Here is a 131,587-nt window from a genome sequence, read left to right on the forward strand (position 1 = left end):
GGCAGGGCCCCCCAGCCATGGCAGGCTCAGAGGCTCCCCCCAGGTGGAATGGGGAAGGAGACCCTATCCCACACCAGAGGGCTGAGGGCAAAACAGCCCATTCTCCTATTGGCTGTGTGACGCTGAGAAAGTAGCCTCACCTCTCTGTGCCTCGGTTTCCACCGGGAGGGAGGGCAGGGTGGCAGCGAGACTTGATTAATGACTGTTTGTGAAAAGGTCCGGGAGATGCTGCTGATAACAGGCCCGGCTATTATTCTGAGCAGGCATCGAGGAGTGTCTGAGCCCGTAATTACCGAGAGGATGAAAACAGTAAGGAGCAAGGAGGCCTCGCCCGGCCCTGCCCACTGCCCCCACGCCCACCCTCCCTCCCTGGCAGGGGCCCCTCTCCAGGGCAGGGAGACCCAGGGAAAAGAGGTCTCATAGCCCAGCCTGGGCCCTGAGCCTTCTACTCCTTCTCTCCCACCCAGATTCTTCAGTGGCTTCCATCGTTCCTCCACTCATTCATTCCACACATGTTTATGGAGCACGTACTATATGCCAAGCAGTATAGCAGTAAGCAAGGCAAACACGGTCCCTGCCCAGAAGAGCTCGGCCCACTAGAGGAGGGAGAGGATAAACAAATAAAAGTCCAGGGAGGGAGCAAGATACTAAAAGAAAAGAAAAGAAAAAGTGATGTGATAGATAACATGGGACCGGGCAGGGGGGGGGGGGTGCGGACGGGCCGGGGGTGGGGAGAGCGGACCCTGCAGGGAGGGGGGACTTGAGCTCAAATGATCAAGGAAGGCTTCTCTAAGGGGGTGACATTAGAGTTGAAAACCAAAGGTAAGATGAAGTCGCCCCAGAAAGAGAGTTCCAGGTAGGGGAGCGGCATATGCAAAGACCCTGGGGTGGGAAACATGTGTTGGAGGAGACCAGAGCAGAGAGCAGAAGGGGAGAACGTGGGAAGGGAGGTCAGAGAGGCAGACAGGGTGGGGAGCAGATCAGGCATGGCCTTGGAGGAGCGCAAAGCCGGGGCTTCACTCTCAGGACCGTGGGCAGCCCTGGGGGAATTCTGAGCAGAGAAAGGACAAGGGCAGGATCCCCTTCCCCAGGACAGCATGCAGGGCCCGCTCACTGCATACATGAAGGTTGAATTAAAAATTCAAATGGCTGAAGACCCTAAGGAAGACCATACTGCCTGTTTGTAGAACACGTTCCTACTTGAGGTTCAAATCCCGGCCTCACCATTTCCTGGCTCTGCGACCTTGGGCCTCAATTTTGCCTCTCCTGTGAAATGACAAGGATCACAGAATCTTCCTTTAGAAGGGGGTGAGGCATTCCCAAATCAAATATCAGCAATGATACAAGCCCCACAAACTCCTGGAACAAGGGTATCCTGAGCACCTGTTGCGCGGAACGGAGACCTGTAGGCCGCACCTGCCATGGGAAGGGAACATGCAGCTGCTCGTGAGGTCTGTGGAGCCTCAGTGCCTGAGTTCAGATCCCAGCTCTGCCCCTGGAGCTGAGTGCCGTGGGCAAAAATGTCTTGGCCTCTTTGAGCCTATTTCCTCATCTATAAAATAGGGTGGTTAGTAATACCCACCTCGTGAATTGTTGTGAGGATTAAATTAGTTCATTTATCTTTTAAAAGATTTTTATTTATTTGAGAGAGAGAGAGCGCGCGCACATGAACGTCGGGGGAGAGGCAGAAGGAGAGGGAGTAGCAGGCTCCCCACTGAGCAGGGAGCCCAACACAGGGCTCTATCCCAGCACCCCGGGATCATGACCTCCGTTGAAGGCAGACGCTTAACTGACTGAGCCACCCAGACACCACGTTAGCCAGATACTTAAGGCAAGTAGACAAGGCCTGCTCCAGAGTAAGCTTGATCCCTGGTCATTTTTTTTATGATTCATTTCCTAAATTCTTTCTTTAAGCTCCCCACTTGCTTGTACCCCACCAAAACCCAGTGCTGGATTTCTCACCTTGGGCACTGCCCAATATGTTCATTCCCACCTCTCGCCTCTGTTTCTTCCCAGCAGCCAAAGGCCTCCTTTCGACTACATCTCTCCTCTGCTCAATACTGCAGTGGCTGCCCACTGTCCCCAAGCCAGCATCCCCACGAGGGGACTGCACCTGTCCCAAGCCACCTCTTGTGCCACCCTCATCCTCCCACTCTACCCTCTAGCTGGAGCCACTTCCAGTCCTCTGAATGTTCTGTCCACCTTGCCTCAGGCCCTTTGCACATGCTGTTCTTCTGCCCAGAATGTCCTTCCTCCCACTCCTCTGTCCAAGCTAGATCCTCGTCCTGTGGGAAGTCATCTGGGGCTCCCTAGGGCTACCCCATGCTGCTCACCTAGTGCCCTGTTCTTCCCCCATGACAGTGCCTGTTGAAGAGATGGCGCTGTCAGGGTCCCCAGCTAGACTGGGAGCACACTGGGGGCAGGAACAAGGTCTGAGTCATCCCTCTCCTGCAAGACCTGGGGAGCTGTCTGGAGAGGGGAGGTGACAAACAGAATGAATGTTTCAGGTGGGGTGAGGTGGCAAAGTGGAGTCAGGTCGAGCTGAGGGGAGTTAAATCAAGTTTAGTTGGGGTGGGCTGAGGACAGGAGGTGAGCTAGGCTGGGTTGAGCATGAAACTGAGTGGGACTGACTCGAGCTGAATTGACGTGGGTGGGATTGAGGTGAGTCGAGGTGAATTCGGCTGAGCTGAACTGAGGTGAACAACTAGTTGAGCTAAGGTGAGTGAAGTTGAGTTAGGTTGACTTGAGTTCAATCAGTTTGCGTTCTTTACTGGACTGCGCTATACGGAACTGAGGGGCACAGAGCTGTGGTAAACTGAGGGAGCTACACCGCGCTGACGGACGCCAAACTGAGTGAGCTGAATTTGGTTGAGTTGAGTCGACTTGAGGAGTTGAGTCAAATCAAAGTTCGGGTGAGTTTAGGTTGAGTTAAACTAATGTTTCTCAACTGGATGTTGTTGCTGGCTGTTGCCCCCCTGGGGAGCGTTCTTAGACACCTGTTTCCTAACTGGCCCCAAGAAATTTTAATGTCACAGACACACTGCATATCTGCTTATGGCTTGTGTGTGTGCGTGTGTGTGCGCTCTACACGTAAACAAGTGTTTTTCCCTCCACAAGAATCAATTCCCACCCACTTGGGGGCTATATGGCCCCCCACGCCCACTCCACTGGTCCTGAGGACGCAGCGGTTAGGCTGAGCTGAGGCGAGCAGAGGTGCGCCTCCTCCCAGGGGAGATGTGTGGGGTCTTCCTGGAGGAAGAGGCCTCTGCCTGGGCGGAGGCGGCTGTGAGGCTGAGTGAGGGACAGGCCAGGCCAGCCTGAGCTCCAGTTCCCCTCGCACCCTGCACAGTTCCCTTCAGCCCCATTTCCTCACCTGCGCAACGGAGGTAGAACAACAGAAGAACAAACACACAGGCCCTGCAGCAGGTATGAGCTCAGCGTGTTGAGTTTAGCTGAGGGAGGCCCATGTGGCTGGAGGAGTGAGGAGGAGACAGGCCAAGGGAGGTGAGGTCCTTATGGGACATGAGGGGGAGTTTGGGTTTTATCCTGAGGGCAATGGGGAGACATGGAGGATTCCGAGCAGGAAGCAGCAACGTGACCTGCGCGGAACTAATGCCTCCGGGATGGAGCCAGAGTAGACGCCCCACAGGACGGCACCTCTGATTGGCTGAGCCGAGTCACGTGTCAAGAGAGGCTGGAAACCGAGTCTCCTGGTTTCAGCATCCTTTGTGGGAGGTGGAAAACGCTGGTAGAGCAGGGAATTCTCCAAACATCGGGAGATTCAGATTTGAGACAAAAGAAGAGCCCAAAGTACCCAAGAGTAACCAAAAAGAGAAAAAAAAGAAAGAAAGAAAGAAAAAAGAAAAAGAAAGAAAGAAATGCGCAGCGGGCTACAGATCTGGTTGGATAGAAGGAGAAAGACCCAGGCTGCAGAGGCTACTCCTTGCCCCAAGAGCAAAGCCACCCCCCACCCCGTCCCCAGCCTAGGACAGGGGCCCTGGAAACACATGGCTGGAACCCAGAAGCTCATGCCAAGAGTCACTGCCTTCACTGATTGCTTTAGTCACTGAAAAGCTATTATGTCAGTGTCCATGGTGGACCTAAAAGGCCCTGGGTGGGACATGTCCCCAGCAATGCACCTGCTGAAAAGCCTCCCCCATCCTTAAAAAAAGACAGGCCCTAGAGTCAAGCAGACTGGGGGGCCCATCATGGGCCAGTGGCTTTACCTCTCTGAGCCTCAGTTTCCTTATTGTGAAAGTGGCAGAACCACATCTACTGCCTGCAGGCACCTGAATGGGTACACTATGCCAACGGTCCTAATCCCCACAGCAAGCCGGGGCAGCAGAGCCAGGGCTCGGACCTGGTTGAAATCGACCCTGATTTCAACCACACGTCCATAAGGCTAGGGAAGGCTGATCACTGTTTTTTGAGCGCCTACTCCGTGCCAGCCACTGTGCTAAGCACCTGTATGGCTTCACAGGCTTCGTCCTCATGAGGAACCCCGTGAAGTCCAAGCATCTCCATCTCTGTGTGAGGAAACCAAGGCTGTGGTGAGGAGGCCTCCTCCTAAACAAGGAGATGTGGAAAAGTGAGATTTGCACCCAGGCCTGTCTGAGGCTAAGACTGCAGTACTTTCCATTATGCTGATAGGAAGAAGAAGAAGAAGAACCTCCTGTACTGAGCACTAGCTGTATTCCCGGTCTTGCTCATGCATCATCTCACTTGGTCCTAAGCACATTCTGTGAGGGGGTGCCATGATAAGGTCTTTTTCCAAATGAGGAAACCGAGAGGCAGAGAGAGATGTGAAATTGACCAGTTCACATAATGGGAAAGGGGCAAAGCTGAGATTCAAGCCCCAGTGAGCTGGCCCCAGAGCCCATGCCCCACCTCCCTTCTGCATACCTAGCCCCAGACACACCTCCTCCATGAAGCCTTCTCCAAGAACCCCCGCCCACCTCTGGCACCCCGGCCCCTGTAAGCGCCTGCCCGCTTAGCACTCAGGTGGGTCCTACCATGTATTTGCCCAACATTGGCCGTGAACACCATCTTTCCTAAACTTTTTCCTTTGACACCCCCTCCCCTATCTCCCCACCATCAAGGCCCTCCCCGTAGCGGCCCCAGGACCTGCCCCATTATGATTAATTAAGCCCCCAACTGTGACCTGTGTCCATGGTCCAGGCCTCGTGCCTGGTGATCTCAGCTGGGTGTGGTGAGGGTGGGAGGGATGCGGAAGCAGCAGAGACATTCTGTGGGATGATAGGGTCCCCCCCACTGCCTGCTCCCTGAGAGAAGCTTTGGCAATCGCGGGAGACAGTGGGTTTACCAAGAAAAGGAGGAAGAAAACACAGGCAGAGGGCAAGAAGCTCATGGGTGAATCAACACCCAGTGGGCGGGTAGAGGCAGGACAGTGGGCTCCATGGAGTTGCTGGCCTAAAGGAGGTCAGTGGCCCAGGAGGGGGACCAAAGGCTGAAGGACACCAGCAGAGAGTGCGCCTGTTTTGAATGTCCGTGTGCCAACTGTTATCCACTCAGACCGATTTAGTATAGGTATCCACAGTCCCATTTCATGTAACCAAACACGGAAGATCAGAAAAAGTAAAGTGACTTGCCCAAGGTCACATAGCATCTAAGTGGTGGAGCAGATTTAAATCAAAGTCTACAGCTCAGAAAAGGATATAAAGTACAGTCTTTATAGTCAGACCCAGATCCCGACCTGGGCTTCCCCACTTGTAATCAAGTGTCCTTGGTCATGCTATGACTCCTCTCTGGGCCTCTCTTTCTCCATATGCACGATGGCTATAACAACATGCTAACCTCATGAATTGTCAGGTGGCATCTATGAGCCAACACAGAGTTTGTCTCAAATCAGAAAGGGGTACTATAAGGCTGCTAGTGTGGTCTATAGTTGAATGCCCCCACTGCTGGGGAGCTCAGTCCCTCGCAATATAGATTTTTTCAGCCAAAAAACTTCTCCTTATTTTGAACTAAATAAAACCTGTCTTTTCCTGGGACCATCCCAAGGCGGCCATAGAGAACTCCCTGTCCTCCGCTCCTCCTCTACAAATGGAATGAGGTCACTGACCTTGCAAAGAGGGCACAGTCATTTGACCTTTATTGTGCTCCTCCTGTGTGCCAAGCAGTGGTCTCAGCACTGGGGACGCAGAAGTTAGACCAACAAAGTCTCCGATATCGTGGGGCTGACACTCTACAAAGAGGAGACAGACATTAAACATATAAACCTCTAAGAAATATAACCACTAAATAATCATTTACTTGGCAAATCTAAATACCAGAAGCGCCCAAACAAGAGGGAACATTTAGAGTTTATTTTTCTCTTCATCCGTTTTGAAAATGACATCATTATATAAATCAGATAATGTTCCTTCTTAGCTCAAAACCCCTCCACAGCTCCCAGCATCTTCTCAAACAGCCTACCCAGCTCTGCGTGATCTGGCCCCACAGACCTTTCTGGCCTCAGCTCTCTGTCCACTCTATATGAGCCACATGGGTCTCCTCACTATTCCTCTAACATGACAAGCTCTTTGGGTTCTCAAGGCCACCGCACATGCCATTCCTTTCACCTGGCTTTTCCTCTCACTCTCTAACTGGCCAACTCCTCAACACCCTCCACCCAGGTTGGCACATGTGGGCCCTGTCTTGCCTATCAGCTCGGCTCACTTGGCATCCTTCCCCTGGCCCCTGCAAAAATCCACGCAAAACGGAAAGAAAAATAGCCAAGGAGTGTGAGTCATTTGTTTACAGGCTAATTAATTACTAAGCTCGAAAACCTGATTTCCATTCTTCCTTTTTTTCCCCTCTCTGCCCTTTGAGAATGTTTGGAATCTACATTGTTTCCCAATGCAAAAGTATGTCAAGTTTATTTTTAGCAACGCACATGATGGCTGGGACTGTTATTCATTCCCCCCTACCCCCCTACCCCGAGTCAGTGGGGAGCCGGCCACAGAGCTCTCGGGCTGCTTAATGCTCTTCAGATGTGGATCCTGCAAGGCCAGCAGGTCTGGAAGAGCCCTTGTGGCCCTGGAGTCAGTGGGTCCCTACCTGAGTCCAAAGCCCAGGGACTGGGGATCCAGGTTCCAGGCTGCAGTTTCTCCTCCTAACCAGAGGTGGTGCTGTAGGGGTGGGAAGCAATTTGTCCTACCCGGGTTGAACAAATGCCTTTTCTCTGGACTAGCAAGTGGGGGACTTGGGGATTTCCGCAAATTGTCCCCCCACTTCCTGCCTTGACAAGGGCAGTGGGAGAAGCCCATTTGATTCACCTTTGGTTCAAGCAGGACAGAAGAGTGCTCATGCTCTGTCTGGTTGATACTGTGCATACTCTGTTCACTCCCTGCCCCCATACCCACTCTTACCCTCCCTACACCCTCCCCCAACCCCTCCTTGCTGGGAAGTAGTGGCCACCTGTTGTTGGAGCCCCTGCCAAGGGCTTCCTTCCAAGATGGCTGCCTCTGGTCCCTGTCCTGGGATGGGGGCCAGCAGCTACCCCAAGGGGATAAGAAAGGACCCATTTGCAACAAACAGTTTCCCAGCAATGGAGGTGACAATATGTCTGTGACATGGAAGACTGTCACCCCCAGAGGGCAGGACTCTGCCAGTCGTGTCTCTCTGGGTCCCCACTGCCTGGTATAGAGTGGGTGGGTGCTCAGTAAAGACTTGTTAAAGGTCTTTTAACAAGTAGTCACCTGAGTTCCAGCCTCACTGTGCAATATCAGTTCAGTCACTTGCCTCTTCCAAGCCTCAGTTTCCCATCTTGCAAATAGGTAACTGACCTGTAACCCAAGAGCAGGGGTTGCAAACTCAGCTGCCTACAGGAGTCAGGCAGGGACATAAAAGGGAAGCAGGTGGGGGGGGCGGGTGGCAACTGCGGCCATTTCCTGCCTATGGATACAGCATCTCCACTCCAGCGCACAGTTCATGTGAGCCCTGAGTTCCCGGATTTTCCCATCTCTCAAGAGAAGCCAGAGATCTGGATGTTTGTATACAATGCCCTCATTTTTCAGTGCTGGGCACTCATTTGACTTTCAGCAAAAGCACCCCACAGACGAAACCCAATGCACCTCAAGGCTGACCCAGCCCACGGACCACCAGTTCAAGTCCTTGGTGGTTCACGTTTGTGGCTCACTAGGCCTTGAACAGGCCCGTCACAGCCCAGCCTGGGACAGGGGGTTGGGATGGAGAAGGCAGCACAAGCCTCACCCCATGTGGGAGTAGCTATTATCCCGGCTTATGGGAGGGCCAGGCCGGACTCGTTGGTGCTAGGGCTGTGGGCATCGCCTGGAGAGCTTTGCCTTCCACTTAATTAAGGAAGCCGATAATAATCTAGGTGGGGTGTGGAGATAGGTCGAGAATGAGTTAGCAAACTGCGGCCGGCTGATTGTATCTATTGTAAAAAGCCCAGATATAATATCAGATTAGTACACTTTGTGTGCCTATTATAACACCGTGTCATTATGGGATGTGTTATAATTAAGGCCTCAGTGGGCCCCCTTCTCTCCCTGACTTTGCAGGTCCAGGCACCTAGGTTCCTCTTAACTCCCTCCTGGCCATGACCGGCCCTGTCCGTGGAGCCTGTGAGGCGAACGTGGATCAGCCAGCCATCGGCCTGTCCCCCAGGGTGCCAGGCCAGGTGCTGGGCCCTAGGGACAGTAGTGCCACTGAGGCAGATGAGGTCCTGTCCTCAGAGAGCTCAGAGTCTGGGCAGAGGAAGGCTGGTAATGACGGAAGCAAAGCAACATGCACAGCGAGTGATGTCATAGAGCTGGGGTGAGGGTTTGAGGGGGGAGTTGGGCCAGCGGGGAACCCCCTCCAGTTGCGACCTGCAGGAGGGAGGAGCACGCTCCGAGCACCAGCCTCAAGCCATGGGCTGGCATGATCTGGGCTGCCATGGCCCCTCTCGCCCACCCATCCACAGATTCAGTCACTCTCTGGGGAGCACTTACGAGATGGCAGGCCCAGGCCGAGCGCCAAGGGAGCACGGTGAACAAAACAGACAGCCGTCCCTGCCCTGAGGAAGAGGACAATCAAAGGAAGAAGACAGACATTAAACAAATAAACAAATGTCTAATGATGGCAAGTCAGGAAGAGGGATTATGGGGATGAGGGTGATAGTGGAGGGTGACACTTTAACAGGGTAGCCTCGGAAGGCCTCCCCTACGTGGTGACATCGAGATGAGACCAGAATAAAGTGAGAGATCCAGCAGTGTGAAAGAAATGGGGAAGAGTATTCCAGGCAGAGGGAGCAGCAAGTGCAAAGGCCCTGGGGTGAGATCAGGCTTGGTGTGTTAGAGGAACAGCAAGGAAGCCACTGTGGCTGGAACACAGCAAGTAAGGGAGAGAGTATGGTGGGCATGAGGTCAGAAAGGCAATGGGGCCAGATGAGGCCAGGGCGTGTAGCCCTTGGGAGGATTTCAGAATGTGTTCTGAGACAGGAGCCATGGAGAGTTCTAAGCAAAGACAAAATCTGACTTCTGATCCACTTGGCTCGAACAGAATCCCTTTGGCTGTGTGTGGAGAATGGACTGAGTTAAGGTAGGAGCAGCAAGACGAGGGGGGAAGTGCTTTGAGTCCCATGTATAAGTGGAAGCGGGGACCCTGGCTGGAGTCTGGGTGTGTTTTAAAGGTAGAGCCGACATGATTTCCTGACCAGTTATTGGATGTGGGGCAAGACATGAGCAACTCATCCCAAGGCTTGGGCCTGAACACCTGAAAGGACGGACAGAGCTGCCATTTCCTGAGAGTGGGGGGCTATGGGTGGACTCGGTAGCTGGATCTGTCCTCTGCCCACTCTCCAAAAGCCCCACGCTGACCCCCACCCCAGTTTCTCCCGGGGTCAGGGTTGTGAAGGGAGAGAGTGAGGCGTCGGCCCCACCCAGGCCTCTGGGCAGGAAAGGGGCACCCAGAGCCTGGCCGCAGAATGACACAACACTTAATAATTTCTCCGCTGAGTTTTGCAATGGGCACCCTTTATCGGCTAGTGAAGGGAGTGGGGTTTTGCAATCGCCCCAATGGGTGATCATGGCTGGTGCCGGGCCGCAGGGATATCAGGCCAGGCCATAGTCATCTTCTTCTTCACCCACAAGGACTGAGTCCCAAACAGGCCATCCAGGGCTGAGCCATCATGGTGGCATGGAGGGCTGGGAGCAAGCACTGGCCCCAGACCCAGCGGGTTAAAATCTGTCTCCTCTACTCAGCTGGTAACATTGGGCAAGTCACTTCCCTCTCTGAACCTCAGCTCTTCCTCTGAAAAAAGGAGAGCAATTAAATGAATTATTTTTAAATTTTATTTTAAATTTTAAAATTTTTAAAAATGAATTATTTTTAAATCACTCTCATACTGTTATCCAACATACCTTTTAACAAGTTCTGAGCACCTACTCTGTACCTGGCCCTGTGTTGAGGACTTTCCGTTCACCATCTCATTTAATCTTTGTATCAACCAGGGCACCTGGGGGCTCAAATTGTCTGAGCATCTGACTCTTGGTTTCAGCTCAGGTCATGACAATGGGGTTGTGGGATCGAGTCCTCTGAGGACTCTGTGCTCAGCACAGAGTCTGCCTGAAGGATTCTTTCTCCCTCCCCGTCTGCCCCTCCTCCTGCTTGTTCTCTTTGTCTCTCAAATAAATGAATAAATCTTTTTTAAAAAATCATTGTATCCACCTTTAAATTGTTATTTTTCTATTTTACAATGTGAAAAGTGAGGCTCAGAGAGAGGGCGTGACTGCCCCACGTCACCCAGCCTGTCCGGTGTGGAGCAGGGACTCGGACCCTGGCCTGCCCAACTGCAAAGCCTGTTTCTGTTGTTAGGAAGTTAACTGAGCCTCTCTGAGCCTGTTCCCTCGCCTGTAAAATGGGAATTACAAGCTGAATGGAATTAAGCAGTGCTTCTCCCATGGGGTTGGTGCCTGGCACCCAGGAAGCACTTAGAACATGGCGGCCATCGTCGTAGTTACTGGCCAGCACTACCCCTGGGGGTGCCAAGCAGCCAGGATACCTCCTCCTTCCCCTCACTGCCCAAGCCGGCTACATGGGGCACAGACAGGACAGGGCCTTTAGAATCACACCCATGGCCCGGATCCCTCCTGCCTTCCTGCTGTGATCACTGAACCCATCACTAGGGTGACAATTCCTATCACTCCAAGCCATTTACAGGCCAAAGAAGGCCACTGGCCAACAGTAATCCCAGTGTGTTGGGCATCTCAGGACAGTCTTGTGACAGAGAGTCATTTACCCCATCCAGCAGAGGAGGACACCAAGGCTCAGGCTGGACCCATGACTTGCCCCAGACATCAAGCCAAAGAAAAGGGAACAGGGATGTTGCTTCCACCACGACAGGCCCTCCAACCACTCAAGGTGCTGATGGCAAAAGATTTCCTGGCAAAGTCTCTCTCTCCCCTTCTCCCCTCTTTAACTCCCTGTCTCTCTTCTTCTTTGTGTCTCTCAGACCAACCCTCAAAGCGTGGCTCCCTTTGTCTCTCCACTTTGTCTCTGTCTCTCCCTCAGTGTCTCTCCATCTCTCCATCATGTCTCTGGGTCTCTCCCCTATACACTCACCCTCTGGGCCCACCCACCTCTTCTCCATTACTGGCCATAAACATTTACTGACGGAAGGTGTCTGGCCACCTAACATGCCTGAAACACTCACCCAACCTCACTTCCCTTCTCACGCCACCACCCAAGGGCTCCCCAGGAAGGGATCCACATGAAAAAGGTCCTCCCTTCAAGGGTCCATAGCTCATGGGCAGACCTGGCCCCAGATGGATTCAGGCTTCTCCCGGGCAAGGGCAAACCCCACCCACCACCCTCAGGGTGAATGCTGATTGGCTCAAGTCAAACATGGCCCTCTCTCTCCCCTTGCAGTGATTGGCTGAAGCGAGATCTGGAATACTCTGTGGCCAGTGAGATGGGGAAGTCTGCCAAGAGACTTCTGGGAATAGTTTCTTCATTCTTAAGAGGACATGTGAGGGCCTTTTCCTGCCTGGGCCCTGGCTCTGCAACAGAGAGATGGCAGGAGCTTTGGCACCATCATGGAGCTGTGAGGAGCTGGGCTGAGAGGACATGGGAAGAACCTGGGGCCTCGATGATGCCCAGCCCCGCTAATCTCCAGCTCGCCCACCCATTGTGCATTCAGTCATTCAGCAAATATTGATTGAGTACCTACTGTGTGGCAGACCCTGTAACGGGCACTGGGGCTGCAGCAGAAGACAGGGTCAAAGTGATCTCCACCTTGCATTCTGGAGTAGGGGACAGACCTCAATCAAATAAACATCTGAGAAGGTGTAAAAATATGGCCATAATGAGGGCTGCCAAGAGAGATCCGTGGAGATGAAACCAGAAAGGGGGATCAAGAAAGGCTTCCCTGAGGAGGTGTCTTAGGTCTGAATGCCCAGAAGCAGAGCCTGAAACAGAGAGTGGAATGCATGTGATTCATTAAAGAGTGCTTTGGGGAGAAAAGGAAAGAATGAAACAGGACACGTGGGTAGAGCGAAGCTAGGATGTGGTCTCAGCTGAAGTCTAACTTTGACCTAATCTCATGGGCAGCTCTGGAGCTTGAACAGTCTACAGAGAGAATCCCCCCCTTGAACTAAGTAGGCTGAGCTTTATTTCTCTGATTTAATCAGTCATTGGTTGTGTCCGTCCACCTCTTTGGGGGTGGGAGGACCACATAAGTGGGGCAGCCCCTGTTCGGTGAGAGCTCTAGAAAGCAGCTCTAGCTAGGTGCCCGTAGGGGCCAACGTTGCATGGCAGCTGAGAGAGGAGTGCAGGGTCCAGTGTAAGGGTATCTGGGTGCGTCATCACAGTGCCCACTTCAGGAGGTCCCCCTGATGTGAGATTTGGGCACTGCGTAGGTAAGGATCAGCAAGGAAAGCACTTCAGCAGTGAGTGCAGCATGTCCAAAGGCCCTGAGGCAGGCAGTAGCCAGATTTACTAAAAGGAAACCAAGGTAGCTCTCTAGCAGAGTGAATGAGAGTGAGAGTAATAGGAGATTAGGAGACACGGGTCGGCCATCATGCGGCAAGTGCAGGTGGTGATTAGGAAGTTAATCCTTATTCTGAGGGCAGCAGGAGTCATGGGTGACTGTTGAGCAAGGGAGGAGGTGATGAAGCTTACATTTTTTAAGGCTCTGTCTGGCAGCATGCGAAGAACAGACCTGGGGCTGAGACTGGGAGCAGAGATCATTTGGAGGCTATTGTAATATTACACTCAGGTGAATCATCCAAGCTTGAATGGTGGTGGGGGTTGAGAGCACAGAGAGGCGGGGACAGGGTGAGGCGAGACTGTAGGAGGTGACAGTAATGCTAGTTATTGATCACTTCCTACGAGTCAGGTGTTGTTCCAAGCACTTCACAGAGAGGCTCTCACTTAAGCACATCCCTCTGAAGCATGAACTCTTGCCAGTACTTTCTGTTCCACCTCGATGGGCCCAGGACACTTCTAAATCTCAGGCATCCGGGGGACCTTGGGGCAGGAGGGATCCTGCCCACAACCCCCAGCTGGGAACCCCACGACCCCCAGCTGGGAACACACGGGAATCTCGCCCTGTGTCACCAATCACGTTCTCATTCAGCGTCCTTGAGAACTCAGTGTGATTATTACATCCATGGACTACCAGCCACAGATCCCATTTCTACCAAGTTCCTCACTCTTTCCTACGGGGAAAGACACCACCCTGTGTGACCCCGCAACCCAGAGAGAGGCAGGGGCTTCCCTGAGGCCACTGAGCAGGTCCCTGGTGTAGAGGCCTGTAGCACTGGTTTGGCGATCAGGCCCTGTGCTGTTATCTGCAGCCAGAGGCAAGAGGCCCAGTGGGATACGGGGCGCCTGATACAGTGGCCTGTGGTCCCAGCGCCCGGGAGGACAGGCAAGCCACGCCCAGCCTAGAGATAATCAAGACCAGATTCTGGCCAGTGATTCATTACAACACCACGACACCATGGCCAATCCCCCCTCCCGCCAGGGAGTCTCAAGACTCAGAGGCAGGATTTCCTGGGGCTGGGGCTGGGGCTGGGGCTGGGGCTGGGGCTGGGGCTGGAAGAGGGATAGGGATGGAGAAGCGAGATCCAGGGGTCAGCAGGGTCCCTTACCAGGAGGAATCCACACAACAACAGCAACAAAAATGTCCAGGCTGCTTCTTGGTGGTCAGCGGCTTGCTTGTGGAATACCTGCTCTGTGTCAGGTCCTATGGGACACAATAGTGACCAAGCAGACCTGGCACCTGTCCTCAGGGAGCCTCACTTGCATGGAGGAAACAGGCATCAAAGAAGGAAGATACCATTAAGACAATGGGTAGTGCTGAGTGTTGGAAGGAGAGATGTGGGGACTGTGCCTCCCCAACGAGGTGACTTTGAGCTAAGGCCTGAAGGATGTGTAGGGAGAGCTCTGAGAAGAGGTGGAGGAAGAGGAGGCTAGAAGGGGATGTAGCATATGCAAAGGTCCTGAGGTGGCCCAAGTATGGAATGTTGAGGATAAGAGAGTGGAAAGGGAGGGCCACAGGGATGAGGCAGGAGCACGAACAGATGGGCAAGTGGGTGATGAGGAGGTGAGGCCGAGGTGAGGTGTTCGGATTATAGCTTACGCCTCGGGAGCCATAAAAGGCTTCAGGCAGGAGTTGTGTGGCAGAAGTGATGAGACTGGAGTCCACTGGGTCTGCTGTACAGGACCGCATAGAGAGACCTGAGCAATTGCAAGTGCTAAAACCTGAGGATCCAGGCCTCTTGGGTCTCCTCACTTCCAATATACAGGGCTCTAACAGCCAGCAGGTAGAGGCCCAGCTGGGCCAATCCCAGGCACCCTGTGGCCCCTGGCTCTCTGCCCCCACCTGGACCTCCTAGAGAACATTCCAGACAGCGATTATCTCAATTCTAAGCACTAATTAGCTCAGTTTCACCTCAGGCCTTCCCAGGGCAGATCTGAGAGGGCCCCCTGGGGAGGCAGCCTCCAGGTACAAGGTCCCAAGGGAGGACTGGACGGCCAAGAAGCAAGGGGCCCTGAGCTGCTTCCTAGGACAAGTCAGGCCCGCAGCTACAACCCAGATGTGTGGAAAACGCCATGCTGGGGACGTGGCTTCAGCACCCTGGGCCCCTGGGCGCACACCCTCCCTCCCTGGCACTCCGCACCTTGGCCAGCCCCAGGCACCCGGCCAGGGCGCCCAGCCCCCACTCCCACCCAGATCCAGATCCAGAGAGCTGCACTGTCTCCTTCCTTCTCACTGATTTCTTTGCTTCTCTCACCTGAATCCGGCTCCGTGCAAGCATGTGCGTATGTGTGTGTGCGCACATGTATGTGCGTGTGTCTTTCTCTCTCACCGTCTCTCCTGCCCTTTCTCGTTCTCTCCCTGTCTCCCTGTCTTTCCTTCTTTTCTCTCCTTCTCTCTTTCCTGTCTCTCTCTGTCTTTTTCACGTCCTGGCTGTCTCTCTCTCTCTGTCTCCCCACCCCCGCCACGTGTCTCCCTGTTTCTCTGTCCCCTTGTCCCCCAACCCTGGCCCAATGCCAGTCATGCTCCCCTTTCCCCTCTTCTCCAGCCTGAAGCTTGGTGGAAGGGGTGGGGGGCTGCTCTTCTGGTCCCAGCCCCTCAGGGGCACCAGATTGGAGTGAGTGGCCCTGGGCAGCCTCCAGGCAGAGGAGTGAAGATGGTGCCTGCACACACTGCTCCAACCTTGCCGGTTTTTCCAGCTCAGCCCCACCCTGGACTGAGCCGCCCCCTCCCCGGGGGGACCCACCCTCCCTGGGCCCAGTGGGGCTGGTAGAAGGTGAGGCCCAACCAGGAGTGTCCCAGGAAACGAAAGCCGAAGCAGGATCAAGTTGCCTGGGCCCTCCATGCTGGCTAGGCCCAGGCTAGAAGCTTTACAGCCCTTTTACACAAGGGGAAACTGAGGTTCAGAGAGGGGCTTCAGGTCACACAGCCTGTTAGGGTCCAAATTCCAACCCCGGACTCAGGAAGGAATTCACCCACAACCAGGGGTATTCTTCCTACTCCTGGTCCCCCAGGTCCTTCCCCAGAGGCCACCCATGGCCTATTTCTTGTGTGTCCTTCTAGAACTGTCCATGCATATCCACATTTCTCTGCTTTTATGAATGTTTTAACACAAGTGCTGAAACCACCAGCACAAACCTGCACCTGCTTTTCCACCCAGCCGTATCTTGGAGATCTCGGCTTATCAGGACCTTCTTCCTTATTTCCAGCTCTCGCTGGGTCCTCCAGGGAGTGGGTAGCCTGCATAACCAGCTCCACCAATGGACATCCCGGTTGTTTCCAACCTGTCTTGTTTTGTTTTTTTTAAAGAAAACGTCACAGCCACCCCACCCCCCACAGCACAGGCACACGCATGAGCACACGCGGCTGCTGACCTGTAGGGTCTAGTCATCCTGGAAGGCGGCAGTGAGCCTTACCCAGAGATGAGCTCAAAATCCTGGAGAGGGGCTTGTGAAAACTGCAGATTTCTGGCTCTGCTCCACAGCACCTTAAGTGGAGCAGAGGGACCCGCAGAGCCGGGGGCCGTGGACTGTCCGGCTGAGTTTTCATGCTCTGTTCCTGGTCACTGGGTTCCTGAAGGGATGCCCTGCCCTTCTGCTCAGCTGCTCCTTCCGGTTCTGTTCATGTGGTGCCTCCAGAAAAACTGGGGGAGGGGAGGACGGAAAGGGTTCTATGCAGTGAACTAAAAGCAACAAAGAAGCAGAAAAGCTGAAAGACAGAAACAGAGGCAAAGAGAGGCAACAGGGCATGCCCACGGCTGCACAGGCCTCGGTATTAATAGGCAGCAAGGCTGAACTTGAACACAGGTCTCCTGACTCTTGGGCCAGGAGTTTTCTGTTGCATTCCACCCACCCGGGTCCAGTCTCCTGTTACTGGTCATTGCTTACCCGTGTACCCGTCCACTCGTTCCTCCTGCACCTTTTCGCTGCCCACGCTGTCACCCAGCCCACACCTACCTGTCCAAGTCCATCCACCCATCTGCCCATCCATCTCTCTGTCCGTACCACCAACCACCCACCCTCCGTCCTACTATGAGCCAGTGCTGTTCCATGCTGGGAACACAGCAGCAATACGACAGATGGGTTCCCGCCCCAGGAACCCGGCGCCCCTGGGAGAAACTGACCAGAGATAGATAATCACACACATAGATAATCTCCCACATAGAGACGCCAGACAGGGGTTCTGTCTGTGCAGGGGAGTGGAAGGGAGAGGTGGGGGCATGAGGGAAGGCCTCCCTGAGGACCCTCTCCTCTGAGAATTAAGCAATGGGTAGGCATGAACCCGGTAAGAAGGGAAAGGAAGGAGTAGAAGGAGCACAGGCCCGTCGAAGAGATGGGGAAGGCCGAGAAAAGGTACAGGTGGGAGCTAAGTGGCGGCTGGGCTGTAGGTGTGAGCAGGGGCACCCTGGGCCTGGTGAGGATGTCCGACTGGAGCCCCAGCTGGGGCAGGGGGTGGGGGGGGGTGGGTAGGGAGGCAGTGAGAGGATCAGAGAGGCCAGGATGGAAGCCCCAGAGCAGAAACCATTAAGGCAGGAACTGGGTTTCTCGTAAGTCCATACAGGAGCGGGGCTGGGAAGCAAGGAAGCTCCACTCTGGGCCGGGTCCTGCCTCCTGCCCCTCTCCCCAGGAGGACCAGCCCCAGCCTGTCTTCCCAGTCTGAACGCTGTCTTCCTGGCTTCCTGCCAGCTCCCAGCTCCCTGCCAGCCCTGGCCCGGCCTCCCCCTCCCACTCACCGGCCCATCCTGTCCCACTGCAGGGGTGGTGGGGGCCTTCCCTCCCTACCCCCAGCTCATGCAGGGGCACCAAGCCCTCACGGTGGGAGGGGGTGGTAGACAGGGACCCCTCAGGCATCACCCATTTAAGCTCAGTGGGTCACTCCATCGACAGCCTGCGCCACTCTCGACGTAACGTGATGTTTACATGTTTACGATGTTTACAGTCCGTGCTGTGAGCCAGACCTTGGGCTCAGCACTCGCCACCAGCTCTGTCCTTGTGCTCCGTCCTCTCCCGGGCCGCCACCACCTCCCAGCCCTGAAAGGAAGTTACATCACATCCCACCTCTGCTCAGAAGCTCCCCTGCCCATGACGCACATCCACACAACGCCCTCCAGCCCCCTGCCCTGCCCTGCCCTCACTTACCCCAGCCTCCCTGCTGCTCCGGGAACAGAGAAGCCTCGTCCCATCTCCGGGCCTTACACGTGCCAGTCCCTCTTTCTCCAGACACCCCCGTGGCTCTCTCCCTCCCCTCTTTCAGGTTTTTGCTTCAATATCCCCTTTTCTCGGTGGGCGCTCCCCCAGCGCCAAGTCCACCGGCCCCTCCCGAGGGCCCTGGGACAGCCACAGTGTCACTATTCCTTTCCGGAAAATACGGGGCTCAGTTCCCACTGATAACCTGTCTGTGCCTTTCCAAGCTTCACGAGAAACTCCCATCACCCCAAGCCCACCTTGACAAGAGGTCGATTATGCAGACCTGGGTGCTGTTGTGTGGCAAACAGTGTCGTTTGCCATTGTTTCCCTCTCGTTTCCATCAGCATCTTTGCCAACCGCTTCCTTCCTAGGCACGAAGCGTGTGGCCATCCTGGGGTATGATGGACGCCTGCTTGCAGACGGGCCTGACTTGCAGAGACTCAGGAACAAGAGGCCAGAGATGGGCCGGAAAACAGGGAGTGGTGGTAGGCCACGAGAAGATGTGCTCCGTGAGTGAGCACGGGGTGGGCTGCGTTGCCGAAAATGTCCCAGCTCCTCTGGGCCCCGGTTAGGTTTACATCTAACATCCGGTAAGAAGGGAAAGGAAGGAGTAGAAGGAGCACAGGCACATTGGCGGGATGGGGAAGGCTGAGAAAAGGAAAGTTTACATCTTAAAAAGTATAACAGAGGGGCGCCCGATCTCACGGTTCTGAGTTCAAGCCCCACGTCAGGTACAGAGATTACTTAAAAAATAAAACATAATCTTTAAAAATAATAATAAAATATAAAAAAAGTATTAATAGAAAAAAGAAAAAAGAAGGACAGCATTAAGGTATAGGCGACTACTGCAAGTTTGCACCTTCAAATCATAGAACCACGAGGAAGGGGCTGGCCCCAGGGTGGGTGGTCCAAGGCTGACTCCGGACTGATTGGAAATGTTTTCACGCTTTAAGAAAATGGATGTGTGTATTACTAGCATTGTTTGGGGTTTTTTAAAAAGATTTTACTTATTGATTTGAGATAGAGAGAAACCATGAGCCGGGTGTGGCGGCGGGTGCATAGGGGCGGAGGGAGAGGGAGAAGCAGGCTCCCCACTGAGCAAGGAGCCCAATGTGGGGCTCGATCCCAGGATCCTGGGATCATGACCCGAGCTGAAGGAAGACGCTTAACTGACTGAGCCATCCAGGTGCCCCAGTAGCACGGTTTTAAATCAAAATTTAATCGTGCACAAGGCAAAAAGACAGGCCAGCCTAAGGATCAAAGAGCAGTTTGCACCTACCAAGCACCTACTATGTGCTCTAGGGGCACATGCTAACAAGGTCTGGCAAGTCCCTATTTCCCCAAGTTTCATCTTTGCTCAGCCACCAATGGCAGCTGGGTACCAGGAGACCTGGCTTCTTCTCATCTCCCTATGGCCTGGCACAAAGCACTTCTTCCCACTTCCCAGATGAAAGGACTGAGGCCCACTAGGTTAAAGAACGTTCCTGAATGTCCAAGGACATAATCAAGGTGAACATGCTGAGTGACCTCGCCAGATGCCACAGTCCTGCCCAGGACCAGCCACAAGAAATGCCAAGGCCCTCGTCCTGAAATCATGAAGAATTTCCAGACGCAGCGGCAGACCATTAAACCACGTGCGGGGCCCCTCCTGAGGCACGGAACACTGTGTGCATGACTGTCCAGGAAGCCCACCCCAGCCCCACTGTAGTTCACCAAGTACTTCTTCAAAACCCAGAATGGAAATTAAGAGTGTTTTCTAGGTAACCTCCAGCCAGTCTGAAAGCTCCTTTCTCTAGAACTTTCCATCCCATGCCAGTTGTCTTAACATGTAGGTGTCTGCGAGGCCTGAGGGCAACAGAGGCTCCCCCTTCCCACATGTAGAAATAAACAATAGCAGGGACCCTCTCTGAGTAGTCAGTGTGTGAAGGCATAAGTCAAGTTTTGAGCACACTGTCCACCAACACCATTAGGTATCTGCTCTCATGGGCAGGCTCTGGAAGTGGAAACTGAGGCACACAGTGGAAAGCCACTCACCCAGGGTCACACAGCCAGATGGAGGAAGAGCGGGGATTCACACCGAAGGCTGTGGAGCTCCAGAGCCCACACACTGGCCCAGGAACCACACACTGGCCCAGGAAGGAGGGCAAAGGACAATAGGAGACGGGCAAGGCTGGCAGGGCTGCTCCAGACTAGGGAGCGAGGCTCTGGTGATTCGAGCTGCTGCCTGGGCCGACCTCCGTCCTACTGCCTGCTCGCCCCACTTGGAGTCTTGAGCGCTGGGCTGGAATGGCCTTCACCAGGCAGTGGTTTCGCCATCCCTGCCAGGCCCTGGGGAAGCCTCTGGGAGCCAAACAGGGCTGTCCAGCCAGTGAGTCCAGGCCAGAGCACTGGGTAAGGAGCACACCCCAGGGTCCTCCAGCCCCAAGTTCAAATCCTGCCTCTGTGACCCACCAGCTGTGTGACCTCAGGCAGGGTAATCCCCCTCTCTGAGCACTTTGGTCCTTTTCGGTTTTTCCTTTTAAACTCAGGTACGAAGGGCTGAATTATCCAACTCTTCAATTCCTTTTTCTAAGGGTTTATTTATTTGAGAGAGTGGAGAGAGAGAGAAAGGGAGGGGCAGAGGAAGAGGGAGAAGCAGACCTCCCGCTGAGCAGGGAGCCCAAAGCGGGGCTCAATCCCAGGGCCCTGGGATCACGACCTGAGCCCAAGGCAGACGCTTAAGGACTGAGCCCCCCAAGTGTCCCTCTAACTTCCCAGTTCCTGACATGCTGTCTGCATTGTCATGCAGGGTCCCCCTCCCCACCCCGGTTATATTTATTCCCTTCAAGCCCACCTCATTCCCCTGTGTCTGATGTGCATCTTAAATTTTTTTTCTTTTTTCACTCTGATTTTGAGTTTAACGTATGTAAAGTACCAAGAGGAAATCTGTCTCCCTGAGTTTTTATCTCAGTGAGTATTTACTCACGTGTGCATAAATCCATATCACTGCCACCCAGGTCAAGACAGAACCTTAGCAGCAGCCCAGAAGCTTCCCGAAAGACCCTTCCCGAGCAGTGAAGCTCCTCCAGCCACAGAAGGAACCACTGTTGTGACTTCTGGATTCCATCAGACCTGGCCCAGAACTTTCTATCAGAGCAATCACAGGGTACGTGATCTTTTGTGTCTGGCTTCGGTCCCTTGGCCAATGTGCTCTCCATTCAGCCATCGTGTGCAGGACTCCATAGCTTGCCCCCCGGCACCGCGGCGTAGTAGTCCATTTATAGATGTCCCACAATTTGTTGATCTTCTCACGTGCTGAAAGACATCTGGGCTGTATCCAGCTTGGGCTATTATAAATAAAACTCCCATGAACATGCTTGCAGGTCTCTTTGGTAGACATATATTTTCATTTCTCTTGGGTTTCTTGGAGGTCAGATGTTTTGATTTGCTTTTCAACTGACTGTCGCACAACTTCTGAACTTACAGAAAAATTATGGGAGTTATAAGGAACTCCGGGATCTCCTTTGCCCAGATTATTTATGTTCTGTCCCACTTCATCATTTCCCCTCTATTTATGTTTCTCTCTTGTCCTGAATGATGAAGAGTCAGTTGTGGATGGGATGTCCTTTGATTCCGCAAACCCTCCGGCATGGATCTCCCGGCCCCCGACCCCCGCTACACACACACAATACACAAACTCGTGACACTTACCATCGATACAACACCACCCTCAAACCCACATGTCATATTTGACATTCCATAATGGTCCCCAAGAAGGTCTTTATGATTTCTTCCCGGTCCGGGACCACACCTCACTTCCTTCGGTTGTATCGGGCTCTCTCAACAGCTCCTCGGTCTTCCGTGGCCTTTCTCTTGTCCTTGGCAATTTTGAGGATGACAGGCCAGCCTCTTTGTAGCTTGCCCTTTACTTTGGATTTGCCTGAGGCTTCCTCATGGCTAGCTTCAGGTCATGCCTCTCTGCACGGACCTCACAGAAGTGATGGTGTGTTCTGGTGCGCCGAGTCAGGTGGCACGCAGTTGTGCTCTGTCCTGCTGCTGGAAAATGGAGAGAATAAAAGCTCCCACCCCCCAGAGCTGTTACAAGGATTCAAGGAGACAGAGCCCAAGGCCCAGATTTATACTTATTATCTCTCCTGCATTTGGAGGGAGGGCCAGGCATGGGATAAAGAACACACACAGGGCTGGCCCCATCCAGACCTACCCCCGGGGCCCCAATCCTCGCCCTGCCTCCTAGAACTTGCAACTAGGATGCAAAGAGAGACAGGGAAGCAGAAGAGCAAAATTTCTTGGCAGACCAGGCTGGAGGCCCCCTAAGGCTGGCTCCGCCTGATCCCTAACTAAGCGGTGGGGACCTGAGGCCCTGAGAGTGCAGAGGGCTTCCTCAATGTCATAGGGCAAGCCACCCAGCTCTGCCCAGCTGTTGGATCCTCTACACCAGGGATTTCCAACTGAGGGTGACTTTGTACCCCCAGGGGACCCTTGACAATGTCTGGAGACATATTTGTTGTTGTCACAACTAGGGGTTGGTTGAGGAGGTGATGCTGACATCTGGTGCATAAAGGCAGGGAACCTGCAAAGGCACAAGACAGTGTCCCACAACAAAGACTGATCCCATCCTGGGGCACCTGGGTGGTGCAGTCAGTCATGCACCCGACTCTTGGTTTCAGCTCAGGTCATGATCTCGGGGTCATGAGATCGAGCCCTGCTGACTGCAGAGTCTGCTTGAGACTCTCTCTCCTTCTTCCCCTACACCCTCCCCCCAAATAAATACACCCCCCCAAAAAAAGAATGATCCTGTCCTAAATGCCAGTGGTGCCAAGGTCGAGAAGCCCTGGTTTACACTAAACTAATGACAGCAGGGGTGAGGCCCTGGCCAACTCACCCTGCCCACTTTCACAGATTTTACTTAGTTATTTATTTATTGGAAAGAGAGAGAGAGCAAGGAGAAAGAGAGAGAGCGTGAGCAAGTGGGAGCAGGCAGAGGCAGAGGGAGAAGCAGGCTTCCCGCTGAGCAGGGAGCCTGACTTGAGACTTGACCCCAGGACCCTGAGATCATGACCCGAGCCGAAGGCAGATGCTTCACCAACTGAGCCATGCAGGCGTCCCAATGCCAGCTTTCTCCCAGAGCTCAGCTGGCTGCAAAGGAAAGGCCGCTTGGGCCTTCAGCAGCATCTGGACCTTAAGGAGAATCCTCCTTTAACAAAAAGGGTTTTGCTACCCAAGTCTGTTTTTGTTTTGAGTCTACAAGGGTTCTAATCAACACTGCTAGAGAAGGTCTAAGGCTGTCCCAAGGTCTGGGGAGCCGAGGGGCAGGGCTTACAGGGGTGTCAAGATCCCTGGACGGAAAACTGCAGGGAGTGGGTGATCTTAGACCATCCCCCTGCCCCCTGCAGCCAGATGGCTGGGTGGGGGGTGGTTATGGCCTGAGATCCTGCCTCTTTTCTGGGGTCTGATTTTATAGAATCTGAGGTTCCACATGCTTCTACTTCCAGGTAAAGAGAGAGACAACAATGTCTAGGGTGCAGCAGATTCCCAATAAATGATTTGTTGAAAAAAAAGAATGAATTGTGGGGTGCCTGGATGACTCGGTCATTAAGAATCTGCCTTCAGCTCAGGTCATGATCCGAGGGTCCTGGGATTGAGCCCCACATTGAGCTCCCTGAAGAGCGGGGAGCCTGCTTCTCCCACTCCCCCGGCTTGCATTCAAGCACTGTGTGTGCGGCATCTTATTTAATCCATCCCCATGTTGCAGAAGAGGGAACACAGGCACAGAAAAGTGAAGTTACTTGCCTAAAGTCCCAAGCTATGAAGACGAACATGAAAGAATGAATGAATGAATGAATGAATGAATAATGAAGGAATGGAAACCAGTCCCCATCTACATCAGCATTTTCCCTTCAAATATTACAGAATCAAAAACCTGGTTACAACTCTTCTTGGGACCTAAGGATCCCAGCTTAAGCCTCCTGACCCCCTGGTCCTCTCCAGGCTAGTCTGCTCCCTCTCACTAAGAGCAACTGTGTCCCTAAACCTAAGCCTGAGGTAGAAACTTATGCCACAAAAGCCTGGGGACCCTAACGGAATGGGACCCTTTTGTTTTCTTTCTACCAAGGGCTTTCTTTCCACCAAGCTCCACATTGCACGATAGTCAGGGATGGGACAGGACACAATGCACAGATGAGGAAACAGGCCCAGGAGGGAGAGGCACTTAGATCAAATATCTAAGTGACAAAGCTGAGATCTGAACAATTGCCCATCGGACTCGTGAGCCTGACAGGAAGATGGTGAGGGAACAAAGAGCAGTAAGGGAAACTGTGGGACACTGGCAGGGGGACTGTGGAGAGTCAATCTCCATTCATTCATCGGTAACACTCTCCCCAAACTCCCTCTCAGTGTCCAGACCAGCTAATGGCCACAGAGGCACATTCGATGGTGTCTGTCATTGCGGTGGTTGTGGGCGTGGCAACATTCGTGGTAATGTTGGGAATTCGTGGGAACAGATCATGACCGTGCGGCAGCTACACACAAAGGCACATTGTGATCAGAGCAAAAAGGTGTCAGTCGGAGGGTCAGAGAGCATGTGGAGACATCTCTAAAAGACATCTCTAATACAGTGTCCCGGGAATCTATGTCGCCTTCACGCCAAATGTGACCTGTTTGAGAATCGTTGTCCAGTGGAGCGTTGTGCAAGCTGGAAAGGGGCTGGCAACAACCTCAATGGCCATCAAAAGGAAAATAATTCTGGGGCCTCCATGCAATGAAATATTCTGTAATCGTGAAAAGGGATGAGTTGAGGGACAACTGGGCGATGCAGTCAGCTAAGCGGCTGACTCTTGGTTTCGGCTCAGGTCATGATCTCAGGGCCATGACGGGAGCCCCACGTTGGGCTCTGTGCTCAGCGGGGAGTCTGCTTGAGGTTCTCTTTCCCTCTCCCTCCTCCCCTCCCCTGCCCCGCTCTCTCTCTCTCACTTTCTCTCTCTCAAATAAACAAGTCTTTCAACAAAATTAAAACAAGGCAAAAAAAATTTTTTAAATAAAACAAAAAAGAGTGAGGCAGCTCTGCAGTGCCAACAGGAGCAACCTCCAGGATACGTTGTTGAATGAAGAAGGCAAAGTGGAGGGGCATCTGGGTGGCTCCGTGGGTTAAAGCCTCTGCCTTTGGCTCAGGTCATGATCTCAGGGGCCTGGGACTGAGCCCCACATCGGGCTCTCTGCTCAGCGGGAAACCTGCTTCCTCCTTTCTCTGTCTGCCTCTCTACTTGTGAACTTTCTCTCTCTCTGTCAAATAAATAAGTAAAATCTAAAAAAAAAAAAAGGCAAAGTGGAGACCAGTGGCCAGTGCTGCAACGTGGGACATGTGTGGCCATCATATGTGGGCCCGCGCCGGCATGCTAGCGCAGACCTCCCACAACAAGAAAAAACCCCGGGAAAAGAAAGGAAATGTGGGGGCCACAAGGGCGTAAGACCAGCTTTTCACCGTAAACCCTTTCATACCGTCTGAATTTTGGACAATGAGCAGAGAGTATATATTCAAATTGAATAAAACATTAAAATAAAAATGTGTAATCTCCATGAGGTGGTTGAACTGAGAACATCCACAAGAAACGTGGCACAGTTTGGGGGCCAGAGCAGAGGGAGGAGGGCATCCCACCGGGCCAGGTGGGAGTGGGCAGAGCAGGAAGTGTGATGCCGAAACAGGAAACAGGTAACATATGGGAATTAATGAGATAAGCATATACATTAAGAATAATGAAAGCTGGGATGCCTGGGTGGCTGAGTCAGTTAAGCATCTACCTTCAGCTCAGGTCATGATCCCAGGGTCCTGGGATAGAGTCCTGCATCAGGCTCCCTGCCCAGCAGAGAGTCTGCTTCTCCCCACTGCCTCTCCCCGCCCACCCCTGCTTGTGCTCACGCTCAGTCTCTCTCCCGCTGCCTCTCAAAAATAAATACGTAAATAAAAATTAAGAGTAATGAAAAGTAACATTCTTCTCACTGATGGGAAAGATCGTTCCAAACACGGAAAGAGAAAATTAGAATACACTCTGGGGCGCTGGGTGAGAAGCAGAATTATCCATGTCAACTCCTAATTTTCTAAATAGATGGTACATGATAGAAGACAGATAATCAGATACAGAAAGGCTACCAATGTAAGTGTAGGTCCGTATGCTTACACACACACGGTCTTAGAGAGGGAGCGGTGACACTCCGGCAGCAATGAGCACACTTTGTGCCGAGACCGTTCCCCACCGGAAGGAGCCAGGTGTCCTTGGAGAAATGGCCGATTCCAGGGCTGGGGCTGGGAGGACAGGAGATGAGCTGAAGCACCTAGAGGTCCTCATGCCAGAAAATAGGGAAGTACTCAGAGAATGAGGGGGACATGTCAGAAGGGCACAGGAGCCAGCTAGAAGGGGCTCCCAACCCTCCCCTCAAATACTTACTATTGCAAAGGGGGGTAGTAATTTTACAGCTGTGAAGACTGGCAGAGCGCTTTCAGTCAAATAATCAAAGTGAAATCATCAATGTCATCACGACGGGAAAAACTGTAACCACATGAGGTGATGGATGTTCACCAGACTTACTTGGTGATCATTTCCTAATATATACATCTACCAAGTCATGATGTTGAACTCCTTAAACTTATATGATGTTATATGTCAATTATATTTCAATAAAACTGGGGGAGGGGGCAGGGAAAATGAACTGCACGGATAACGGGCTGAAGAGAAGAACACAGCACCAAGTGTGTGATTTACCTGCCAAGGACTCGGGCATAACCTGAGTCTAATCATGAGGAAACAACAGATAAACATGCCGCAGACGAGCTGGCCTGTCATTCTCAAAAATGTCAAGGTCACTAACATCAAGGAAAGACTGAGGAGCTGTTCTAGATCAAAGGGGACTAAAGAGACACGGCAACGAAATGCAACACGTGATTCTGAACTGGACCCTTTCAGCACACCTAGTTAGGGCAGCTGATGAAAGCTAAATGGGTTCAAGGAGATGGCGGTAATGAGCTGTGTTAATTTCCTGATTCTGATGGTTATACTGTGGTTATACAGAAATTGGCCCTCTTTGTAGAATATATATATATATATATATATATATATATATATATATATATATATATAAAAGTATTAGGGGGTGATAAGGCAACAGGTCAACTATTTATTTGTTTATTTATTTAGGAGAGGGAGAGGTAGGAGGAGCAGGGGGAGAGATAGGAGGAGGGGCAGAGGGAGAGATGGAGAATCCCAGGCAGACTCCCCACTGAGCACGGAGCCCGGAGCAGGGCTGGATCTCACCACCCTGAGATCACAACCTGAGGCAAAATCAGGAGTCTGATGCTTAACTAACTGAGCCACCCAGGTGCTCCTATTCTTTCTTAAATAATTCAGGGGAAAAGGTGTTCCTTATACTGTTTTTATAACATTTCTATATATGTGACATCTTTTTCAAAACGAAAAGGACTGGAGACTGAATGTTCGTGTCCTCCAAATTCATACGTTGAAATAACCCAATGTGAGGGTTATTTCATGAGTGGGTTTAGTGCCCTGATAAAAGGGACCCCAAAGACCTCTCTCACCCCTTCCACCGTGAGAGGACCCAGCATCTAAGAATCAGAAAGCAGGTGCTCACCAGACACCGTATCTGCCACCCACTGATCTTGGACTTTTCAGCATTCAGAGTGTGAGAGATAAAATTCTGTTGTTTCCAAGCCACTCAGCTTATAGCACTCAAAACTTATAGCGCCCAAACAGACTAAGAAAAAAAGTTTAAATTGAAAAAAATAAGAATAAGATCTAGGGTTATGAATGTTTATAGCAGCAATGTCCACAAGAGCCAACTATGGAAAGAACCTAAATGTCCATCAACAGATGAATAGATAAAGAAGATGTGAGATATATATATGTATATACACACACACACACACATACATACATACATACATACATACATACATACAATGGAATACTACGCAGCCATCAAAAGAAATGTAATCTTGCCTTTTGTAATGACATGGATGGAACTAGAGGGTATTAGGCTGAGCGAAATAAGTCAATCAGAGAAAGACAATTATCATATGATCTCCCTGATATGAGGAAGTCGAGAGGCAAGGGAGGTAAGAAATAAATGAAACAAGATGGGATCAGGAGGGAGACAAACCATAAGACTCTTAATCTCACAAAACAAACTGAGGGTTCCCGAGGGGAGGAGGGTAGAGAGAGGGTGGTGGGGTTATGGACATTGGGAAGGGCACGTGCTACGGGGAGTGCTGTGAAGTGTGTAAACTGGCGATTCCCAGACCTGCACCCCTGGGGCTAATAATACATTATATGTTAACAAAAAAAATTTTAAAAACTAATTTTTAAAAAAGATCTAGGGTTAAATACCATGAATAGGAGTTCTCACCCTCACTCCATTTCCTCTGTGTACTATGTGCACCTACGTTCGCCGAAGGACATGTATTGGATAATGTTCATCACAGCCCAATTCCAAAGAGTCAAAAGCTAGAAACAACCTAAGTGTCTCTCAGTAATAAAATGGGTAAACAAGTTGTGGTACATCATGCAGTAGGATTCTAGGCAGTAATGAAAAGGAACAAACCTTGATACATGCAATTTGGATTAATGTTACAGTTACAATACTGAGTAAAAGAAATCAGATAACAGGGCGCCTGGGTGGCTCAGTGCTTTAAAGCCTCTGCCTTCCGCTCAGGTCATGATCTCAGGGTCCCGGGATTGAGGCCCACATTGGGCTCTCTGCTCAGCGGGGAGCCTGCTTCCCCCTCTCTCCCTCTCTGCCTGCCTTTCTGCCTACTTGTGATCTCTGTCAAATAAATAAATAAAATCTTTAAAAAAAAATCAGACATGGGGTGCCTGGGTGGCCCAGGGGGTTAAAATCTCTGCCTTCGGCTCAGGTCATGATCCCAGGGTCCTGGGATCAAGCCCTACATCGGGCTCTCTGCTCAGCAGGGAGCCTGCTTCCCTTCCTCTCTCTCTACCTGCCTCTGTGACTACTGGTGATCTCTATCTGTCAAATAAATAAAATCTTTTTTAAAAAATCAGACACAAATGAATTCATACCCTGTGTATCCATCTACATAAAGTGTAGAAACAGGCAAACTGGGGATGCCTGGGTACCTTAGTCAGTTAAGTGTCTGACTTGATTTTGGCTCCGGTCATGATCTCAGGGGTGTGGGATGGAGCCTCGTGCCTGGCTCTGTGCTGGGTGTGGAGTCTGCTTAAGATTCTCTCTCTGCTCCTCCCTCTACCCCTCTCTCTCTTCCTCTCTAAAAAACAAACAGGCAAGACTAATGTTTGCTGTTAGAAATCAGGATAAGGATTTCTCCTTTCTCCACTTAGGGTGATGGGAGAGGCTGTAACTAGAAGGGATACAGGTACTAGAAGCGGTTTCTGTGCTGCTGGAATGGCCTGTCTCTTGATCTGCATGCTGGTGGGTCTACGCAGGGAAAAACCACTGAGCCATCTGCCTAGGCCGTGTGCTCTTTCCTGTGTGTGCGTATTTCAGCAAAGAGACGTGAAACAGTAAGACGCACGTATATACGGACAGATATCAACCCCTGGGGCGGGGGGGTGCGTGAGAAGTGGGGGTGGGGTGGATATGGGGAGCTGAAATGAAAGGGGGAGATCAAACAAAAGTGCGATGTGGGCTTTGCAAGGACTGGTAGCATCTTCAGAACCAAAAGGAGGGGTTAGCTAATGCTCTACACTTGACTTTCAAAACTAAAGAAAGAAAAGGGTCCCCATTATCTGTATGTCCCTCACCAGCCCCCAGGAGCACGAGCAAGGTGCGCTCGGTGACCAGCCCTGTTTCAGCATGAGGTCTGAGATCTGGCTTGAGTCGGGCAGTCCGGGCAGTCCCGACTCCTGCCCCATTGTTCTCTCTTCCAGGGCCTACGGATCCACACCTCCCAGTTTCCCTGAGGAGCCTTCTTCCTCCCTGACCTCCTCCGTCCTCACGCGGGCTCCAGGGCTAGGGCCTGTGAGGGAGGGATCTGGTGACAGCTATAAAAATAAAAGCATCCCCAGCCTGGCTCCCTGGCCTCCAGACTCACCCCATAGAGATCCCAGCTGCGCTGGCCCCAGACAGGCTAGCAAAGGTGCCTCCCAGGCCTGGCAGGCTACGGGCTCGCTGGAGCAGGTGGTGGCAGCGGCAGCACGAGGCGGAGGGGTTATTCCGGGTGGTGCGGGGTGTCGGATCCTGGCGCCGCCTCCCCGTGCTCTGTGAGCTGTGCAGCAGGGACTGACCCTCTCTGCTTCCAAACTGAGGACCTCCTTGGTGGTTTGCGTGTAGAGGGTACGGGGCCAGGATTCGACCTTGCTGGGCTCAGCAAAAGAGAGTCTGTCCATTCCACACAGGTTGATTCCACTCGGGCAAATGTGTCAGTTAGAAATAGCTTCAGCTGCCAGTGACACGGAGCCAAAATGACAGAGACCTCTGTAAGATTGTTTTTATTTTTATTTTTTATATCATATAAGTAAGTCCAGAGCAAGGCAGGCAAAGACCACTGTGGCTACTGCACTACCATCAGGAACCCAAGTGCTATTTATCTTCCAGATTCATCACCCCCAGTAGGTGGCTTCCATGCTTCCATGTTTGCCACACGGTTCAAGGTGGCCCCTGAAGCTCCAGCCATCGTATCTGAGCTCCAGGCAGAAAGTAGGAAGAAATGGGGGGTGGGGGCTTGGAAAGGGTGCAGAGGAAGGAGGCAAAAGGAACTGTACCTCATAGCTGAATCAGCAACCCCCCAACCCCCAGAGCTTTCCTGGAAACCTCACCTACAACTTCTGTTTATACTCATTAGTCATCCCTTGCTGCAAGACGATCTGGGAAATGTAGTCTCTTACCTGCCCCCAACACTAGAGGGTCCCACTGCTAAGGAAGAAGGAGGGAGCGACTATCCAATAGGCAATGTTAGCGACGATGAAGAAAAAAAATACACATGAAGTAAGAATTCTGGAAAGAAAGAACTGCAAACAGAACTCACGCTACCATTGCCCTGCATGGATTTACCTGTCAGATCTCTCCAGAACACCATGAGGAACTTCATTATCTTCTTAGCACAGAGAGGGAGAACGGAGGGACACCAAGATGCCGTCACTTGCCCCGAATCACACAGCCAGGAAGTGGGGGTTTCAGAACTAGAAAGCAGGGAGCCCAATCCCAGTGCCAGAGCTCTTCACCCACCGAAACGGTCATGAGATTGTTAATAATGACCATGATGGCTGACGCTCACTGCAAGCTCACACGGCTCTGAACACGTTGATGGATTCACGTGTGAATTCCTCACAACGACCTTACGAGACAGGTGCTACCGTTCCATTTTACGAACACGGAAACCGAGGCCAGAGAGGTAAAGTGACTTGTCCAAGGCCACACAGCGAGTGTTAATGGGGTTTATTTCCCAGTAGCGGAATGATGGCCACTTTCCAGCTCCTCCTTTTATTGATGCCCTGCCTTGTCCAACCCTCCCACCAGGATCGTGCATTGCTTGGGAAATCAGAGAAAAAGGAAAACACCTCTCCTGGGGTCCAGCCTCTTGCATACCCCCCCAAGACTCCCACCCTGGAGGCCTCAGGGAGACCAGGCCCCACTTCCCTCTCCAGCCTGGCCTTCTTCCCCTCTGCCCCCCGCCCCCCTCCCCGTGCTCTCTCCTCTGCAGTCAGAGCTTCCCAAGAACTCTCCCCCTCTTGGCTCTCCGCCTTTGCTCCTCCGGTACCCCTTCCTGGCATGGCCTTCCCCTCATTCCTGCCTGGTGAACAGCTCACTGTGGCTCCAGGCCCTGGGTCAGAGGCTGCTCACCCATGAGATCTCCCGGGCCCCAGGCGGGAGGCCTCCTGTGCCCTTCACCCACTGCACTTTGCCTCCTTCTGAGGCCGGCGGGCCTGTTCCGTCCCATCAACAAACTTGCCAAGGGCTTTCCAGGTGCCAGCCCCTGCCAGGGACACCCACTCCTTCCTCCTCCAAACAACCTCCGTCAGCCTCATGCTGGCCTCCACGGCTCTGTGTGAGGGACCCCCCCACCCCACGGTTCTCTCTCCATGTCGCCCCTGGCTCCCTCAAACCCTAGGCCGGCTCCTCGCTCTTTCCCAGCACACTGAGCTCTGTGCTATCTCAGGGCCTTTGCATTTGCTCCTCCTCTGCCTGGAATGCTCTCTCAACACCCACCCCTTGTCCCATCTACCACTCCCCTGCGCCTTCATTTTCTTCTTTCTCCCACAGCAGAGTGTCAACTCCGGGAGCCCAGAGACTGTCCCAGCCCACAGTAGGTGCTTGCTTGACTGACTAAGTACGTGACTATATACCCAGGTCCAAGGAGGTCAAGCATCTTGCCCAGAGTCATCCAGCAAGTAAGGGACAAAGCTCAGAACTTTTTTTGTTTTTTTTGGCCCGAGCATCTTAACCCTCAAAGGCTGTAAAATCGAGGTTCGCCCATCTGTACCCCCAGAGTGCAGTGATGGCTAAGCTTGGGGCTCACACAGGTACAGATTCTAATATCCATTCTGTTTTCTGGGCAGGTAATGTCCCCTCTCAGGGCCTCAGGTTCCCCCCCTACCTTGGCCTTGAGGATACCCAGGAGGGGCTCAAACGCTGACAGGTGGGGACCCCGGAAGCTCCCGTCTCCCCAGCACCCCCCCCTCACTCCCCTGCACATGGCCACAGCCAACACAAGCTTGGACACCCTCAAGGAGGGGCAGCCAAATGGACAGCTGGGACTGCTGGGACTCCCTCAGGGGTCACCTAGAAGGCCAGGAAAGGATGGGGGAGGGGGAAGGACAGGAAAACGGAGCAAATGACAAATCTGGGGCCACAGGCAGAGACAGGAAGAGAAGGATTCTCAGGTTCAAAGGTAAGACGTGAATTCAATTGTCACACAAGTCACTCATCAGCTGTTGGGACAGTGACTTCGTCTCTCTGTGCCTTGGTTTCCCCAACTGAGGAAGAGGAATGATAAACAGCTCTTAAGTCATTGGGTTACTGTAGGACTAAAAGCCGTATAAAACACCGCAGCACCCAGCACAGCATGCGCATGCCCAATAAACCAAGGCCTGTCTCCCTCACACCTCACCTGGCTCAGATGTCTGCTCAAATGCCGCCTCCTGTGAGGCCTTCCTGGACCTCCCAGCCACTCCCTGCCCCACTTTCCTTCCTTGAGAGCCCTTGTCCCCACCTGTCATTACTTTGTTCTAGTTAGTGGACACTTAGTGTCAGCCTCTCCCCCTAAACCATCACCTCTGTCTTGGTCACCCTGTCCCCAGCCCCAAGCATTGGGCCTGGCACTCCAAAGGTGCTGAGCAAATGCTCGCCAAACAAATGGAAAAAGTAACTGGACAGATAATTATCTCAGAAACAAAGACAAAATGGTCCCAGGGACTCCGGGGGAGGAGGACACCTTTAAGTGTTGCCACGGGGGAGACTCCCTTCTCTTTCCTACCCCAACTCACACATTCTCAGTTGTGCCACCTTGGACAGGTCCCTTCCCTTCTCTGAGCCTGTCTGCTTGGCAGGAAAATGCCCATCACCAAAGCCACAGCCTCCAAGACGCAGCCGGGGTAATTCAACGGGCAAGCAGCCGCCAGTGTCTCCGGCTTTCACTCTGGACACCCACTTTTCTCCCTGGTGAAATCACCAGGCTGTGGGACAACTGCCTAGGATTGGGAAGTATGAATGTGTTTCGTCAACTCTCCTGTACTAAGCAAACACTGGTTGGGGCTCCCAGCTAGGCTCAGTGGTCAACCCCACTAAATGGGTCTGTGGTTAACATGATCAGCCTTCTTGGGCAGACAGAAGGATCCAGCAAGTCCATCTGAGCCAAGGCCTTGGAGGGGCACTTTCCCCATCATAAGCACCGAACTCACACACGCTGTTGTTACTATTCCTCGAGGCTCGTCTCTGGCCTCCTGTCCCCACTTCCCCCAGCCTACTCCCTTGTTTTCTGACTTGTGAATGGCTTCCTCCCTCCTCCCTGCAAGCCTTTAGTCCTTTTAGCCTTGTGATCCATGAAGTGGCTGTTCCTCACCTATGACATCTCCCAGAGTCCTTTGGGCACAGCTCTGTCCACAGCACTCCTGCACCAGGCCACCCAGACCATCAGCAGAGCCCTCAACCTGCTAACTTTTTCCCAACCTTCTTCAGATGGGCTCAGGGTCAAATCCCTTGTCTTTTGCTTCCAAATTGTGAAACTGTGTGCAAGTCACTTAACTCTGGCCAGGCAAGGAGTCATCAGACAGGGCCCAGGACTGGGGAAAGGGGCTAGGATCACAAGAGGCTCTAGACGCCAAGCTTTCCCCAGAGACCTAGGGGTCAGACCCAACTCTGTAACTGGCTTCACCCCATTCCTTGAGCACTAACCCCACTTCTGTGGGCCGCAGTTTACTTTTATCAAATGGGTATTACACCTTCGCTGGAGTGTTTCCGGAGATTATATCCAGATGTGAGCGTGGAAAGGGCTCCAAGACAGTGCTCAGGAGAAGGAAGCCTGGGGTCCCCATGTGGCTGGGCGGCTACCCTCTCACCTCGGAGCAGCAGCCACCAGCCAACTCTCAGTGATCAAGAGGAGAGTGGGATGGGGAAGGTGCATTTCTGAATCATGACCTCCCCATCCCCAGCAGAACTGAGCCCCCTCCTTCCCTGGCATCAGGCTCCCAGCCTTTGCCCTCGAGCCCAGGTGCTGCTGCTGGTACTTGGCGGGCCCAGGGATATAATCAGTCACCCGCCCAGCCAGGACAGAGCGGAGACCTGCTGGGGAGTGGGAGGGACAATGGAGGCCCAGGACCAAAGTGAGATTTTCTGTGCCCAGTGCCCGTCCAGCCCCCGTGCCACAAACAAAAGGTTGGGGTTAGGGGGGTGGAGTTTGCCTGGCCCCTCAGCTCCTTGACTGTAGGAGCTGCTTATCTCTGCCCCCCTTATTCGAGGCTCCCACAGCAAAAGCACATCCAGGCCCCCAGAGGGAAAAGGAGGGGAAAAGCATGTCCTCTTCTAAAACCACCATACCAGCAGCTGTTTCTTGACCCCAGGCTGCCCCAGGCCCTTGGCAAACCACTCTCTGAAGCGCCCATCTGACCCACCCCTGAATTCCTAGGACAGGGGAACCCCAAACCATCTTCGTACCCTTAGGGATGTGACAGAAGTCTGCTCCATGGCTCTAAAAACTGGCCTCACTATCATACCCACCTGTGCCAAGGTTGTTGGGAGGCTTACATGAAATGCATTAGGTCCAGGACTTACTGGACACCCGACCCCTGGTAGGCACTCACCACACTCTCGCTGCACTGGAGACTGGTTGCCAAATGCCAGGAACCTCCCAGCAAAAAATAATAACAAGAGTAAACGCTTATATAATACCTCCTGTGTGCCAGGCCCGGCGGGATGCCGAACGTGTACCCACACTAAGCCCTCCGTGTCCATCCTCAGCTCTCAGGAGTGCTGTCCAGGGCTGGAAGGGCCATGGGGGTGCAGTGCAGAGGGGTAGGAGGGTATCAGGGGGCAGAGAAGCAGAAGACTCGCCAGAGGTCCCTTCTGTCCCAGGGAATCAGAGACAATGTTCCCAGGTTCAAACAGGGCTCAGCCACCATGAGCAAGCACGTAAGGCTGGAACTTGGTGTCCACACCTGGGCAAAGAAGGCAAGCCGGTAAACCTCCTGCCCCAAGGAAGGGGAATGGAAATGTAGGAACCCTTCCCCCACCCCCCTCCACCTGGCCCAGCTTCTCCCCTCCCGCAGGCCAGGGACACACAAACACAAGCTCGCCCACACACCCAGGCTCCTCTTAAAATAAATATATACACACACAAAGTATTTTTTAAACAGCCCGCCCAACTACACTCACCAAAAAGAATCTGCCCCAACTTGGGCTCAACGGGACCAAGACCCTCTTCTCCTACATAATGTGGCCTGCTGGCCCGATCCCCAAACACTGTACAGAGGTCACAGAGACCCCCCTGAACCCAAGCCTGGCTGGCACTCAGGACCAGCGGGCGGTCCTAGACCTCTCCCCAAGCAGGGTTCCCAGTCACTCCTCCTCAGCACCCAAGGGCGCTGAGTCACTCTGAGAGGCTGACCCAGCACTCCTCTGCCTCCCCCCACAAGCCTGGCACCCCCATCTCCAAGCACAGCCTGTGGAGGGAGTAGCAGAGGAGGGGAGGAAAAAGAAACAGCTGTAACACCCCCACCCAACCACCAAAAACGCCAAAATTAACAGGACCCCCCCAACTCACAAGAACCTCCCCCCCACACACACCAGGAAAGCAAATATAAAATCATAGAAACCAAAAATAAAGAAAAAAAAAATCAAAAGCCAACTACTGCCCCCAAAAGGCCTTTAACCATTCTTTAAAAAAAAAAAAAAAAAAAAAAAAAAAGTTTATTAAAGTGTTCTTAATGCTTGAAACGGAAAAGATTCCCAAATATACAGACGCCTCTTTTCTCATAGAAATAGATTATTTTTTATAATACAAAAAAAAAAAGACCAAAAAACAACAACAACAACAACAACAACACAACATCAACAACCCCGTAGGAACATCTTTGAGCGATTACTCAGGGCCCGGCTGACAGTTACACGTGGGTTGCGTCAGTCCCGTGTACACACGCGTTCAGCCATGTTTAAACCGATTGCATCAACTTCGAAACCGGCCCGCCCGCCGGCGCCTGGAGAGGAGGCAGGGGGAGAGGCAGAGAGTTTATCATTCATCTGTACACATAGACATTTCTTCTTTAAATAACACCACGGGCGGGCGCCCCATCTGCATGTGCGGTTGGTTTGGACAAAAATATAGATATATATATAATAAAATATTAAAATTACCGACGAGCTCCCCGCGCTGCCAAGTGCCCCAGTGCCAAAGTTTTGCCGGCGCCACCAGGGGCGGGGGCGGGAGCGCGGGCGCTTCCCGGAGTCTCCGCGGCCGCGGCGCGCCCGGCAGCGCGGAGGCCGGCCGGCAGGGGGACGCGCGCGGGGGCCGCGCTAGCAGTGGCCGGAGGAGGCGAGCAGGGGCTCGGGCAGCTGCTTGAACAAGTTCCGCAGGGTGCTGAGCTCGCGCGACAGCTGCTCCACCTTCTTCTGGAGCCGCTCGTTCTCGGCCGTGAGCTCCAGGACCTTGTGCTGCGTCTCCAGGTTGCGCATCTTGGCCTTGTCGCGGCTCTTGCGCACCGCGATGTTGTTGCGCTCGCGCCGGATCTTGTACTCGTCGCTGTGCTTGTCCACTGTCTTCTTGGCCTTGCTCTTGACCTGCGAGGGCGCGGGCGCCGCCCCCGCATAGCAGGCGGCCGGGGGCGCCTTGGCGTCGGCGGGGCTCGGCGTGCCAGGCGGGCTGGACGACGAGGACGTGGACAGGCTCCCGCTGCTGCCGCTCGGCACCGCCTGGTAGCCGAGGTAGGCGCGCAGCGCGTACGGGAAGCCAGCCGCCATGCCTGCGGCACCGCCGCCCGGCGCTCCGGCCTCCTCCTTCCGCTTGCAGTCCGCGGGCTCGAAGCCCGGCTCCGCCTTGAGCTCGGCGGGCTGCGGCGGCGGCGGCGGGGGCGGCGGGTGCAGGGGCGCGAAGCAGCCGGGGTGCAGTGCGCCCTTGGCGGCCCCCAAGCGCCCCAGGCTCACGTAGCCGTACTCGGATGCCTTCTTGCAGTTCTTGCCCCCGTAGTCGTCGGAGAAGAGGTCGGAGAGGAAGTCGTGGTGCTGCCCGGAGGAGGCGGGCGCGGGGGCGGGCGCGGGCGGAGCCGCCTCGAAGGTGTCCGTGGCTGTGGCCGGCGCCGGGGCCTGCGGCGCGCCCAGCGGCTCCAGGTACGGGCTGAAGTCGATGGCGCGCTCGTGGTCGCCGATGCTACCCAGCTCGCCGGCGGGGGGGCGCGGCCCGGGTCTGGCCGCGGGGGGCGCCGCGGGGGCCGCCTTGCCGGCGTACGCAGCAGCCAAGCAGTCCGCCTCGTAGTAGAAGTTGGCCACTTCCATGGATTTAAAGGCAGGCGGCGGCGGCAGGGGCAGACATGCTGGGTCCCAGGCCACCAGGCGTTGCATGAACGCGGGTGCCCGGGGAGGGGGCCTGGGGCTGCCCGCTCCGGCCGGCCCGCAGGTGGCGCGGCCTCCTGGCTCCGAACTGTCGCCGCTGTGTCGCTGCTTGCTGCTGCTGCCGCCGGGGTGGCCGCTACTAGTGCGGGGGCTGACGGCTGGACCCTCGCGTGGGTCCTCTTCCCGGTCCCGTGCGCGGCTCTGACTCGCTAAAGTTTCTCCTGAGCCCGGTTATTTATAAAGGCGGCCCATGGCAACGGCTGCGTCACGCTGGCAGCCTCCCCGGCCCCTCCCGCCGCCGCCGGGACGCGGTGTGGCAGCCCGAGACCCCCGGGAGGGCGTCGGCTGGGCACGGCGGTCAGACCCGAGAGCAGGAGTGCGCCTTCGGGGGTCGGTGGGCCCCGGGGGGCGGCCTTACGCCCCCTGCCCACCCCCACCCAGCCGCCGCGGGATTGGGAGCGAAAGGGGGAGGCGCGACCCCGCCCCCGGACCGCCCCCTCTGGGCTGGAGGCTGTACTGGAAGGGGGGGGAATCCGTGGAGGGGGCAACGCGATCGCCTTCCCCCACCCAAAACACGGCCGCTGCCCGCCCCCTGCTGGAGGAGGCCGTGGCTTCAGGATCCGCGGCGCCCAGTCCGGACGCCCCACGGAGGAGACGCTAGCGCGCCGGATCGCGGAGACCCCAGCGCCCCCGCCCCCCAGCTCTGGCTCCTGAAGAGGTGACCCCGGGCGTGGCCCCGCCCCTAAACTTGCCCCCATCCCCAGCTCTCGGAAGGAGGGGATTCCACGCCGGTGGAGACTCCCCTCCTAAAGCCACATCCAATACAAGGACCCTGGTCGGGGGGCATGATGGGCTGTTCACGGGAGCACTCCACCCGGGTCTCTGCTGCCGCGACTGCGCCCCTCCCCTAGCCCCGCCCATCGGACCCGCCCTCTCCCTTAGACCACACCTGGGTCTTCTCTGGCCCCACCCGACCCAGACCCGGGTCCAGGAGGTGGAAGGGGGCGGGGGTGCTAGAATCTGCCACACGATGTGACCTTGGGCGAGTCGCTTCGCTTCTCCAAGCTCCGTCCATGAAGGTGCCGTTACGGTTATTAACTGTGTTACTGTCTACGCCACAGGTTCCCAAACATAAGGCTTCATTTTTAAGTCCACTCTGGGAGGCACATCAGAAAGAAGCCACCGCCCCCCACACACACAGGGTAAGAAGCAGCCCTGGTGGAGGGCTACTAAGACACTCAGGGTCACAGGGCCTCGTTGCCCGCCCCCCCTAGTCTCCAGAGCTCTTGTCAGGGCACCCTAAGGACCTATTTGCCAACCTGAGAAAAATTTACTCCTGAGGCTGGGGTGGGGGTGTCAAGCCAGACCCCACGGAGAGCCATGCAGGAGAGAGAAGGGATTTTCCCCGTTGTTACCAAGTCCCCACTTTGTACTGAGGGTGGGCCTGGCCCCAGGGTCCACTTTTCCACCCTGGCGGGAGGATGCTTCTGCTACTCCTGCTACACAGAAGGGAAGACAGACCGGGGCCCATCCTGGATTGGAACAGTGGGCTGCAGGGGCTCAGGGGGCCCTTTGGCCTCTCCAGCCCCATTCCTAGGCCATTTGGGCAGCTCCCTGGGCCCACCCCTCTGCCACTCCCAGCCCAGGCCGCCTAGGCAGGAGCTCCCAGCCTGCCTGGGGATAACCCCCGGCCCACTGACCCCAGCCCTGGCCCTGGCGGGCGGGCAGGCATTGCTCAACCTTCAGTGTTATCTGCTGAGCTGGGGTGACCTCCGCCCCAGAGAGCTGGAGAAATGACATCTCCAAGCGCCCTTGGGGGGTGGGGGGAGCAGGGAAGAACAGGATGAAACACTGACCGTGCCCGCTGGCTTTCGGGGCCTTCCCAGCAGCCTCTGGGACAGGGAGGGATCTGAGGCCCCAGGGCTACTCAGCCAGGCCTTTCAAGCGGCAAAGTGGGACGCTCAGAGCTCAGCAAAGTGGGACGCTCACACCACCTCCAAGAGGCCCTCCTGGCCCCACCTGCAAGTGAATTTCCTTCCCAACCTGTCACCAGCTACCATTATCCTACTTGTCCAGTCTACCTCAGTCTCCGCCCCCGCCAAAACCTGCCCATTCCATGAGGGCTGGCCTGTGAATACTGGACCTCCTTGCCTGGGCATGACCAAAATTTACCAGTGGTGATTGCATCTGCTGTTCCCTCTGGACCAAGAACACTGTTCCCCTAGCTCTGCCCAAGATAACTCCTCAGGGTTCAGCCCAAAGGTTACCTCCAAGAAGCCCTTCCCACCGAAAGTCAGACCCTCAGTGGCTTCTTTCACTTTCCTGTATTCTCTTTACAATCAAAATTGTCTCCCTTATGCATGTGGCTTTCTGTCCCCACTGTCCCCTCCCCATGCCATCCCCATTAGGGCAGGGATTTTTGTTTAGTTCATTGATGTGCCCCATGCCTAGAACAGTGCCTGACACAGGAAAAATACTCAATGTATGAGGAAGCGGAGAAAGCCCATGTGCTGGGCTGTGTAACCTCGGGCAAGATGGTTTCCCTCTCTGGGCCTCAGCAGCACCCCACCCAACACACACACACCCCTATCAGGGTTCTGGAGAGACTGCAGTGAGATCAGGGGTTCTGAAGCTCATTAGAGGATTTGCTGTGTGTCCTCAAGCATCTTCCACCCTCTCTGATCCACATTTTAAGCTCTCCGCTTGTATTAACTCATTTAACCCTCTTGAAAACTTACAGGAAGCAGATCCTGTTACCTCCACTTTACAAATGAGGAAACTGAGGCTGACATCACATTTAAGGGGGGGAAAGGACTAAAACCTTTCCAGGATCACCTTCCCCCTTTGGATTTATAATAAATCATAATGGGTCTGGGGATGTCAACCCCATTTTCTGAGTGAAAGAAGTGAGACCCAGAGGAGGCCACCCCAGGGTCACACAGTGAGTGGAAGGGCAACCCAATCCTGGTGACTGGCCCCCAAGAACCAGACTCACCCCACCAGGGTCTTGTTTGGCTGGCCTCCAGGATGGACTTCACCCACCAGACACTGAGCCTTTTGGCTGCCCGCCCTTCCCTGCTCCAGATTTCCTACTCTGGCCTGACGGAGAAGTCCATGGCCGCCGCAGTGCCACCCCCGGTGCAGGCACAGAAGCTGTGTGTTCAGGTGACGTAAGGCCTTGTGTTTATAAACCTCATTGCTCAACAGGCCCTGCCCGCTGCCGCACCGTGAACACTCAGCCTCCCCTCCAAGGAGGGTCTGATGGGCACGGAACCCCTAGGGCCCAGGGGCCACCAGCACGCCCCGTGTTCCTGTGCCAGGGACAGGCCAGAAGCCAGATTCCACCTGACACCACCCACAATGCCCTCTCCCAGCTACCACCCCACCTACGTGTCTGTAGGAGCCTGGGGTGGGAGCAGGTCTCCAGTGGGGAGCCAGGAGTCAAATCCAACCTAGAAACATGTTCAGCGTGACTCTCTGGCATTTTGCTTTATTGTGTGGTTTTTTTTTTTTTTTCTAATGAATTTATTGCTAACATTTAAAAATCAGGAGACTTCACATCAAAATTCCAATTTTCAGCTTCTCTTTTAAAACCAGAACCCGTGGGCTGGGCCTATGTGGCTGCAAGTGTGGGCAGGAGCCAGGCGGGGGCTGTGGAGGAACAGGATCTTTCCTACCCGGATACACCCTCCTCTGCCCCCAAACTGCTTTCAAAATCCCTTCTCCCAGCCTCTGCAGCTTCTCCTCGGCCCCATTTTCAGGAGGAGAAAACCAAGGCAACTTGCCCAAAGGGAGTCCCAGTGTCACTCCCTTGATGGAGAACGGTTAAAGGTGTTCGCAGGGGGTAGAAATCAGCCCGCGGGTAGAAACATAAGTCTGAAAAAGGAACCATCAGAGATGGTCTCTAGTGGATCTGGAATGGGGGGCTTGCAGGAGGTGGACTTTGGTTCCTGTTCTGTACCCTCCTGGCTGGGGACACTCCAGTGTGTCCTCTTGACCTCAGTCCCTGGTCTGTAGAGTGGGGTGATACTATCCCCCTGTCTTGGGCCTTCTGAGCCAGCAGTTGCCCCTCCCACTGGGCCACCATGACACATGGGAGTGCATCTCCTCAGCCCCTCAGAGGGCCTGACCCCAGTCGGTCCTGGAAGCCTCACAAAGTAGGCTGATGGGAAACAGGTCCAGAAAGGGTTCAGACCTTCCCCAAGATCACAGGGAACCAGTAAAAGAGCCAGACCCCTGATTCCAAGACTTTCCCCACGACACCTCCTCTTTAAAGTCCACTTTCCCCATTTACCAATTGGGGCTGAAATTAGATCCCTGAGGGCTGTCAAACCAAATATCCCGGGACCCAGAGTTTTGGAGTCCGGGGAGACGCTCAAGGCCAGCTGGTGAAACTTGTCTGTGCGTATGCTGCCACCACGTGGCGATATCTGGGAATGCAGGAGTGATTTAAGTCAATCTTGTTGCTTCGGGATACAGAAGTCGGCACTGTGGCTAGGACAGATAGCCACAGGACAGGAGCAGGCTCCTGCAAGAAATTAAAATGTCCAACGGACCAATGTCTACAGACAAAAAGTGCTCATTTTCACTTAGTCATTCATCATATATTTTTTGGCACCTCTAGTGGCTTGTGCCCTAGAACGAGACAGAGCGATTCCTATTTTCATGGTGTTGACATTCCCCTTGGAGAAGACAAACAAGAAACAAGGTCAATGAGTAACATATACATTATGTTAGATCCTGGTAAACACCCTGGAGAAAAATACAGCAAAGGAAGGGAATGGGGGGGGTGGATTTTAATTTTACATTAGGGAACACAGATAGCTGTGGGGAGGGTAGGCCCCACAGGGGGAACAGCACGTGCAAAGGCCCTAATGTAAGAGCATGCCTGGCCCATGCAGTTGCTGTAGGTGAAGAAGATGGACAGTAGGAAGAAATTATTTCAGAAATAGTGGGGGCCAGGGGTGCCTGGGTGGCTCAGTCCGTTAAGCGTCTGACTTCAGCTCAGGTCATCTTGGATCCTGGGGTGAAGTCCAGCATCGGGCTCCCCGCTCAGCAGGGAGTCTGCTTGTCCCTCTCTCTCTGCCCCTCCCCCTGCTTGTAGCCTCTCTCTCTCTCTCAAATAAATAATTTTTTTTAAAGGAAGAAAGAAATAGTGAGGGCCATATCACACAGGGTTTTGTGGGGCACTAAACAGACTTCGGCTTTTACTCCAGGCTAGCTGGGAGCCATGGAGAGTTCTGAACAGAAGAGGAACAGGATCTGACGTGGGTTCTAATAGAATCCCTCTGGCTGCAAGTGGGAAGTAGGGGGTGCTCACTACTAGCAGTCAAGGCCGAAGCGGGGAGCCCAAGGAGGAGGTAACCCCAGTCCATGCAAACAGCTGATGGGACACTCCCCCAGCAGGGTGGCTGTGGAGGTGGTGAGAGAAGGGGTCAGGTTCTGAATCTTTTTCTGAAAGGAGAACCTTCAGGATTTGCTGATAGATCCAATTCTGAGACAGCCACACTCCCCATGGACAGCTCCATGGCCATTTAAAAGGATACAGTATTTGACTACCTGAAGCACAGACCACCCCCCACAAGAAAGAAGTAGATAAATCAGACGATGTCAAAATTAAAAACTTCTGTGCAGCAGAGGGAAAAATCAACAGAGTCGTAAGTCATCCCTGAAGAATGGGAGAAAATACTTGCAAATCATGTATCTGATAGGTTAATATCCAGAACATGTAAGAAACTTTCTACAACTCAGCAACAGAGGAACAACCCAATTAAAAATGGGGGGAGGACTTGAAATCGACATTTCCATTTCTCCAGTGGAGATAGGTGAATGGCTAATAAGCACATGAAAAGATGCTCAACGTCACGAATCATTAGGGAGACACAAATCCAAGCCACCACGAAAGACCACCCCATACCCACTGGGATGGCTACTCTCCAGAAAAATAGGAAATAACAAGTGTTGGTGAAGATACGGTGAAAATGTCGGTGTGAAAGCAAACTGGTGTAGCCACTGTTGGAAACAGTATGGTGGTTCCTCAAAAAAATTAAAAATAGAACTACCATAGGATCAGGTACTTCCAATTCTAGCTGTATGTCCCAAAAGAACCAGAAGCAGGGTTTTGAGAACACGCACGCACACCCATGCTCATCACAGCGTTATTCGCAACAGCCAAAAAGGTCGAAGCACCCAAGCATCCATTGACGTATAAATGGATAAGCAAAATATGGCCTCTACATACGACAATCATTCAGCCTTTAAAGGGAAGGAAATTCAGAGATACTACAACATGGATGAACCTTGAGGACGCGACGCTAAGTGCAATACACCAGGCACAAAAGGACAAATACCGTATGAGTCCACTTAGATGAGTTCCTGAGAGCCGTCACACTCATAAAGACAGAAAGTAGCATGGTGGATGCTAGGGGCCAGGGGTCAGAGGGGTCGGGGGTTGTTTAATGGGGAAAGAGTTTCCACTTGGGATGATGAGAAGCTTCTGGAGACGGATGTTGGTGAAGGCTGCACTACGTTGAGAATGTACTTAATGGCACTGAACTGTGCATTTAAAAATAATTAAATTTATTTTTAAAATAAATGTGCCTTTAAAATAATTAAAATTATTATTTTAAAAATAATTAAAATAATGAACAATTTCATGTTATCTGAATTTTACCACAATTTAAAAAATAAATCAATAAAAAGGACAAGGCAGATCTTCAGATGTCAACATGGGAACGAACCCAAGGGCCCAGTGAAGTAAAAGAAGGATGTGGCGAAGCAGGATCCTGGTCGAGTTATGTTTGTCTTGAAAATATTGGCCATTAGTTAAAGAAAAAATGTTTTTCATTATACGTAGTGTTGATGGTGCAGGAAAACAAACACTCTTACAAACGTCTAGTGGCCGTGTTAAATGGTGGAACCTCTAGTTGTAATTTGGCCCAGAAACGTCGCTGAGCCCAGAAAGGCTGGGCATTTATACTACAAAGATACTCACAGCTGCACCGACAAAAATGGACATGGTCATAGCAGGAGCTTGTGGACAGCATCGGGAGCGCATCACTGGGGTGGGGGGGGGGCACTATGCTGCTTCTGGGGCTGAGTGATGAGGGAGAGGACCAAGGGAGAAGATCTAGACCCGCACTGTCCCATAGAACTTTCTGGGATGATGGCAATGTCCTACATCTGTGCTGTGTCATATGGGAGCTATAAGCCACCTGTGGCCCGTGAGCCCTTGAGGCTAGTATGTGATGGAGGAAATGAATTTCTTTATTTTATTCCATTTTAATTACATTTAAATAGCCTCCTGTGTTTAATGGGTACTGTGCTGAACAACACACATCTAGAATCAAGATCTAGGAAGAGACCATTAAGAGGAGAAGGCCGGGGCGCCTGGGTGGCTCAGTGGGTTAAAGCCTCTGCCTTCAGCTCAGGTCATGATCTCAGGGTCCTGGGATCGAGCCCCGCATCGGGCTCTCTGCTCAGCAGGGAGCCTGCTTCTTCCCTCTCTCTCTACCTGCCTTTCTGCCTACTTGTGATCTCTGTCTGTCAAATAAATAAAATATTAAAAAAAAAAAAAAAAAGAGGAGAAGGCCAAGGGTGGGCCGGGAGGTGTGGTGTGCAAACCCCACAGAATTGAGAGGAGATGCAGGAATTCATTCCTGCGTGTGTTTGTGGAGGTTTCTCCCAATGGAAGGGCCACCAGAAACTGGCGACCAGGGGCAGCCTAGGGTATGGGGTGCTCTGAATACTGTTGTGTGATAACACACTCTGGAACTTAGTGACTTAACACAATCACCATTTAGTTTGCTCCCCATCCTGTGGGTCAGAAATCTGGGCAACTTCTCTCTGCTCCAGGGCCGGCTGCTGCTGGAATGTTCAAGGTGACTCCCTGACCCCTGAGTGTGACATCTCAGCTAGGATGACCCGGATGGCTGATGGCCAGCTGGGGCATGTATCTGCCAGCTTAGTCCTCAGTCCCTCTGTTCTGCATCATGCAGTCTCTCCCTCCCACCGTGGTCCTCCCAGCACAGTAGCCACACATCTTATACAGTCGCTGGCTTCCCCCAGAGCAAAAATGAAAGATGCCAGGCCTTCTTTAGGCTTAAGTCCCAAACCGGCCTCACCATTCGTCCTATTGGTGGGAGCCGCTAAAGTCAGTCTTCTGCAGGAAAACGGCTGGGGGCTGACGTGGGAGGTGGGAGGAAGCCCTACATTTTTTTTCTAACTTTAACCCACTGAGCCAGCCAGGTGCCCCTTTTCTTTCTAACTTTAAAATGTTCGCAACGGATATGAGTTACCGTATTATTTGTCTCGAGTTTAGAAAGCCATACATTGCATGGTCCTGCCTCCACAACTTGGCCTGTGCTGTTCCCTCTGCCTCAACACCCTTCCCTTCCACCTGCAGCTGAGACGATGCCTGGAGAAACCTTCCCCGAATACCCCAGTCAAATGACTCCCTGTTGGCTCTGCACTCCCCACCTCTATGCCGCTAGGATCTCATTCTGCCCCTACTGGAGTCAGTTTTGGGTAATCTGCCTCTCCCGGAAGCCCCTTCAGGTCAACCCAATCTAGGTCATGTCTGTACACACATACACACACACTGAGTAGGTGCTCGGTGAATTCCGGCCCCAAACACTTGCCTGACCCCACCATCTCCCCACCCCACTGGACCTTTGCTCGCTTCTGTGGGTGCACTGTCCAGAATCACCACCAGGTGGCAGTCGAGCCCAGCCTCCAACCTCCCCGGCGCCTTTCTGAACCAAGAAAGACCCCGCAGGTTGGAAAGCTGAGAGGTCACCGAAGGCCAGGGCAGGGGGTCCCAAGCCTAGCTTTGAGGATAAATTACCCATCCCAATTGTCCGTGCACCGTCTCAACTTCAAAACTTGCCTCCCCCTCAAGCAAGCGGGCTTTAAGACGTACCAGCAAACAAGGAGGACCCACCTACAAAATCTTGAACCAAGAGAAAGATACCAGACACAAAAGAATGCACCCCGCGAGCTTCCTTTGGTATGAAAATATTTTTTCCAGGGGAGAGAGATCTATTCAAGTTCCTTGGCCATTTCTGAGTCAGGTTCTTTATGCTTGTGCTTTTGAACTTCACGTAATTTAAAAAGTCCTTTCTCAGGGCGCCTGGGCGGCTCAGTGGGTTAAAGGCTCTGCCTTTGGCTCGGGTCATGATCTTGGGGTCCTGGGATCGAGCTCTGAGACGGGCTCTTTTCTTGGCAGGGAGCCTGCTTCCCCCTCTCTCTCTGCCTGCCGCTCTGCTACTTGTGATCTCTGTCTGTCAAATAGATAAATAAAATCTTAAAAAAAAAAAAAAAAAGTCCTTTCTCACCTCTGGCATTAAGTCACTTTCTATTCTTCTATTAATGTGAGAGGGCTTTTTTGGAGTAAAGTATATATAATATTTATCATTTTAACAATTTGTTAGAGTATGATGCAGTGGCGTTAATTACATTCGCAGTATTTTGTATATAATCACCACTATCAATACCCAAAACCTTTCCATCATCCCCAACACACACTCTGTCCCTACTAAACAATACCTCTCCATACACCCTTTCTTCAGTTTCTAGCAGTCACTGTTCTACTTTCTGTCTCTATGAATCTGCCTATTATCGTTCTTCTGTGTCTGGCTTATTTCCCTTAGCATAACACTTGCAGGATCTCTCCATGTCGTAGCATGTGTCAAAACCTCTTTCCTTTTTTTAAAGATTTTATTTAGAGAGAGTGTGTGTGTGTGTGTGTGTATGTGCATGCAGGGGGAGAGGGAGAGAGAAAACTTCAACCCAACTCCACGCTAAGCACAGAGCCTGACACGACCCATGAGATCACGACCTGAGCCGAAACCATGAGTCAGATGCCTAACCGACTGAGTCACTCAGACGCCCCTAGATTAATTACTGGAGAAACATCAAGTAGCTATGATGTGGGAGATGGAGAATCTCATCCAGGCACTGAGATACACCGAGCCCTGAGTCCTGCCCTCATGGGGCTTACAGTCTAGTGTCAGGGCAGGTCGGGGGAGACAAACACGCGTATGGGATCATTTCAGGTACTGATAATACGATAAAGGAAAATAAAGTGGGAGCTCGATCTGTGTCAGTGGCAGCATTCTTAGAGGGCATGTCTGAGGAGGTCCGAGAAGAGGCCAGAAGGAGCCGCATCTGGTCTATATAGACTGCATGTAAAATACCAGCGGAAGATCCTGACACATAGTAAATGCTCAACTAACAGGGGCTCACAGCTCTATCCTACCGATGTGTTTCCAGGCTTGCTGAGAGGCACATGTCCTGGGCATTTCACATTTCCTCCTCCCTTGCTCCCTCCAGCTAAGAGGCAGCAGTGACTTCTGCTGAGAAACTCCGAGCTTTTTCACACCCTCTTTTTTGACTTATGGGCTCCTCTACCACCCCCGTCACCAATTCCTTACAGGAAAATCTCTCTGCTTAAATGCACAGTGGTTTCCTTTCCTGAGGCAAGGAAAGGATCTGAGAGCAAACTGGCAGTTGAACAGCGTAGCAGGCTTTCACAGCCCCTTCCCCCTTCTTCCCTGGTGGCCTACAGGCAGGAGAGGCCGCTGGGGGCTGGGGACCAGGCCTGGTTTTGTCCTAGCTCTGCCAGGTGTCAGCTCTGCAAACTTCATCAAGCCAGGTTCCCTCCCTGAAGCCTGCTTTCTCACCTGTCCTGTGGGGAAAAGGGCTGTACTCATTGGGACAGGGTGTTCCGAGAATTTGATGGGGTGTGGCATGGACAGCCACAACCACAAGAAAGAATATTAAAGAGGAGACTTCCCCTACCACCTGAAAAAGGCACGTGCCAGTATAAAACAGTGGGGTCCTGGTGCACAGAGACACGGGCCAACGAGGGAACGCAGTGGGGTGGGAGCCGACCACAGCTGTCTGAGAACCTCAGGGTCTGGATCACAGCCTGCTCAGAAAAGGAAAGATACTTCAGGAGATGGTGTTGGGAAACTGCCCCCCTCAAAAAAAAAAAAAAAAAAAAAAAACTGTGAACAAAGGCAGACTCTTCACATGGATTAATGTCTTAACACAGAGGGGGAACACCATAAAATGAGTCAAGTTACAGACACGTGGTGGAATATTGCTCAGCCATAAAAAGGAATGAGATTTAGGGGTACCTGGGTGGCTCAGTCATTTGAGACCTACACACTGTGGGGTGTCTGCTTGAAATTCTCTCCCTCTGCTCCTCCCCCAACACGCTCACGTGTGCTCTCTGTCTCAAATAAATAAATCTCTAAATAAAACTAATCTAATGAATGAATTCTCTCATCACATCCTCACTAGACATCCATATGGGCAGATGAGTTCATATGTTATAGAAGAAGAAACGGAGGCTCAGAGAAAGTCCCAATGCGTCCTCCCTTACCTAGCTAGTAAGTACGGAAGCTGGAATTCAAACCCGGGCCACCTCCTCACCTTGGTGCCTTCCTTCCAAATCTCCTTGCTCTTCGGCTTCCCACACTGCCCTCACAGCCCGCCTGTACCGCTCCTGGAAATTTCCAGTGCCTTGCCAAGCTGAGCTACAGTTTCACTTTATGTCAGGAGGGGTCGCCAGAGAGTTCCTAATGGTCACAGTCCAGGGTCAGCACCCCAGAGCATGAAGGTGCCATCGTTTATCTAGTGACCTTTAAGGATATCTCCAAGTCTGTCTTCCACAAACCAAGGTGCAGCTCTATCCTAGCACCTGTGATCACCAGCTCCAAGGTGAGAATCCCTCTGGGAATGGATTCTTAGAAATGGCGTCGGAAGAGGAGTGAACATCTTTGAATTGCTCAAATCCCGGGAACTTGCTAAGCCTGATTTACAGCTGAGGAGGATGGGACCCCCAGAGGATGGGAGCCACAGACGTGGGTCACCCCGGATCGTTTGCAAGTACAAGGCCAGTTCTGAAACCGGCTCCTCTGGCCACAGACTTTTCCCACCGCACTCTGTCGGAGGCTCCCACCTCGGCACAAGGGCAGTCCGTGCACTTTTATATGTGTACGGACCTGTGTCTGACCATTCCTTCTGTCATTCAATCATCTGTCCATTCACCTAACAACTACATTGGTAAGATACCAGATCCATGCTGTTCGAGAATGGCTCCAATAACAAGTGTTTCCTAGATAAGAAAATAATTCATCTTCCTTTCTTACATTAATCTGAAGGATTAATGGTATCAGGCTTCATGGTATCAGGGACCCAGACTCTTCCTTTTTTTTTTTTTTTTTTAAATATTTTACTTATTTATTTGTTTGTTTCTTTAGAGAGCACGAGTTGGGGGAGAGGCAGAGGGAGAGGGAGGATCTCAAGCCACACTGAGCACAGAGCCCAACATGGGCTCCATTTCATAACCCAGACATCATGACTTGAGCCGAAATCAAGAGTCAGATGTTCAAGTGACTGAGCCCCCCACAGGCGCCCCAGGATCCAGACTCTTTCTATCTTAAAGCTCACCCATCTTCAACTGGCAGCTTCCATCTCATGGCCCAATGTGGCTGCTGTAACACTGCTATTACATCTACATTCCTGCCAGTGGGAAGTGGAGAAAAGGAAGCACAAACCAGCCTCTTTAAGGGCACGACCCAGAACATTTTGTGCCACTTCCGCTCTCATTCTAATTCTGCCAGAATTAGTCACATGTCCTACACTGCTGCAAGGGAGGCTCGAACAGCGGTCAGTAGCTAACATAGCTGGGCAGTTTGCCACGCTGCTAAAACTCGGGGTTTATAACCAATGAATATATCGTCCACCCCCTGCCACCCACACTTTTTCTGAGCACCAACCATGTGTGAGAGAAGTTGCCGCAGACTAGAAATAGCCCATACTTTGGAATTTGATTCATCTTGGGTTCAATTGCAATTCTGCCTTTCCCCACTGTGGGGCTCTGGGCCGTACTGTCCTCATTTATAACCTGGAGGTAAGAGGGTAAGTATGTTCATGCCATGTGAGCACATGTGGACTGAGCATTGAGCCTGGCATACATCTGGCACCAAAGGAACAGCACCTGCTTTCCAATGAGCTAGATCCTGAGCTGGGCTCCCGGGGGCCAGAGGTGACTCAGCAGAGGCCCTGCCCTCAATTCCAATGGGGAGACATTACCAGGCAGCCTCCGGTTTAAAAAAAAGCCGAATGACCGGTCAGCGTATAATCCCAATGCGTCAACTGTGCGTGAGTCAGAAGCAGTTATGCCCACAAGTCGTAAAGTAGCAGCTGGACCCAAGATAACTGGCATCCTTCCAACCCCCCCCCCCACCCCCGCCCTGGCCCTGTCTTAAAGAAGAGCAAACAGAGCTGAGGGACGAGCCGTGACCACAGCGTGACTCCACGGTTTTATTTTATCAGTCTTGTCCTAATAGGACCCGTGGGTTAGTTCCAGTTTGGAGCGATCATCAACAGCCTTGCTGAGCCTCCCTGCACCTATAGGAGTGACAGTTTTCCGGGGGTGCTGGGGAGAAACAGAATTGCTGGGGTGAACTAGAAGCCCAGAGTGTGTTCCGGTTGCAGCAAAGGGGGGTGTCTCTCCCCAGCTTGCTTTCAGATCAGTTTCTCAGCCTCAGCACTGGTGACATTTTGGGCCAGAGAATTCTCTATCCTGTGCATGGTAGGACATGTAGCGGCACCCCTGGTTTCTCTACCTGGGTAGAGAACATGTCCTACCATGTCACCACCCCCCGCTGTGACAACCACAACCACAACTGTCTCAGCATGGCACCACCCCCTGCTGTGACAACCACAACTGTCTCAAGACCTTGTCAAAAAGGGATCAAACGTAGCCCCAGGATGGAAACTACTGCTTGAGATCTACAGAGCCTGCAAGTAGGAATTCTAAGCACAGATTCTTTAAGCAGATTTATGCTTATGGATGTGAGGGATTTTCTTCTTTTTGGGCAGGTAGGAGTTTTTCTCCATGGAAGCGGTACAATGACCTTGGTAGTCCCTAAAGATTTCAGGTCATTATGGCTAAAATTAGTGGTATTTGAATATGGATAAGAGAAATTATATTAGAATCTTCTGTGAATCTTAAATTTCCTCATTTTGAAACCTGTTTCAAACCCATGGCCACGTATGAGAATGTCTTTGTTCTTAGGAAATGCACACTGAAGTATTTAGGAGTAAAAGAACGTTGCACCTGTAACTGACTCTCAAATGGTTCAGAAAAATTATAAACACACAGAGAAAATGATAAATCAAGTGTAGCAAAGTGTTGATGATTGGGGGAGCCTAGTGAAGGAGATATGGAAGCTTACTGCACTATTTTTGCAACTTCTCTGTTAAAATAAAATTACCTTAGAAATTATGATTTTAAAAGGATCTTATCATACTCACCTATGTTTTATTCTAGTTTTTAAAACATGGTTTTAATCTGTTATTCCCTGGACTCCGAATTACTCCTGTTCCCTGAATAGTACACGGAGTTACATTGACACTTCATCATCCTTGATCTCACCACACCTGCTGCCGAACATACCCTCCCTCCCTTTTCTCCCTGACGAAATCTTACTCATCTTTGGGCAAGTTAACTTTTCTGAGCCTCAATCTTTTTTCCTATAAATGAGGCCAAAAAGCAAGTGTACATAAAATATCCAGCACACAGAAACAGCCACCTTCAAACACCAGTCTCCCACGCTTTTCTCCCCAATCCCACGCTGATCTTGATCCTTATACTCTGCCAGGAAGAAAAAAGATGTAAAGGAGCGCCTGGGTGGCTCAGTGGGTTAAGCTACTGTTTCTTTTTCCCATCCCTGTGGCAGGCACTCCTGCGTCTGATCTCTTCCCAACCAAATATGCCCCATCTCCCCTTCGAGGATGAGGTTTCCCTGGCAGGGGCAGAGGTGTGCCGTATGTATTCATAAGACTTTGTGTTAGCCTTGTAGCTGCTGCCAGACCCTGGGGTAGGGGCAGGGGAGTCCCAGACCCAGGCTTCAGTTGGATTGCCCCCAGTTTGGTCTCTTGAAATGAACTTACCACGACCTTATACACTTAGTTACAGAGTCAAAAGGATAGGATTGAACTTTTTTATGTTTATTGGTCTAAGCATTTTACATAAATAAATCCTCATTGCAACCTATGACTTTGGCTCTATTATCCCCATTTTATAGCTATGCACATTGAAGCACAAAAAGATTACATTACCTTTTGATGGTAATAGAAAATGATAGGATTTGGACACATGCAGTCTGGCTTTGGCACCTTTGCACTTAAGAGTACCTGTGTCTCGGGCACCTGGGTGGCTCAGTGGGTTAAGCCGCTGCCTTCGGCTCAGGTCATGATCTCAGGGTCCTGGGATCGAGTCCCGTATCGGGCTCTCTGCTCAGCAGGGAGCCTGCTTCCTTCTCTCTCTCTCTGCCTGCCTCTCAGTATACTTGTGATTTCTCTCTGTCAAATAAATAAATAAAATCTTTTAAAAAAAAAAAAAAAAAAAAAGAGTACCTGTGCCTCTGGGGCGCCTGGGTGGCTCAGTGGGTTAAGCCACTGCCTTCGGCTCAGGTCATGATCTCAAGGTCCTGGGATCGAGTCCCGCATCGGGCTCTCTGCTCAGCAGGGAGCCTGCTTCCCCCCCCCCCCGCCTGCCTCTCTGCCTACTTGTGATCTCTCTCTGTCAAATAAATAAATAAATAAATTAGAAAAAAAAAAGATGTAAAACAAAAACAGATGTATTGGTTTCCTATAACTGTGAAGTCCAGAAGAAGATCACACACAGTTCAGGTAAGGTTTGCTCTGGGTATTTATTTAATGCTAATAATAATAGCTATAATTTATTGCCAGGTACTCTTCTAACCACAATGTATTTATTAGCTTATCTTCACAACAACCCCCAAAGCTAGGCATACTCTTGTTACCCCCATTTTGCATATTAGGAAACTGATGTCCTAAGAGAATAAATAATTTGCCCATGGTCACACAGCATACAAGTGGTGGGGCTGAGACTTACAACAAAGTCTGGCTGACTGGAAAGGGGTACCGCTTTCAGGTAAGGTTTGATCCAGCCACTCAAAGATCTCACCAAGGACCTGGTTTCTCTTGGTCTTTCCTCTTTCCCTTCTCCAGGGAACTCACCCTAAAGATTACCCCCACATGGCTGCCAGGAGATTCTGAAGAGACTTTCTTTCTCATTCACATCCAATGGGGTAAAAGCATCTATTTCCCAAAATGTTCAGATTCCTGGACCCATGAAATTCCATGGCAGGATCCTGAAATTCACTCTGACTGGGCCACCTGAAGTCACACACCCATCTCTGAACCAATCACCGTGTTTCAGGTGGCTGGACATCTCTTGGCTTATATTAAAGACGTGGAGTCCATTCCATGCAAACCACAGATGAGAAAGCAGGCAAGAGAGAGTCCTCCAAAAATTCAGACTTTGTTTCCATGAAGGAAGGGGAATGGGCGTGGGCACCCAGAAGCAGATGTCTCCATTCCCATGACTCACACATACAATAAAACACTTTAAAATTGGGGGCGGGGGGAGAGGAAGACTTAATTTGAGGATGGCTGTGCCATAGCCCAGGCATGCACCACACCGTCTGGTCTAGTCAGTGTAGTCTGGCCATGACCTCCAGGGAAGGAGGCCTTCCTGTCTATAGCCACTCCCTGTGGTGCTAGCAGGGCCAGGAGGCAGGCCCCCTCAGGGTGTTGGCAAACAGCCTGCAGCAGGCCAGAGCACAGCATGGGACACTTCCTTCCGGGTAGGAGGCCCTGCTGGGAACAGGGGAGATGGAAAGGAGATGTTCCCATAGGACTGACAGAGGGAGCAAACAGCCCAGCTGGGCACACAGGGCATCTAGGGGTAGCGGGATAGCTGGCATGCTGACTGCACAGCAGCCCCCCATCTCTGAGACTCTTCTCACAGCCAGGACACTCTGACGCCCTTGGTCCTTCCACCAGGCTAAGACATGGACCTTCTTAGATCCCTATGGACCCTAGTCCCACTCTTTCTTAACAGCCCACACATTCAGTCAATCATGAAAGCTAGTAAGCCTCCTTCCCACCGCAGGGCTCTTGCACTGGCTTTTTGCTCTGTCAGGAACACTCTCCCCCTACAGTCCCACATGGCTCCTTCCCTCCCCTCCTTTAATCTGCTCACCTTCTATCTTTAGTCTATCACCTTCTCCGTGAGACATTCCTTGGCTTCCGTAGTTAGCTACTGCAACCTGCCCTCCAGCCCCCACCTTCCAATCCGCCTTACCCTGCTTTGTTGTGTTTTCTCCCCACCTCCCCCAAGCATAGCTTAGCACAAGTGATTATTGTCCATCTCCCTGCTTCTATCCCCCACCCCCGGCTGTCAACTCCAGGAGGCAGAGATTTTTTGTCTTCTTTCTTTCCTGTTACCTAGAGCAGGCCCCATCTTGTAATACTTGCTCAATAAATATTTGCTGGGTGAATAAATGAAGGTAAAAATGAAACTCTGAGTGAAGCTCGTGTTTGCAGTCAGTTTGTGTGGTGCGGAGCCTACATAAATACGCACGAGGCAGGAGCTTAAACATTTCCCCTTAACATAGGGCACTGTGTGTCACTAGGAACGTCTCTCAGGAATGAGACTCCGTTCTCCCCAGGTCCCTCAGCCCGCAGCATGGGGCTGGCTCAGGGCAGACCCTGAAAACACTCACCCAGCACAAACACGCCCAGAAGGTTGAAGAGGAGGCATAAAGAGGGGGGAGAAGGAAGTCTGCTGGCACAAGCCCCCATCACAGCCTCCCTTGACCTCCAGCCCCCTCAGCCATCAGCCCTGTGGACCCTTCTTATTCATCTCCCTGCCCTCATCTAATCCACCTCCTCTGGGCAGCTAGAGGGAGCTTCTCAAAGCACAAATTGGATCTTCTGCTCTGTGGGGCACCCTGGTGCTGCCCTTGGAAAGGGCAAGATTTCTCTGTAGGGCCCCAAGCACGCCCAGGCCCCCATGGAGCTTCCATTTCTCTGCAACTCTCATGCTATACCCCGGCCTGGCTTACTGTCTTTTCTGCCATTCAGTGAGTAAAACAATCTCTCACCCCTGGGTCTGTGCACAGGCTAGGCCCTGTGTCTGGAAGACCCTCATACCTCACCTGACTCCCTTTCCCCCAGCCAGTTCTTACTTAACATTGGATGTCAGCTCGGGCATCCCCTCCTCCAGGAAGCCATCTCTGATTTCTCATCCTGAGGTTGGTAGCCATTACATATGCATTCCCACAGCTCTCTGTCTGCCTCTTTCACTCATGCATTAATTCACCACTTATTTGGCCTAAATGGTGCCTAACGATCTGACTCCTTTGTACCCCTCTGATCCCACCTTCCCCCTTTTTCTCCACTCACCCTCTGCTCCAGCCTCATAAGCCTCCTTGCTGTCCCTTGAGCACACCAAGCATGCTCCTGCCTCAGGGCCTCTGCACTTCCTCTCTGGGTATCTTCTTGGCAGCTCCTTCCCTTCCTCAAGGTCTCTGCTCAACTGCCACCTCCTCCGAGAGGCCTTCCTGACACCTGCTCCCCATCTGATGAAGCCCTCCCTGTCATTCCCACCCATCTCCGCAGCCTGCTTCACTTTTCCACATCATTGGTCCCTACCTGAAATTAGATGATCTTTTTACCTGTTTGTTGTCTGTCCTGCTTACAAATCTAAGGACAGGGCGCCCACATGTCTTGTTTGCTGCTGCACCATCAGCATTTTGCACAGTATCTGGCCCACAGCAATTCTCAGTAAAGATCTGATGAATAAGTGAATGGAGCCATCCAGATCAACGGGACTTGAGGCAAGCCGGCAGGGGCTCCATCCCCCAACACTGTGACACCTTGTGGGGGTGTCCATCTCGGGCAGCTTTGCAGCCTGAGTCTCAGAGCTAGGAGGAACTGGAGAAGAGAGACTGCAAGGGGGAGAAGGAGCCAGCCACATACCTCTCCAGGGAGGAAGGTACAGCAAGTGCTAAGGCCCAGCGGCAGGATGACAGTGAGAGATGTGAAGAGACATGGCTGGAGAGTCAGCAGGGCCCAGACCAGCAGGGCCTTGAACGTCAGGTGAGGGTGTGGATCTCAGCCCAACACCTTCATTGTCAAGTACAACACACAAGGGAGGTGATGAACATTTTTCTGCAATGTCTCCTCACTACCTCTCATTGTGTTCATTGTGAACCTTATGAAAGCCTATGACACACTCTCTTTCCTTTTAACAAAGGAAAACGGACCTACATAGGCTCAGACACAGAGCTGCGAGACTCCAAGTTTCAAAGGCTGAGCTCCTTCCATTGCCCAGCACTGCCTTTGACCTTTGCACTGTCCGCCCATTCCCACCTTGGGCACATGATTCTGCCTCTTCCCTCCTTACTGACTTTGCTCTAACTTGGTGATCAAAAGCGCATGTCATCCTCAAGGCCAGAAAAACAACTTGATGCCCACTTGATATCTCTGCTCAGAACATCCAGCGTGCACCTCACACACAATATGCCCAAAACAGAACTGCTGTTCTCTCCCGCACCCCCAACGTGCTCCCACCGTGTTCTCGCCCAGCTCAGTCAATAGCACCTCCATCCTCCCAGTGGCTCAGGCACCAGGAACCTGAAACTTCTATTTCCCTCACCCCACTCCATCTCATTGACCAGCAAATGCTGGCCACTCCACCTTCAAAAACACATCCAGAATCAACCACTTCCCCCACGTCCACAATCACGCTGGTCTGACCCTCCATCCGCTCCTACCTGAGCTATCATGGTCACCTCTTCCTGGTGTCCTGCCTCTGCACCGTCCCAGAGTCCATTCCTTGCAGGCAGCCAGAGAGACCCTATTAAAATGCACAGTCAGGGTAACTGCACTACTCTTTACTAGAAGTGCCCAACAGAACTTTCTGTGATGATGTCCATCAAATAATCCAATTCTACAGATGTTCTACATCTGTACTGTCCAATTCACTTGTCACCTGCCACAGGTGACTATTGAAATGTGCTTAGTGTAATTGAAGGGCTGAATCTTTAATCTGACGTAAAAAGCCCCACTCTGTTGGCAAGGCTGTGGGAAACAAGCTCTCTTGAACACAGCTGTGGGAGTATAAATTAGCATGTGATTCTTTTTTCTTTTAAATATATTTATTTATTTGACAGAGAGAGGGATCACAAGTAGGCAGAGAGGAGGAAAGCAGGCTCCCTGCTGGGCAGGGAGCCCGACACAGGGCTCGATCCCAGGACCCTGAGATCATGACCTGAGCTGAAGGCAGAGGCTTAACCCACTGAGCCACCCAAGGGCCCTAGCATGTGATTCTAATCCCAGTATCCACCTACCTAATGATGGTTGTTCTATATCTGCTAAAATGACAAAGACATTTAACTTTATCACAGTGATCCCAGTTCAAGAGTGTGTCATCTTGACCTACCTTCACATGCAACAGTGACGTTGCATAAATAGTTGACAAAATCTAAAGACAGAAACAATAGGCATTCCATTCCATTGTCCATTCAATAGGCAACTAGTTAAATGAATTATGGTCCAGCCACACAATGGAATATGATGATGTTGTTAAAAAAAAAAAAAGAATATGGAAATATAACACCTAGGCCACACAGAAAGAAAAAACACAGAAACTGGACTTTATCGAAAGTAAAAACATCTTTTTAAAAGTAAAAACATTTTTGTGCATCAAAAGACATTATGCAAGCAGTGAAAACACAACAAACAAAATGAGAAACAATACTTGCAAATCGTGTATCTGATAAGAGTCCAGTGTCCAGAGCACATAAAGAACTCTTACAATTCAACAATAAAAAGGCAAATAATCCAATTCTTCAACGGGCAAAGGATTTGAATGAAAGCATTGGGCTGAGCCTTAATTCACTCAGCAAGCATTTACTGAGCTTCCACCACGTGCCCTATGCCGATCCAGACATGGGGATTCGGCTGTGAACAAAGCAAACCCTGGCCCTCGGGAACCGGTTTTCTGGTGGGTGGCACATGAACTGCAAGTTCATTGCCCGTGACAAGCGCTGTGAAGACAAAACTTGATGATGTCACAGTGACCGGAGGAGGGAGCAACTTTGAGCAGGGAAGTCAGGAGGGGACTCTGAGGAGGCAACATCACTGGTTATTAGGAGGCAATGAAAGGCTGTTGACGAGTTCTTGGCCCGGCGTCTAACAGATACTAAGCGCTCACCAAATCGTATAGGGACGCTTAAGGTCATTCTCATCCGTGTACTGTGCTCTCCCTCGGGAGAACAGCAGGTCCTGGGGGTCAGGCTCGACGACGGCTCTCCTCCCCAGGCGCTCAACACCAGCGGGCAGACAGTAGGTGTACGCACGGTCCTCGTCACCTCTGCACGCGGTAGGGCTCTAGAAGCTAGCCCAGGCGGAGAGGGCAAACCAGCCAGGGAGCCCTGCTCGAAGTGTCCACCAAGCGCGGGCTCCCTGACCCCGGCCCAGCGCCCCCCACTCGCGCTCCTTGCACACAGGAGCCGCTTGACAGTGCATGCTGAAGAAACGCCTGTTTCTGGGTCCGGCGGCGCACGACCTCGGCCCATTACACAAGCCGGTAAACCGAGCGCGACTGGGGTGCTGCCGCGCCCGCGGTTTCCGCGGGACAGGCAAAGGGCCCCGGCCGGGGGCGGATCGCTGCGGGGAGGGACTCGCCGCAGCCCCACGCTTCCGTGCCCAGCTGCGTCCAGCTGCGCTCCTGCCTCCCGAGCACCGCGGTTGGCTGCGGCTCGGAGGCCGCTGATTGGCCACCTCGGCCCCGGCGCGGTCCCCGATTGGCTGTGACGCGCGGCCGGGCGAGGCCCCCGCCGGCGCCTCCGCCGCGCCCGGCGCTGAGCGGTCATTGGGCGGCGTGATCTCGCCGCGGTTCCGCGGCCCTGCCGCCGCCGCCGCCGCTGCTAGCAGAGCGCACCGGGCGGGCCGGGCGAGTGGCCATGGCGGGCGCCGAGGACGGGCCGGGTCAGCAGCCGGAGCTCGACGAGGATGAGGCGGCGTATTGCCGGCGCTGGGGCGCGCAGCACGCCGGGGCCCGCGAACTGGCCGCGCTCTATTCTCCAGGTAAGACCTCCGGGCCCCCCCCCTCTGGGCCTGCAGTCACCAGCCCGGGCTGCGGACAGCGACCCCGGGCTCCCCAGATCGGAACCCCAGCCTCGGGCCCTGATGTAGAACTCCAGCCTTGGCTCCTAAACTTACACATAGTGTTCCCAAGTCCGGGACCCCACCCCAGGGCCCCTTCCAAGCTCCAGGCACAGCTCCGGGCACGGGGCTTTCTAGATGCACAGACAATCCCTGTATCAAGGAACTGCCGTATCAGCTCCCCGGGCCACATACAGAGCTCCCATCGGACCCCCAGATCCGGATCCTAGCCTCAAAGCATCCGCGGCTGCAAAGAGCGCCCCTAGACTTGGGGACCCCCATCCTAGGCAGCCCGTCAGCTGCCTGCACTGCCACTCCCTCTACCCGCCCTCCCCCCCGGCCTCTTATAAGTCACATCCCATCCCAGATTCCTCAGATCCGGAATTCACACCCTAGGGCCCCATCTGTGCCCCAGCCAGGGCCTGGGCAGCAAACAGTGACCTCACCCACCAAATCTGGGCACGTCAGCCTCTCTGCTCTAGGAACCGCAACTTAGGGACTCCCCGCTACCTAGCGCCCCAGACGCCGCCCTTCCCCCAAGCCCTATTCTGAGCTTCCGTGGCCACAGACCATCCCCTCCCCCAGCAGAGAGGAGCCTCCGCTCTCACTCTATTCCGGTATCCCGGTATCCCGGTATCCCGGTATCCCGGTATCCCGAGTGGTGAGGGCACTGTAAGTCTTCCAGCTTAAGCTCCTCCCATCTGCAAGCCCCAAGTCCAGCCCTTGCCCCTTTCCCATTGCAGGCATCAGCCCCCTCCATTCTCTAAAACCCACAGCAGTTTAGAGACCTTTGCCGCCTGTTCTGCCCTGGCTCCTTGCCGCTGTGCCTACCATTTATGCTCCAGCAAGCCCCGGCTCCACCACTCTTCTCTGACTTCCAGTAGAGCCCAGGGAATCTCACTGCGGGGGCCGGGAAGGGGGGGGTGGTGTGCTGCCCCCAGGGGTTAAGGAAGTGCCATGGAGAACTCCAAAGTCAGGTGACTGGGAGCCGCAGGAGGCCCCTCCGCCCCGATGTCGCCATCACACCAAGCTTTGTTTGTCAAACATTCTGACATCTTTTGCCAGGGGACAGCCACCATGCACAGCCCTTGCCTGGGGTGGGCATGGTTCCACTACCACCTTTGGCTTTCTACCGTGACTGGCCGGGGTTTGCATACCATCTCTGCCATTGCTGGCTGTGTGACCTTGGGGCATTTGCTTTCTTGTTGAGTCCTAGGTCACCAGAGGCCCTCTCTGGACTTGCAATTCCATGCTCTGGGTGTGGTTGTGTTTTTGTTTGTTTGTTTGTTTGTTTTAGTGACTTGGGTACCGGGCACATGATACCGTAGTTTCTTTAGTTTGTTCCCAAAGCACCTAGCCTATGGACCTAAAACCTCCTGCACTCCCTGGGACAGTCTGGGCCTGGCATCCTGACTGCTTCTTACTGTGTGACCTCGGGCCAAACCACTTTCCCTCTCTGAGCCTCAGTTTTCTCATCTCCAAAATGGACATAAAGTAAAGTTTACCTGTTCCTCAGGTAGTGTTTGGGGGAAGAGGAAATGAGATCGTCCACTTTGAGGCAGTGCCTGGCATGCAGTAGGTGCTCCCTATTGCTCCCCCAATAGGCTGGTGTTTCCTGTGAGTCTTGAAGTAAGGGGTTGCACTCTCTTGTCCAGACTCACCATCTGAGACTCAGGGTAAGGATTCAAAGGCCTCTTCCTTTGGTGTCCCGCTCTGCCCACCTGAGTAAACCCTACCCACTTTCAGCCAGATCATACTCAGGGATTCTGAGCTCCCCCAAGAGACTGACCCTTTCTCCATTCCGCTGATGATTGCATCTTTGTCTGGTTCTGATTTCCCCCAAATGCCCTTCACCCTCTGAAGAACAGCCATGCAGGGCTCTGAGAGTACAGACAAGCCTCCAGATGCCCCCAAATCTTCAGTAAAGGCCTTTTCTCCTCTTGCCTCAGAGCTGGAAGGAGGCCAGGTGGTGAAGAGTGAGGAGTGGAGAAGCAGGAGACTGGTCAGACTGGTTTCTCCAAATGTCCTAGATCTCCCTCCCTCTGTCTCTCTTCCTTTCCTGTGTGGCCTTGCAGAAGTACCTTGACCTTCTCTGGACCTGACTTACGAAATGAGGAACCAGGCTTGGGGCACCTGGGTGGCTCAGTGGGTTAAGCCTCTGCTTTCAGCTCAGGTCATGATCTCAGGGTCCTGGGATTGAGCCCGGCATCAGACTCTCTGCTCAGCCGGGAACCTACTTCCCCCTCTCTCTCTGCCTGCCTCTCTGCCCACTTGTTCTCTCTCTCTCTCTGTCAAATGAATAAATAAAATCTTTAAAAAAAAAAAAAAAAAAAAAGAGGGACCAGGCTCATTACGTCTCATCTGGAGCATCTTTGTCCCGGTCTCCATTCTAGGCCCTGAGGGCAAAGCAGTGAATAAGACAGAAAAAATAGAACTGGCATTTTACTAAGCCCAGTAAATAAGGAGAAGAGATCCCTTGCCCAGTGGTGGCAAGCGTTATGGAGAAATTATATAGCAGGAAAGGGGGAAGTGAAATGTTGTTGGGGGCAGTAACATTTTAGAGGGGCCAGTTAAGGCTTCACTGAATGAGTCATATTTGAACACAGACGTGAAGGGAGGGAGGCCTGAAGATACTTGAGGAGGGATTGGTCCAGACCAAGGACCCAGCAAGTGCAAAGGCCCTGAGGTGGGAGCATGCCCAGAGTTGTTGTAGAACACCAAAGAGTCCCATGGGCTGGGGAAAAATGAGCAAGGAGAGAGTAGGAGAAGCTTCTGGGTTCCAGGACTGAATTCTTGATATTCTTGGGGCCAGAGATGGACTGGCAATGTGACAGTTGGCAGCAATAATAAGGCAGTTGACATAATTGAGATTTCTTTTTTTTTTTTAAAGATTTTATTTATTTATTTGATAGAGAGAGATCACAAGTAGACGGAGAGGCAGACAGAGAGAGAGAGAGGGAAGCAGGCTCCCTGCCGAGCAGAGAGCCCGATGCGGGACTCGATCCCAGGACCCTGAGATCATGACCTGAGCCGAAGGCAGTGGCTTAACCCACTGAGCCACCCAGGTGCCCATAATTGAGATTTCTTTAGCACTGCTCGTGCTGGACGTTTCCTTCATGTGATCTCGTTTCGTCCTCACTACAACTGTCTCAGGTGTGCCCTCAGTGCTAACTGCATTTTTTAGGGGAGGAAACCGAGGCTTCCCCCCCACCACCACCTCCTGTAGCCTCCTCATGGCCCAGCCCCTACATGTGTTCTTCGTAATGCTTGTCCCGTGTGGGATCAAGCCTGCCTCTGCCCCTCCCAGAGGGCAGGGTCCGCAAGGCCAGGACTGCTTGTGTTTGATTTGCCTGGAACTTCATGGGCCCCCTGTCCATCCCGAAGACGTTTCCTGAGGCTTAGCAAAGAGGAGAGCCTTGGCCACAGTCACACAGCCAGTCAGCGGCGGGGCTAGAACCAGAACACTGATGGAAGGAGGGGGGATGTTCTAAGTTCCGTGTTCTTAGTCTTCACTGTGGAAGGGAGCCAGCCCAGGGTGGGTGTGCAGGAGGGGCCTGGTGTTCCAGGTCAGTGGAGCAGCATGTGTGCAGGGCCGGCGGCAGAGCGAGTGGGCCTGGTGTCTGCGGGGAACTGTGAGTAGTCTGATTGGGGTGGCACTGGGTGGCAGGACGGCCCTATCCTGTGGGCCCCGAGTGTCTGGCCAAGAAGCGGAGGCCTGGTCCTGCGAGTCCTGGGAGTCATGGAGGGTCCCCTAGCCCACTGCACTCCGGGCTCGGGGTTCACGCAGCAGCCTGCCCCGTGCCAGGATTTGCGAAGGACCTGGCAGGCTTGGCAGGCCTCGTGGGCAAGCCTGGGGGTAAGGCTTTGCACAGCTTCCCAGCAGGTACCCACGGAAACCTGGTTGTGGGTGTGCTACATCTCAGGGGCTCCGGGCTCCAGGGGTGGGCCCTCGGGGGTCACACCACCCTGGCTCACTACACGTACTTCTGGCCCTGGGGGATACAGGATCTCTTAGCTTGGGGCCAGAGCAGAGATTCAGTCCCCCCAAATGGGCCTGACTGAAGCCAGAGACCCGGGGCCCCTTCCCAAGCCGGGCCTGGTCCCTGCCACTCTGGCTGAGTTTTCTCTCTCTCTCCCTCAGTCTCGTTCTTTTTCCACTTTGTCTCTCCTCTCTGGCTACACTCTTTTGTCTTTTTTCTCTTTGTCTCCCTGTCATCTCTCCACGTCTCTGTTTTTCCTCTCTTCCTGTCTCTCTGTGTCTCTGATTCCTGTTCTCTCGCATCTGTTGGCCTCTGTCTCTTCCTCTTGTCTCTCTCCGGTTCCTGCCTTTTCTCTACCTTCTGTCCCCGCACCTCCCCGACGCCAAGGGCCGTCAGCAGCGCAGGTTATTCAGGGCTTGTCTGACTGAAGCGAGGAGAGTCGGGCCTGATGCCAAGCCCTTGGCCGCCGAGGCCTGCCCCCAGGAAAGCAAAGATGGCCGAGGCCTGGCGCCTGGCCTCCCCTGCTCCTCCCAGCTGTCCACAGCCACCACACGCAACAGGCCAACGGGCATTCACTGCCATAACTCGGAGCCCAGATCATGGACCCTGGCCAGGCCAGGGGCTGGCTCAGGAAAACAGGGCCCAGCACTCTGCCAGAGGTGGCCCGAGCACTTGTGTCCTAACCAAAGCCCTTCTCTCCCCCTGGACCTCAGTCTACCCATCTGTATAGCGATGCTGCTTACTCCCCCTCGCCATGCAGGCCCTGCCAGGCTGGCTGTCCGTGCTGTGACTTTGGACTAGTCCTTTAACTTGCTGAAAATGAAAATTTTTTTACCCTCCGAAAAGTTTTACCCGCTGAAAATTTTTACCCTCAGTATCCTCACCTGGGAAGTGAGATTACATAGCTCATCCCTGGAAGCACTGAGACTTGAGGGAGTGACCTGGTCTCCGGGTCAAAAAGGCCCCCAAAGGAAGCCACCCAATAGGAGGCCACAGGAAAAGAGAAGAGACTGAGCCAAACCAGGAGCTCTTGCCCCCATCCGATGGGGGTGGGCAGCCCCTGCTACTCAGGCCTGGGCTGCCCAGAGCCTTGTATTCTCAAGGGAAGCAGGAAATCAGAAATTATAGCTGATTTTTTTTCTTAATGTAGCTTTTTTTTCTTTCTTTCTTTCTTTTAAGCCGAGAGCAGAATATGCTGGAGGGCACTGGTCTGCGGCATCTGTAACGTGGGCTGCCCCGGCTGTGCTAGGCCGGGCACGTGTCGGCCATTGTTACTGGTATTCCATTGTGTTGCTGTCCCTGCAGTCTGGAGGCGGGGGGGGGGGGGGGGCGGGCCGGCTGGTGTGGACGAGTCCCCTTTTCCTTACCCCTTCCACCTGCCCCCTGCGGGCTTCTGCTTCCGAGTCTCGGGCCCGGGCCACAAACAGGAACCAGAAAAGGGAAGGCCGTGCTGGGCCAGATTACAGTGACCCCAGGTAGGGGCCGCTGGAGCAACAGGGTCACGTGGCCCAAGGGAAGTGGCCACTAAGAATTGGGATGCGAGAGGTTCCAGGCTACTTCTGCTGCTGTGGGACTGCTGTCAGGTCCTCACCCTCACTGTGCCTCGGTGTCCTCATCTGTACGAGAAGGGGGCCAAGGGGCTGCCACCCTGGGCATGTTCCTTCTCTCTGACCCTCGGTCTTTTCACAGGGTGAGGGGAGGGCCGCTGTTCTGATTCTGGCCCGGGGCTCGGTCTGCTTTTGTATGGCCTGGCCAAGGCCCTTCTCTTCTCTCTCTCTGAGCCTTTTTCCCTCTCAGGAGCAGTGGAATGCCTGATATTCTCTTCTAAGGTGCTTCGGTGAGGGGCACCCAGAGACAAAGCCTGGCAGTTGTCCTCTAAGATTCTGTTAGATATTTGTTCATTCCACGGGCATTTAGTGAGTATTAATTAGCTCTGTGCCAGGGCCTTGGTGAGCAAGCCAGACATGGTCCTGGGCCTCCTGAGTTCACATTCGGGTCGGGGAGGGTGGATGTCCTAGGGGCAGCCCTATGCCGGGAGAGTCCAAGAGTCCGAGGAAGCATCATGGATAGCCTCCTGGAGGTGGAGGCTCCAGGCCAAGGTCTGCAAGGGTATTGCCAGAGTCTCTCCGGGTCAGAAGGGAGTGAAGGGAATAGCAAGCATTAAGAAAGGACAGACACAGGAAGAACCCTCTCTCTCTGCCGTGTCCCCTTCAGTTGTTAATCACTCACAAGGACATGCCCGGCCACAGGGTCCTAGTCTATAGCTGACTAGCCGGACAGCCTTACATTCCTTCCTTGGGACCACTCTGACCCTCTGATCTCTCACCTGCAAAATGGCATCACCTCAGCAGGTACCTGGCACAGAGCCACTGCTTAGTAGATGTTAAACACTGATGATAAGAAAATTATTATCATTAAGGGTCTTCCATGCCCTTGGGACCAGCCGCCTGGGAAAACAATATCCCCAGGGGTCCTAGAGCACAGTCTGCACCGCCCACACAATGTTTTCCTTCCTTTTTTTTTTTTTTTAAATTTTAATTTACAATTACAAAAGATTTTTGATAGGGGAGTGCATTCACAAACACAAAATCCCAAGGGGAGTAAGTGAAAGCCCGTCTTGATGAGGTAGCTTTTTCTTTTCTTGCATAAATGGCTGCTGGTTAGCCCTTGGCTGTCTTGCATTCAGCAGTATGTCCTGACATCCTCCATGTCCACATATAGACAGCCGCCCGGGCATTTTTTGCTGGCTGCAAGGATGCCGCAGACCCAATTAATTTGGCTGATCCCCCGGGCTTTGGCCACTTGCAGTGTTGAGACCCCCCAAAAGACCCCACAGACGGGGCTGCAGTGAGTGAATTGCTTGTCTGAGCTCACATGCCTTTTAAAAATATGTGGCAGGAAATTTAAAAAGATTTCACACCCATGTCCTCATTTCTGGCTTCTCTTGGGAGTTAGGAGCTCGGGCACTCTGGGCCCCTACTCCCACCTGGCGGGGGGCTGCCCATTAGTGACCCTCCTTCACGTAGGGCATGGGGGCCGCACTCCACGGCCCCCGCGCAGCGCACCTTACCCCTTGTCACGTGCCTGGCCCCTCCTTTCCTGTGTCATGCCCCCAGACCCCCCCTGCTCCCAGCAGGAGCCCTAGAAGTGATAACCAGGCCCATTTCTCCTAAACCCTGTGACTTGTTGGACCCCTTGCTTGGTGGACATTGGGCAGGATCTGATTCTCTGGGGTTAAAAGGTGTTCGTGGCCTCCATCTCCAAGTAATTACGTACAAAATGGGAGAAGTGATGCCATGGTGTCAGAAAAAGCTCATTAAAGTTCCCTGGGGCGTGTCCACACAGAGCCCACAAGGGCCCAGGAGACAAGTTCTGGTCCCCTCCGCCAAAGAATTGGCCTGTGCAAGGCCAGCTTTGTGGGCCGGTGCCTTGGGCAGACTCTTCCCCTTCTCTGGGCCACATCTGTGAAATCTTTTATTACCAGCAGCGCCTACGTTCAGCCTGTGCTTGGTGCGTCAGGCTCTGTGACTGCGGCAGGAGAGCTCATACAGGTCTGGCTCTGTCTGGCTTCAGTCCACAGCCCCGTGGCCTTTGCCACCCAGGCTGCGCTCACCCCCGGCCTCCTGTCCCCGCAGGCAAGCGCTTCCAGGAGTGGTGCTGCGTGGTCCTGTGCTTCAGCCTCATCGCCCACAACTTGGTCCATCTGCTGCTGCTGGCCCGCTGGGAGCACACGCCCCTCGTCATGCTGGGTGTCGGTGAGTGCCCGGGGTCCCCAGGGGTCAGGGACCCACCTGCTGTGCACATGCCCATGTGCACATGTGAACCAAGGACATGACATGGGAACCCCACCTCTGTCTCGGTGACACCTCCATTCCTCCTCTTACTTGGGCCAAAACCCTGGGCATCGGCCTCAGTTCCTCTCTTTGTCTTCCGTTCCACATCGAGACCCTCAGCAAATGCCCTTGGCGCTCCTTCCTTCCTTCCTTCCTTTTAATGATTTTATTTATTTGAGAGCGAGAGAGTAAAAGAGAGCACAGGTGGGAAGCAGGAGGGGGAAAGCAGGCTCCCCACTGAGCAGGGAGCCCAGTGTGGGGCTTGATTCCAGGACCCCGAGATCACAACCTAAGCTGAAGGAAGATGCTTCCCTGACTGAGCCACCCAGGCGCCCCTTGGCTCTATTTTCAAAATGTACCCAGAATCCAAACATTACCTTCCACCTCCACTCTCCTTGCTCTGGTCCAGCCACTGGCCTCTCCTGCCCGGACTTTTGTGGGAGCCTCTTCCCTGGTCCCCAGCCTTCCCCTTTGCCTCCACTGTCCATACTCACTGGTAGCCGGAAGGATCCCATTAGATCATCAGTAAAGTCACGCTACACCCCCCATTCTCTGTATACGTAGAATAAAATACCGACTCCTCAGTACCGCCTGGTCCCAGTTCCTCCTCAGACACCATCTCCCTCTGCTCTTCTCTGGGGCATCCTGCTCCCTCTACACAGACCGCCTCATTGTGTCTCCCCCATGCACTTTTGGACATACTCATATCTCAGGGCCTTTGCACATGCTGTTCCTGTGCCTGGAACTCTCTTCCCATAGATACCTACCTGGTTCACTTCCTCATCCAGGTCTCTACTCAGAGGTCACCTCCTCAGGGAAGCTCTCCCTGATTACCCTTCAAAAATAGAAGCCCTACCATACACCATCCCCTCGACATAATCCATTATACAGTGTATTTATTTGCTCAGTACCTGTCTCCCTCCACTCAAATCTCAGATCCCCGAGAGTGGACATTCTTGTGTGTTCCCTGCTGCAGGCTCAGCCCCAAGCAGGAGGCCTGGTGCACAGTAGGTACTCAATAAATACTTACTGAATCAGGGAACAAAGGAATGAGCAGCCGCAACTTACAGAACCTGCCTATGCTTCCCACTGGTCAGGCCTCCCCTCTCCACAGCTGGGGAGTCAGATGCCACACTTGTCCTCACTTTCCAGACGAACAAACTGAGGCCCAAAGAAGGGCCAGCTGGCGTCACACCTCAAGCCAGAAGCATAACCTAGTTCTCCACTCACCGTCTCCACTCCCAAGTCCCGGGGGGACTCCTTTCCTTCCTGTCTGCGCACTGCCCTCCCCTCTGCCCTCGAACTCAGGCTCTCCTCCCCTCCCTGTCCCGGGTGCCCAGGCAGAGGGGGCAGCTGTGCCGTTGGTCCGTCCTCCTGGCCCTCCCCAAGTGTTCAGCTCCTGCAATCTCATTAAAAACACTCTGGCCGCCTAAGCCAATAGTGCTCAGGCTGGCTAACGGAGCCATCTGGGTGTGCCGTAGGGTGGGCCTGTGCAGGGGGGCAGGGGGGCTGGGCCAGCTGGGGGAGAGGGAGTTAACCCATCCGGTGCCGGGGAGCCTGGGCCCCCCTTGGGAGCCACACATGTCCCCTTTGCCCCGGGGTGAGAGGGATCTCCCCTGCAGCCTCTCTGCCTCCAAGCACTGCCTTCAGGGGCAGGAATGTGGCTGGCGTGAGCCCTGTTGCCCCATCTGGGGGTGTTTAGGAGCAGGCCCTGGGTTTCAGTCCCAGCTCTCCTGTCCCGTGGCTGTGGGGCTTTGGGCGGGTGTGCTTGTGCTTGCATCTCTGAGCCTTGTTTTCAGCATTTCTATGCTGGGGCTGCTCGGGGTACCTGCCAACTCCGGCTGTCCCGAGGCCAAAGTGCAGCTGCATGTAGCTGCCAAGGGACCGGTGACAGAGCAGAGGTGGGGAGGCAGCCCCCGACGTACCACTGTGCTCGGCAGTGGCTATTTCCCAAGGGCCTACTGTGCACCGAGCCGCACACTGGGCGCTTTTAACTCAATTCTCTGCTTGCCGGTTGGCCCTCCCTGGGGCTGCCGCCGAGTCTGGGGTCATTTGCCCAGACATGCCCGGCACTCAAGCCACAGCCTCTCCCAGCGGGGCCATCCAGCCTGCGTTTAGTACCTGGAAGAGAACATGTTGGAGCCCTGGTGTGTGTCCCAGGCAGGTCACCACCTCCTTTCCCTGGTTGGGATCAGAGCTTCCAGTCCCTGGCTCAGGAGCTCTCTGGCTGTCCAGTCACCACAGGTGACACCAGTTCCCCCATCCCACACCTTTGCCTCTGGGCGATAAGAGCAGACAATCTCCTGATAGTGATGTTTGCACAGTCCCTAATCGATTTAAGTAGCCACCCTGATTTGTGTGTTAACACGCAGGAGGCCAGGCACCATGCCAGTCTGCAGAGCCTACCTCTGGCCCAGCGCTATCTCCCCAGAGGCTCCAGTGCCTCTGGCAGGCCCTGGAAACCAGGAGAGGCGGAAGCATGAAAAGGTGCCCAGTTAATAAACACGGGCCTATGATGCAATGCTGGGAAGCAAAACGAAGATAAGAGAACAGGCAGGGAAGGCCTTTCTGGAAAAGTGGCATTTGCTGGGAGACCTGAAGGAGGTGAGGGAGGAGATTAGACAGATATCTGGGGGAGGGGTCGCAGGGAACAGCAGGTGCAAAGGCCCAGAGGCTGGTGTGCGTCCAGGGAACCGACAGGAAGCCAGTGTGGCTGGAGAAGGCTGATCTGAGGAAAAGTAGTCGGTGGCAGCTCAGAGAGGTGGAGGAGGGGGGTGTAGACAGCAGGACTGTGGTCTAGACTCGGGGTTTTGTTCGATGGGCCATGAGGGGCCACTGATGAGCCACAGGGAGGATGGATGGGGGCGGGAGGGCTGGAGAGAGGCAAGCGTGGTGGCCCAGACCGGGTAGGGCAGTGGAGGTGGTGAAAAACCATGAGATTTCCAGCAAGCTGTGCTAGGCGAGCAGCCAGAGGGCCCCGTCAGCTCGGTGGTGGAGGTGAGGAGGGCCTGTCGGTGGTAATTCTCAGGCTTGGATGGAAGGGCCATTAACAGAGGTGGGAAGAGGCAGCTTGGGGGGAGATGCTTGAGCTGCCTGCCTGAGAGCCCCGGGCGAGGTGCCAAGCACAAAGTTGGAAATCGGCGTCTGGAGTCCAGGAAGGGGGCCAGGGATAGAAATCTGGGGGTCCTCGCAGTAGAAGAGGTGTCTGAAGCTCAGATGCTGGCAGAGTGCCCCCAGGGGCTGGTACAGGCCGAGAAGAGGCCCAAGGCCCTGGTGCCTCCAGGCTGGCGGGGGAGGAAGAAGAGCCAGCCAAGGGGTGGGCGGGATTACAGAAGGCAGGAGGAGAATGTCTCTCCAGAAGATTTGGGGGTCCACTAGGAGCGGCTGCGGAGCGAAGCAGCAGGATGGGACAGCAAGGGGACCACCAGATTTGGCCACATGGAGGCCATCAGGGACCGTGACAAGGACAGTATTGTTCTCAGCAGAAGCGTGAACAAATGATCATCCCTGGGAGCCTTGAGCTGTTTGCTGAGCGTGGGCGCTAGAGAGCTGGCCCTTGAGGACTGAGTAGGAGTTTCTGGCGGACTAGTAGAGGGGAGGGCGTTCTAGGCAAGGGAGCACAGTGAATGCAAGGACTGGTGTCAGAGGTTACCCGGCCTCAGGTCAGGTGAGGAGTCAAGCTGAAACCTGGAAAAAGGTGATGAAGCCGGGATTTGTGAAGCCGGGATTTGGCCCAGGCCCCTGTGGAGCAGCCTGCCTTCAGCTGAAGGTGTTTTTCTTTTTTCTTTTTTTTTTTAAGATTTTATTTATTTGGGGGCGCCTGATGGCTCAATGGGTTAAAGCCTCTGCCTTCAGCTCAGGTCATGATCCCAGGGTCCTGGGATTGAGCCCCGCATCGGACTCTCTGCTCAGCGGGGAGCCTGCTTCCTCCTCTCTCTCTGCCTGCCTCTCTGCCTACTTGTGATCTCTCTGTCAAATAAATAAATAAAATCTTAAAAAAAAAAAAAAAAGATTTTATTTATTTGTCAGCGGGAGAGAGAGCGGGCAGAGGAGTGGCAGGCAGAGGGAGAAGCAGGCTTCCTGCTGAGCAAGGAGGCTGGTGCAGGCTGGATCCCAGGATGCGGGAATCATGACCTGAGCCAAAGGCAGACACTTAAGCAATTGAGCCACCCAGGTGTGACCACATCTGTCTTAGCTGCTCTCCCTGTCTCCATGCCAGGCCTTGAAATTGGAGGGGACTAACCAGGCACAGCTGGCTGACCTGTGGCCACATGAAGTCCCCACCCGGTGGGTCAGGGTAGCCCGGAATGAGTCCTGTACCCTATTTCAGTGTCCTGCACATGGGGTGCTGACCAGCCCCAAGCTGCCCCCAGAAGGAGCCAGCTCCAGCTACTGCCTCCTACACTGGGACAAAGATGCCCTATGTGTTTGCCTCACCACCCCTGCCCCCATCACAGCCTCTTCAGGCAGCAGGCCAGGAGTCCTGGAGTCACTGCTCTTGAAACAGCCTCTTGCACAGGCCCGGGGCTCACAGAGCCTAAGGATGGGGTGTGCTCCTCTCCAAAAGCAAATCCTGACATCTATCCAAAGCACACATCCCTCCCTGCCTGGGAGCCTGCCAAGGCCAGGTGCTGGTCATTTGACAGATGACAAGACTGAGGCCTGGGGAGGGGGGTAACACCTAAGCTACTAACTAGGGCCACTCCTGGGAGCGTTAACCATGTCCCAGCGACTGACTTTACGAGCATCAGCCCAGTTCATCAACTGATTGTGCTTAAGGAAAGTAAGTGCTATGAACATCCCCATTCCTCAGACCGGGATGTGAAGGCTCAGCATCATTGGGAGCTGCCCTCACAATCGTCCCTGGCCACTCACCTGCAGCCCCAACCGCCCTTTCCTTCCAAGTCTGGAAGAGTCAGGATGGGTTGGGCCCTATCGCTGTGGACGTAAACTAAGATGATGCAGTTTTTCAAAAACAGAGCTTATTTACTAAAAGTTTTAGATTTACAGAAAATGAGCAGGGAGTACGTAGAGTTCCCACACAGCCCCTGCCCCCAGTTGCCCTTACTGTTAACATCTTATATATATATATATTTTTTTTTAAAGATTTTATTTATTTATTTGACAGACAGAGATCACAAGCAGGCAGACAGGCAGGCAGAGAGAGGGAGAGGAGAAAGCAGGCTCCCTGCAGAGCAGAGAGCCCGATGTGGGACTCGATCCCAGGACCCTGAGATCATGACCTGAGCCGAAGGCAGTGGCTTAACCCACTGAGCCACCCAGGCGCCCAACATCTTATATTTTACATTAGTGTCTGTACATTTATTATAGTCAAGATACCAATACGGATACATTTATTATGAATTAAAGTCCATTGCTTATTCCAATTTCCTTAGTTTTGACCCAATGTGGCCTTTTTCTGTTCCAGGATCCCATCTAGGATCCCACTCATATTTATGTATCATGTTCCTTTAGGGTCCTCTTGGTTGTAACAGTTTCTCAGGCTTTCCTCGTTTTTGGTGACCTTGACAGTTTTGAGGAGCCCTCGTATCTCATAGGATGTCCCTCGATGGGAATGAGAGAGCCCGCATACACGCAGTGGGGAGGAGCAGAGGGAGAGGGAGAAGCAGAGAGCCCAATGCGGGGCTCGATCCCAGGACCCTGAGATCACGACCTGAGCTGAAGGCAGACGCTTGTTAACCCACTGAGCCACCCAGGCACCCCCATTTTTAACATCTTTGATGCAGGGCCTGGCACACAGGGAGAGCTCTGTAAGTGGTAGCCACTATCATAAATATTGTTTTTCTCTTATTTTCATTATTATCATTCTTGTCATCTGTAAGGATTAAATGCTTACGACGATTAAGGAGATAAGATGTGTAACCGGCTTAGGACTAGCCTTGGTCCAGTTTAGGGATTAAGAGAGATAAAACATTTAAGGTGCTGGCACAAGGCCTGGCACCTGTAAGTGCTCCATAAATGTTGTGAGTGAGAACAAATACGTAGCTGGCGTCTCGGCCCCCGAGGCAGTGCAGGCATGTGTCTGCCCACAGGCTTGCGTGTGAATGTTCACAGCCTCGACTCCTAGCAGCTGCACCTGGAAACCACCCAGATGTCCAGCAGCTAAAAATGTCCCATGGCGCATCCCAACTATGGAATATGGCTCAGCAGGGAAAAGGATGTGCTCTGACAGAGAAAGCAGGGCGGTGTGACCCAGCACCTGCCTGGGAGGGTGGCTTTAGCCAGGAGTCTGGGGTGATGTTTGCCCCGAGCCCAGGAGGACTAGCCCCCCTCCCCTTGCTGGGGATCTTCAGGGAGAGATGGAGTATGACATAGGGGAGCAGCAAGGGCAGAAGCCCTTGGCTTGGGGCCACCTGGGTGGCTCAGTCGGTGAAGCGACTGCCTTTAGCTCAGGCCATGATCCCGGAGTCCTAGAATCAAGCCTCGAGTCCTGCTCTGTGCTCAGCAGGGAGTCTGCTTCTCCTTCTCCTTCTGCCTCCTTCCCCCCCCACCCCGCCCCGCCACCACTGGTGCTCTCTCTCGCTCACTCGCAAATAAATGAATGAAATTAAAAAATAAATAAAGATTTTATTTATTTGAGAGAGAGAGAGAGAGAGCTCAAGTGGGGGGTGGGAGAGAGAAGAAGAGGGGGAGGCAGACTCCCCACCGAGCAGGGAGCAAGACCCTCGGGTCATGACCTGAGCTGAAGGCAGTCACCCAACTGCCTGAGCTACCCAGGCAGCCCTAAATAAAGTCTTTTTTTTTTTTTTTAAAGATTTTATTTATTTATTTGACAGAGAGAGACAGCAAGAGAGGGAACACAAGCATGGGGAGTGTGAGAGGGAGAAGCAGGCTTCCTGCTGAGCAGGGAGCCTGATGCGGGGCTCGATCCTAGGATTCTGGGATCATGACCTGAGCCAAAGGCAGACACTTAACAATTGAGCCACCCAGGTGCCCCTAGCCCTAAATAAAATTTTAAAGGGGAAAAAAAAAAAAAGCCCACTCCCCTAGCCCAGGTGTCATCGAGGAGCAGGACTGCCCAGCCTGGATGGCACCTAGGGGTTTTTCTGCAGCCTCCACAGTGTCCCAAGGCCCTGGTCCCCTGTCACCAAGGAGGTAAGGACCCCAGCAGAACTCAGAGAATCCCTAAAAGGTTCCTGGTGTGTCTCAGATTTCACAGGAAGAACCAGCCTGGGGAGGAGGAGGGGAAGGGTTTGTACCGCCACTCGAAACTGCTCAAAACTGCATTTGTGGCCTGCATGGTTCACAGCTTGCCCCCACCCCCTCCTATCGCCCTGCTCCAGGGGACAGTAAGCTCAGTGTCTGCTGCATCCCTGGCTCTAGAGCTTAGCACACAGTAGGTCCTCACCAAATGGTGCTTGATAGACAAAATGATTGAAGAATGATTGATCTGCTTGCTGTGTGCCAACCACTGTAGTTAGTGGGTTTGCACTGATTCATTCCTGGAATATTTACTGAACCCCCTACTAAGGGCCAGGAACTGGGACGAAGCCATAAACAATTAAAGTCTAAAACCCTTGCCTTTGTGGAGTTGACATTCTTGAGCGAGGGAGACCATGAGCAAACAGAGGATAAGTGCTTGGAGAGAAAGGAGACAGGAGATGCTGGAAGCTGGGGGTGGTGATAATTTTAGATCAGGTGTCTCCAGCAGATGTTTGACAAAGCCCTGGAGGAAGTGAAGGAGTGTGCTGCACCACACCTGGGGAAGGAACATTCCAGGCAGAGGGAACAGCAAATGCAAAGAGAGAGAGAGATGCAGAGGCGTGTGAGGGTGTGCAGGGGGAGAGGGAATAAGCCAGGAGGGCTGAGATGGCAGTGAGCAGGGGGAGTAATGGGGGACGGCACTGGGGTGCTCCCTTGTACAGGCAGTGGGCCAACCTGCCTTGGTTTCCCCCCGTGTGCAGGGGAAGTAGATTTGGACCTTAAGACAAGTTAAGAGCCCCTCTGTGCCACTTGCCATCTTTGTGGCCTCTGCCTAGTCCCTTCTGTTCTGCAGGCCTCCCATTTCCGCCTCTGTAAGGAGAGCGTGAGGATGGTACCAACTTGGAACAGACTGTGGGACCCCACTGAGATCAACATGCAAAGAGCTTGTGCCTAGTACCGAAAGTGCTCAATAAATGACAGCTTTTTTTTTTTTTTTTTTTTTTTTTTTTTTTGGTGATGACCATTCCCATCCACCTAGAGGAAACTAGGACACAGAGAGGTTCAGTATCATGCCCAACATCACACAGCTAGTGAGAGACAGCTAGGATTTAAGTCCAGATCTGACAGCTCTTAACCTCTGTATTATACTGAGCCCTCAAGTGAGTGAACGGTGTTGGGGTCTTTGAGGGAACCCCAGTCCAGTTCCAAACACATTGAGAACACAGTCAAGGAAAAGGCTGCCAGAGACCAAATCGTGACATTGATTGTGATAAAAGCCAGGTTGGGGAGGAAGGCGTGGCTCCCGTCTACACCTGAGGTGTTTCCCAACACCAGACCCCAGAAGGATACTTCCGTCTAGTCACTGGCAGCACTGGAACAGAGCAGGCTTCCCTCTGTAGTGCCTGGGGGCCAGAGAGAAGCGCACAGTCAGCTCCTAACAGGGAAAAGTTGAGTTGATCTGCTCATGCCCAGTTTATGTCCTCCAGACTCACCGAGCAAATGAGTCCCCACATATCCCCGGGCAGAGCAAGTAAAGGGACAAGAGTGTTACACCTAAGGCTCCACTCAGAGGGAAAAAGGCAACCCAGGTAGAGAAGGGACATCATCCCCTATAACAAATGAGTGAGTGAGCAAGCAGGCGAGTGAACAGGGGCTCCCTACTGTGGGGTGGAGGGCAGGACTGTCCCTTGGGGTCCCCCACCCCTACCTCACCCTCCTCTTGTCCACAGTTGCAGGAGCTCTCATTGCTGACTTCTTGTCTGGCCTGGTGCACTGGGGAGCTGACACTTGGGGCTCTGTGGAGCTGCCCATCGTGGGGAAGGTACGTACCGTTGACCCAGCCCTGCCACCTAGCAAGGGGTTGGGCTGTCTGACCGTGGGTGAGCCCCCTCCCTCTCAGAGCCTCCCATTTCCCTGTTTGAAAGACAGAAACCATCATTCCAGTCTGACCCCATGTCCCTCTTCTGGGACGAGAACAGACTAGAAAACCCCCTGGGATTTTCTGGAAGCAAAAGCATGAAGCCTGGGATAGTCAGAAAGCTTTGAGCCCCCTGAATTTGGGGGCCACATCTTGTTCTCCTTTGCCAGCCCTGGTGTCCCTGTTTCTTTAATTGAACTTAACCTTCTGTCAGGTTCCTTTGGTTGTGACAAAGTCCAGTACAAGCTGGCTTAACCAAAGGTCGTCATTCATGTAACTGAACAGTAGAGTAGAACCAAGGTAAAGCATTGCCGGGTCCAGTAGGACAAAACCAGCAGTCCAGTCATACCATGTTCTCATGATTTTCTCTCCACGTCTCCCTCCGCTTTACTCTCTGTTGGCTTCATTGTCACCTAGGCTTTTCCTTCATCCTACCAGCGTGGCCCTGTAGGTGGAAGAACTCTCCTTTCCCACAGTTAGAGCCGAAGTCCCATGGCTCCCTCCCACTGGCCCAGCGGAGGTCACATGCCCATCCCTGTCCTGCACCGTGGCAGAGAAATGCTCAGATTGGCTGGGCCAGGATCGCGTGCTCACTTTTAACTAGGGGGTTAATTAGTTAGTTAGTTAGTTGGTTGGTTAGTCAACCCCATCGGAACAGCATGTACCAATACAAGAGGAAGATTGGGAGACAGTTACCAGGAGGGGCGTGGCCGTGGGGGAGAAAAAGAAGGGAGGCCTTCCTGCCACTGTGAGAGCCGTCCTCAACTGTATCAGAGTGGGGCAGAAAGGTGGCGATCGTCTGCATCTCCCCTCCCACCTCTGAGGGGGAGACTGAGGCCCTCAGGGGGGAGCACCATCCTGGGGTCCCGGCCAAGTCATTAGGACTGTCTTCTGCCAAAGCTGTTTAGGCCTGGACCCTGAAGGCCAGGTGGGCTCCACGTCGGCAGCATGGTGGAATGTTCTGGCATCCCAAAGGCCAGGAGGCGAGCCTGAGTCTGGTGTGCCCAGGAGGTGGTGGAGAGGGGCTGGCCGCCACAGGCCAACTGGTCCCATCTGTCCCTTCTCTGGCCCCCACCCCCACCCCCACCCCAGGCTTTCATTCGACCCTTCCGAGAGCATCACATCGACCCCACAGCCATCACCCGACACGACTTCATCGAGACCAACGGCGACAACTGCCTGGTGACCCTGCTGCCCCTGCTGAACATGGCCTACAAGTTCCGCACCCAGAGCCCCGGTGAGTGCGCCAGCCGCCCAGCTTCTCTTGGACAATCTGCTCTGGCCATCCTGGGTCCTTGTTCCCATTTGGCTTCACGGGGCAGGAGCCGTGGCCGCCATCTTTAGACGGTCCCCATGACCCCCTGCTGCCCGACCCCTGCCCACCTTGCTCCTGGGCGTGGCCTGCCAGGCCCTGAGGGCCGCTGGCTTGGCTGCCTTGGCTTAGTAATTAGAATACAGCCTATGAACTCGGGAAGTTCTGAGTTCTGATCTCTCCCTGCCTGTTTGGGGGAAGAAAGAAAGTCATTTTCATCTCAGTGAGCGGCAGTTATGTCAGGTGGGCGGGGTGGGCGGCGGTGGTAAGTACTTTCCTGTGCCCGGTCTTGTTCTAACAATTTGACACCTTGTGGATCCTTGGAGCAACCCCTCTCCCTGTGGGTAGATGTGAGGAGTTTCTGTGGTACAGTGGCCGCTGCAGTGCCCGCCCGTATCCTCTTACACGGGCAGGCGCCCATCCCCCAGTTGCCATCAGTGGTGGCTGCTCCCAGCTGGCCCTTCTGAGAACTGCCAGAGCAGGTCCCACCTCTCCCCTCGGGATAAGTCTGAAGCCTAAGCCTATGGGGCGCCTGGGTGGCTCAGTGGGTTAAAGCCTCTGCCTTCGGCTCAGGTCACGATCTCAGGGTCCTGGGATCGAGCCCCGCATCAGGCTCTTTGCTCAGTGGGGAGCCTGCTTCCCCTCCTCTCTCTCTGCCTGCCTCTCTGCCTACTTGTGATCTCTCCCTCTGTCAAATAAAATAAAATAAAATAAAATAAAAATCTTTTAAAAATAAAAATAAATAAAACCTAAGCCTACAGTGACAGGAAAAACCTACAGAAGACCAGTCCTCTCACCTCTGGGTGAGACCAACTCTATGAAGCCATTAACTCTCCAGAGCTGCCCCCCAGGATCAGGCTGAGACAAGACTCCCCTAACCCCAACACTGCTTAGCTCTCCCCCTGCTTCCCTTACCCTCTCAGATGTTTTTCTGAACAGAGGACGCCTCTCCCATTCCTCCTCATATAAATTCTGAGCATGTGAACCCTTGTCTCAGGCTCTGCTTCTAGGGAACCTGGACAAAGACTTACTCCCATTTTACTGATGACAAGGTTGAGACTCAAAGAGGCAGAGGCACTGACCCAAGCTCATATAGCCAAGAAATGTCAGAGCACGGACCTGAAGCCGGCTCTGCCTGACTCCAGAGCCCACATCTGTAATGTTTCGTCCACCGATTCCATTATCTGCCCACTGAGCAGAAGAGAAGACTGAGGCCCAGAGGGGAATCTGAACTTGCCTGAGACCATTGGCAGGGGCAGGGGGGCGGGGAGAGGCCAGGGAGCTGCCCCAGAGCAAGCGGTAAGGGCCAGGCTGGTGGTGGCCCCGCCCTGTGACCACTCAATGGCCCTGTGTGCACCCCCTTCTCCCTGCCCTGCAGAAGCCCTGGAGCCGCAGTACCCCTGGGAGTGCTTCGTCTTCTGCCTGATCATCTTCGGCACCTTCACCAACCAGATCCACAAGTGGTCCCACACGTACTTTGGGCTTCCACGCTGGGTCACCCTCCTGCAGGACTGGCATATCATCCTGCCACGCAAACACCACCGCATCCACCATGTCTCCCCTCACGAGACCTACTTCTGCATCACCACAGGTGCGGCCGCAGGGTGACCTGGAATAGGCCATCCCCATCCCCCACCTCGCTGTGGCTTCCTCCTTGGGGTCACTAGGGCAGAGGTCACAGGAGGAGGTGCTGGAATCCTTGTCCAGCAGGAACTTGCTCTTACAACACGCACAGACCTACTATGTGCCGAGCAGTCTAGGTGCAGAGGACACGGCAGTGCAAGGGAGCCAACCTTCCCCACTCCCCCCTCCCACCTCGTGGGCTGGGATTCCAGCCAGCCAGCCAGCCAATACTTGCTGAGCACCCACTGTGTGCCCCACACTGTCCTGGGCTTAGAACACAGCACTAAACAGACACAGACACAAGTCCCTGCCTTGGTGGGTTCCCATGCTCATAGGGGACATGCCAGACCGTACGTAAGTAGTACATTTAACCATGCCAGCTGCTCTGGAGCAGAACAAAGCAAAGGGTAGGAGAAGGAAGTGGGGGCCTTCACCCTTGAGAGAAGGCGGTGAGGGCTCCCTGAGAGGTGACATTTGAGCTGGGGGACAAAACAATGCAGATCTAAAGGAAGAGCACACCAAGCCACAGAGAGCAGCAGGTACAAAGTGCCTGAAGGAGGAACGCACATGCCTGGTTGGTTTGAGGAACAGCAAAGTGGTTCATGTGGCTGGAGCGAAGGGCATCGGGGGCAGAGGAGAGGGGAGATGACTGAGTCTAGATAAGAGAAATGCCCCCACTATGGGGGGCAGAGCGAGGTGAAGGGCAGAGAGTCATGGAGTGAGGAAGCAGCAGTAGCTGTTCGTAGAAGGAGGTGAGGAATCCGAAAACAAGTGTGAGAGGGACCTGACCGCCAAGTCAGGACAGACCAGAACAGCAAGTGCAAAGGCCCTGAGGCAGGAGCATGCCTGGTGTGGTTGAGGAACAGTCAGGAGATCCACATGCCATTGGTTGTTCACGGACTGGTACCAAAGGTAAACGGAGCTGGTTTGCAGGGGCCAGCTGGTGTCCAACTTAGATGTGGCAGAGCTGCTCTCAGCATCTGACAGCAAGTCAGGCCGGCATTGGCTCTTACGAGTCTCACAGACCTGACTGGGTGTCCTTTTTCTCCCCACAAGATGGGGCCCACAGCCCCCTCCTTAGGTGCCGCCTTCCCCTGCTGGGCTGTGAATGGCTGTGGCAGGCGCCAGGTGCTTGCTCTGTCAGAGGGCCTGGATCACGCACAGCTCCTGGTTTGCACAGGGAGCAGGGGGCGTTGCCTTTCTGGAGGCAGAGCAGAGAACCACAAGAAATATTGTTTTGTATGTCTGAATGTCATGTTCTTTAAGGGCAGGGGGAAGGGTTAGAATTTAGACTGTTGAGATCAGGTCACTGCTCAGCCAGGCCTAGGATCCCTCCTGGTTTGGCCGCCCACTCGGGAGACTCCACTCCAAGCCAGTCTTCACATCTGGAAAATGGGATGAATAGTACCTACCTCATGATTGGGGGCGGCGGGGGTGCTGTAATAGAAAGTGGGATTGTAAGCAGCATTTCTGGAGCATCTACTCTGCGCCAGTGGGATCCCCAGTGGGAAAACCTGGGGTTTCTGCTGTGTGGAGCAGGACATTCTAGTTGGGAGTTGCAGAGAAAAACCAACACAACATGGGAAGGTGGTGAATTAGAAGGTGGAGAACGGTTATAGGTTATCATAAAAGCTATAACAAAACAAAAGAGGGTGATGTGTCAAGGAAGGCTTCCTGGAAGAGGTGGCAGGTGAGCCCAGTGATAAAAAACGCTGCCCATGTGCGTGGCACATACTAAGCACAGGGTAAGAAAGTGAATGAGTGAGAGGAGAAAGGTATGTCTGAGCAGCCCCGAAGCCCATTAGTGGGAGGTCCCCATCCCCAGACTCCTTGGTCAGCCCTTGTCCCCTGCCCTGTGCAGACTTACTCCTAAGTGTTCCTGCCCCAGGCAAAGCCAGCCCTTTCCTTCCATCTCCTCGACTGCTGCTCAACCCTCCGGTGCCCTCTTTCCACTGCAGGTTGGCTCAACTACCCTCTGGAGAAGGTAGGCTTCTGGCGACGCCTGGAGGACCTCATCCAGGGCCTGACCGGCGAGAAACCTCGGGCAGATGACATGAAATGGGCCCAGAAGATCAAATAGCTCCTCCGAGCCTGCCACCTTATTGCCAACCTTCCCCAGCCCCCCCAAACCGAAGCCATCTGCCAAACTCCAGCCTCCTCGTGCTGACCCCTCCAGATGGAGAGGACGCCTCCTGGGCTGGGCCCGGGCACCCCCCAGCCCACCCCTTGTGACACAGAATACTTGAGCCACTGATTTTTCATTTCCTTTTTTTTTTTTTCATTTTCTTTCCTGGGCCCCTCCCCAGCCACCTGAGCTGCTCTGTCTCCAAGCCTGCCTCTGCAGAAAAAGGAGCTCCACCCTGCCAGCCATTCCTTGGGTAGAGGGGGAGCTCACCCACTCCCTGTCCTCCTCCAGGCCCCCCGCCTCACTGGGCGGCCCTTCACCTTGGGTGGCACTGGGGCCATGGAACTGTCTTCTCTGTCTTGTTTGCCCCAGCGGTCTAGGAGCTGCCCCAGGCACCACCTTCGGCCTGGCCTGTCCACCCAAGGATGGCCCAAGTGCAGCAAGCGTCTGAGGGCAGCCAGCCAGAAGAGGCAGGAATCCCCTGCCCAAGCCTGGACCTCCTCCCCCGGTCCCCTCCCCAGCTGCCCATGGGATTCCAGCCAGAGCTGATATTTCTAACCAGAGGATGTGTTCACAGAGCGCAGCCCCTGCAAAGGGTCCTGGTCTTTGGGAAGGGGATACAGAGTCCCCTCTGGCTAGGGGGATGTCCGAGAAGGAAGGAAGGGGCTTTTTTGTTTTGGTTTGTTTTTTTTTTTTTTTTTTTTAAAGGTGCTTGCTTGTTTAATGTAAATAATAGAAAGCCTTAATATCTTTTCTGTAACACGGAGTAATATTTTAATGTCATGTTTTGGATGTACATAATATATTTATAACAAAGCAGCAAGAGTCTACTTATCCTCGGCTGCCTCGTGTTTCCTGGTTGGCTGGTGGGGAAGGGGGGTGGTTAAGGATCCTGGAAGGTAAGGCCCCACCCCATCCCATTCCTAGCTCCCCGCTTCCCGTCTTGGGCTCAGAATGGGAGCTTCGTCACCTGAGACAGTGAATCAATGTTGCCGTCTGCTCCAGACACTTTTGGAGGGGACCCACGGCTGGATGAGGAATGTTCTTCCTGCAGGAGATCATGAGGGTAGAGGGATGAAGGCAGATCCCTATTAGTGAATTCCTTCAGCAGATGTTCTTGGCATGTGCCGGGCTCTGACCTGGACACTGGGGCACACAGCAGTCAACAAACAGACAAGGACTTAACCCTGGTGGAGTTGACCTCCCGAGGAGACAATAAACATAAATAAATGCACATGTACATTCAGATGGTGATTTGTGAAGAAAATAAAAAATAATGTATCATATTGGAAAAGCAGGGTGGGGTAGGTTTGGCAGGGTGGTCAGGGAGGGTCTCTCCAAGGAGGGACATTTAACCTGAAACCTGTGGGAGAAGATGGAGCCAGCTGGGGGAAGAGGCCGGCAGACTGGATGGCAAGTGCAAAGGCCCTGAGGCAGAAACAAGTTAGAGGTTTTTAAAAGACAGTGGGCCGGACTGGAGTGAATATTGGGAAAGTGGAAGATAGGGTTGGAAAATTAGGGACTTATTACCTGGAGCCTCAAGGCTGAGGAAGTTGGGAGACACTAGACATTTTAGACAAATGAGTATCTTGTTCATTTATCCACTGAAAAGACGTTATAAGCCACCTCCCATGTGCTAGGCACTGAGATTCAGTAGTGAACATAAAGACATTACAATCAGTATCTGGTCTGGGCTAGTTTCTGCAATACTAGCCAAAAAAGGGGGGGAGACAGAGATGATAAAATACTCTTTAGAGTGATCATAAAGCTTTTTAAAAAATGTGACCCATAACTTAATTTTCCTTAAAGTTTGCCCACCGCTAGACTTGATTTGTTACTGTCCGAGGGGATCACAAAAGGAAGGGGAATCAGAGTTCATAAGTAACAGAAAATAATAAGTAAAAATAGCTAAAGAAATTTGATTAACTCCTATAACAAAAGCTGAGAGGAGGTGGTTGTGTCTTAAGGTTTGGCAAGACTCAGGGATCATTTGTGAGAATGGGGTGGGCACTGCAGACAAGTGTGCATGAGGGCTGGGCAGGGAAAAATACTATCCACTGAACGCTTATCACACGCCAGACTCCACGGAGCTCTGTGCATTGAACCTGAGAGGTGAACACAATTTGCACAGGTGGACACTGAGACACTGGGGTCATGGAACAAGCCAAGGTCACACAGCTGATAGGTGGCAGGGCTGCGACCAGAGCCTTAATTTGCCCTCGGGCCCTTCTACTTTAACACCGGCCTATAGCCCCAGCGGAGGGATGGAGGTGAGGTGGCAGGTGGTGAGTGAGAAATGTGTCCCTGGCAAGAAAATAGCTACACGGCAGGACGGGAAAGAGCAGCTGACACTGAGGACTGGGATGCCCTGGGGACCTGAGGCCTAGAGAGCAGCTGCTTCTCACATCAGCTGATTAAAGAGGAACCAGAAATCCAGATTTTTTTTTAAAAGGCTGGCTCCATTTTTTAAACAGATGGTAGGCAAAATAAAAACAGGTGTACGGGCCGACTTCTGCCCTCAGCTTCCCAGCCAGTGCAGAGAGGGCCCGCTTTTCGGTGGATTTGTGCTGCTACCTGGTGGTGGCGTGGGGCAGGTAGCAAGCACTGCGGGGCAAACATGTATTTCCAGCTGGGCTGGGAAGGTCCTGCAACTCCCCTCTGTGCTGGCTTCTTGCTAGAGAGGGTCTCCACCCCCTTGATAAACCTAAAAATCTCAAGCTACCCTCTAAACTTTTTTTTAAAGATTTTATTTATTTGAGAGAAAGGGTGAGCAGGTGGAGGGGCAGAGGGAGAGAGAATCTCAAGGAGATTCTGCACTGAGCGCAGAGCCCAACAGTGGGGCTCGATCTCATGACTCTGAAATCATGACCTGAGCCAAAAAAAAAAAAGAGTTGGGACGCTAAACCAACTGAGCCGCCTAGGCGCCCCAAATATTTTTTAATAGGTAATGCCTGCATAAGATAGAGTAAGAATCAATACAGAAGAATCTAGAGCAGGGGTCGGCTGATAGCTCCAGGGACCCAGATCTGGTCCACCTGTCATTCTATGGCCCCATAAGCATTTTTTTAAGTGGTTAGAGGGGAAGGGGGGTTTAAAAAAAAAAAAGAGTATCTCCTAACACATAGTTTAAATTTCAGAGTGTGGTCAAGTTTCCCCGGAATATAGCTTCACCCATTCATTTGCATATTATCTAATACAGAGGCATTTGTTGAGAGACCAATGGCTGTCAAAGCCTAAAATACTATCTGGCCCTTTACAAATCATCATCATCATCATCATCATCATCATCTAGAGTGAAGAGTAAATTGCTCCCAGTCAAGTTCTCCACACCCTCAGTTTCCCTCCCCAGAGGCCATTATTGCAACAAGACCCTTGAGAGTCCCTCGGACAGGCAGAGAGGCACGCCCCGCCCCTGCTTTCACATGATAGGTAGAATATTACACACACAGTTCCACACTTGCCTTTTTTTTTTTTTTTTAAGATTTTATTTATTTATTTGACAGAGAGAAATCACAAGTAGACGGAGAGGCAGGCAGAGAGAGAGAGGAAGGGAAACAGGCTCCCTGCTGAGCAGAGAGCCCGATGTGGGACTCGATCCCAGAACCCTGAGATCATGACCTGAGCCGACGGCAGCGGCTTAACCCACTGAGCCACCCAGGCGCCCCCACACTTGCCTTTTTTTTATACTGTGTTGTGGAGAAAGTGTTCTATCTATTGCTTCCTTCCTCTTTTTGACAGCTGTGTAGCATTCCAACTTCAGAATGGACTCTCCTGTTTTAACTCATCTTCTGTTGGACACTGAAGTTGTTTTCAATCTTGGATAATGCGAACTGCAGGAGAGAGAAACTAAGTCTTTGCTGACGAGGGACCGGAGACCTGAGGGGTCAGGTCCTAGGAACCAAACTGTTGGGCCCAGGATGTCTGTGTTCCATTTGGATAGCTCATAGGTTAAACTGCCTTCCAGGTGTCCATCTAAACTCACAACTTTGGAGAGTGCCAGGTTCCCCACACCCTTGCCAGCACAGTGTGTTATCAAGTGTTTTGTCCTTTGCCAATCTGATAGGTGGTTTTAATTTGCATTTCTCTTACTCTATTTCACTGAATCTAAGATATCATTGATTGTAAGATGCATCCTGATTCCAGAGATGTTTGAATGCAAAAATGTGCATCTTAGAATCACTGAAATGCAATGGGTTAAGTAAGATCAAGTATCTTACCTCATGTCCTTACTCTCTACATGTCCTTTTTTTGCTTGGGAAGCAGGGTAGTAGTGGTTAAGAGCTTAGGGTTCAAACCCCGGCTCTGCCGCTTATAAGACTGTGACCTTGGCCAAGTTACTAAACCTCTCTGTGTCTCTGTTTCCTCATCTATAAGGAGTAATGATGGTACTGAATGCATAGGGTAGTTGTGAAGATTAAATTAATTAATATATGCAAAACCCTATGTTCCTGGAACATAGTATGTGTTTGCTATGATTAACATTTTTTTTAAGATTTTATTTATTTATTTATTTGACAGAGAGAGATCACAAGTAGGCAGAGAGGCAGGCACAGAGAGAGGGGGAAGCAGGCTCCCTGCCAAGCAGAGAGCCCAATTCAGGACTTGATCCCAGGACTCTGAGACCATGACCTGAGCCAAAGGCAGAGGCTTAACCCCCTGAGCCATCCAGGCACCCCAATTAACATCTTTCTTTTGGAGTGTTTATGTTTTTTTCACCATGAGTTGCAAGGGCTCTTGATAATTTAGGGAAACTCAGCCTTTGGTTCCACCCACCCTGCCATCCCAGACCTCTGGGTCTTATTTATTTTTCCCTGATCACAAAAGTAACAGATGATATAAAATTCAGACAGTACAAAATAAAGTGTATAGGAAGAAAGTCAATAGAAACAATTCAGATGTCCATCAAGAGAGGAATAAATGGGTTGCACAATGACCCCCTACCCTACCCACTCCCATCCCTTTTGGGCTGTAGACTTCAGCAACTCCATCAAATGTTAGATAAAACATCTTAATGCTATACCTCAGACACAGTCCAGAGGGACATAATTCCATATATGTGCCATGAAATGTCATTAGCAAATGTGTCTCCCACATCCCATCAACCACAGACACCCTCCCCAGGCATCTGACTCTCCATCTTCTGGATGCCCATGACCTTTCTTCCTCTGTCAACAATTTGTCCCCTTTACTTTCTGTAGTTTGTATTATAAATGCTATAGCAGGAGGTTGGGGGTTTTTCTTACCTATAAATTGGAAATATAAACATAAAATGTATACAATGTTACTGACAAGCTTGCTACTCAAAGTGTGATCTGTGCATTCCCTAGGTACATGTTAGAAATCTCAGCACAAACCTCACCCCCAAACACACAATCAGAATCTGCATTTTAACAAGATTACTAGTGATCTGTGTGCACAGTCGAGTTTGAGGACTATTGCTCTAAAAAAAATAATACTGTTGGTTTTATAAAAAACGTATTGCATTTTTTTTTTTTTTACACATTTTGAATGTACTACTTATGTGTTTCACATCACAGAGATTCCCAAACTGCCCAGATGTTTTCCCACCTTGTTGAGAAGTCTTTGAACGAACACTGTGGACAGTCTGCGTCTGTGACTCTTCACTGGGCACTGTGCCAGCTATTAGGTATGCTTTTGACTGTAGGTAACAAAAACCCACCTCTAAGAGCAGCTGAAGCAATAAAGACTTATCTCATGTCTTAAGAAACCTGTAAGTTGGGGTGCCTAGCTGGGTCAATAGAAGAGCAATTGACTCTTTTGGTCTCCTGGTTTTGAGTCTGAGCCTCATGTTGGGGGGGAAGGGGAGGGGAGGGAAGGTAGAAAGAGAAGGGAAGGGGAAAAGGGAAGGAAAGAGACAAAAGAAAAGAAAGGAAGGAAGGAAGACCGAAACTGTAGGGAAACAGCCGCAGGATTCCTTCAGCAGCTCAACCACATCATGGGTGGTCCTACCTCCTGACATCTATCTGTGGACACCTACAGTCTAAGTATAGGTTTTCTGGCTCAGGACAGCGCCAACCATCACAGCCTCCTTAGGAAAGAAGAATGGGGACCAAAAAAGCTTTCTTCTCAGATATTCTCAGGGGAGGGAAACTTTCCAAACACGGCCCCTCTTCAACTCATTGACTAGAAAGAACTAGGTGACAGGCACACCCCTGGACCAATCCCTGGCAAAAAGAAATGGCCGTGCCAGGGACTGGCTCGGAATCACACCTGGAACTGGCCCTTGGGCCTCCTGGACAAAACCAGCTGCCGTGCGCACGCGGTCAACAGCGTGCAACTCACCCCCTCTCCGGACTCCCCGCCTCCAGTCTTGCTGCTGCCCAATCACTCTTCTCCAGGCAGCCGGGCTGCACTTTGTAAAAATGCAAACCCACCCACGCTTTGCTCAAAACCTCCCAGGCTCCACAGAGGAAAGGGCAGGTGTCCCGGGGTTAAGAGAACTGAATTCCAAACCTTTTACTCCTTCCTTGTTATGTAACCCTGGAAAAGCATTCTCACATTCCCGAGCCTCAATTTCCTCATCTGACAAATAGAGATGACAAAAGCTAACTTTGCAGGGGTCACCGAGGATTAAATCATAAGAAATAAATAATAAGAAGAAAAATAGTAGCTAATACTCAGCGCTCATTCTGTGTCAAGGCCTTTTGCAAATTCTTTAGTTCCATTAACCATTTCAATCTTCCCAACAATCCAATAAATCAGACTCTTGGCCGCACCAGATGAAGCTACCGGCTCCAGCGCAAGGCGGAGATGGGGCTCAGACACCGGAGGAATCTGGCTCTGGGGACAGGCTGGGACTTCCGAGAGAGGGGTGGAGCCTCTCCGAGGGAGCGATGGCGCGGAGGACCACAACTCCCGGTAGGCTCCGCGACGCAGCCGAACTACAATACCCAGCATGCCCCCGGCCGTCGGGCTTACCGTGTTCCTCCTGCGAGGTCCTCCGCACGGAATTTTCTCTACTGTCAATTTTGCTTGCCAGAAATTCCCTACGAGAACCAAGGAATCTATCGAGTAAACGTTTACGAGCATCGTGGATAAGTGGCTTGCGTTTTCATCCTTACTCCTCCTGTTAGCTCCGAGTCTGTTTACTCATCTCTACAATGGGGATATCCCTAGAATTTGCTGCATCCAGTTGTGAGGATTAAAAACTGGATATGAGGGTTTGGTAAATATCAGCTGTTTCTAGTGTCCTTCCTCCCTCTATGCTAAAGGGTTTTACCAAAGCGTTTTTTCTCTCCAGCAACCCTTTGAGGTGGCTACTATCACTCGTCTTTTCAGGAGGGGGTACAGATGCCAAGAGAGATTCAAATCTCTTGCCTGAAGTCACACAGCAAAAGGAAGGGTGAAAGAGCCCTGGAATCCAGAAAATTTCACTCCAGAGGTGAGTCTTACTTTAGGAGTCCAAATGCTTCCCAGTTGTCACCCTGTGCTTTACAACGACCCAAATTCCAGGGCAAATATTTTCTGTGTTTTTCAAAGATAAACTTGAATTGTGTGATTCACAGATTACCAATGATTCCCTGGTGCCAGTGCTGGGAAGAAGACACATGTGGCACTTGGAGAGTCAATTATAACTAAATTGGATCTGGAGAAATCAGGGAAAGCTTCCCAGAGGGGGTGATGCTGGATCTGAGAACTGAAGAGTGGGAATAGCAGGCAAAAGCCCTGAGGAGGGAGAGGGCATACTGCAGAGGATTTGAAAAGGGTCAGCAAAGGAGAGGTACAGGCAAGTCCCAGAGGTACAGGCTATGCCAAGGACAGGGGAAGGAGGCACTCAGGGTGCAAATTTTAGGAAAGTATTCACTTGCAGAACTGAGGCACAGAACTGAGACCTAAGAATAAGTTTCCTTAAATGAGGCTTAAGTGAAAGCCCTAGCTATCTCAGCGGCCTCACTGGTCATGGCCCTAGGTCCATAGCCTTTGGTTAGGGTGGCTATCCACCCTAGAGTGGTTTGCCCTGAAGAGTCCCCTTGTTCTGGCAAGATTATACTAGGTGTCCTTTCAATCTGATCATTGTCTTTGTTGGATGTTAATTCTATGGCCATCCAACTTGGAGAGTCTGTATTTTATCGAAAGGAAATGGGGAGCCACTTAAAGATTCGACTCAAGGCTGTTTTGAGCAAATTTTGGCTGCCATAGAGAGAAAGGACCATGGGGGCAAGAATAAAGGCTGCTGGGATCACCCAAGTAGGAGACAAGAGCAGCCTACCCTAAGTGGGAGAAATAGATCGAGCTGAGAAATGCTTAGGAGGCGCTACTGTCAGAACAAGGTGATGCACTGGGTGTGCTCGATGAGGGCTTCCCATTTCCTTTTTCCTCTGTACTCAAAGTCCCCATCCTTCCTCTGCCCGTGTTCCACTGTGTGACCTGGAGGTAGTCCCTTCACCTCTCTCAGCTTGTTTCTACATCCGAATCAGCTGTATCAGGGCTTCTTAGACCATTTATGATAAAGGAGCAGTCCCTTCTTGGATTTAACATATATTTGCAAATATGTGTCTGTAAGACCTTTGCACATGCTGGTCCCACTACCTCCTAATCGTGCAGTCTCTCTTTTTTTTTTTTTTTTTTTTTTAAAGATTTTATTTATTTGACAGATAGAGATCACAAGTAGGCAGAGAGGCAGCCAGAGAGAGAGAGAGAGGAGGAAGCAGGCTCCCTGCCGAGCAGAGAGCCCGATGCGGGACTCGATCCCAGGACCCTGAGATCATGACCTGAGCCGAAGGCAGCGGCTTAACCCACTGAGCCACCCAGGCGCCCTCGTGCAGTCTCTCTTGAAATGGGACCACTTTAGGAGGCCCTCCCTGACCACCCCGTTGCCCCTTCCCTGGTTTACTCTCTATCTTATCACAGTCATATTCTTTCCTACTTCTTTGTTAACTAGCTCTCTATCTCCAACTATAATGTAAGCCCGTAAGAGCAGACTTCGTCGATGTATATATATCCATCCCCAGGACCTAGCACAGTATGTGGCATACAGTAGGTCTTAGTATTTCTTTGGATGAACAAATGGATTGATGAATGAATGAATGAATGAATGAATGAATGAATGAATGAATGCTTTCCCTGGCATCTTAATGCCCTAGAACAAACCTTCTCTGGCTCGGAAGCATCTGGAGTGGGTTCAAATTCTGACTCAGCCATTTAACAGCTAAGGTTAGATAAATCGCTGAATCTCGCCCCCCCATCTCAGTTTCATTTTTCACATTAATCCCTACCTGGTAGAGATACTGTGAGGATCCAACTAGATAGGAAAATGGCCGAAACGAAACAGGAGATATTTTTTTAATGTTTCTTTTCTTCTGTGTCTTTCACAACCGCGTCCTCCCAAGTCTGATCACCCCTGCCTTTCTCATCAAGCACCTCAGTATCTCCTTCGCATCCCAGCCTGGAGGGACGTGAAGATTGCTGGGCCCTTCCGCACGCAAATCATGTTTCCTTCCTCTGAAAAAGCAGGAAAAAAAAAAAAAAAAAAACCTTCCCGGCAACGGGTCGCGGGGTCCGCGGAGCGGGCGTCAGCGGCCGCAAGTGCGCACGCGTGCGCGCCTGCGTATAAGGGCCAGGGGACGGGTGGGGGGGTGAAGAAGGGGCCGGCCTTCGAGCGACAGCGACGCAAGATGGCAGCCACCACGGGCTCGGGTGAGCTGGGGAGCCGGGCCCGGCTGGCCAAGGGGGCGCGGGCCTGGGCCAGGGACCAAGGACCCTCAAAGGTCCTTGCAGCGGGACCAGGGCTTCTGCGCTGCCTCTGTCTGCTTGGCTCCGCGGTGGCGACCCGGGCGGCCTGAGTGGGGAGGAGGAGCAGGCGGTGGCCGGAAGCACGGGCGGGGGCCGGAGGGTCCTGTGGGCGGCGCGGCGGGGCCCACAGGCTCCCCCGGGCGACGTGAGGGCCCGGTTGAGAGGAAGGACTGGGCCCCAAGGCACTACTGAGGGACCGGAGCTAGCGAGAGGCGAGTCTAGAGGCACTCCTGGGGATACCGAGGCTGGCGGCTCGGGGGAGTTCAAGTGGTCTCTTTGGGGGATGAGAAGGGTCCCCAAAACGGATGAGAGTCCTTTACTGGATGCTAGAGGTCCGAGCCAGGGGGGAGCCTCAGGATGTCCGTTTGGCGGGGACTTCAGAGAACCCCTTAGGATGGATGGGAGAAGAAAACAGGATCTCAAGGGGTGACCGAGGATCCTCCATTGGTTAAGGGGACGGCTTCAGCATTAGTTTGGGGGATGGGGTTAGCTGAAGAAATCTCTATGCTGATTGGAAAGGGGGAGTCTTGGGTGGCTGTTTTTGGGGAAGAGGGATTAAGGGCATCTCTGCAGGATAAGTGAGAAGGAAAAAAACGTTCTCTTAGATTCCAAGAGGAAATGACCTCGTCATTATCAGGCTTTTATTTGAATAAACATGTTGGGTTTTAGGAGGCAAGCTCTGAGTGGAGTAGTAGTGGAAGCTTTCGATATTAGGTGAAGAACAGGTGAGCTAGGAGCCCTGAAGGGGTATGTCTGGAGCAGGAGGGTCAACTGATAGAAGCTCCCAGGAAGTGAGTGAGAGTGGGGAAAAAGTCCTGTTTCAGAGATTTTTCTTTTAGAGAAGAAAAATCTCCTCTGTTGGATGAAGGAAGCATAGCCTAAAGTGTCTGTTTTAAGGAGATTGTCACTCCCTAGCATTCCTTTGGATGTTGGTAAAAGATATGTGGGTTCAGCTCAGAAGATCCACCTCGAGTGGATGGGCATGGGGAGAGGAACAAATGAAATGAGAACTCTGGATGACTTTGGGGCAGGAAGGTGAGCAAACCCCCATCTCCAGGATGCGGAAGAGGGAATAAGGGAGCTATACTTTGGGAGAGGGAAGTTCTTCCAGTCCCTTGTAGGTTAAGGGAAGCAGCATTTTTGTTTGAAACTTGATTCCCTTACTGCACTCCTGAGATGGGCCAGAGGATCAAATCCTGAAGGGTCTGTTTCAAGAGTTAATACTCCACAAATGGGCATCAGGGGATGAACTTAGATGGCCTTCTTGAGGGGACTGGGTAAAGATGGGCTGGGGGAGATCCCCTGGAGGGGCCGATAAGGCAAGAGAGATTCTGGAAGTGCAAGTTTTGGGGGAAGACTGAGTGTCCTCCTTATGGCGAGGAGGCTGAACCCTGAGGTACCTTGCAGTGATGTTGGCCAAGGAGGTCCTCACAGATAGGGTGACGATGGGTGACCGCTGATGAAGGAAGTAAACAGGGCCACCAGCCTAGGTGCTGAAATCCTCTGGCTGGTTAAGGCCACAGCATCAGTACTGTTAGGAGAGGCTTGGTGACCTAAAGGGAACAGAGTGAAGGGAGTCCCATCTTTCCAGGATGTTGCTCCCGCCTTATCCCAAGGAGCCAGCCCTGTCTGTTAGAGTGGCAGTAGAATTGGCTGTAGGGGATCAGACTAAAGTGACCTGTCACAAGCAGTGGGGTCCCCTATGAGGGATAGAGGAGACCACATATCCTTTTCCTAGATTTTGGTTTTAGCCAGAATAGTGCTGAGTCAATTCATGTTTTAAGATACTGACCCAGAGGAGAGAGGCTGAGTCAGGCCAGACTGCTGTGGGAAACTTCTCACCATAATAGCACCCCTGCCAGGTTGCTGTGAAGTGGGGGTACAGTGTGCCTGTGGCAGCCAGCATTATGGTCATATTGCAACTCAGCCCTGTTTGCAGTCACTTGAGATTGGCTGCCTACAATCTGTTGTAACAGCTACTTAATTCTAACTTCTTGAAGCCCTGCCAATGGATGAGTGCTTCATAAATGCTAATGTGGTCAGATAAAACACCATCAGCTGCTGTCTTGTGTCAAGAGCACTTGACGTGGTTTAGATAACATAGAACCGGCTTTAAGGTGCTCTCTAAATAGTGGGCTTCCAGAAAGTCCTTTGTTTATTCAACAGATATTTATTGAGGGCCTGTTTTGTCCCATGGTAAATAGTGGACAAGATGGACATAGCCCCTGTCCTTGAGGAGCTTACATTCAAGTCAGTAAGAAAGCCATTAAAGGACTAAATCATTAAGCCAATTTCGGATAGAAACTAGTGCTATGAAGAAATTTGTGTGATGTGATAAAGAGTGTGTGGAGTGGTGATCAGGGAAGGCTTCTCTGAGTAGATGGCATTTGAACTGGTGTCAGTGATGGAAGGAGCCAAACTTGCAGTGTGTATCGTAGGCAGGGGAGGTAGGGACAGTGAGTGCAAAGGCCTTGTGGCAGGACCAAGCTCAGTGTGTTGAAAGAACAGATTAAAGTCCTTACTGTGCATGAGAGGCTTGTTAAGGAGATGAGGTGGGGAGATATGGCTTTGGATTTTATTAAGTGTGAAGGGAAGCCATCAAGTTCACTGTTATGAAGTAGGCATTCTAAATATTTATTGAATGAATGAGTCTGAAAAATGACAGGGAAATGACAAGGTGCCGGGCTGGCTCAGTTGGTAGAGCCTGCCACACTCAAACTCAGGATTGTGAGTGCGATCCCTGTGTTGGGCATGAAGCCTACTTTAAAAAAAAGAGAGAGAAAGAGGGGAGTGAGAGGGTCTGACCTGTGCCCCTGTGTAGTAAAGGAGTACAGAGTGCCTAGAGTGGCAGCAGAAGGGCCTTAATTGGGTTAAATGGAAATGAATGTTCAAGCCTCTGCTTTCTAACCCTGAGAAGTCTTTCAGATTGGTCAGGGACCCTGAAGTCTTTCTTAGTCAGGTTTAGAACAAACCACTTTCTTAATCTGTGCCCCTAGTTGCCAGGAAATAGCTCTGAAGTCTGAATTCCTGTAAAGGGTTGGCCTTCGTTGTTGTTGGGGGTTTTTGTTGTTGTTTTTGTTTTTAAATGGTCACTACTTTCAACACTTGGGTACAACACCTTGCCACCTCCCTTGGTTCTGCAGTGCATGAACTCTGCATAGATCCCTAGAGAGTGGACTGTGAGAAGCCCACGAGAATCCATCAGGATGCTGGTGCTGTGATGGGTAAATTCCTCCCGCCTTGGCCAGGATTGCAGGATATCAAGCCCTTGGTTGCCAGGCCCTTCCCCTCTCCCAGCACCCGACAGGCTTCCCTGACAGTTACCAGAGACCTGAGTGCCAGAAGAAGAAGCCCTGGCTGGGCCTGACTTTAAATTTGCATTCACTGGAGTGGCCTCGTGTCCACATTCGGCAGGTGCGAATTGAACCTGCCACAGTGGAGGTTCAGCTGTTTTCCATTCCATTCAAGGGTGTTCCCGAGAGCTGGAGACCGGTGATGAGAACCTGTAGTCTGGGAAGTTGGTCTTGTTCCTGTGTGTCTCCCCATGTGAGTGTCTTGTGCTGATTGTAGCCAGCTGCCTTGTGTACAATGCGGGAGCTCCGAGCCGGAGAGCTGCCTCCTGCTCAGTGCTCAGCTAGAGCCGCGGGCTCCGGGGACGGAGTCGGACTGTACCACCTGTTGCCCTCTTCAGGGGTTCCTGAGGTTCATTTTGATGATTTTGATTTTCCCCTTCGTGGTAGCTTTCAAACCATGCTTTTCACTCCACCGCATTCTCTTTCTCCCACCCCTTGTCTCTCACCTGAATTGTAGCCACAGTACTTTGATAAAAGTGGAATACAAAATGTAAAGTCAGGAATGCTCTGTTTGATTCTGAAAGGCCCCAGTGAAGTACAGAGCAGTGTATTTGGTGAAGTAAACACTGTGAAGTTTCCCGGTAATTTCACTGACCTCTTACATCATCTCGTCCAACTCCCCACAACCCAGTGAGCTAACCAGAGTCAGTTTTGTCCCCACAGTATTACTGAGGGAGATGGGTGGCTGAGTGGCGGCACTCGGACGAGAGCCCAGGGGGTCTGTCTCCAGCTCCCTCCAGCCTGCTCCAGCGCCTTAGGAAAGAACTGGAAAGGCATGGATTTGGGGGATCGGTTCTTTGTAGGTATTGCACTGTTTAATCTTGGTGAGAGAAAGGGCTTTAATGAGAGGGGTCTGCCAGCTGTCACAGGGACCCTTTTTATAGCAGCCCTGGCCACTGTTTGTCTCATTCTGGGTAACCTGCTGTCCAGTGATAGTGAAGTCCATTTTTAAGGAAGTCAGTACTCGCTAGGCTTGGGGCCCCTCCTGTCCTTGACGGAGTAGGGCCTTATCTTCATTTACGTGCACGTCAGACTTTTTTTTTTTTAAGAGGGTGGAGAAGGGCAGAGAGAGAAAGAATCCTAAGCAGCCTCCACGCCCAGCACAGAGCCTGATGTGGGCCTGATCTCACATCCCGGAGATCACTATCTGAGCTGAAATCAGGAGTTGGAAACCCACCTGACTGAGCCACCCAGGCACCCCAGACTTGTTTTTAAAGTGTACTTCTAGGGCCTGCTATGCGCTAGTCAGTGTATTCAACTCAATTCAGCGATCCTGCCCCTCACAGCAGTGCTTGGAGACAGGTACCTGCCGTGAAGGTGAGAAACTGAGACACAGACCCGGTGACTTGTGGAGCTAGGGTGCAGCACAGTTCTGCCCCAGGGCATGTGCTCTCCCACTTTATCATCCTTCCAGCCCCCACTGCCTTCTCTCCAGCCAGGCATCTCACCTTCCTTCAGCCTCTGGCAGGTCCGTCGACATTTCCGACTTGGCCAATTAGTTCTTTCACAGGTGGATAGTCGAGGCGCTTAGATAGGGTCATTTCCTCAGCCTCACATCCATCCATCACAAGTCCGGTAGGTAAAACCAACAAAAGTTGCTAAATCCTCCTTTGCATCTCCACTAGTTTCATTCCTGCCGGACCAGAACCATCTCTCTGAAAGACCGCAGAAGCCAGCTTCCAGTCTTACCCTTTTCCAGTTCGTTCTCTAGAGGAAGCACAATGATGTTTTGCAGACTGAAAACAGAAACTGCCTCCCCACTGCAGAAAGCCCTCAGAATCAAATCTCCTTGCACTTTGAATCAGATCATTCTCTTCTCTTGGGGCCCTGAAGGCCCTCTGGGGCCCGCCCCCGACCCCACGTGGTATCTCGCACACCTCTGCTCCTGCTCTAACCCCTTTGGGAATGATCTGCCTCCCGTTCTTCAGGTCTCTGCTCTGCAGAAGGGACATCCCTGACCACCCCATTCAATATAGTCTTCTCAGTCATTATCACATCTCTTTTCTGTTCTCTTCTAAAGCACTCGCCTTATCTGAAGCTTTCTTATTTGCTCTCTTGCGTATTTTCTGTGCTTTTCCACAAGGGCGGGATTTTTTCCTGTTCTCCACTACTGTGTCGTAGCACCCAGCACAGTCCCTGACCTGCTCTGTAAATATCTGTTGACTTTTGCAATGAATTAATCCAAGGTCTCACCTTGATGTAGCCAAATATATAAATTTGACATATTTGGAGAAACAATGTATCTGATAAGGCAGAAGCAAGAGTGACTCTTCAGCCTTTCCATAAGGAAAGCTCTTGTCCTGACTAGTTGGTATTTCTAGAGGAACTTGAGCTAGACTTAACTCTGTCCTCTTCTTCCCTATCTGTCCTATACCAGTTCCCACATCTTATTCTTTGCTTCTGCCCCTGTCAGAGAAAATCTGGTCCTTGTCCTTGGTCACCCTAGTTATCTGAGAAACCCAGCATCTCACATTTTGTCACCAGCTCTTTGTTGTCCCATTGTCTGGGCTGTAGAGACGGATTGCCACTCTTCCCTAGATCAGCAGCTCCTAAGCTAGTGTCTGAATCTCTAGGATTGCTTGCTCAGTCACTGGGTTTCACCCTTAGGGTTCCAGGGTCTGTAGTTCTGTAGTGTGTTGTGGTGTTTTGGGATGGGGCATGTGAATTTACATTTCTAGTAAGTTCTCAGGGGATGTGTAGGCTGCAAGTGTGAGGACCATACTTGGAGGATGATTGCTGTAGAGGAGAGAACAGTTCTGCTTCTCTGGGCAGGCACTAACTATGCAGCCAGACTGCCTTTGTCAGTTGCTCCGGAATAAAAGTTACCTGCCCCTGACTTGATGGCTACTTTTCAGAAACATTGAAGCTGGTGTATCACCTCCAGGCCTCCTTATTTTCCAAAACAGGAGTAGCACCAGACTGCTGGTTCACAGTCTTCCTTAAAAGGGCAACCAGACCAGTTTTAACTGGCAACTTTCTTTTCAGGAGAAAACCTGTGAGGCTCAGCCGGGCCAGGGTTTTCCAGGATGGGGTGCTATGGGAGCTGCTGCTTTGTGGCTGTGACTTTCCCAAAAGGTGTTGTAAAGGGCTTCACATCCATTTTGTACCACAAATACTTTACTGTGTTGCTGTGTCTCCAATGATTGCATTAAATGTTTTACTATCAAATATTCATGCTTTTTCACCTGGTTGTCACATTTTCTTTGCAATATCCTGCAGCTGCTGACTTTTCAGCTTATACTTAGCCAGGAGAATAACTGGCTGACTCTTGATGCTGACACAGATCCAGGAAAAATCTGGAAAGAATTCTGAAGTTACACAGGATGAACATTTTCTTTAAAAAAAATCATGGACTACTGGGATATCTTAGCACCTTGGTGAAGTTATCTTAACATTTCCATCGTTAAATTTTTAATAGTTTACCAAGATTAACAGGAGTTCATTTCTGCATCCTCTGTATTGTCCCTTGAAGCTGCTTCTCTAGCTGCCTTTGGTGTAAGATTTACACACAAATATTGAGGTTGATTCAGTGGATTAAAGTGCCATAGGAACTAAACATACAAGGAGTATTCTTAAGTTTTTCTGACCTACTATGCCTCTGTTCTTTGGCATGTGTGGATTTAATTTTTAAGTATATTTATGGAGATATTTTGTTAAAATTAATGTATCATCATTTTAAGCTTATACTCTCCATTCAGGATGGGATGAAGTCCTAACTTTAACTTATACGAGGTCTATAGGATTTCTGAACCCCAGTAATACATATTTTTTTAAAGATTTTGTTTTTAAGTAATGCTGCACCCTATGTGAGGCTCTTATTTGTAACCCCAAGGTTAAGAGTCACACAGTCCTACTGAGCCAGCCCCAGGCACCCCGGAGCTCCACCAGTATTTGGATTTGTGTCCCTAGATAGCCCCTGAAGTTCTAGCACTAAGGTTGTCAGACCATGTAGAGTTAAATGCACTTGCTTTGTAGAAAATACTGATGTATTAACTTTGTATACAGTTTCTAAACAGTGTAGAATATCCTTTCATATATATTTTATGAAACAAAGGTCATCTTGTAGTGAAGAATCCTTTGGCTTGTGTGATTTGGGTAAAAAAAAAACAAAAACACAGTTTTCTGTCATTTTAAAAAATGTAGATTTCCCTAAAAGTCTCTATCATACTTGACTAAAAAATAAACTTAGTTATCAATTTTTAATGATTTAAAAATAAAAGACATTAGGTTTCTCAGTTACATGGTATCAGTGTTCAGTGTTTTGGCCACAGTAGACCTTGTTAGAGTTTACAGTAGGAAAGGAAGAGCTAGTGCTGTGTCTCCTGACAGGAAACATTTATTGAGCACCATTGTATGCCAGGTAACACACCAGATTCTGGGGAGGCAGGACTGAATGAGTCACAGCTGTGTAGCTCAAGAAGCTCTGAGAGTGAGTCAGACAATAAAAATGAAAGAAAATAAAATGTAAAGAAAAAAGAAAAGGTCCAGCACAGACATTGCGTGAGGGTAAATGGATGTCGGGGAGGAGCGCTCCAAGAAGACCTTTGCCTGGCTTCTAAATTAAGATTTCTGCTTCTTCCCAAGATCATTCAGAATTCAGTGTATAACTTTCCTTCGGCTATTTAATCCATACTTATAATCTTTCTAACATAATGGCTTTCTTTTAATAGTGCTATGAATGTTTCCATGCTGTATTTTCAGAAATAAACCAGAGTTAGAATTCTGTGACATGGAGCGTTATTCATTCCAAAATAAGATCCCTTGCTGACCCCCAGCCACCCATTCATTCAGTCGGCAAGCACTTGAGCACAGAGGCTGGCAAAGCGCTCCTTGCGGGGCTGAAGGTTTGGCAGTGAACAGAAGAGACAGAGTTTCACTCTCATGGAGCTTATTTATGTTCAGATGAGAGAGACAGTAGACAACTAATAATTAGAAATGAATGTATTAAAAATGTCAAGTGGTAGCCAGTGCGGTGAAGAAAAGCAAAGCAAGATAAGGGAATGGGAAGTCCAGCCTTAGTGAGGAGTAAGAGAACCACCTCACCAGCCATCCAGAGAATCCCAGGGGAGGCAGAAAGTGAGGTTGCCAGTTCGTGTGGGAACTGAACGAAGGTGGGTATGGCCAACGGAGGACAAAGAGCAAGGGAGCGGGTGGCAGGAAAGGCTAGAGACGCGGGTGGTGCTCCAGTGTGTGCTGGGTGGGCCAGTGGAGGGCTGGGTGAGTGACAGGAGCAAACTTACTTCAAAAAGCTCACCGCGGAGACGAGACTGTAGGTATAGGCCAATAGGCTGGGCACCAGTTAGGACGCTGAGGGGGCACGGACTACAGGGATCACAGTGGACATGGCAAAAATGACCAGATTTGGAATATATTTGGAAATAGACTGAGTATGGGGGGTAAGGGAAAGATTTCTCATCTTGACCCCAGGGTACTTGACCAGAGCAATCCGGTAAATGTTTGTGCCATATATACTGAGATAGAGGAGTGGGTGGTTTGGGGAGATTTTTTTTTTTTTTTTTTTGGAAGGAATACAAGGTTCTGTTTGGAAGTGTTTTAGGTTGTAGGCATCTAACCTTCCTTCGTTTGGGTGAAATAGCCTGGGGATGGGGGAATGGAAGAGAAAGAGGCCAGGCAGTCAGTATGTGGAGGTTGGAGAGGTGAGCCAAAGGAGTCAGTGAGATAGAAAGAGAATCTGAGGCTCAGGGAAGCCCCTGAAATCGCCACTGGAGCGCTAGGAAGTGGGAATTGGGGCTGAAAATCTGCCCCAGGTTTTGCTAGAGGGTCCCCTTGTGCCCCTGACCAGAGCAGTTTTGGCGAGTGACTAGACAGAAAGGATGATTAGGACAGGTGCAGGTAAGGTGCAGAACGGCAGACGAGAAAAAACCCTTGCAGGTTTTTTGCTAAGAAGGAACAAAGAAGTGAGATGGTAGCTGGGGAGAGTCTGGGATCGGCGAGGGGTTGGGGGTTTGATTTTATGACGGATGATACAATGGGCTAATGAAAGGGATGCGATAGAAAAGTTACTCTGCCAGGAATTCCACACAGCGCTTTATGGGTTTTATCTCGTCAATTCTTCTTGCCACCCATAGCGTCAGGGAGTGATGGCATCCCTGCTTCCCTGAGCCTCGAGGTAGCTGCTAGAGTCACACAGCTAGATTGCCAGGAGACTGTGGAGCAGAAACTTGATTCCCAGGTCTTGCTCTTAATCCTTTGTGGAGAGATTATAGAATTTTCTCTAGCATGCACGCTGATTGTTTTGTGTGGGAGATAACTTAGCCATTGCTCTGACGAGGGTTTAAAAATTGGAATGATAACGGGGCACCTGGCTGGCTCAGCCAGTACAGCGCGCAGCTCATGATCTTGGGTTTGCGAGTTCAAGCCTTAACATTGGGTGTAGAGATTATTTAAAAATAGAATCTTTCAAAATAAATAATAGAATGCTAGACCAGGTGGGTATCCTCATGATTGTGTGTTTGTGACATGTAAAGATCATTATTCCATACAAGGAAGCATGGGTGACCTTGTGCTGTTTCTTAGGGGGGGAAGGGCAGAGTGAGAGAGAGAGAGAGAGAGGGAATCTTAAGCAGGCTCCACGAGAGTCAGACACTTAACTGATGGAGCCACTCAGGCACCTCTGTGCTTATTTTTTTATAAAATGGAGTTTGCATACCTTTTTATCCTCTCCCCCTACCTCCAATTTAGGATTTTTCAACAAATACTCACGGTAAGCCTGCTGTGTACAGGCCAGCAGTTTTTTTTTCTCACATTGTAAGAATGGGAACCACTGCCACAGTCATGCAAATTGATATGTGCTGCCTTAAGTCTCCTTAACATTCCTTTTTGGGGGGGGGGTGGACAGAGAGCAGGAATGTGTTGTACAAGCAGAGGGAATCTCGGGCAGAGGGAGAGGGAGAAGCAGGTTCCCCACAGAGCAGGGACCCTGACGTGGGGCTCAATCCCAGGATCCTGGGATCATGACCTGAGCCGAAGGCAGATACTTAACCAACTAAACCAGGCGCCCCTCTTAATGTTCCTTCAGTTTCCCACTGCCTGGCACCTTGATAAGATGTTCTGCCATAATACTTGCTCTAAGCAGGTGCTTCTGGCTGTGCATCCTGAGACGTCGCTGGTTGCATACTCCTAACCTGGCCTCTCCTTCCCTGCCCACCCTGGGCATTAACGCAGGATATTCACCTTATCTCTTGGCCTACTTGGAGCATAGAGACCCTGGCGATAAAGTCTGGTCCCTCTTGGTAGCAAGGCCCCACTTCCAGCTTTCATCAAATTCAGAGGGGTCTTGGACCCTCTCATTGCCTTGTGATAGGCTGTATTTCTGTCATCCAGTTCTGATACTGTTTGTTTTATTGAGCTTTGTATGTGTATACCTTTTTGGCATGTGTATTTTGTTTTCATAGTGAGACTTTATACTTTATCGAGCTGTGAGACTTCTTTCTGTTTTTATTTCTTTCATAGCCCCTCGAAGGTCTAGCATGGTATTGGATAAGTGTTGGGTATTCTTGCACAGAAAGAAGTTGTAAACGATTATGTTACCGACAAATTTATAGGAAAATTTTGACAAGCAGGTAAAAAGCCTAGCAAACTTTGTTTTCTTTTAAAGATTTTATTTATTTATTTGAGAGAGAGAGAACAAGCGGAGGGGAGAGGGAGAAGTCATCTCCCCACTGAGCAGGGAGCCTGAATTAGGACTCAGTCCCAGGATCCTGGGATCACAACCTGAGCCAAAGGCAGACGCTTAACTGACTGGCCGCCCAGGCGGTCACCCCTCCTAGCAAACTTTATTTGCAGGCCTGAAACGTGTGGATTTTTTTGCTTAGAAGTGTGGAGTGAGCTCAGTTTTACACACATTAAACATGGTTAACCCCAGAATGGTGCCTTACCAAATAGAGTTCAGTAAACCACTTAACTAGGTGTTCATTAGCCACTCCTGTGTAAATATCAGAAAAAACTGAATGAGCTGCTCCATAATTTTATAATTCCTGATTTCTGCTAGCTGTTCTTATTCTCCAAACTCTGCTTTTAGTCAGTTTTTGAGTGAAAATAAAAGTTTATGTCTTAGTAAAAATGAATTCAGAGTGACAGTTCCCTTTTAAAGCTGTTGAGTTTGTGGACTTAAATTCTTCAGTATTTAGCTAAATAAAGGTGAACAGAGTACTTAGCCACCCCATGCCAGATTAGCATAGTGTTTATCAATCTTACCCTTCTGACAAAAAAGTTTTTAAGAACTCTCTGAGCTAAATCTAGGATGTTAGGGATCAAAGAGATTCTTGAGAAACAATTAGGTGTCCCCACACATAGTGATGGTTCATAAGCAGAACTTGACCCACAAATACTTGGTCAGACCAGAGGAGTGACTGTCACCTTTATTTATTTATTTATTTATTTAGATTTTGTTTATTTATTTGACAGAGAGAGAGAGATCACAAGCAGGCAGGGGGGGTGGGGGGAGCAGGCAGGGGGGGTGGGGGGAGCAGGCTCCCCACCAAACAGAGAGCCTGATGCGGGGCTCGATCCCAGGACCCCGAGATCATGACCTGAGCCGAAGGCAGAGGCTTAGCCCACTGAGCCACCCAGGCACCCCTGACTGTCCCCTTTGAATAGGACATATATTCTCCAGCTTACCTCGGTTCTTAACACTCCCTATTTTAAGCTAGACATTAAAGAAAATTTGTAAAGCTATCCTACTCTTCTCACTAATTTTCTTTTGTTCTTTGGAAACTAGTTATCTCGTAAGATAGGTTATTTATCTGAACACATGATGATTTGTTGTAGTCCGTTTTATTTTTTTTAATATTTATTTCTTTTTATTTTTTTAAGATTTTATTTATTTATTTGACACAAAGAGAAAGATCCTAAGTAGGCAGAGAGGCAGACAGAGAGAGAAGGAAACGGGCTCCCTGCTGAGCAGAGAGCCCAATGCAGGGCTCGATCCCAGAACCCTGAGACCATGACCTGAGCTGAAGGCAGAGGCTTAACCCCCTGAGCCACCCAAAACTTGAGAACTGCTGTTCAAATGGAATGAATGCTTATTGTAATTAATCAATATATTGTTCAATTATTCCAATATTTATATGTATGTTCCAACTCCCACTTGGAATGTTTTTGGACAACCTAATAGATAATTAGCCATTCCAGAGTTTTTTGATTCTTTCAACTTTTTTTTTTCTTTAAGTAGGCTCCATGCCCAGCATGGGGCCCAACACTGGGCTTGAACTCATGACCCTGAGATCAGACCTGAGCTGAGATCAAGTTGGATGCTTAACCACCCACGCACCCCTTAAACTTTTTCTGAATCCTCTTTTATAACTTGAATCAAATTTAATGATCCTGTAATGTCAGTACTGCGAGAACTGTGCATTTCTCTGTCCTGTGTGGTGCTCTGCAGTTGTTCCAGATGCAAACCCAAGATAAGTGGAACCCTTTATTTCATTGGTTCAGTTGTGTACATGGGCTTTAACTGAATGTCTGATCCGGTAGCAATGACTGTTGGAAGTACAGAATTAAATAATAGAATATTTTTTCCCTATTTCACAAGTAGAAATCAAACATCAGAAGAATATAACTTGAATTTACTATTTGAAACTAATACAATGAGCTTGTGATCTTTGGATTAGGAGTCCCTTATCAGATCTGCTTGTTAATGAAGAGGTAATATTTCCAGCCTCAACATTTTACTTAAGTTTACAAGAGAGGTAGTCTTATCAGGAATAGTTAATCCGCCTGATTTAAATAACTGACACAAGAAGGCACATTTTTCATCTTTCCAAAAAGAGCAGCTTGAAATAGAAGTCACACACACAGCTTCTGTTCCGAGGGCTCAGCTATGGTAACTGTTGTACTTTGCCATTATGCATTTGTCTTGAACAGGTTTTAAAAATATTAAAAAATACGGACTACTTACTTAAAACTAGTCACTTAAAAAACCATTAAGTCAGATTCCTATTCATATGAATGAGGGCCTGAGAAGGTAAGGGAGCTTGATAGGTATCTGGGGGAAGTGTGTTCCAGGCAGAGGGAACAGTCAATGTGAAAGCCCAAACAAAGGACCTTGTTTGAGTATAGTTGGCATATTTCCTAAGTGTTTTGTTTTGCACATAATGAGATCGTGGTAAAAGAAATCAGAAAATACAGAAAAGGTAGGGGACGGGGATTAAAGAGTACACTTATCATGATGAAAAAAATAAAATGATTTTAAAAAGAAAACACAGGAAAGGGGTTGGAATCACCCATTATCCTTGCACCTAGAGATAACCACTGTTACCTTCTTAGTCTCTAACCTTTTCAGCTTTGTTAAGCTGCTTAAAATGTCACCTAGCATCTGCCTTAGTTTCCTAGGGCTGCCATAACAGTACCACACACTGGGTGGCTTACACAACAGGAATTTATGTGCTCATGGCTCTGGAGGCTAGAAGTCCAAGCTCAAGGTGTCAACAGGTTTATTTCTTCTGAGGCCTCTTCCTTCGCTTGCAGAGGGCTGCCCTCCTCCTGTGTCCTCACACTCTTGTCTCCATGCACTCTTGCTTCCATTGTTTCTTTGTCTGAATCTCCTCTTATAAGGACACCAGTCAGATTGGATTAGGGCTCATCCTAATGGACTCATTTTAGTTTTCATTTATGTGTGTGTATTGTTTTGTTTTGTTTTGTTTTAGAAAGTATACGCATGGGGTTGGGGTTGGGGGGGTTGGTCAGAGGGAGAGAGAGTCCCAGACAAGCTCCCTACCCAGGGAGCCCGACATAGGAGGAGCCCGACATAGCGCTCGATCCCAGGACCCCAAGATCATGACCCAAGCCAAAATTAAGAGTCAGACAGTCAACCAACTGAGCCACTCAGGAGCCCCTTTTGTTTATATATTTTTAAGAGATTTTAAAAATACATATGTGTGTGTGTGTGTGTGTGTGTGTTTAAGTAAACTGCGCCTCCTACATGGAGCTCAAAATCACAACCCCAAGATCAAGAGTCACATGCTCTACCTTCTGAGCCAACCAGGTGCCCCCAGTGGTCTCATTTTAACTTAATCACATCTTTAAAGGCCTTATTTCCAAATACTGTCACATTCTGAGGTGATAGCAGTTAGGGCTTCAGCATATGAATGGGCAGGGACACAATTCACCTGTTAGACCATCTGACATTTATCAGTCTTCCTCTCCGGATGATGGTGTCCCTTCGGTACTCATTTCGTTAGCGCAGGCTTATACATTAACCAGTGGTAATAGCCGTAGCTCCACACAGTGATGCCCCCCCTGCTCCGCTGCTCAGGCAAATTACTTAGGATTAGTAAAGATTCAGAGTTAACTCTCTGGACGAAAGACATTGTATTGTCTGGTGTTTTGCTTATAACATCATAAACATCCTTTAGTTTCGTGTTTGCTGAGGAATGCAAGCCAGTACAGCCGAATAATCCAGTTGACTATTTAGATCAAAAATGCCAGTGCTTTACAAATGAGCCATTCAAGTATGCTTTCCAGTTTATTCTGTTTCCTTTAAAGTACTGTCCGTGTCATTTACTCTTACCTTCAGTCAGCCGACTCGTTTGCTTACATTTATGCTAAAAGGAAATTTTTTACCATACCATCATTGTACATGGGAAGTTAGTATAATATTACTTGGCCTTAAATTATTTTCCCATCCAGTTACTAACCAGGCCCAACCCTGCTTAGCTTCCGAGATCAGACGAGATCAGGCGCATTCAGCGTGGAATGGCCATAGATACCTTAAATTATTCTTAAAAATGAATACAGAGGGGCACGTGGGTGGCTCAGCGGGTTAAAGCCTCTGCCTTCGGCTCAGGTCATGATCCCAGAGTCCTGGGATCAAGCCCGCATGGGGCTCTCTGCTCAGCAGGGAGCCTGCTTCCCTTCTTTTCTCTCTGTTCCTGCCTCTCTGCCTACTTGTCTGTGTCTGTCAAATAAATAAATAAAATCTTTAAAAAAAAAAAAAAAAGGCTCTGCCTTCAGCTCAGGTCATGATCCCAGGGTCCTAGGATCGAGCCCCTCATTGGGCTCCCTGCTCAGCAGGAAACCTACCTCTCTGTCTCCCACTCCCCCTGCTTGTGTTCCCTTTGTCACTTGTCTCTCTTTGTCAAATAATTAAAATCTTTTTTTTTTTTTTAAATGAATACAGAACTGTCAAGTGAAGTGTTCAGTTCTGGCCACCGAGATCCTCTCCTGTAACTACCATTGGCAGCTCCGCCTTCCACTTGCTCAGACACAAGCCGGGAAGCCAGAGTGGTAGACTGCTCTGCTTTCGTGCTTCTCAGGCAGTCTGGCCGCAAGTCTTAGCACTGTGTACCTCCCAAATAGCTGGAATTGCACTACTTCTCACCACCTTCACCAGCCCAAGCCAGTATGTTCTTTTGCCAGGATTTTTACAGGAGGCCGAAGCTCCCTTCGCCTCACTCTGTGCACAGCAGTCAGAGAGATCCTATTTTTAAAAAGCAAGTCAGATCCCACCACTCCTCTGTTCGGAACCCCGCTGTCTTCGCAGATCAGGAATTGGAGTCCTTACCCATCCCCAGCTCCTCCCTCTCACTGTCCCGCTGCTAGCTGAATTGGGCTCTTGCCGTTCTGTGACATTCCAGTCAAGGTCTTACCTGCGGGTCTGAGCGCTTGCTCTTTCTTCATTGGAAGCCTCTCCGCTCAGCTCTCGTAGGTCGTGCACCTTCACGCAGGTTAGGGACAGGACCTCAGGACACCTGGTCGCAGTAAGGCTTTCCTTGATCTCCCCCGTTTAAAGATGAAGCTCCTCCCCCGACTGCTCCCTGCTCCAGAACGCCACCAGCTGTCATCGTCTCTGATCTGTATTTCTGTTCTGTGATTATCTGTCCCCGCTAGCATGTCAGCTCCACTGGGGACAGGCATTTTTGTTTTTTCACTGCTTAGTCCCCGTTGCCTAGAAAAGTGCCCGACACAGAGCAGGTGCTCCGGTATTTACTCCAGTTGAACGAATAATAGAGGCGCCCCACCTTAGGAAACACTCATAGATCCTGGGAACCACCTCCTAGTCTGCAGTCCCTCCAGTGAGTTTTCCTCCACGGCTCCGTGGTAAGTGCTGCTCACCTCAGGGAGTCTGGCCAGTCGGAGGCTCAGCATTCAAGGCAAAAGAGAGCGTATAATTTGTCTGAATTTGAGTTTTTTTCCCCCAGAGGTTATAGGTCAAATGCCGGGGAGGCAGGTGGAGGAGGGGACAGAGGGACAGGCAGGACTGGCTGGGAGAACGTTCCTGGGAGGGTTGCTCGGAGCCCAAGCACAAGAAGAGAGTTGCTCTCCCTGCCCTTCCACAGCCTCGTCCCCTGTCTGTCCCCAGTGCCTCGGTTCTCTTCTGGAAAACACCCAGAAATGGCTCAAGCCTTAATCTGAACTCAGGTATAGTAGCTTGAGCCTGTGAGATGTGTTTGTGTGATTTCTTCCACGAGCTACTTGCCAGGCTTTGGAATTTTTGGAAACAAGTAAATCAGAGAACCAGCTGCTCTCTTTGGGCTTTTTCATAAGAGAGAAACTACGGCTTGAATAACTGAAAATTTTACCCTTGGCGCCTTCAGTTGACTCTTAGCTGATCAAGAGAATACTGGTTTTATTTCATGTGGCTGTCGCGGCTGGTTGTTCCTCCTGAGGTGTTTGAGCGTCTTTCCAACAAATGCACATACCCTTAGCCTCAAAAACGTGTAATAAGAACGAAACAAAAGCAGGAGCCTTTTCTCTTCTGAGGCAGTTGCTACTCATGATAACCAGTGTTGGTGGTTTTCATCTGTTCTGGACCCAAATTGATCAACACATTGACACAAACTCTTTTTTTTTTTTTTTTTTAAGATTTTATTTATTTATTTGACAGACAGAGAGCACAAGAAGGCAGAGAAGCAGGCAGAGAGAGAGAGAGAGGAGGAAGCAGGCTCCCCGCTGAGCAGAGAGCCTGATGTGGGGCTCGATCCCAGGACCCTGGAATCATGACCCGAGCCGAAGGCAGAGGCTTTAACCCACTGAGCCACCCAGGCGCCCCTTGACACAAACTCTTGATGAAGTTTATCGAAGCTGCGGGACCTGGGGGGGAGGGGGCATGGTCTTTCTAGGCTTGGTTTAGTGGTCACTTCACCTTAAACAAAACCACGACCCTTCCTCGTGGGCACGCTGCTCGGTCCCAGAAGCTCTGTAAGCAAGTTTAAGGGACGACAACTCTCAGCCAGTTTTTTTTTTTGCATGTCAGCATCTCTATATCCACATAGTAATAACGAGCAGCGAGATCTAGGCTTACAGGTTCCCCTGGAGTTGCTAGTATCTTGAATTTCTTTCCATTTATTTTAGGAGTAAAAGTCCCTCGCAATTTTCGACTGTTGGAAGAACTGGAAGAAGGCCAGAAAGGAGTAGGAGATGGCACAGTTAGCTGGGGTCTAGAAGATGACGAAGACATGACACTTACAAGATGGACAGGGATGATAATTGGGCCTCCAAGAGTAAGCGTCGAGCTACGGCTATAAATGTCAATGTCTTAAATTCACTGTGCCTCCTTTTAAGAAATATTAGCCTTAATCACGGAAAAAACTCACCAATGGTATATTTTCTGAAATGTGGCTATTCTGTTTTGACCAGTTTCAGTTTATATATTTGAACCTCCTCTGATGCTGTTTAATCCCTCTACATGGTAAGCAAAAACCTGTTCAGACTCCTAGTGTGAATTTCCATGGCAGTGGAGGCAGGGAGCTGCGAGGTCATTGTACCCTCACGTGCACTTCAGAAGAAATTCGTGGGCTTATCAAATAACAGGTTTCAGATACAGCCAGCGTTCCGAAGACCGTGTCCAAACGAACTTCGGAAAGCCTTCACAGCTATGGATTTCATTCATAGTTTCCCGGTCTGCCACGCGCCCATGTCCTAATTCATCAGGCTGTTCAGCAAAGGCTTTTTGCCTGCCTGGTTGGCCCTGGTCTCCTGCAGGCACCGTGAGATCCAGAGGCCTTTGCATGGAAGACAGAGACAACGGGGAGGAGAAAATTGACCTCTCTTTTAGAGCTTCATGATCTGTGAGGGTTCCCAGACTTCATAAGTGCTAGCTAGCTTTTTAGTGTACGTAGTAAAACCCCCAAGAAAAGTCATTGAATTCTCACAAGAACCTATTGTTCGAGAACCTGTTGTTAGTAGCATTAGTATTACTATTGTGTTGTCACATCCCATTTTACAGGTGAGGAAACAGACTCAGAGAAGTCAAGTCACTTGCCCAAAGTCACATACCTGATAATTCCCAAAGGGGTTCAGACTCCCTACCCTGTGCTCTTAACCTTACGCTACATTATCTCTTTTCTGTTTAGATTTTGAGTTTTCGTTTGTTCCCTTATAGAATTACCTAGAATGTTAAGTAGTAATATGAGGTAGGAGTAAGGAAATGGATTCCCATAATATGACACTTGTTTCAGACTATGGGAGATTCTGCCTGAATGTAGCAGGACCTTTCCTGTGTGTGCTTGTGCTTAAAGATGATGGCGGCCATGCACTCTTTTCACTGCGCGCACAGGCCCTGCACCAGCTCCGGGGGCAGTAGACAAGTGGGATGTGGCGCCGTCTGAAACAAGGAGGAAGGTCATGCTCATTAACTGTTAGGAAAATCTATTGTTCATCATGGACCGTCCTAAACACTCACGGTGAATGACTGGCTTTGCTGTTTAATGTTACCTCTTGAATCATCTTTGACCCTGTGGTTTTATTTTCTGGGTTTAAAAAAAAAATCCAATTTACTATTTTTATTTTTTTTTTTATCTTAAAAACAAAATCTCTGAAAACCAGGATTTCTGGATCTATTAAATACTGGGGAAAACTCGGTCTAGAAAGCGTGTTTCTTCGTGGAGATCGTTTCTTGCCGTCTCTGAAAGCCCGCTGTTCGCTGACGGCTTCCTTCACTGCCTTTCTTCTCTGCCTGAGAGCGGGTTAGGCAGCTCGAGGAGGACCCTCTTCCCTCGACTCCCCCTCGCACCTGGAAATGACACAGCGCGAGTTAGTTGTTCAGGAGATCTGTTCATTAGCAGATCGATGCTCAGGCTCTAACAAATTAAGAACGAAGCAGTGTACAACATTGCGAATACTAAATACTACTGAACCATACGCTTAAACAAATGAACCACCAAACTCCATTGAAAATATTCTGTTCTACCTACAACACCTTGGATTATCCTGAGTTTCATTTTAACTCTTTCCGCAGGGCTCTCCCTTTTAGTGAGTGGCCATGGTATGCAAGGGGCTCTCCATACATTCTGTATATTTACATGTATGTGCATGTATACACACATACCTGTATGTATTGTATTTTATATGTGTGTGTGTATAGTAGCTTCACCGAGATGGAATTCACATATCGTAGAATTTACTTACTGTAGAATGTACTTACAAAGTTACTGTTCAGTGGATTTTGTTATATTCAGAACTGTGCAACTGTCACTAATTTCAGAACATTTTCACTACCTCAGAGAGAAACCTCCTTCCCCATTGGCAGTCACTCCCAATCTGTCCCCCACCGCACTCCCTCACCTTTGACAACCTCTCATTTACTCTCTGTCCCTATGAATCTGTCTGTTCTAGATATTTCATATAAATGGAATCACACAGCATGTGGTCTTTTGTGGTAGTTTTTACTGTTTTCAGGGTTCATACAAGTCCTAGCACTTACCAGTTGTTCATTCCTTTCTACGGCTGAATAGTATTCCATTGAGTAGATGGACTGTATTTTCTTCATCCATGAACTAGCTGATAGATATTTGGGTTTGTGGTTTTGCTTTCTGTTTGTTTTGTTTTGCCTATTATGAATAATGCTGCTATGAATATGTGTATACCGGATTTTGTGTGGACATAAAAGGTTTCATTTCTCTTGGGTGTATACCTAGGGGTGGAACCGTCTGGATCTTATGGTAACTTTATGCTTAACATTTTAAATAACTGCCAGGCTGTTTTCCCAAGCGCCAAATGTACCATGTACATTTCCACCAGCAGTCCATGAGGGGGTCTGCTTCTCCACACCCTCACCAGTGCTTGCCACTGACTGGTTTTTCACCCTTTTAGTTACACTTGCTCTGGTTCCCCAAGGTTAAAAACAAGGTCGTAAAAAGAACTGTCTGCTTCTAGGTGCTTCCTGTGACCAGTCCGCTTAACGACTAGCCTACAAGGCATATGCTGGGCCTCTGGAATAGCAACATAATTATTAAAATATCTAAATAGAACACTTAGCAACTCATCTGCCTACTGGATTTCTGTATAACTGTATAACTCAAAAGAAAATCCTCCATCAAAAGTGATCCAGCAATTCTCGGAATTTACTCAGCTTTTTTTAATGTGTTGCCCAAATGCCTGTTTGTGCATTCGGAGTACCGGAAGCCACGTCAGTGTCTTTCACGAGACCATCGTGTGTACTGTTTAGCTGCTGAAAAGAGACAGCTTAATGTGTGCTGAAATGGAATGATTTCCATGATATTTAAGTGAAAAAAGGTACAAAGCAGCATATGAAATGCTGCCCCCGGAGTTTGGGCGGGGAGGGGCAGGGAGAAGAGGGTCGTACATACACTCGTGCTTCTTTGTGTTTACAGTACTTTTGGGGGAACAGGAAAGAAGTTGGGGACGACGGTTGCCTTCTTCAGAAGGGATCTAGCTGGCTGGGACGAGGGTGGAAAGGAAACTCATTTCTTACCATATGTGTGTTAGTTTTTGATTTTTTTTTTTTTTTTTAAGAAGGCAAGTTCTCCAAACCTAAAAGTAAGTTTCTCATCCAAGTGCCCTTTGCAAAATGCAGGCAAATCCAACTGTCTGCAGCATTTAACGTGGATTATTTCTGCTCTGGCCACAGAGGTGCTAAGAAGAGCCAGGTTACAGAGCAGTTTCTCGGCTTCGGCACCACTGACATCTTGAGCTGGATCATTCTTTGTTGTGGGGCCATCCTGTGCATTGTTGGATTAGCGAGACCCCTGGTACCTGCTCACCAGATGCCAGTAGCACCTCCCTCCCCGAGCTGTGACAGTCATTAATGTCTCCAGATGTTTCCTAATTCCCACACCCCTCAAGGGAGAAACCAAGTCAGAAATTGCCTTGGTTGAGAAACACTGTTTGTGTCTCTGGGTTGTCCAAGATAATGTTTTTAGGTGTGAGTTAGAGCCTGGGTGTGTTTTTACTTATCTAAAAATACTGTACGCATGCTTAAGAACAAAACATAATTACAGGAATGTGTGAGGCAAAAGGAAAGTGATCCTTCCCCCATTTCATTATACTCCCCACAGAATGAGTGTGTTTCTACTGGCTTTTGCTTTGGGGACATAAACATAAGCACATAGCCTTTGCAATAAAAATGAGACCTTGCTGTACACAGTGTTTTGCACCTTCATTTTTTTCACTTCACAGATGGTGGATGTCTTTCCATGTCAGTGCATCTTGATCTGTCTTTTTAAACAGCTTTATGTGGCAGGTCTGGTACATGAATATATCCTCATAAAAAGTCTCAAACAATACAGAGTATGTAAAGTAAGAAGTTCCCTTTGTTCCCCTTAACTCTTTGTGTTAGTCAGGAAAAGAGAAACAATGCTAGGTATTTCAACAGAGAGAATTTAATATAGGAAGTTGATCAAATTAGTGTTGGACCAGGAAAGCAGGCAGGCACCTGTGGGACCACAGAGACAACACTGCAGGGAATAATAACTGCCCTGGCGCCGCGAGGACATGGGGGGCACAGCCGTCAGAGCCGAGCACGGGGAGGAGCTGTCCCAGGAGGCAGTGACAATGTTGGGGACCCTCTTGCCACAGCAGGCTACCCTGACTGTGGCAAGAGGGAGAGGCTCGGTGCAGAGGAAGATTTTTGTGTCTTGTCACTGGAGGGGTTTGCAGAAGCCCACTTAAGCTGCACACCCAACTTCCTCAGCTCTGCTGCTGGATGCTAGGGCTGGGACTCTGTGAACTACATTTTTCCTTTGCCAGCTGGTGCCCTATTAGGTTCCTCCAGTCGGGGACACAGCGGAGTGCCCGAGCGGCAGGGAGAAGGGACTTGCTTCTGCTTGTTTGCCTGTTCTTTCTCCACCGCTCTGGCAATGGTCCTTCACCCTGGCATCAGCAGCGGGTGTTTTCAGCCCAGTGACACCTGTTTAACCAATTCCCTCTGTTAAATTCGCTGTTAAAATGCCTACTGCTGTGTCTCGTGTCCTGGCTTATCCCTGCCAGCCATATGCCCGCTCTCCAGGTGGACTGTGAGCCGCGTCGGGTCCACCTCCTGGACGGCTCTTCTCATGCATTTTCTTCCGTCTTATCCAGAGCTATAGAGACTTTCTCCCTTTTTGAAGGGCCCACTCCTCCTCCTCACACAGCACGTGCCGACCTTGGGCAGCACACCTAAGTTATGCACACCTGTGGAAGCTATCGCTTGAGGAGCGGTCATCTGGTTGACCTGAGTCACCTTTTTACATACTGAGATTTTGTGATTTTCTCGTTTTTGCAACCAGTACCTTTTTCCCTTTGCTCATATCCTACGTTTTAAAACTACATTTATTTCACAGTACTTTTAGATTTTCTAGAAAAGGTGGAAAAGTCTGGAAAGTTCCGTGTGTACCTCTCTCCCAGTTTCCCATGTTGTTAGCATCTTCTATTGGGATAGTACCTTTGTCACCAGTGGCCCCATATGAGTGCCTTACTATTACCTAATGTCCGTATCTGATTTAGATGTTCTCAATTTTTACCTTGTGTCTATTTTCTGTTCCAGAATCCTATCCAGGATACTACATTATATTTTGTTGTCGTATCCTGGGCTCTTTGTGGCTGTGACAATTTCAGGTTTTTCTTGCCTTTGACAGTGTGAAGCACGCTGGTCAGGTATTTTGTAGAGTGTCTGTATTGGAATTTATCTGACGTTTTTCATCATGATTCAGCTGGGATTCTCTCATGTATATATTTTAGGCCCAGGAAGTGTTTGCCATCGTTAGACTTTGGGCCTGTAGTGTGCAGTGGATGAAACATCGCGTGTGCACGTTCACATAGCCTCAGATAGAGAGGGGTGTCTCTGCTCTTATAGTTTGTACATATTCTGCAACTGGCTGGTTGTACCACAACCCATGTCTTGTTGGTCTTCGTAGGTCTTTCCATGTGTGTATCTGGGCCTCAGCCTTTGAAAAGGCTACGAAGTAATCCAGTTTTATGAATGTGCCATGTTTGCTCAGTCAGTCCCTTGCAGGTGGACATTTAAATTGTTCATAGTTATTTTTGCTATTGCAAACAATGCTTTTTTTTTAATGCTTCATATTTTTATGCAGAAGTACAGGTCTGCTGTAGGAAGTTCCTCGAATTTCTGATTTAAGCATGCCCGTTTCACATTTTGATAGGCACTGCCAAACTGCCCCATGAAGCTCTAGCAGTGTCAACAAAGTAGACGGTGTTTCATGATCAATAACGAATCTTGAGCAGGGTTCCTCATCCACAGAATGTTCTAGCCGTTCTTCTCCAGGCACAGTTCCTTTCTTCAGTGAAACCTTTTTAGCAGGTCTCTGGAGCACTAGTAAACCAAACCAAACAGAAAACCAGAACCGTTTTCCCATTTTCTACAAAAGTCTTGCCTTGTCCTTTTTAATGATCCTTAAGGTATCTTTATGTTTGCTTGACTTGAGGCATTTTTTACTACGTTCCTGTGAATTTGTCAGTTGAACATCAGTGATCAGAAATTTAGTATTTCCTTTCTGCTTTCTAAGAACTTCGTCATAGAGGCACATTTTAAAATTAGACTTCATAGTGTCAAAAGTAATAAGATCTAATATATGTAATAATCAGAATCCTGTCACCGAGCTGTTCACCTTAGTGCTTAACCATTTTGATGCTTTTGTAATTTAGAATGATGAGTGAAATTTTCTCGAGACCGATAAGCCACAGAACATCCCGGCAGGTGAATTCATTGGTGCATCAGAACCTCCAAAATGTGACATTGAATATTTTTAAAAAGACTTACTGATTTTTATATTTACCACAAGCGCATACCCCCAGGGACTATTTTATATAAGAAGTTCTGTCTGAATTATGTGACAAAACCATTGAGCATGAATGTAAGGCAGATGTCCAGGGATGGACTTAGGATCCATGCAGTCAGCAGATACGGCCAAGTGCAGAGTTGCTGATGGAGACTGTGCTAGGTGCTGAGGATAGACCTTTTATCCTATTTTCCATAAATCCCTGTTGCTTCCTTCTTGTATTAACTGAGTGAATTTTGATCTTCTGAGGGAGCACCTTAGTTGCAACAGACTGTTCATTTTATAAACTTGTGAAGAGCCGTATGTGAGTCAAGGAGCATTTGAGAATCAATTCTGTTGAGGCTTCTGCCCTCCTTGTTCTCAGTTTGTCGGGGGAGGTCTGACAGGAGACCTCGGGTGGGTGATCAGGAGGACATTGAGAGGAAGGTGTCCTGGAGCCAGAGAGCTGCGGGGTGGACACAGAACGGCAGCTGGTGTCGGGGCCCCACGGTAGAGAGAAGTTGGGGGCTAGATGGAGGAGAGGAAGGCAGGGCTGCGCAGGGTCTGATCCCAGGACGTGGGCTTCCTTCTCGGGTCCCTAGCCACCATCGGAGGGGTTAAGTTCTTGGTGTTGAGAGATCGGTCAGGCTGCTGTAGTGGAGACCAGATGTAGGGGGGCAGCGAGAGCAGCGACCTGGGGTGACTGAGGGGAGGGGCGTGGTGGAGGGACGTGGGTGGGTGTGGGATCGCTCTTGGAGGTGGAAGCTGAGACCCTCTTTTGATTAGAAGCGGGGATAAGAGAAAAGGGGGATGTGGCTGGCTCCTGTGTTTTGCTTTAACTAACTGCCCGGTGGTGGTGCCATTTTTAAAGGAAGGAGAGAGGATGAGCAGGTTGAGGGTGGCTGGAAATCCAAAACTGAGTTTAGATTTGTCACAGTTTGGAGTCCCTGTTAAGTGGGTGTGAAGGATGAATGCCTTCTGGATCTTAAAATAAGTTCCTGTCTTTTTCTCAGGCGTAGACCACCGTTTAGACGTAATGTTTTCAAGCATTTCGGTCACGTCTTCTGTAGTTTATTCCCCCAAAGACAGCTAGATGGCGCTGTTTGCGGGGGAGCCGTTGCTAGTGCAGGAGGCGCTGAGGAAGGCGGGAGTACTGGTGCCCGAGAACGGGACCCATGGGAGGGTGGGTGGCCTCTGCCTTCGAGGGGCCAAACTAATCAGACACCTCACCTTTCAGGGTGGTCTTTAGACATGTAACTGATAACATCGCCGCTTCATATAGGACAGAAAGCGGTGGACTCACCTGTCCGTATGATGGCTGAGCACGTGGGAGCACGTGATGTTTGAACTGGGTCTTAAGGATGTGTGGTAGTTGAGGTGGGGGCAGGGTGCTCTAGGCAGACGGAACAACCTGCTAGTGACAGCGCGTTTTGCTGCTCATCAGGTGGAAGTTACAGGGAGAAAGTTCATTGCTGTGGGGGATTGGACTTCCAGTGTTTTTCGACAGAGCCACGGTTGGCATGTGAAGGACGGTCTTTTGCTCTGCGGGCCTGGCATCCGTGGCTCCCCACCTCACCCACGACATGCCTGTAGCCGCGCAGGTGGATGTAAAGCCTGCAGGGGGAGATGGTGCGGCACACGGCCCCAGAGTGAGGAGGAGGTGGGAACGCGGCTCCCGCATGTGCACCCGCACCCCTCCTTGTGTTTCACATTGAAGTTCTTCTAAAGAGCCGCCTGGCCTGTGCTTTGCACTTGGCGCTAGTTAATGCATTGCTGGATGACCCTAGCGTGAATAAGCATTTGGTGTGGCTTCCCAGAGTAAGGAGGGCCCCTTAAACACCATTACCCAGAACACAGGACAGGCCTGCAGAGTAGAGAAGTTAATGCAAAAACAAGTCCACCTGATTGGACTTAAACTTGAAACTTCAGTGTTACAGTTTTAAATCGTCTTTGTATCCCCCAAGAGTTCATAGACACTAGTGTGGGAACTCCTTCCTGCTAACTTCACAGGTAACAGGTAGACTCTGTATAAAGGAAGCAGATGCACCAGTTCCAAGGCAGGGAGGAATGGGGTTTCAAAAGATCTGCCTTTTTGAATTCATAGTTTGTAATTACCTGATGTCTCTGTGCCTTTTTTTTCCAGACAATTTATGAAAACCGAATATACAGCCTTAAAATAGAATGTGGACCTAAATACCCAGAAGCACCCCCCTTTGTAAGATTTGTAACAAAAATTAATATGAATGGAGTTAATAGTTCTAATGGAGTGGTAAGTTGTTTTTCCTGCCCACGCTTGTTCCTTTTGGTTGAGAAGTGCTTTGTGCTTAAACATCAGGGGCGCTGTGGCCCTGAGTCCGTATATTTCATGGTGGTTTGATGCTGAAAGGTACTGCAGTATGAACAGGGGCAGACTCTGGGTGAGAGCCTGTCCCCAAACTATATTTAAATCATCATTTTATGCCACACTCACTCCCGGCCAACCCCCTGCTGCTCACGTGAGATAGAAGCTCATTCTGTCTTCATGATGGGCCCTCCTGAGGTGGGGAGGAGGGGCCTGAGGGACAGAGGTGCGGAATCCTGCCCAGGGTCATACTTGGACTTCCTTATTTATGGTACAGGCTGGTTTTTCCCCTTTAATGGCCTTGCTTTTTAAATTTATTTTGACTACCATAAATGGAAAAGCAGTCTCAGTTGTCCCAAGAAGGCAGTAATGGCAGCAGTAAATACTACAAAATCAGAGTGATGTTAGTAAATTCTTCCTCCCAGGTTTCTTGCCAAAGGCTTTGAGCCTTTGAGACCTGCTCTCTTATTTAAAGGGGGGGGATCAGCAAACATTGAAAGGTTTTACTCATTAGCATCACGTGAGCTAAGTCTTTGTTGTGAGATATTGAAAAGACTTGAAAGAACAAAAGAGATGAGCCTTGTTGCTGTGTGTTCACTGTTTCTTGCATCTGAGTTCCACCGAAAGTCCTGAACCCAGAACTCGACCCATGCTTTGGGAGACTTCTTTCGGGAATTGCTGCACTAACTTGAGAGAGTATGACTCGGAGACAGATCCTTGTCACGAGAGTGTGGATCTGGGCCACCGCTTGCCTTTGCTCCTTACTGCCCCATGCAGCGGTAGTATCCACCACCTGGGTGTGGAGTCGAGAAGGGGCCAGCCCTGAGCAGTGGCAGCAGGCCATCCAGGAGAGCAGGTCACTGTTGAGAACCAGCTGGACTCTTGCCGAGTGTCAGGGCCCTGAGGGTGGCTTTACTTACCCATTGTTTCCTTCTCCCAAACAGTGAGGGTTTGGGACACAAACTGACTTGGGGGGAGGGCATCGCACAGGTCATTCTGCCCATCACATACCATTATGTGATGGACGTGTTCAACTTGAAAAATGCCTTGAATTCTATCTGCCACCTTACTCCAACCTGTAGTGATTCGTTTCTTTGAGAGCCTGACAGTTTTTTGTTTGCCTTTTTGTAGGTGGACCCAAGAGCCATATCAGTGCTAGCAAAATGGCAGAATTCATATAGCATCAAAGTTGTCCTGCAAGAGCTCCGGCGCCTAATGATGTCTAAAGAAAACATGAAACTCCCTCAGCCGCCTGAAGGACAGTGTTACAGCAATTAATCAAAAAGAGAAACCACAGGCCCTCCCCCCTCCCCCATTCGATTTAAGCAGTCATTTTCCACAGTAGTACATTTTCTAGATACGTCTTGTAGACCTCAAAGTACTGGAAAGGAAGCTCCCATTCAAAGGCAATTTATCTTAAGATACTGTAAACGATACTAATTTTTTGTCCATTTGAAATATATAAGTTGTGCTATAACAAATCATCCTGTCAAGTGTAACCACTGTCCACATAGTTGAACTTCTGGGATCAAGAAAGTATATTTAAATTGATTCCCATCCTAACCGGTGGGGCACATCTAACTCAACTGTGAAAAGACACATCACACAATCACCTTGCTGCTGATTCATGGCCTGGGGTCTCTGCCTTCTCCCCTTCTCCTCCCCCTGCCTCACTCCCTCCGTCCCTGCAACAGCCCCTCCAGCCTGGGGTGGCTTGCTAGAGTAGGCGTGAAGGTTTCAGGTCGCAGCCTGTGGGACTACTGCTAGGTGTGCGGGGGTGCTCCGGCTGCACCCCTGGTTTCTTTTTTTAAGTCTTAAATGATGCCCCTCCCCCCCTCCAAGCCATCATCCTTTCTCCACTTCCGTGACCACCCTTGGCCGAAGCATAGATTGTAACCCCCTCTGCTCCCCTCTGAAATTGGCCTTTGGTGAGGAATTCAGGGCTTCCCCATCTCTTCTCCCCCACCTTAGTCGAGGGGTGCTGCTTTTTTCAAGACCCTTTTTGCACCATCACCACCCAGCACTTGACACACTTCCTTGCTTTGGCCAGAAGCCATCAGGTAAGGTTGGAAAAGAGTCTCTGACTTCCCTCGTTTAGTTTTGGAACCATATGTACTCACTCTCCACCAGCCTGGGAATGAATACTGGGTCCTCAGCCCTGCCACCCTCTGCTGCCGCCGTCGTCAGCTGATGTGGTTTTTTAGCTCAGGTTTTGATAAAGTGAAAAGAACAGTCACCAGGGGTACTCAGACCTGCCAGCTCTCAAAGTGCTTGGTGGTTAAACTTGGAGAAAGGCCACAGAAGACACTTGTAAGCACACACGATCCCTCTGAATGAATTGTTTTTCTTTTCCTGTAATTGCTTTTGCTTTTAAAAATTGAAGAAGTTTTAAACAGGGTTCTCATGTGGTCATCTTAGAATCCACTGGGGTCTGGTTTGGAATCTGACAACTGGAACAAAAAAGAACCTTGAATTCGGTGCATACTTTGGTTTTGGTGCTGCTGCTTCTCACGGTCCTCAGCAGGGATTAAGAAAGAACTCGGTGTGCACAGCAGATCCCCGAAATTGGCGGGCTTGACTTCCTGGCAAATTGCTGCATTTTTCCACTTTTCTGTTCAGGACCACTAAATGCTGAGATGTGGATGCATACCGAAATAAAAGCGATTCATTGTGTTCTAAAGGTTTTTTTTTTTTTTTTTTTTTTAACTTAGTGTTTATATAAAACCACCTTTTGAAGCAGCAACTATCAAGTCTGAAAAGCAATCGATGTTTCCATTAATCTTTTTCTGGGGGATACCTTAGTTCTAAGGATTTAACATCCTATAAGCAAAGTTGAACATAACAGTATTCCATAAGCAGCCTTTTTATTGTCAGACCATTGCCTGATTTTAATATAATAAAAAAAAAAGTGTGCGTTAATATTTAAGAAGCTGTGCCCTTCTTCCTCTTGGCATATAATTTAGGAACAGAATTTGATGTCTTAGATGCTTTGGGGTTCAAATGGATGTCCTAAACCAGGGGTCAGCGGTTTGCTGACCTTCTTCCTCCAAGGTCCTAAGTCAGTAAGTACTTGGGCTTTGTGGGCCAAGAGGCAAAACTGAAGGTACTGTGTAAATATTTATATAGTGAGAAAATGGATTTCCACAAAATTGTTTATTGATGGAATTCAGAAATCTAGTAACTGAGTATAGTTCTTTCCTAACGTTAGAGCTCAACTGATGAGAAGAACGGAGTTCTTTCTTTAGAGGATAACATTTTCTTACTGGAATTCAAAGTTAGTATTCCTGGTTTATCAAATCTGTAAATGTTCATCTGTAAAAATAGTTCTTTACCAAGGGGCTGTGCACAACAGTCAGTGGGCCAGCTTTGGCCCATGCACCACAGTTCGCCAACCCCCAACCGGCAAGGTGATGGCGCAGGGGGCGGCGGGGGGGGCTAGGGGCGGTGTCTCTGCTTTAAGTAGCTTTGTAGACTCCAGCTACTAAGTCCCCTCTAGTACCTACTTAGAGCCGGATTTAGGAGTCTATTGGAAGGGACTTTCACATGGATTTTTGGTGTTTGAGATAAAATTTTTGCCTGACAGTGGACAGTTTATCTACTGCCTACTGTGTACGGAGTGGACATTCGTCTGTGGCCGTTTTTATCCAGGATTTGAACTTCTGCTGTGGTCCAACCGCCAGCAGGCACGACCTTGGTGTCCTGTGGCAGGAGCCAGGCCATTCTTCTGTGGCTGTTGGGGCCAGCTCAGATGTCAGAACCTGGTGCCCGGGTACAGCCAGATTATTTCTGCCAGGCCACTCAGAGAAGGCACTGCCCGAAATTCTGCCAGGTGGGTCCATAGGAGGCCTCCGGAGTGAATTCCTGCCTTCCAGCTGTGGCTTCTCCGCACTCAGTCCTACCTTCCCTGAGGGAGGGAAAGGACAGGGGAGGTTCTAGAATTATTTCAAAATGCTGCTGGTAAACCCCCAAGGCCAATTCAGGGCTGAATCTAAAGGTGGCAGCCCTCTTGTGCATGTGACCTCCAGAGAGACGGACGAGCCATCCGAAACGCTGGAGCGCGCACTTCTCAGCTTCTTGGTGTGCGACAGAGAACTGACCTCCGAGCTTGTGGAAATTTGCCCAGAACCGTCTTGTGATAACGGAGTCTGATCTGTGGTTATGCTCCCCCAGACATGTGATTTGCCCCTCACTGTTGCTCGTGGGTTTACAGGTGGTCTGCACTTCGGGCCTGGGTTTAGGGCAGAGAAGCAGCACTTATCCGGGGGGCTGAGCACACTGCTACGCCGGGTGGCCTCCACTCACGTCTCCAGGCCCTCGCGCCTGCAAGGTCTTTGCTCTTGAGGGAAGACCTTTGTGTTCTTCACGTGTAGACCTGCAGGGTGTGGGGGTGCATGGAGGTCTTCAGAGTGATCTGAGAGGAAGCACCCCCTGATAACACCAGCAGCAGACTGGTGGCTCTCCACTACCTGTGACCTTGGACTTCGATCGTAGGATGAGGGCAGGGCTCTTGAGCTTCCGCTCCGCCAGGCTGGGAAAGTTCCTGGAGCCTTCTGGTTGGGGGCAGCGCTGGGGTCCTGGTGCCTTTAGTTGTGATGGTGTCGAGTAAATGGCACAGACTCCATGCGCTGCTGCTCCGCCCACCCTGGCCATCCAGGCTCCCTGCTTGGCCTCTGGCCCTTTGTGGACACTCAGCCACGTTCCCCTCCCCATGTTGTGCCTGCTCTGTGTTACTGCATCATCAGAAGCCCGTGGGACAGAGCATTAGGGATTGCCCCTTCCTTACTCAGCAGAGGAGGAAATCGAAGGAAAGCAGGTCTTCTTTCCAGCCTGCGAGTCCTCCTGTGCCGGGCGGGGGCTCTGCAGACTGCGCAGTTCCGAGCTGTGCACACGATCACTGGACGTACCTTGAAGGCTTTCTTGGGATGACATGAGGTGACCTGCTTATGCTTGTAGTCCAAGCCGCCTTACATTGGCTGGAGGTGACCTTGGAGGAGGGAGGTCTTAGTGCTAGAGCCAACCTCACTGCGGCCACCAGATGTCTCCCTGTGAACAAGAAGGCACAGGCCACACGGTGGAGCTGAGGTATGTGCCTGATGGCTCGCGGGCAGGTGGGGACAGGTACACGTGCCAGGGATGTGGGCTCCGTGAATGGCAGCTCCTTGATTGGCAAGACAAATTATGAATGCAGACTTTTATGCGGAATCTCCCAACACTAGTGTGTTGTCTGACCTTTTTATTCCGTGTGTAGTACAAAGTCCCGAGACAGCTGGCAGGCCATGGGGGAGCTCTGCGTACCTACAGCTCTGTCACCAGCTCCACCTTGGCCCTCCCAAGATCCTGGTGGCCTTTGCTCCTCCCCCCCGACATACCATGGGTCCTTGGAGCAGGGGCAGCACCACCTGTGGTACAGGTGAAAGGTTCTAAGAAATCAGAGTTGCTGCAGGACCCACAGGAAGCAGACCCAGGTTTCACTGAGATGTACCATTATTTTATGTCCCACCAAGAAAAAGTGCTGTGTACGTGTATAAGTATAAGACCCTACTGATTGGGGTGCCTGGGTGGCACAGTTGTTAAGTGTCTGCCTCTGGCTCAGGTCATGGTCCCAGGGTCCTGGGATCGAGTCCCGCATCCGGCTCCCTGCTCAGTGGGGCGCCTGCTTCCCCCTCTCTTCTGCTCATCCTCCTTGTGCACGCGCACGCGCGCTCTTTCTGTCGCTCTCTCTGTCAAATAATTAGTTAAATTTTTTTTTTTAAAGACCCTACTGCTTCTAAGGAATGTCCCAATCCGGAAGTGTTAAGGTGTGAAAGCGTTCGGTTGGTGCAAAGCGGTGTACTGTCCGCTGTGATAAGGACAGAGGAGGCGGCCGCGCTGGTGGCAAAGGACGGACAGCACATGGCATCCCCTGTGAAGGACACTCCGCACACCTGAGCTGGAGGCTCCCACTTCCATCTCAATGAAGGAGAGTACCTGGGCCTAGAATGAACTTCAAACAGGGACTAGAAAGGAAGTGAGGTTCTCTCCCGCGTCTGACCCCATCCTCTCCAGGCCAGCACCTGGGCTGTGGGTCCCTCTGAGGTCCAGTTCGCGTGTGCAGACCCGTGCTTCCTCGTGCCCCCGTCCTCCCCGTAGCTCCTCCCCACCATTGCGTTTCGCGTAACTGGGAAGGTGGCCTCCACTGTGCTCTCCCCCTGGATGTTTCCTTCCAAACGGGGCCTCTCAAGACCCCCACGGGGCGGCAGCGGGGGAAACAGCCGTGTAGTTCTGCCCTGGTGGACACAAAGGTGTCTCTGATGTTTTCAGCGCACGCATGGGTGTGTGTGTGTGTGTGTGTGTGTGCGTGTGTGTGCGTGTGCAGGTGCCCGTCTGTGGAGCCCAGTCCTGGAAGTGGGCTTCTCCATCCGCGGACAGGGGCACTTTCTGTCATTTTCAAGCTGTCTCCCAAAGACGTATCAACTCACCCCGCATCAACATTCCATCCATACCTCGAGGTCCCCGGCTGCTGCCTGGCACGGGCCAGTTCTCACCTGCCTCCCGTCTCGGAACCGAGCGGCTGTCCCGTAGTTTCATGTGCATGTTCGCATGTGTGAGGCTGTGTCTTCTCAAGTTGGAAAGTCCTGTTTTTCCCTCCCCCGCCCCCGTGTCCTCTCTGTTCCTTTTTCCGACTGATTTCTGAGAGTGTCTTACATAAAGGAGTCCTCGCTGTCCAACACGGCCATCTGAAGCACAAGCCAGCGGGTCTGGCAGACTTGGCAGGCTGGCTGATGGGTGGACCCTTCACCAGCCATCAAGGGCCCTGTGGTATGAGGAGGTCAAATTGGAAACCCTTCCCTTGTGGTCAGCTGGGGACCTTTTCGGTCCCTGCTCAAGGCCTGTCCACCCATCCTGTAAGTGAATAGGGATGAAGACAGGCACATGGCCAGTGGCCCAGCTTCCTGACCCCACCTGGGGCTGGCTACGTGGGCCTGGGGGTGGGGGGCTGTGGGGGTTCTGATGTGCCCTGTCCCCTGGCGGTGCTCGGAGAAGCACAGACCCCATGCCAGGGAGTGGGTGCACTAAGAAACTTCCTTCCAGAAGCCAGTTCTCACATGCACCACTACTTTCCCAGCCCAAGCCACTGCCAGTGTCCTGGGCTCTCAGCTGTGCCCCCGTCTCCACACAGAAACCCAGCCTAGAGTGCCCTCCCCTCTTCCCCGTGTGGCTGGCTCCCCAGCCCGGGCCAGCGGCTCCTGTGTGTCCTCTCCAGAGAGGCCTTCCCAGCCCCTATTGCTCTCTGTCCACATCACCTGACTGTGTTTTGTTCTTGGCAGTCACTAATCTCTAACCATCTGATTTGATGGTTATTCCTCTTTCCCTCACTGAAGTTAGAGCACATTAAGTCAGCATGTGAATGACTCCCCAGAGCTGGGCCTTCCTCTCCAGGCCACTGACAATGGGTCGGGGAACGGGGCGTTGTGTGTCTCGTGGCCTGTGACGCCTCCAGCAGCCTCTGCCATGAACTCACTAAATGACATTTGGGCAGAAGGGCAGGTGGCTGAGTGGGTGGGTGGAGGGCTCGGCTGAGTTTGGTAGCTTCAGATGAAGCTTGTAAATGGTGAACAGGTGGAAATGAGGGGGTAGAGGTGAGATCTGCATGTTATCTACTTCACTGGACCCCAGTGCAGGGCCCGGGCCAGGAGTCAGGTGGGCCAGCCCCAGCTCATCTGTCTGCCCGCTGTGTGGTCCTCGGCTGGCTCCTTAACCTCTCTGTATCCGCCCCACAGGCTTACCAAAAGTTTTATGTGTAGTGGGATTCTCACAGTCCTCAGCACACAGCAAGCCCCCAGGAAACGTGAGTTAGCTACTGAACACTGAGCAGAGCAGAAATTTCCCAGGTCTCCAGGCCCTTGGTGCCCCATTCTGGCTGAGACCTGTACTCCTGATGTGGCCAGCAGAGGGCGCCCGTGCGCCGCAGACCGCCGCCCCGAGCTCTGCGGGCCACACCTCGGGTCCCCGCCCAGCCCCAGGGACAGATGTGGCAGGGAGGAACCACTTCTGAGCTGGGCTCTGCGCATTTAGCAGAAGGGGCTCTGCGGGAAACCCGGGGAGAGGATGTGCAACCTCCTCCCCTGTACCTGGAGGAGCTCTACCCCTAGTGCACACTAGCTACACTCCTGTAGCCTCTGGCTGCAGGGGTCACAAACCCAAAAGCCTCAAGGGCCCATCAGGGACTGCTGTGAGCTGGAAATCTGACCTATTCGCCCCTGCAGTGTGGGCTCAGGATGGCCACATCTTTTGATTTTTCAAGAGAGAACCCAGACATCCAGATTTAGTAAAATATCTCAATTTCTGTGATGGCAATGGATTAAAGGCTTTATTTACCCCCTTTTTACTTTTTTTTTTTTAATAAAGATTTCTTCATTTATTTATTTGACAGACAGAGATCACAAGTAGGCAGAGACAGGCAGGGAGAGAGAGAGAGAGGAGGAAGCAGGCTCCCTGTGGAGCAGAGAGCCCGATGTGGGGCTCGATCCCTGGACCCTGGGACCATGACCTGAGCCGAAGGCAGAGGCTTTAACCCACTGAGCCACCCAGGTGCCCCCCAACTTTGTACTTTTAATCACCAGTTGCTACCTCTGAGCTAACTTTTAATGCTGCCTTGGAGGAAGGCATTTTAAGATAACACCATGTCCCTCTGTTTCCACACCTGCCCCCCAGGCTCCCTCCAGGCCCCAGTTTGCCGGTCACCCCAGTCCTCTGGGTTAGGAACCACCCCCATCCCTGAGCTTTTCCAGAAGAGCTTTCATTCATTCATTCATCCAACAAGCATTTACTAAGTGCTTTGTCTGTGCTGACCACTCTGCTGGGGACACAGCAGGGAGCAAAACAAAGATCCCCCGCCTTCGTGGAGCTGATGTTTGACTGGGGGAGACGGGCAACAGACAATGTCATTTTCGAAGCATTAAGTACATACCCAAGTAAATGGAGGGGACAGAAGGGCAGCAGCACTGGGCAGAAAGGGCCTCTCTGAGGAAATGACTCCCAAGTATGTGAATGGCCTGGCATGCCCAGAACCTGGAAGGGCAGACAGTTCCAGGTGAAAGAAACAGCAAGAGCAAAGGCCCTGGGGTAGGAAGATGTATGTCACATCATCACCTTAAAAGTCCACAGTGCCTGAACGGATGGAGAAGTAGACATGGATGTGCCGTGGCAGGCCCTGTGCTGGGCATAGGGAGGCGATGCCCGATGAAGAATGAAGGAATGAATGAACAGAGCCAGTTCAGCGGCTCCTGCTCTGGTTTCATCAGCTCGATGCCAGGCCTCTCCCACACATGCCCTGGCCCAGCTGGGAATGATATTCCAGTTCTCCCTCTGGCTGTCAGGCTCCCTCCACAGCCCCAGACATCCTCCGGTCAATAGCCTGAGCCCCCTTTCCTATGCTCTGCAGACTGGCTCAGAGTCCACGTGGACTTGTCAAGGGGCACGGGGTAGGGAGGAGCAGCTGAGCTGACATCGGACTTCCCTAGGCCAGAGTGCGCAGGAGGCTCCAGGAACATCAGCCCTGTCCTCAGAGAAAGGCGGTGATTTGGGGGCCACAGAAACACTCCCCACCCATCTTCATTGGAATCCAGCCTGGGTGAAATGGAGCCTTTCCTAAAAAAAAGGTAGGTTCATTGGCGCGCCCGGTCATGAGTGACGCACAGAGAGCAGCCCCGTCTGTCCACTTGTTCGTTCCGCGCATGCCGGCAGGGCTGCTTCTCCACCAGACACCGGCTGTGCAGAAGAGGAGAGGCCAGAAAAGTCCTTTGCCCTCACACTGCTGTCATTCTGGAAATGGGAGACACAGAGTAAGGAAATAATGAATAAATAAGATAATTTAACAACTGAATTGGGGCAATAAAAATAGTCCAGTGAGCTCATGTGGTAGGAGGAAGGACAGGGAACTGCTTTAGATGCGTGGTCAGAGAAGACCGCTAAGGAGGTGACACCTGAGCTGAGTTCTGATTAGAGAAAGAACTGGCAGAGGGAGCAGCCGGTGCAAAGATCCTGGGGCTGGCATGAGTCTGATGGGACAACAGATCAGCAAGGAGGCCAGAGTGGCTGGAAGAGAGTGTGTGAGGATCTGGGCGGTAGGAATGAGATGGAGGCAGACCCCACAGGTCCTTAGGGACCTGCAGTGGCAACGGGGTGACCTCCTCATGAGATGATGAGAAGGTAAAATGAGACAGTACAGAAAAGTGTCTGGAGCACAGTACAAGCTCTTATCATTACTATTATTACCAACTTCAGGCATTCTCCCTGGGCCCAGGCCTTGGGACCATCCTAGGAAGCACCATCAGGTTTTTCAGGCCCTATTGGTGGCTTGTAAGGGCAGTAGCCCCCTCTATGGGCCCAGGTTGCTCCCACCAGGGTCCGGGGGATGGGAGTGGACACTGCCTGGTGTGGAGTGGCAGCTTAGTCTGCTGCAGGGTCCCCCCGCTGCACCCCAGCCCACAGCAGCTGGACTCCCCTCCCCCTGGCTGCCATGTCCCAGTCATTCACAATCTGGGGGCACCTCCCCTGGCCTAGTCCAAATCCTAGCCATCTGGGGTCACCCTGACCTGACTCTTTGACCTCTCCGAGCCTCAGGCAGGGCCACCACCTACCCAGGCCAGCCCTACCCCTCGCCTCCTCACCCCACCCCCACAAGTGGCTCCGGCGCCCAAGCCATGGGTTCCTTGGAATGTGATTATTTTTCTTCCCAGATAATTCAGGCCAGAAGACTGGGCCGGCCACTTCCTGCCACGCTGAACCCACTGCCTTCCTGATCTTTCTCTCCACAAACTTGACACTGTGGTCAGAGGCCTAAAGCCAGACCCAGGAGTCCCCTTGTCTCCCTTACTTGCCTTGGCCCCTAATCGGGGCCCATCTCTGGGAATCTGACTGTAAACACCAGGACCCTGAGCTGCCCCCTTCCCACAAACCCCAGCTGAGAACATGCTGACCCAGCCGTAGTGTCTGGGGAATATTGCCCTCCACAGTTTTCAGGGGGATTCCCAATCGCAGATCTCCCTAAAGCTTCCCAGATAACCCAGGGACGTGTCCTCCAAATTCATTCATTCAACAAGTATTTAATGAAAACCTACAGTGTGGCAGGCTCTGCTCCGGCCCAGGGAACGTAGCAGAGAACAAAACAGGCTGGAAACGCTTATCTTCGTGAAACTGACGTTCTGGGAGTGGGGACCATGGAACCGGGTAGGAAGAAACAAGTAAAAATTCCATTTTTACTGGAGAATCAATTCAATTTTAATGGAGAATACTGGTTGGTGATAAGTGATGTGGAGGAACATTAAGCAGGGTAGGTGGATGGGGGCGATTGGCTGGGGCAGGAAAGACCTGCTCTTTGAGAAGGTGGCGTTTGGACAAAGACCTGAAGAAGATGTGAGAGCGCGTCATGTGGACACCTGGGGGAAGAAAATGCTGGGAAGAGGAGGCAGCCAGTGCAAGGGCCCTGAGGCAGGAGCCTGCCTGATTTGTTAGAGAAACAGCCAGGAGGCTGGTGTGGCTGGAGCAGGGAGGGGGGGAACAGGGAGAGGATGAGGTCTGGTGACAAGGGACACGTCATGCAGGACCTTGTCAAGATTTGCCTTTTTCTCTGAAGGAGCCAGAAACTGCAAAGGAGGAACAGGATGTGACTCGGGTTTTCACGGAGTCCCTCTAGCTGCGTGCGGAGGGCGGACCGTGGAGGGTGAGCTTGGAAAGCGGGGGACGGGGAGGTGACGGAGATGGACCAGGGTGAGGAGGGTGGCAGAGAGCATGGGGCTACCACAGGCAGTCCCAGGGGACTGGGTGAGGAGTGCTTGGATGCTGGACGCCACACATCCCGGACTCCAGGGCGCACATCTTTTCACACTGTTCATCTCTCCAGTCTTTTTCCATGGCCTTTTAGACTCAAGGAAAGCCGAGTGATCAGACAGTGAGCCCACGGCGTGGGTGCGGCGGGGAGGGGAGAGGAGCAGAGACCCCCAGTCCTGGGCCCAGCCCAGGAAGCCGGAGCTGCCTTTTCCTGTCCCGGGGGAGCGGGCCGGGGGTGGGGGGGGCGGCGCTCGGAGGAGTCAGTCTGGGGACGCAGGGGGAGGCCACACGTGGCCTGCGCTACACGGCCTGCGACTCCAGATTGAGGGATCAAGGAGGCTGGTGTGTCCAAAGCTGAGTGAAGACCTGGGGTAGGGACAGATGCTGGGGCAGGGGACAGAGGCCACAGTGGGCAGCACAGAAATGGAGTCTAAGGCCCAAGTGTGAGCTTCCCAGGAGCAGCTTGGACGGAAAGTTGCTCATGCTTTCAAACAAGGCTCAGGTCCCCTTCCTGCAGGCATAAGCCTTCCAGGGTGGGGGGGGGCCCAAAGCCATTGGCGCCCCGCACCTCTCCTTATGGGTACAGCCCAGCACCTGGCGCGGCATAGCTGGGACAAGACCAGGCCCCACTCGGCCCTCTGCTGCATGGCCCTGGGGTCCTCTATGTTAACAGGATGAAACCAAGGCCCCGAGAGGCTGAGTGACTAGCCCAACATCACACAGCTCTGAGCCACAAAGTGAGAGTCACTCTGACCAGGTTGGCCTCCAACCCGTCCCAGGGCCTTAACTGCCTACCCCCCACCACCCCACCAGGACGCTTGTCGCCGCTCGGCCAGGCTGGCCAGGTCCGTTGATTCAGCTCGGACTAAATACATCCCACCCCCAACCCTCAGCAACCCTTTTCTTTTCCACTGTGCTGTGATGCTGTTGGTGTCCCCATTTTACAGACGAGGACCTTGAGACAGAGAAGTGAAGTTGCTAGTATGGGGCGGCCCCCCAGACCTGGGATCTGAACCTAAACTGGCTTCATCCAGAGCTTTTCCCTCTGGGCGCCTGAGGGGACAGAGTCCAGGGCGGTGCTCAAGTGACCCAGGGACTAAGGATAACAGTCAGATCCTGACAAGCATCTTCTGCGTGCTGGGCACATCACAAAACTCTCTTCCCC

At 51.4% G+C, this 131,587-nt stretch overlaps 4 protein-coding genes and 1 long non-coding RNA gene across 7 annotated transcripts; 2 read left to right on the forward strand and 3 right to left on the reverse strand.

The window, feature by feature from the left end:
- Positions 1-36,544: 36,544 nt before the first annotated feature.
- CEBPB (CCAAT enhancer binding protein beta) lies at positions 36,545-38,649 on the reverse strand. The gene has a single exon (XM_032350367.1). The coding sequence runs from the start codon at positions 38,200-38,202 to the stop codon at positions 37,162-37,164; it is 1,041 nt and encodes a 346-aa protein (XP_032206258.1). The 5' UTR covers positions 38,203-38,649; the 3' UTR covers positions 36,545-37,161.
- A 12,865-nt stretch (positions 38,650-51,514) lies between these two features.
- LOC116594826 lies at positions 51,515-59,974 on the reverse strand. The gene is made up of 3 exons (XM_032350368.1): positions 59,303-59,974; positions 57,861-57,943; positions 51,515-51,643 (listed from the first exon to the last, which is right to left on the reverse strand). Exons 1-3 carry the CDS (start codon positions 59,961-59,963, stop codon positions 51,548-51,550), a joined length of 840 nt encoding a protein of 279 aa, XP_032206259.1. The 5' UTR covers positions 59,964-59,974; the 3' UTR covers positions 51,515-51,547.
- On the forward strand, positions 59,952-83,444 carry LOC116594827 (transmembrane protein 189). Of its 2 annotated transcripts, none has more exons than XM_032350369.1 (6): positions 59,952-60,177; positions 67,871-67,990; positions 76,963-77,054; positions 78,243-78,387; positions 79,841-80,053; positions 82,044-83,444. In XM_032350369.1, exons 1-6 carry the CDS (start codon positions 60,054-60,056, stop codon positions 82,163-82,165), a joined length of 816 nt encoding a protein of 271 aa, XP_032206260.1. In that variant the 5' UTR covers positions 59,952-60,053; the 3' UTR covers positions 82,166-83,444. The 2 variants fall into 2 exon arrangements, with proteins under 2 accessions (XP_032206260.1, XP_032206261.1); XM_032350370.1 differs by lacking the exon at positions 59,952-60,177 and adding an exon at positions 63,779-63,887.
- A 3,387-nt stretch (positions 83,445-86,831) lies between these two features.
- Positions 86,832-91,761, reverse strand: LOC116594829. The gene is made up of 3 exons (XR_004287434.1): positions 91,447-91,761; positions 89,150-89,217; positions 86,832-87,453 (listed from the first exon to the last, which is right to left on the reverse strand). It is a non-coding gene; the product is annotated as an uncharacterized LOC116594829 (long non-coding RNA).
- Positions 91,762-91,771: 10 nt separating this feature from the next.
- UBE2V1 (ubiquitin conjugating enzyme E2 V1) lies at positions 91,772-121,344 on the forward strand. Of its 2 annotated transcripts, XM_032350371.1 has the most exons (4): positions 91,773-91,867; positions 109,630-109,778; positions 118,414-118,539; positions 119,743-121,344. In XM_032350371.1, the coding sequence occupies exons 1-4, from the start codon at positions 91,846-91,848 to the stop codon at positions 119,887-119,889; spliced, it is 444 nt and encodes a 147-aa protein (XP_032206262.1). In that variant the 5' UTR covers positions 91,773-91,845; the 3' UTR covers positions 119,890-121,344. The 2 variants fall into 2 exon arrangements, with proteins under 2 accessions (XP_032206263.1, XP_032206262.1); XM_032350372.1 differs by lacking the exon at positions 118,414-118,539 and having other exon boundaries at positions 91,772-91,867.
- Positions 121,345-131,587: the final 10,243 nt, after the last annotated feature.

The sequence above is a fragment of the Mustela erminea genome, chromosome 7, assembly GCF_009829155.1.
Source record: "Mustela erminea isolate mMusErm1 chromosome 7, mMusErm1.Pri, whole genome shotgun sequence".
Classification (NCBI taxonomy): domain Eukaryota; kingdom Metazoa; phylum Chordata; class Mammalia; order Carnivora; family Mustelidae; genus Mustela; species Mustela erminea.

Excerpts from the sequence above, each read along its gene's own strand:
- CEBPB (XM_032350367.1), bottom strand. The coding sequence starts at position 38,202 with ATGCAACGCCTGGTGGCCTGGGACCCAGCATGTCTGCCCCTGCCGCCG.
- LOC116594826 (XM_032350368.1), bottom strand. The coding sequence starts at position 59,963 with ATGACCGCTCAGCGCCGGGCGCGGCGGAGGCGCCGGCGGGGGCCTCGC. Across the intron at positions 57,944-59,302 it reads AAGCGTCCCTATACGATTTG|GGTCTCTCTGGCTGCCTGCA; the intron begins GTGAGCGCTTAG and ends GCATTTTAATAG. Across the intron at positions 51,644-57,860 it reads AGGTGACCATGATAGCTCAG|CACCCCCGGAAAACTGTCAC; the intron begins GTAGGAGCGGAT and ends GTTTCTCCCCAG.
- UBE2V1 (XM_032350371.1), top strand. The coding sequence starts at position 91,846 with ATGGCAGCCACCACGGGCTCGG. Across the intron at positions 91,868-109,629 it reads GGCAGCCACCACGGGCTCGG|GAGTAAAAGTCCCTCGCAAT; the intron begins GTGAGCTGGGGA and ends CATTTATTTTAG. Across the intron at positions 118,540-119,742 it reads TTAATAGTTCTAATGGAGTG|GTGGACCCAAGAGCCATATC; the intron begins GTAAGTTGTTTT and ends GCCTTTTTGTAG.
- LOC116594827 (XM_032350369.1), top strand. The coding sequence starts at position 60,054 with ATGGCGGGCGCCGAGGACGGGCCGGGTCAGCAGCCGGAGCTCGACGAG. Across the intron at positions 60,178-67,870 it reads GGCCGCGCTCTATTCTCCAG|GCAAGCGCTTCCAGGAGTGG; the intron begins GTAAGACCTCCG and ends CTGTCCCCGCAG. Across the intron at positions 67,991-76,962 it reads CCTCGTCATGCTGGGTGTCG|TTGCAGGAGCTCTCATTGCT; the intron begins GTGAGTGCCCGG and ends TCTTGTCCACAG.